Source organism: Esox lucius, chromosome 2 (assembly GCF_011004845.1).
Source record: "Esox lucius isolate fEsoLuc1 chromosome 2, fEsoLuc1.pri, whole genome shotgun sequence".
Lineage (NCBI taxonomy): Eukaryota > Metazoa > Chordata > Actinopteri > Esociformes > Esocidae > Esox > Esox lucius.
In genome coordinates, this window is record NC_047570.1 from 39,466,455 (window position 1) to 39,609,344 (window position 142,890).

General features: G+C 42.0%; 8 protein-coding genes across 12 annotated transcripts; 3 read left to right on the forward strand and 5 right to left on the reverse strand.

Annotated features, from left to right (window-relative positions):
• The first annotated feature begins 2,294 nt into the window (after window positions 1-2,294).
• Window positions 2,295-28,372, forward strand: acad9 (acyl-CoA dehydrogenase family, member 9). Its single transcript, XM_010874497.4, has 17 exons — window positions 2,295-2,577; window positions 5,758-5,851; window positions 5,964-6,065; window positions 6,527-6,633; window positions 6,897-6,997; window positions 11,657-11,735; window positions 13,582-13,756; window positions 14,504-14,577; window positions 14,677-14,752; window positions 15,029-15,219; window positions 16,863-16,991; window positions 17,555-17,634; window positions 17,763-17,889; window positions 19,399-19,476; window positions 22,031-22,159; window positions 22,954-23,026; window positions 28,020-28,372. The coding sequence occupies exons 1-17, from the start codon at window positions 2,404-2,406 to the stop codon at window positions 28,118-28,120; spliced, it is 1,890 nt and encodes a 629-aa protein (XP_010872799.2). The 5' UTR covers window positions 2,295-2,403; the 3' UTR covers window positions 28,121-28,372.
• A 1,859-nt stretch (window positions 28,373-30,231) lies between these two features.
• On the reverse strand, window positions 30,232-54,219 carry cfap92 (cilia and flagella associated protein 92 (putative)). The gene is made up of 15 exons (XM_034295879.1): window positions 54,194-54,219; window positions 52,628-52,785; window positions 51,018-51,170; window positions 49,212-49,558; window positions 45,551-45,668; window positions 44,723-44,994; window positions 44,153-44,317; window positions 43,607-43,956; window positions 42,105-42,299; window positions 39,559-39,835; window positions 38,900-39,394; window positions 34,879-35,035; window positions 34,265-34,497; window positions 31,851-32,023; window positions 30,232-30,642 (listed from the first exon to the last, which is right to left on the reverse strand). The coding sequence occupies exons 3-15, from the start codon at window positions 51,163-51,165 to the stop codon at window positions 30,447-30,449; spliced, it is 3,126 nt and encodes a 1,041-aa protein (XP_034151770.1). The 5' UTR covers window positions 51,166-51,170; window positions 52,628-52,785; window positions 54,194-54,219; the 3' UTR covers window positions 30,232-30,446.
• LOC117595411 lies at window positions 52,620-61,764 on the reverse strand. Its single transcript, XM_034296281.1, has 8 exons — window positions 61,660-61,764; window positions 60,783-61,099; window positions 59,890-60,101; window positions 58,237-58,391; window positions 56,455-56,516; window positions 55,675-55,809; window positions 54,194-54,302; window positions 52,620-52,785 (listed from the first exon to the last, which is right to left on the reverse strand). Exons 2-8 carry the CDS (start codon window positions 61,093-61,095, stop codon window positions 52,620-52,622), a joined length of 1,152 nt encoding a protein of 383 aa, XP_034152172.1. The 5' UTR covers window positions 61,096-61,099; window positions 61,660-61,764.
• Window positions 61,765-62,803: 1,039 nt separating this feature from the next.
• Window positions 62,804-89,976, forward strand: efcc1 (EF-hand and coiled-coil domain containing 1). Of its 2 annotated transcripts, XM_020052426.3 has the most exons (9): window positions 62,805-63,698; window positions 63,915-64,396; window positions 76,241-76,389; window positions 77,930-77,992; window positions 81,722-81,788; window positions 82,131-82,338; window positions 84,328-84,417; window positions 85,012-85,150; window positions 88,918-89,974. In XM_020052426.3, exons 1-9 carry the CDS (start codon window positions 62,997-62,999, stop codon window positions 89,040-89,042), a joined length of 2,025 nt encoding a protein of 674 aa, XP_019907985.3. In that variant the 5' UTR covers window positions 62,805-62,996; the 3' UTR covers window positions 89,043-89,974. The 2 variants fall into 2 exon arrangements, with proteins under 2 accessions (XP_019907989.3, XP_019907985.3); XM_020052430.3 differs by lacking the exon at window positions 77,930-77,992 and having other exon boundaries at window positions 62,804-63,698; window positions 88,918-89,976.
• Window positions 89,977-92,637: 2,661 nt separating this feature from the next.
• Window positions 92,638-99,576, reverse strand: nuf2 (UF2 component of NDC80 kinetochore complex). 2 transcript variants are annotated; one of them, XM_029124195.2, is made up of 13 exons: window positions 99,399-99,576; window positions 98,505-98,649; window positions 98,293-98,367; window positions 98,013-98,089; window positions 97,858-97,919; window positions 97,108-97,205; window positions 96,791-96,864; window positions 96,585-96,678; window positions 96,416-96,478; window positions 96,033-96,311; window positions 95,354-95,529; window positions 94,158-94,293; window positions 92,638-92,866 (listed from the first exon to the last, which is right to left on the reverse strand). In XM_029124195.2, the coding sequence occupies exons 2-13, from the start codon at window positions 98,625-98,627 to the stop codon at window positions 92,813-92,815; spliced, it is 1,311 nt and encodes a 436-aa protein (XP_028980028.1). In that variant the 5' UTR covers window positions 98,628-98,649; window positions 99,399-99,576; the 3' UTR covers window positions 92,638-92,812. The 2 variants fall into 2 exon arrangements, with proteins under 2 accessions (XP_028980028.1, XP_028980025.1); XM_029124192.2 differs by having other exon boundaries at window positions 98,505-98,632; window positions 99,399-99,563.
• Window positions 99,577-100,443: 867 nt separating this feature from the next.
• rab43 (RAB43, member RAS oncogene family) lies at window positions 100,444-103,001 on the forward strand. The gene is made up of 3 exons (XM_010874432.3): window positions 100,444-100,791; window positions 102,094-102,277; window positions 102,498-103,001. The coding sequence occupies exons 1-3, from the start codon at window positions 100,603-100,605 to the stop codon at window positions 102,749-102,751; spliced, it is 627 nt and encodes a 208-aa protein (XP_010872734.1). The 5' UTR covers window positions 100,444-100,602; the 3' UTR covers window positions 102,752-103,001.
• Window positions 103,002-105,999: 2,998 nt separating this feature from the next.
• zgc:77375 (uncharacterized protein LOC402927 homolog) lies at window positions 106,000-124,161 on the reverse strand. 2 transcript variants are annotated; one of them, XM_010874419.4, is made up of 9 exons: window positions 123,474-124,161; window positions 113,808-114,011; window positions 113,460-113,572; window positions 112,789-112,882; window positions 111,766-111,799; window positions 111,404-111,578; window positions 108,472-108,660; window positions 107,193-107,280; window positions 106,000-107,010 (listed from the first exon to the last, which is right to left on the reverse strand). In XM_010874419.4, the coding sequence occupies exons 1-9, from the start codon at window positions 123,585-123,587 to the stop codon at window positions 106,870-106,872; spliced, it is 1,152 nt and encodes a 383-aa protein (XP_010872721.2). In that variant the 5' UTR covers window positions 123,588-124,161; the 3' UTR covers window positions 106,000-106,869. The 2 variants fall into 2 exon arrangements, with proteins under 2 accessions (XP_010872721.2, XP_010872713.2); XM_010874411.4 differs by having other exon boundaries at window positions 106,000-107,280; window positions 123,474-124,160.
• Window positions 124,162-124,596: 435 nt separating this feature from the next.
• isy1 (ISY1 splicing factor homolog) lies at window positions 124,597-134,848 on the reverse strand. 2 transcript variants are annotated; one of them, XM_010874399.3, is made up of 10 exons: window positions 134,728-134,848; window positions 134,177-134,199; window positions 133,546-133,597; window positions 133,089-133,197; window positions 132,889-133,001; window positions 132,212-132,329; window positions 131,791-131,913; window positions 130,589-130,707; window positions 129,719-129,811; window positions 124,597-125,153 (listed from the first exon to the last, which is right to left on the reverse strand). In XM_010874399.3, the coding sequence occupies exons 1-10, from the start codon at window positions 134,728-134,730 to the stop codon at window positions 125,046-125,048; spliced, it is 861 nt and encodes a 286-aa protein (XP_010872701.1). In that variant the 5' UTR covers window positions 134,731-134,848; the 3' UTR covers window positions 124,597-125,045. The 2 variants fall into 2 exon arrangements, with proteins under 2 accessions (XP_010872701.1, XP_019911445.1); XM_020055886.3 differs by lacking the exons at window positions 124,597-125,153; window positions 129,719-129,811 and adding an exon at window positions 129,889-130,011.
• Window positions 134,849-142,890: the final 8,042 nt, after the last annotated feature.

The following is a 142,890-nucleotide window of genomic DNA, read 5'->3' on the forward strand; positions in this document are numbered from 1 at the left end:
TGGCTCTGTAGTCTGTATGGCCCCCACATGCCTGTATGCACTCCCATTAATGTCTGGGCATGCTCCTGATGAGACGGCGCATGGTGTCCTGGGAGACCTCTCCCCAGACCTGGATCAGGGCATCAGCTCCTGGACAGTCTGTGGGGCTTCTTGGTGGCATCGGATGCATCGATACATAACGTCCCAGAGGTTCTCAATTGGATTCAGGTCTGGGGAACGTGAGAGCCAGGCACATGTGTTCAGTGTGAACCTGCTTTCATCTGTGAAGAGAACGGGGCACCAGTGGTGGACCTGCCAATTCTAGTGTTCTCTGGTAAATCCCAATTTAGCTGCACGGGGCTGGGCTATGATCACAGGTCCCACTACATGACGTCGGGCCCTCATGCCACCTTTATGGAATCTGTTTCTGACAGTTTGGTCAGAAACATGCACACCACTAGCCCACTGGAGGTCATTTTGTGTGTGTGTGTGTGTGGGGGGGGGTTATTAACACCTTCCCAGCTGGGTTAATGACAGCTAGCAAAACAAACAGACATTCACACACAAACATTTAACCAAATTAAATCTGAAATCTATTGTTTGTAATTGGATCAAAAGATCCTGGGCTACTCCAAAATGGCCAGGCCCAATGACAACACTGCTGGCTGCTATCTCATTCGTAGCCGATCTGAGGTGGGACTGACACACGCTCACTAAATCTCCCTCTCCCACCCCCCTCTCTTCCTTTTCTTCTGTCCCTCCCTCTCCTACCTCCCTCTGTCCCTCCATCTCCCCTCTCGTATCCAGAGACAGGTGGTCTGAGTGACCTCAGGTCCTGTTGGTCTGTCTGGCCGGCTTAGATCCAGAGCTAAATATACATCTGCTTAGCGGGGCATGTGTTCTTATTGTTACGTAGAGGAAACAACTCGTGTCCCGTAATGGGACGGGACATGCAGAACATTATGTCTCTAGTGAAATGGGAGCAGAACCATCAGCAGTCCCGGACGACACCAAGGACTTTTAGTCAAATTGGTTGTCCTCTTTACACCTGAAAAAAAAAAAATCTAAAATTGTGTTCGGAGAATTTAACTAATCCCACAAAAAAAACTATATCAAACAAGCATATTTGTTTTGGAGTCTAGACGTTTGTCACTTGTGGAGCCTTGTGAAATATACTGAACATTCTGATTACCAAATGATCCACCATTTACTGTAGCCTAAACAGGGATGTAAAATAAACCAAATGTGTATATTTTCGAAAGAACGCTTCTGGCAGGTTTATTTCGGTTCATGTATATTTGGTTGACTAACATTGCCCTCTAGTGGTATGATGAAGAATAAAAGGCCGTTTATCAATGCCAATTATGCTAAGAACGTACTTGTGTCCTTAAGAAGAACGTTCTTGCCAAGCGTCCCTGAGTGTATGGTTTCAAGAACGCGAGGACAGAGAACGCACCTATCTAGATTGAGACGCATGTGTACTTGGCTATTGCTCAATACCGTATTCTTTTCCTGCTCTCCTGACATCTTCAAATGAATTCTGGGATATCAGAAACATGCTCTCTGAACAAGTCACCAACCCATACATCCTCGATAAAAGAGGCGGATCATGTACACATCCGGATTTTCAGAATTACAAATGTATTTTCAGAATTACAAATGTAACAAGTTCATAAGAAACTGTTTACTTAACTACCAAACAAGCTCTCTCAAAAGAGATTATATTCCCAAAGACTTTGGTAAGGAGACAACAAGAAAGATTATATGTAAATATTTAAAATTCCCTGTCCCGCCAAAGATGAAATAAATGCTGTTTAAAATTATAAATAGGATTTATCCAACTAATGATTTCCTAAAACAGAGGTTTAAAATGGATGTAGGAAACAGTAGCTTTTCTGATAATGAACCCGAAGATTTGGGTTCATTATCAGAAAATTAATTTCTGATAATGAACAATTAATTATATAAAATTTGGTATTTTTCACAATGTAAACATTTCATACAATTAATTATATAAAATTTGGTATTTTTCACAATGTAAACATTTCATACATAAATGTCGTTTTTTTAAGATAAATCCTAACATTACTTATTGGATGAATGAGCTGAAACTTTTTTATAAGTCTTTATTATTGATTAATAACAAAAATGCAATGAAACTGGCTTCTTTTATAAACATTCTTTTTTGGATTGGAACCGAAATTGGGCCATGAAAGATTACGTAAAACGAGTTCACAAGAACACAATTACGGACAAAAACGGGGATTGATAAATGGCCAAAGTCAGCTGGTTCAATTATGAAACTCCCCACTTGCGTCATCAGTATGCGACAGAATGAGGTGAAAGGTATCCTATTCCAACACACTTGAATTCAAATTCTGAAGCAACCGAGGTAGTTCAGACTTGACAGTCTGTGCTAGGAAAATGAATATCAATAGACTTATGCTTTTATCTAAATCTGTTAAGTTTGGGAAGAGTTTATTGACATCCAACGCACGACATGCTGCTGAAGAAGTCACCTTACCCCACCGAACCTTCAAAACTTATGGAAGGAATCTTGCCTACGCCAAGGACCTGTTCCTTGGCAAATTAAACAAAGTAAGTGGCTGGCTATCTGTGTTGCAAAAATGCCAGTTGTCATTATAATTCTGTCGGACAGTTATTGCCAGACACCTGCTTCAGTACCTGAGCGGTAGATGACAAGAAATAAAACGTCATACCGGTTCTGCCATCTACCGCTCAGGTACAGAAGCATACGCCTAGGTATCGCTAAATTCCACTCAGTCAAAAATACTGGAGAATTATCTATTAACTAAGTAGCTGAGATCTTCTTGCAGTAACTAGCTAGCAATGAGTGAGACCTACTGGAAAAATATCACTCAACTCAACAATGACCGTAGATACCCAGCTGAAGTGGTTGCTTTGAAGGGAAGAGGATTATCATTGATGATGAGGAACTCTACTTTTTGAACATCCAGTCAACAGGACAAGCCCTTGTTTTATTGGTCTGGTGGTTTGGCAAAAAAGTAGTTGTATTTTGGTTGGCCTAAAGTAAAACCGCACACCAAGCACTTGAATGGACACCGAGAACAAAGTAAATTGTCCTCTGTGTCTCCTGACTCTGTGAAGGAAGAATTGACTGCATCACTGCTAGTGTTTGCAGGTTGTAGGTGTTAAGGGTTCAGGGCTGTCTTTTCAGGCACTTGGCAGAGTACCACCCAAGACATGCAACCAGTCTCCTCACAGTCCCCAAATCCAGGTGCACAGTGCTAAATACTCTAATGGCCACATGGAGCTCTGTTACATCAGGTTATTCAATCTAGCAGTAAAACCACATTTGGGATTCCTGAAGGGCACATTAGCCTAACGCTATGCCCGCAGCTTTCAAAATCGCTGTAAGCTCCCTTTCCAGCATATAATACTGAACCACCATATGCTTCCTTTCATGCATAGAACACAGTCCTGTGAATTCAGGATCACCATGCACTCCCATTTAAGCATAGAACAGTCAGAACTGTGAATTCAGTGCTTTCTGAAAACAACAATATTGAACATAAATAGTAAACTACTTCTGATCATATTGCTGCAAAGATGTCCTTTTCAAATAATGAAAATAACTGCATTATAATAGTCAAGCTACATTTATTGTCAAATATATCCTATAGAATTCTGGGCAATGGCATACTTACCAAAGACAAATGTAGCTAGTCTGATTGGCTTCCTCCATCCCTGCGATGCTTGTGCCCAACTACCCGGGTCTGCATGTCAAACTGACCCTGGTCAAGATGAAAAGAACCCCACTCCAAATATTCTGTGGCACCACTCCAAGTGATGCCACTCACCACAGATTCATAAGATCAAGAAAATATAGCATGCATTTATGTTTATATTGTGATTGTGTTTTAGTTTTTTTCACTTTCCTATATACCTATATTCTTGTTGGCGTAATGTTCATATATACTGGTGAAAAGCAAAATATTTTCCTCATCTTATGTGCTTTCACAACTTCCTGTTCTTGTACTGTCACTCAATTAGAAAGATTTGAAAGCATGCGTTAGACATGTCACACAGCGCAGCCCACTCGTGAAAGTGGTGCTGAACGCCCTTCAGTGAAATGACTTCCATGTAAATACACTGACTGCAGAAAGACAGTTTTGATACTGTAGGGTGGAAGTCATTTATTTCTGTCAGGGCATTTTGCACGAGGGGAAACTCAATGTGTTCTCAGCATAACCTCAGAAACCGGGTAAATAAATACATGCAGATGTTGGCTGGAGAATCCCACTCCCCTCGGGTGTGTATGTTTCAATCTGAGCTTCTTGGTTTATCAAACAGCTTGGTTGGATGTCATTAGGACGGGGCGGCCTCCTTGTGCCCTGCTGTTACGGGGCGGCCTCCTTGTGCCCTGCTGTTACGGGGCGGCCTCCTTGTGCCCTGCTGTTACGGGGCGGCCTCCTTGTGCCCTGCTGTTACGGGGCGGCCTCCTTGTGCTCTGTTGTTACGGGGCGGCCTCCTTGTGCCCTGCTGTTACGGGGCGGCCTCCTTGTGCCCTGCTGTTACGGGGCGGCCTCCTTGTGCTCTGTTGTTACGGGGCGGCCTCCTTGTGCCCTGCTGTTACGGGGCGGCCTCCTTGTGCCCTGCTGTTACGGGGCGGCCTCCTTGTGCCCTGCTGTTACGGGGCGGCCTCCTTGTGCCCTGCTGTTACGGGGCGGCCTCCTTGTGCTCTGTTGTTACGGGGCGGCCTCCTTGTGCCCTGCTGTTACGGGGCGGCCTCCTTGTGCCCTGCTGTTACGGGGCGGCCTCCTTGTGCTCTGTTGTTACGGGGCGGCCTCCTTGTGCCCTGCTGTTACGGGGCGGCCTCCTTGTGCTCTGTTGTTACGGGGCGGCCTCCTTGTGCCCTGCTGTTACGGGGCGGCCTCCTTGTGCCCTGCTGTTACGGGGCGGCCTCCTTGTGCCCTGCTGTTACGGGGCGGCCTCCTTGTGCCCTGCTGTTACGGGGCGGCCTCCTTGTGCTCTGTTGTTACGGGGCGGCCTCCTTGTGCTCTGTTGTTACGGGGCGGCCTCCTTGTGCCCTGCTGTTACGGGGCGGCCTCCTTGTGCCCTGCTGTTACGGGGCGGCCTCCTTGTGCCCTGCTGTTACGGGGCGGCCTCCTTGTGCCCTGCTGTTACGGGGCGGCCTCCTTGTGCCCTGCTGTTACGGGGCGGCCTCCTTGTGCCCTGCTGTTACGGGGCGGCCTCCTTGTGCCCTGCTGTTACGGGGCGGCCTCCTTGTGCCCTGCTGTTACGGGGCGGCCTCCTTGTGCTCTGTTGTTACGGGGCGGCCTCCTTGTGCCCTGCTGTTACGGGGCGGCCTCCTTGTGCCCTGCTGTTACGGGGCGGCCTCCTTGTGCCCTGCTGTTACGGGGCGGCCTCCTTGTGCTCTGTTGTTACGGGGCGGCCTCCTTGTGCCCTGCTGTTACGGGGCGGCCTCCTTGTGCTCTGCTGTTACGGGGCGGCCTCCTTGTGCCCTGCTGTTACGGGGCGGCCTCCTTGTGCCCTGCTGTTACGGGGCGGCCTCCTTGTGCCCTGCTGTTACGGGGCGGCCTCCTTTTGCTCTGTTGTAATAGATTGTTGTGTTAATGTTGGTATATTAAGCTGTACATAATTGTAATTATTTGTTTTATTTTGTATTCTGCTATTTTGTTATTCCTGTTTGGACAACAGGAAAAGTAGCTGCTACCTAGCCAGGTTTAATGGAAATCATAATGAAATACAGATTTTATATTATTTTGCTTCCAGGCTGAGTGCTTCCCATACCCAGAGATTAGTAATGAAGAGCTGGAGGAGATCAACTCATTTGTAGCTCCAGTGGAGAAATTTTTTGCAGAGGATGGTGAGACTGATTGTCCTTATACACTGCTTTTATAGAAGGCTCCCACCCACTGTGATTCTAGTTTATAAAAGACCATTCCAGTTTCACAGATAAGTATGTCCTTGTGTTTTAGTGGATTCCAAGCGTATCGACCATGAAGCCAAGATTCCTCCAGAGACTCTGAATGGACTGAAGGAACTGGGTCTGTTTGGGATTCAGGTCCCAGAGGAGTATGGTAAGATGCTTATCTATTGAATTATACTGGAGGAGGAACTATATCAGGACCAAGGTGAGGTATTTACGACTATATCAGAAAGTCTGAATATTAGGACTAAGGAGAGGTATTTAGAACTATGTCAGGCAGGTAATACAACTCTGCATATCTCACCTTACTACTTGTATCAGAACATTCTACGAGTATTTGTCAAATTCATCTTCAACAGGTGTCTACAAACAGCTAAATATTGCTTTTTCTCTAATTATGTAAAATAATATATGAAATATTAGAGTAAATCAAATCGAAGATTACAAAATTGTGGCTATTTACAATTATTGGGTCAGCATGCAGGGGTACAGCTCCTTTAGATTACACATAGAATATGCTTTCTAGAACTGTGTCAGAATGTGTGTTGACACCTGTTAACTGGGATTGGACAGGCATGAGCTAGGACTTACTAGTTACCCTGACTATTCCAGGTGGCCTTGGCCTGTCCAACACAATGTATGCCCGACTTGGAGAAATCATCTCTCTGGATGGTTCCATCGCTGTTACCCTAGCAGCTCACCAAGCCATAGGACTCAAGGTAGAATCCTGCACATGTGGCATTCATTTTCTTCTTATCAGACAGACAATTCTTCTTGTCCGGATGGCAAGCAATAATGATCAGATTATCGGTTGTAAAACTGTGATTTATGAAGTCACTGCACGCTGTGACTATGACGTGATGTATGAAGCCACTGCACGTTGTGACTATGACGTGATGTATGAAGTCACTGCACGCTGTGACTATGACGTGATGTGTGAAGCCACTGCACGCTGTGACTGACGTGTGTTGCTGTTTGTTAGGGCCTTCTAATAGCTGGAAGTGAGGAGCAGAAGGCAAAGTATCTTCCCAAGCTTGCATCAGGAGAACATGTGGCAGCCTTCTGTCTGACAGAACCCGGCAGGTACGTAACTGCTGGAACCACGCTGTGCAAACTCTGGATCGAACCTTTCGCATGTCAAGACAATGTATGCAGACACTCTGAACGAGACACATTCCTGTCTGCTAAATTATTTAAATGTAAATATAAAACCCCAAATGCAAAGATGTGCAAATAATTTAAACCCTATGTTCAATAAAATGTCAGATGTTGACACTGAAAAACGTGAAAAATATATACTCACTTGGAATTTGATTTCCAGCAACAAAAGAGGGACAGAAACAACAAAATACTGGAAAAGTTGTGGATAAAATAATTTACCTTGTGGAACATCTCACAACTAGTTAGATTAATTGGCAACAGGTAAGTAATATGATGGGGTATGAAGAGCACCCCAGAGAGGATGTGTCTGTCAGATGTAAAGATGGGGAGGGGTTCACCACTCTGAAAGACTGGACAGGCAAATATTGCAGCAATTTAAGAATAACATTTCTTAATGTAAAATTGCCAAGAGTTTGGGGATCTCATAATCTACAGTACATAATATCATTAAAAGATTCAGAGAATCCTAAGAATTCTCTGTATGCAATGGACAAGGCCAAAAACCAATATTGGATGGCCGTGATCTTCGGGCCCTCAGACGGCACTGCCTTAAATAGATGTATGAACAAGATCCAGAAATGCTGCCACCTTCTCTGGGCCCAAACTCATTTAACCAATTGAGGAAACAATCAATGTTAGAGTTTACATAGCTGGCCAAAAACGGAATTTGCATTATACCTTATGGGTTATGCACAGTGCCTTTGGAAATGGGTTTCTAAACCACTGCTTTCTACCTTAATATGATTGGGCTAAATCTCTACATTACCCTGTAAAAGTCTCAGATATTCAGTCATTCCAATGAATCCAATAACCCTTGATCTTCCAGAATCTGACTTTTTATCTGAACATAACCCAAAATCTACGTTCCTACTCTCACCTATGGTCATGAGCTTTGGGTCATGACCGAAAGGACAAGATCCCGGATACAGGCGGCCGAAATGAGCTTTCTCCGCAGGGTGGCTGGGCGATCCCTTAGAGATAGGGTGAGAAGCTCGGTCACCCGGGAGGAGCTCAGAGTAGAGCCGCTGCTCCTCCACATCGAGAGGGGTCAGCTGAGGTGGCTTGGGCATCTGTTTCGGATGCCTCCGGAACGCCTTCCTGGGAAGGTGTTCCGGTCCCGTCCCACCGGGAAGAGACCCCGGGGAAGACCTAGGACACGCTGGAGGGACTATGTCTCCCGGCTGGCCTGGGAACGCCTCGGTGTCCCCCCGGAAGAGCTGGAGGAAGTGTCTGGGGAGAGGGAAGTCTGGGCATCCCTGCTTAGACTGCTGCCCCCGCGACCCGGCCCCGGATTAAGCGGAAGATGATGCGATGCGATGCATAACCCAAAATCTTATGATGTGTTACCCTATTCTGTTATTTGTGTTTTATTCATGTTTTTTATTTGTTCAAAACTTTCTTGAAAAGGTTATTGACATTATTGTAAATAAAATTCAAGATATCAGTAGTTTTTCACACATACACACACACAATCTGCAATAGTCTGATGTTTTGCTCCACAACCATCCACATTGTCAAAATGTTGCAGAAACACCTGGCATGCGAATGCACATTCGCAATCGTGAACACCCGCATACAAATACGTTTTACCTACAGAAACGTAACCTGGGATTATTAGGGCCACCAGCAATGGATTTTCAAAACGCGAATTAGAGAAATGAACTGTGATTATACACCTGCCCTCTTATCTTAAATTTGGTGTTGTCAGCAGCCAATTATTTTTTCATCCAAAGAAAGCAGAATCACATGGCCTACCTGTTGATGTTGCTGCATCAAATGCAAATCATCATCCTTAGGCAGAGTGCTTCCCAACACACCTTTTCTCCTCAAATATCCTGATAAATTCCATATCATGTTTTATCTTGAAGGCAGCGCCATTTTACAGCTACAGGCCTATTGCATACCATTGTTCTGAGAAAGATTAGTCAATAGTAGATTACTTTTAATATAGGTCTAATATTATTGTAGATATACTCTGATTTACCATCCATCCAACCAGCCAAAAACCAGAAAATGAAACATCGGTCACTAATCTGGTTATGCGTGATGGTTATGATGATCACGCACACAACTGAGGCACACAAATAACAATGTTTTTAAAACATTAAATAAATACAAATCTAAAGATGCAACATGTCCATTTCTTTTTCAATTGAAGTAATCATACATACCGTGATGGTATGGGGCTACATTAGTGCACATGGTATGGGTGACTTGCACATCTGTGAAGGTACCATTAATGCTGAACAATATACAGATGTTTTGGAGCAACATATGCTGCCTTCCAAATTACATCTTTTTCAGGGAGGGCCTTGCCAAACCACATTGTGCACGTATTTCAACAGCATGGCTCTATAGTAAAAGAGTCCAGGTGCTAAACTGGCCTGCCTGCAGTCCAGACCTGTCACCCATTGAAAACATTTGGCACATTATGAAACAAAAAATACAACAAAGGAGACACCGAACTGTTGATCAGCTGAAATCTTATGTCGAGCAAGAATGGGAAAATATTTCACTTTCAAAACTACAGCAGTTGTATTGTTAAAAGAAGGAATGTTAAAAGAAGTGGTGATGCAACACAGTGGTAAACATGCCCCTGTCCCAAATTTTTTACAATGTGTTGCTGGCATCAAATTCCAAATGGGCATGCATGTTTCCAAAAACAATAACATTTCTCAATTTCAATATTTGATATGTTGTCTTTGTACTATTTTCAAGTAAATATGTAAATATTGGAAATAAATCATTGCATCCTGTTATTATTTGCATATTACGCTGCGTCCCAACTTTGTTCAGAACGGGGTTATACATTGTAAGCAGCGGCGTCCTTAGCCCTGGGTGACCGGGGTTAGAGTCCCGTATCTTTTATAAGTAGCCCCGGATCTCAAAGAAAGGCCCTGATCATTCATCTATAATCCTGATCGCGCATTATGATAATGTAGACGTGTAGGCCGCTAGCGTGTACATAGACATTTTCCGCATGTACTGGGGATATAAAATGTCTACACACCCCTGTTACAATGCCAGGTTTTTGTAATGTAAAAGAATGACACAAAGATAAATCATGTTAGAATTTTTCCACTTTTAATGTGACCTATAATGTGAACAATTTAATTGATTACATCAACAGGAGAACGCGTTGTGATTGACTTGAATTGTGTTTGCTGGGATATTCCTTTTCTAATCTATGGGATAATTTTGTTGAATTCGGTGACATAATTGGCAGTAGTCCGGCTGAATAGTCCGGCTGAATAGTTGGCAGTAGTCCGGCTGAATAGTTGGCAGTAGTCCGGCTGAATAGTTGGCAGTAGTCCGGCTGAATAGTTGGCAGTAGTCCGGCTGAAAAGTTGGCAGTAGTCCGGCTGAATAGTCTGGTTGAATAGTTGGCAGTAGTCCGGTTGAATAGTCTGGTTGAATAGTTGGCAGTAGTCCGGTTGAATAGTCTGGTTGAATAGTTGGCAGTAGTCCGGTTGAATAGTCTGGTTGAATAGTTGGAGTAGCCAGACTGATTTATCTGGCAGCCAAATTGAATGTCTGCTATTACAGTTACAGCTATAACAACAGACTTGCAATTTTTACTTGGTTCGTCTTAGGAAGGCGGTGTAGTGAAGGCATTGTCACAGTTTAATTACAGACAAACTTAGACATGTTCTTGTTATGGAAGGAAAAGCTAATTTGTTTGTCCATTAAAATAACATCTAATTGATTAGTGTAGACATTGTTAATGTTGTAAATGATATCGACAACCATCAGTCCTGTGTTCCAATGTCATGTTAAAAGGCTAATTAACCCTTTTTTTGTTAGCACCATTAAAAACTGTGCTGATTAAAGAAGCAATTGAACTGACCTTCTTTAGACTAGTTGAGTATCTGAAACGTCAGCATTTATGGGTTTGTTGATTACAGGCTCAAAACTGTCAGAAACAAAGAACTTTCTTCTGAGACTTGTCAGTCTATTCTTGTTCTGAGAAATTAAGGCTATTCGTTGTCAGGAATTGCCAAGTAACTGAAGATCTCATACAACATTGTATGCTACTCCCTTCACAGAACGGCACAAACTGGCTCTAAACAGAATAGAAAGAGGTGTGTGAGGCCCTGGTGCACAACTGTGCAAGAGGACAAGTACATTAGTGTGTCTAGTTTGAGAAACACGCCTCACAGGTCCTCAACTTCATTAAATAGTACCCTCAAAGCCAGTGTCATCGTCAACAGCGAAGAGGCGACACAAGGATGCTGGCCTTTTTTCCCCAATCTTCTGTTCACTTTCTGTTCTTTAGCCCATATAAATCTTTTCTTTATATCGGCCAGTCTGAGATATGGCTTTTACTTTGAAACTCTGCCTAGAGGGCCAGCATCCCAGAGTCCCCTCTTCATTGTTGACGTTGAGATTAGTGTTTTGCAGGAGAGAGGTGTATTCAGGGATCAATGGTATTCCATCACCATTGTCTCTGGCCTGGGAAAAAAGCATTATTCTAAATACATGAAGGCAACTCCAACAAAATAAAGAAGACCAGTTTTTTAATTAATCACTTAGTTATGTGATGTGGTCTCAATGTTGTCATGTGGAACCTGTATGTTTCAGTGGGAGCGATGCAGCCTCCATTCAGACCAAAGCCTCCCTTTCAGAAGACGGGAAAACATACCTGCTCAATGGGTCAAAGGTGAAGCAAAATATCCTCCTACCTGTGTTGTACTTATTGGTCAAAGTGGAACACAATGTCCTTTTACTTGTGTTTTTCCACATGGTCAAAGATTAACAATATCCTTCGACCGTTGTTTTACTGATTAGTGAAAGTGTAAATGCAAACTTTTACCTGTTTTAAGCCTAGTCCAGACGTACAGGTATTTTTTTTCATAACAGGGCATTTTTCTATGCGTTTTGGCCTTTTGTCAACACACAAACTGCGTTTTAAGTCACTGAAAATTGACCCTCTGAAACTCCTTCCAGGGTGAAGATATTCAGAAACTCAGTTTTCTGTGTTTACATGTAGACGGGGATTACTGAGATTTTGGCTTGTAACCCCGTTATCTCCTTTAATTACATCAGGCGATTTTGTGCAATGGTGGACGTAGCCAAAATAGTGTTGGTTTTAATCTTGCTACATCTTTACACACGCATGTACACAATGTACAGTTACTCTCCCACCATGTTGAGGAACTGAACTTTCAGAATGCGCTACATGTTTGATTTGGCATGCTCTTTGACAGGGCTTGACAGCGTGCTTTTGCTTTTCGTGTGGACAGAGATTTTAAACAGTTACAGCTTAAACAGTTTTAATAAAAAAGTTAGGTTTTACTCAGGTGTAAAAGTAAGCTGCTCAAGTATGGTCTTAAAAATAGTCCCGGGAAGTTACTCCAGTGTAGCAAGCAAGTTTATTTATACAGCACAATTCAAACATAGAAGCAATTCAATGTGCTTTACAGTGAAAAATAAACATACAAAATGCAATGGAATTAAAACCGATTATTACATTTACACAGAGTTTGTTCCCCTGATAGCACCAGAACTTGCATTAGGATTGGTAAAAGTTAGCAAAATACGCATTTAATAACAAAAAATAAATTAGAGAAATATATAAAAATACAGCATAATAAAAAAGAATAATAAAATAGAAATAGAATAAAACAAAATAAAACATCATAAAACCATAGGAAGCTATAAAAGCTGTACGATTGAACAGTGTGGTCAAGTTTAAGTGCTCAGACATAGGCACGTGAGAAGAGAAGTGTTTTTAACCTGGATTTAAAAATGTATACTTTGGTGCGTAGTCTTTTTAAGTAGTCCACAGAAGCTCATCCACTGTAGTTTTATAAAAAAAGTCCCCAGAAGTTACTTCTATATGGTCTCATAAATAGTCCAGGGGCAAGCTGCTCCGGTGTAGTCTTACAAATAGTCCAGGGGCAAGCTGCTCCGGTGTAGTCTTACAAATAGTCCAGGGGCAAGCTGCTCCGGTGTAGTCTTACAAATAGTCCAGGGGCAAGCTGCTCCGGTGTAGTCTTACAAATAGTCCAGGGGCAAGCTGCTCTAGTGTAGTCTTACAAATAGTCCAGGGGCAAGCTGCTCCGGTGTAGTCTTACAAATAGTCCAGGGGCAAGCTGCTCTAGTGTAGTCTTACAAATAGTCCAGGGGCAAGCTGCTCCAGTGTAGTCTTACAAATAGTCCAGGAAAGTCATTCCATTCAAACATTAGGCAGTTCAAGGTATGCCATTATTTAGCATTACTACATGTCTGCTGCATGGCAGTATGTGAACTTACTGGAACTAGGCGGTATACCTTCATGTTCTGCAAGTAGGAAATACATGTCATGTGGCGGAGACCCACACGAATAACAGAATTGTATCTCAGTTTCTTATTACAACTTCCCTTTCAAGGAGTCTCAGGTGCACATTGCATTTTTTGGAGGCTATTGGTGAACAAGAATATTATGCATGAGTTGATGTTCCTTGCTATTTTAGGATAAAACCTGTTGGATGGCGGCTAATCTGTCTTTGATGTCTTCTGCCCAGATCTGGATCTCTAATGGTGGATTTGCAGACGTGATGACAGTGTTTGCTCGTACAGAGGTAGTTGGAGAGGATGGAGTGAAGAAAGATAAAATCAGTGCCTTCATTGTAGAGCGAGCCTTCGGAGGGGTCACAAGCGGAAAACCTGAAGACAAACTGGGCATCAGAGGATCCAACAGTAAGCAAGAAAGCCATCTGAGCCTAGTAACCTTGTCTAAATGTATTTTAACAAGCCTGCAGCTGGGCAGATGATATGTTGTTCATTGCTATCTTTGTCTCTGTGTCTGTTGTCTCTTTGTGTCTGTTTTCTCAATGTCTCTGTCTGTTGTTCTGTCTCTGGGTTAGGGTTCATTCTGTCCCTGTCTGTTGTTCTATCTCTGGGCTAGGGATCATAATAATAAGTTTGAAAAACAACCTAGATTTTTTGTAAAGAACTAAACATGTACGGGAAGTTGCTACTAAAGCGCCCTAGCAACTATGAACTGCATTCTGGTTCCCACCAGAGGCTAATGAAGGTACTGACAAAATGTGTCTATGGGAAGTTGTGAGAGACCTTACCTCAAAGATGAGTAGGATGCGGCAGTCTCTGAGATAGCGTTCGTAGGGGTAGTTCTTAGTGTAGCCCAGCCCTCCCAGAACCTGCAATGCCTCACTCACACAGACCCAGCCGCCCTCTGAGCTGAATACCTGAAGACAAATAACATGGATGAAGGTACCAGCTGAAAACCCTTGCTGTAATGTGTCCGCACCGTCTCTACACTGTCTGTTATTCAGTCTCTGGGTTAGGGTTCATTATGTCTGTTGTTTTGTCTCTGGGTTAGGGATCATTCTGTCTGTTGTTCTGTCTCTGGGTTAGGGATCATTCTGTCTGTTGTTCTGTCTCTGGGTTAGATTAGGGTTCATTCTGTCTCTGTCTGTCCCCCAGCGTGTGAGGTATCCTTTGACAACTGTCCCGTCCCAGTGGAGAATGTGATCGGGGAAGTAGGAGGAGGCTTCAAGGTGATGTCACTACCTGTTTGTCCTCTGTTGTAGTTTGATACTCAATTCTACAGCAGAACCTTTATTAAAGTGACTGTCTTACCACCTGCCTTTTTCCAGGTTGCAATGAACATCCTCAATTCTGGCAGGTTCAGTATGGGCAGCGCTGGCGCTGGAATGATCAAAAAGCTAATTGGTAAGATAACAGCTGAAGGTGGAAAATGAGGGTGATTGTTGGGGTGATGAAGGGGGGGTGGTGATGGAGGAGGGTTGGGGGTGACGAGGAGGGTGGGGTGACGAGGAGGGTGGGGTGAGGAGGTGGGTGGTGTTCAGCGGGGGGGGGGGTTAGGTTGGGGGTGATGAAGGGGTGGTGGTGATGGAGGTGGGTTGGGGGTGACGAGGAGGGTGGGGTGAGGAGGAGGAGGAGGTGGGTGGTGGTGAGTACGGGGGTGATGTTTGTTTCTCTCTCCAGAGATGACCGCTGAGTACGCTGGCAGCAGAAGACAGTTTGGTAAACATCTCAGTGAGTTTGGGATGATCCAGGAGAAGTTTGCAGTGATGGCTCAGAATGCCTTTGTGATGGAGAGCATGGCGTACTTGACGGCTGGAATGATGGATAGACCAGGGCTCTCTGACTGTTCTCTGGAGGCTGCTATGGTCAAGGTACAGACACGCTACAATGCAGACACGTTAGTGAAACAACAGACATGTTATGGAACCTGCAGACACGGTGCGGACACTGTAGAGACGGTGCGGACACTGTGTAGTGACGGTGCTGACACTGTGTAGTGACGGTGCTGACACTGTGTAGAGACGGTGCGGACACTGTGTAGAGACGGTGCTGACACTGTGTAGTGACGGTGCTGACACTGTGTAGTGACGGTGCTGACACTGTGTAGTGACGGTGCTGACACTGTGTAGTGACGGTGCTGACACTGTGTAGAGACGGTGCGGACACTGTGTAGAGACGGTGCGGACACTGTGTAGAGACGGTGCGGACACTGTGTAGTGACGGTGCGGACACTGTGTAGTGACGGTGCGGACACTGTGTAGTGACGGTGCGGACACTGTGTAGTGACGGTGCGGACACTGTGTAGTGACGGTGCTGACACTGTGTAGTGACGGTGCTGACACTGTGTAGAGACGGTGCGGACACTGTAGAGACGGTGCGGACACTGTGTAGAGACGGTGCGGACACTGTGTAGTGACGGTGCGGACACTGTGTAGTGACGGTGCTGACACTGTGTAGTGACGGTGCTGACACTGTGTAGAGACGGTGCGGACACTGTGTAGAGACGGTGCGGACACTGTGTAGAGACGGTGCGGACACTGTGTAGTGACGGTGCTGACACTGTGTAGTGACGGTGCTGACACTGTGTAGTGACGGTGCTGACACTGTGTAGAGACGGTGCGGACACTGTGTAGAGACGGTGCGGACACTGTGTAGAGACGGTGCGGACACTGTGTAGAGACGGTGCGGACACTGTGTAGTGACGGTGCGGACACTGTGTAGAGACGGTGCGGACACTGTGTAGAGACGGTGCGGACACTGTGTAGAGACGGTGCGGACACTGTGTAGAGACGGTGCGGACACTGTGTAGAGACGGTGCGGACACTGTGTAGAGACGGTGCGGACACTGTGTAGTGACGGTGCGGACACTGTGTAGTGACGGTGCGGAATCTGTGTAGTGACGGTGCGGACACTGTGTAGAGACGGTGCGGACACTGTGTAGAGACGGTGCGGACACTGTGTAGAGACGGTGCGGACACTGTGTAGTGACGGTGCTGACACTGTGTAGAGACGGTGCGGACACTGTGTAGAGACGGTGCGGACACTGTGTAGAGACGGTGCGGACACTGTGTAGTGACGGTGCGGACACTGTGTAGTGACGGTGCGGACACTGTGTAGAGACGGTGCGGACACTGTGTAGAGACGGTGCGGACACTGTGTAGTGACGGTGCGGACACTGTGTAGTGACGGTGCGGACACTGTGTAGAGACGGTGCGGACACTGTGTAGAGACGGTGCGGACACTGTGTAGAGACGGTGCGGACACTGTGTAGTGACGGTGCGGACACTGTGTAGTGACGGTGCGGACACTGTGTAGAGACGGTGCGGACACTGTGTAGAGACGGTGCGGACACTGTGTAGTGACGGTGCGGACACTGTGTAGAGACGGTGCGGACACTGTGTAGAGACGGTGCGGACACTGTGTAGAGACGGTGCGGACACTGTGTAGAGACGGTGCGGACACATTACAGCAAGGGTTTTCAGCTGGTACCTTCATCCATGTTATTTGTCTTCAGGTATTCAGCTCAGAGGGCGGCTGGGTCTGTGTGAGTGAGGCATTGCAGGTTCTGGGAGGGCTGGGCTACACTAAGAACTACCCCTACGAACGCTATCTCAGAGACTGCCGCATCCTACTCATCTTTGAGGTAAGGTCTCTCACAACTTCCCATAGACACATTTTGTCAGTACCTTCATTAGCCTCTGGTGGGAACCAGAATGCAGTTCATAGTTGCTAGGGCGCTTTAGTAGCAACTTCCCGTACATGTTTAGTTCTTTACAAAAAATCTAGGTTGTTTTTCAAACTTATTATTATTTATTTTTTTAAATATGTCTGGCTCCCATTATGCTGCTGAGGCTTCTTCCAAGCCGATGGTCCCCTGTGGGGAAGAAGTGGCATCGGGCTGTTTCTTAGGCTGACCCTTTACAACATCATCAGCAGACTCTGATCACCTCTCCATCATAATAATATACCATCCTCCGATCACCTCTCCATCATAATAATATACCATCCTCCGATCACCTCTCCATCATCATAATATACTGTCCTCTACCACATATTCCCCAAAACAGCATGACTGTTATATTAACATTAACCCTGTCAATTTTTATAACTACCAGCTAAAATGATACTCTGAAGTGCCTTCTTCAAAGCTAGGTCTTAACCAAATCTATAATAAAACTATCAAATACTGTATCTTGTTCTCTTCAGGGGACCAATGAGATCCTGCGAATGTACATAGCTCTGACTGGGTTGCAGTATGCCGGGAAAGTGTTTACAGACAAAATCAAGTAAGGAGCTTCATATAGAAATGCATGGAGTAGATCATATATGACAGTCTGTCAAGTGCAATATGTCATTTATTTTACTGTACTTTTGTATTTCTGCCTGTTTGTGTATGTCTGTTTTGTCTAATCAGAAAAATGAAGAAGGGGAATGTGGGCGTGGTCTCTGAGATGCTCGGCAAGAGACTTGGAGAGATGTTCGGCAGGTCGAGGGATCTGGGACTCACTGGAACTGATGGAGTGGTGCATCCTGCTCTAGCAGTACGTACCCAATCAATCAGTCCATCAAGTGTATTTATAAAGCCCTTTTTACATCAGCGGATGTCACAAAGTGCTTTTACAAAACACCCGGCCTTAAACCCCAAGGAGCAAACAACAGTAGTGTTGAATTTCAGTGGCTAGGAAAAACTCCCTAAGAAGGCTGAATTTTAGGAAGAAACCTAGAGAGGACCCAGGCTCAGAAGGGTGACCAATCCTTTTCTGGCTGTACCAGGTGAACATATTAAGAGTAAAAATTGTAATAATAAATCCAGAGTCTATTTAAATTTAGACCAGGTCAGAAGCATGACCAGATGGACAAGGACAGGGACAACATGGGGGAAGGGGGAGGTGTCAGCACAGTGGCAGCTGAAATCGTCAGGTATGGTCTTGATCTGCAACACAACCAGGAGGTCTTTGGACAGGTAGAGCAACGGGTCTTTCAAGCCAGGTACTGGTGTGGGCCAAGACTCCAAAGTTTAAAACGGCAGGAGACAGGGAACATTTAGAAAATGCATTCCTTAGATCTACAAGGATTTCTAGTGGAGAAGGAGAACTGACCCTACTCCCCAGCACAATAATATAGCAGCATAAGACCTTGGGGCTGAGATGGGGGGGTCCAGTGACACTGTGGTCCTATCCTGGGGAGGCCCCGGACCGGGCCCAACAGGCAGGAAATCAATCCAGCCACATTGCCGAGCATCAACCAAAGGGACCCCCACCAACCACAACCACCCTGATTTTGACTGACAGGGTACCATCCAAGACTGACAAAACTGAATCCGCTGACTGACATTTGCTGCCCAGAGTTATGAAATGTGTTATTTCAGAATGATATCAATATAACCTCATCTCAGAGAAACATTTCAGAATATCAATATAACCTCATCTCAGAGAAACATTTCAGAATGATATCAATATAACCTCATCTCAGAGAAACATTTCAGAATGATATCAATATAACCTCATCTCAGAGAAACATTTCAGAATGATATCAATATAACCTCATCTCAGAGAAACATTTCAGAATGATATCAATATAACCTCATCTCAGAGAAACATTTCAGAATGATATCAATATAACCTCATCTCAGAGAAACATTTCAGAATGATATCAATATAACCTCATCTCAGAGAAACATTTCAGAATGATATCAATATAACCATCTCAGAGAAACATTTCAGAATGATATCAATATAACCTCATCTCAGAGAAACATTTCAGAATGATATCAATATAACCTCATCTCAGAGAAACATTTGATATTAAAGCTGTTTTAAGGCACCCATTTGTGTGGTTTGGAAGAGTCATCATCCCCTGAGCTATGGACTGGTCATGTCCTTGCTAGATTGCAGACTAGCACACTGTTTTTTGGTGTAGGATAGGAGATCTGCTAGCAAGCTACAAGCTATGAACATCAGTATGTATTTCAGGTCATATGACATGATGGTGGGAGTGGTCTAATCTATTAATTCATAGATCCGTTTTCCATTGTCTCCATTTTCTCCCAGGACAGCGCTAAGAAACTGGAGCAGAACGTGGTTCATTTTGGTTCCACAGTGGAGAGTCTGCTCTACAGATATGGAAAGGTACCTTAACGCGTCATCCGGGTTGTCAGTTAATGCCTTCATTCGGTATTAACGCGTTATATGTTCATCTGCGTACATTGATCTTCTGTCTGCATTATCAACACATGATCTTTCTGCACACTTACAACAGCACAGCCACGACCTTCTAAGTGATGAACACAAAATGGTTACAGTTGCTTTTTCCATTACGTTGCTCAAGCAGATGCCTCCAAACCCATTGAAAGGTTAGACAGTGACCCTAGACATGGCAGTTAGCTTTTAGGGCCAAAACGTGGACGTTTCTGCCGGACCGCGTAAGCAGAGCCGGCAAAGAAAAGCCAATGTTTTGTCCTGAGTGAGTCAGTGACTGACTGACTGAGTAGCCCTTGTTAAATAACTTGGTGGTTAGAGATGCGGACCTGCAACCAATAGGTCCCACGTTCGACTCTTGTAACAAAGTACAACCTTCAGTAGCTGCATTATAGTAAGCCTAAAATAAACATCTTCACAGTTCTATCGCAACTATTTCTGGTGGATTTTCGAAAGGACGCATCTGTGCATGCTTTTTGGGGTAATATAGGCTAGATCAAAACCCCTTGGACAGTAAAAGAGTTTGGGGTTTCCACTATTTTCTCCTCTTTTCAAAAGTCAGTTATTGTCACCTATATTGAAGGTTGCATTAATGTAATTCACGAATGAAAAACTAGTAAGCCTATTACTGGCTAATAAGCTGTTAAAGCCGTACGTTTCATAGATGCTGTTTGTGGTGGAGGTAAACTTCATAAGAAACTTTCATCAGTTTAACACAATGCTTAATGGTGTCTAGCAAAATATTCAAATTTGATGTGATGTTACTATGTGACAAAATCTAGTTTCTAGTTGCTATACCGGCACTTGGCAAACGTATATCCCCATGGTGTAGTGGTAAAAGACATTGCTGCTCACATGGGAGATCTGGGTTCAAATCCAGTGAGGGTAACAACATTTATTGCTTTTAATTAAGGGCCGGCGGCACAAGACTTGCCTGGTTCCTTTTATGATTTAACTAGCCAAGTCGTTCCACAAATTGAAATCCATTTGACAGGCCTTTAATTAGCTGAAGATTAGTTAAAAAGACTTCAAAACAAACAGGAACTGCAGTTGGCTGTCGCACGGGCGTGGCCGAGAATCACTGGGGAAGATACCCAGTGTCTGGTGGGGTCAAAGGGTCAGTTATTGCATGCAAAGGATATGTAACCAAATACTAAACATGTTCATTTGGACATTATAATAATCTCTGTGTAAAGGTTGATTATTGCCATATTATTTATATTGTTGATATGTAAAGGATCATTATAGTCTTATTTCTACTGTTACGTGGAGGTTTGTTATTCTCCTGTATGTGTATGTATGAAATGAGGTGTTCTAACTGAAGAGCTTGTAAACATTTAGGAATGATATGTTTGAAATTCCTCTGGAGAATGTGGTGAACAGGGTTTCTATAGTGACCGTTGAAGTAATTGCTAAGTGGTTGAGACAGACATATACAGGCAGGGTAGAGTCCATTGGGGACCTTCTTTAAACTCTCTCACTTCCTGTTCCTGCTACACTACAGCGAGATGACATCATATTCATCTGCTTAGCAGCTGCAGGCACAACACACACACACACTGACACCCCCACACGATACACACACACTACACAAGAACAGACACGCACTGACTCCCCCACACACTACACAAGAAACACACACGACCATGCTCCCAGAACCTGCTTCCTCTCTCACCCTGGCACATCTGTTCCTAGGTAGTGTTCTGTGAACGGTCCATACTGTTGTAATCAGGCCTTAGTGGAGAACCAATAGAAGATTGGAAATCTTCAGATTCCTCTACCCGCCCTCCTCTGTCCTCCTCTCCACTCCTGTCCTCCTCTCCTCTCTGCTGTCTTCTTTGCTATCCAAATATTCCTCTGCTTTTCATCCTCCCCCTTCTCCTCCCCCTCCTCTCTACCTCCCACTCTCTGCGTCTCTCCTCCTGTGACGTCTCCCCAGCTCAGATGTGGGATATGATTCCCTGTGAAGTCCTTTTTCTTGGAAAGCTTCATGCTTAATTTGTCATAATGTAGACTAAATCTCTTTATAGCAGACAATCATTTGACATTATAAAAGACCTCTGTGGCCTAGTAAGTCTGCTATGGCGATGTGTGTTTTCTCCGGACATTTTCCTTTAAAAGAGTTTACATTCTGGGGATCTCTCTGCCTGTGCGTCTCTGTGTCTGTCTGTCTGTGCGTCTCTGTGTCTGTCTGTCTGTGCGTCTCTGTGTCTCTCTGTCTGTGCGTCTCTGTGTCTCTCTGTCTGTGCGTCTCTGTGTCTCTCTGTCTGTGCGTCTCTGTGTCTCTCTGTCTGTGCGTCTCTGTGTCTCTCTGTCTGTGCGTCTCTGTGTCTCTCTGTCTGTGCGTCTCTGTGTCTCTCTGTCTGTGCGTCTCTGTGTCTCTGTGCGTGTCTGTGCGCGTCTGTGCGCGTCTGTGGGCGTCTGTGCGTCTCTGTGTCTCTGCGTATGTCTGTCTGTGAGTAACTATTTTTCTATGTCCCTCCAGACAATAGTGGACGAGCAACTGATTCTGAAGCGTGTTGCTGATATTCTAATCAACCTGTATGCCATGACTGCTGTCCTATCACGATCCAGCCGTTCCATCTCAATAGGCCTCAGGAACCACGACCACGAGGTAGTGATCTAACATCTTTTAATAAAATGTAGCATACCGCCATTCATTTATTACAATGTGGGAGGGCTATAAAGACCTTGGATGAACAGAGAAACTCTTTCAGAGCTAGCCCGGAAAGACCCTGTGCTCCAAAATACCAAATATTATAGTATAATGCAGACCGACGTCTGGACAAGTTAGAGTGTAATGCAGACTGACGTCTGGACAAGTTAGAGTGTAATGCAGACTGACGTCTGGACAAGTTAGAGTGTAATGCAGACTGACCTCTGGACATGTCCCAACGTCTGAGACAACAGGAAGGGACTGTAGAGCCATGCTGTACTGTACAGGAACTTTAGTGTTCATGTGGATCTGATTGTTGCTCTCGTTTTATGTGTGGTGGCTATCCCTCTGCCTAGCTGGTTTTTGTTTACCTCTTCGAATCGTTGAACAATAAACATGATTTAAATCAGGTTCTAACGTAGTAGTACAGTGTTTTATAACTCAATGCTTCTTTGTGTATTAACAGTTTAATGTGATCATGTGTTTTTTTCTATTGAGTGAAGTGTATTCACTACTAATGGGTTGTGTGGTTATTCCAGCTAATCATCTTAAAAGGAATGCATGAACAGTTAGTAACTCTGGAACGTCTGCTAAATGACTAACATGTGTGTAAACTTTTTTTCTATATCTAATTTTTTTTGTAGCCTGATATACTGATACTGTGTTCTGGACTGTGTTCTTTGATTTTAGGTTTAAGGATGTGTTGTATTCTGTTCTATGTACTAAGGCTGTGCTGTGTTCTGCTGTTCTAGGTGCTGCTGGCTAACACATTCTGTACCGACGCATTCTTCAAAAACAACTACTGGATGACTCAGCTGCAGAAAAGTGAGTGAACACAGAAAAAAGGAGAACACAAAACAATATGAGTAGACCATGTAACACAAGTCAGTTGAACACTAAATGTACTCTGTAGACTATGGAGCACATACTGGAGAACACAGGAGGCTAATTGGTTGCAGTCTAGCAGAGTTTTACAGTGTCTCAGTGCAGAAGAGTTGCTTTGTTGCTGAAAAACCTGTGACCTCAATACGCAGCCACCAGCCACAGTATGCCGTGAGATCACAGTAATAATATATTAGCATTCACCAGCCACAGCATGCTGTAATACCACAGTATTAACATATTAGCAGTCGTCAGCCACAGCATGCCGTGAGATCACAGTATTAGCATGTTAGTATTAGTCAGCCGCAGTGTACCATGATATCACCTGAAAGTTGAACATCATCATCATCATCTTCTTCCGCTTCATCCGGGGCCGGGTCGCGGGGGCAGCAGTCTAAGCAGGGATGCCCAGACTTCCCTCTCCCCAGACACTTCCTCCAGCTCTTCCGGGGGGACACCGAGGCGTTCCCAGGCCAGCCGGGAGACATAGTCCCTCCAGCGTGTCCTAGGTCTTCCCCGGGGTCTCCTCCCGGTGGGACGGGACCGGAACACCTTCCCAGGAAGGCGTTCCGGAGGCATCCGAAACAGATGCCCAAGCCACCTCAGCTGACCCCTCTCGATGTGGAGGAGCAGCGGCTCTACTCCGAGCTCCTCCCGGGTGACCGAGCTTCTCACCCTATCTCTAAGGGAACGCCCAGCCACCCTGCGGAGAAAGCTCATTTCGGCCGCCTGTATCCGGGATCTTGTCCTTTCGGTCATGACCCAAAGCTCATGACCATAGGTGAGAGTAGGAACGTAGATTGACCGGTAAATCTAGAGCTTCGCCTTGCGGCTCAGCTCTTTCTTCACCACGACAGACCGATACATCGACCGCATTACTGCAGAAGCTGCACCGATCCGTCTGTCAATCTCCCGTTCCATCCTTCCTTCACTCGTGAACAAGACCCCTAGATACTTAAACTCCTCCACTTGAGGCAGGCACTCTCCACCAACCTGAAGTGAGCAAGCCACCCTTTTCCGACTGAGGACCATGGCCTCAGATTTGGAGATACTGATTCTCATCCCCACCGCTTCACACTCGGCTGCAAACCGTCCCAGCGCATGCTGAAGGTCCTGGTTTGAAGAGGCCAACACGACAACATCATCCGCAAAGAGCAGAGACGAAATCGTGTGGTCCCCAAACCTGACACCCTCCGGCCCCTGGCTGCGCCTAGAAATTCTGTCCATAAAAATTATGAACAGACCCGGTGACAAAGGGCAGCCCTGCCGGAGTCCAACATGCACTGGGAACAAGTCTGACTTACTGCCGGCAATGCGGACCAAGCTCCTGCTTCGGTCGTACAGGGACCTGACAGCCCTTAGCAAAGGACCCAGGACCCCATATTCCCGAAGCACTCTCCACAGGATGCCGCGAGGGACACAGTCGAATGCCTTCTCCAAATCCACAAAACACATGTGGATTGGTTGGGCAAACTCCCATGAACCCTCCAACACCCCGTAGAGGGTATAGAGCTGGTCCAGTGTTCCACGGCCCGGACGAAAACCACACTGTTCCTCCTGAATCCGGGGTTCTACTATCGGCCGTATTCTCCTCTCCAGAACCCTGGCATAGACTTTCCCGGGGAGGCTGAGAAGTGTGATCCCCCTGTAGTTGGAACACACCCTCCGGTCCCCCTTCTTAAAAAGAGGGACCACCACCCCGGTCTGCCATCCCAAAGGCACTGTCCCCGACCGCCACGCGATGTTGCACAGGCGTGTCAACCAAGACAGCCCCACAACATCCAGAGACTTGAGGTACTCAGGGCGGATCTCATCCACCCCCGGTGCCTTGCCACCGAGGAGTTTCTTGACCACCTCTGTGACTTCAGCCCGGGTGATGGACGAGTCCACCTCTGAGCCCTCATCCTCTGCTTCCTCAATGGAAGATGTGACGGCGGGATTGAGGAGATCCTCGAAGTACTCCTTCCACCGCCCGACGACATCCCCAGTTGAGGTCAACAGCTGGCCACCTCTACTGTAAACAGCGTTGGTAGGGCACTGTTTCCCTCTCCTGAGGCGCCGGACGGTTTGCCAGAATCTCTTCGAGGCCAGCCGATAGTCCTTTTCCATGGCCTCACCGAACTCCTCCCAGGCCCGAGTTTTTGCCTCCACAACCACCCGGGCTGCAGTCCGCTTGGCCTGTCGGTACCCGTCAGCTGCCTCAGGAGTCCCACAAGCCAACCAGGCCTGATAGGACTCCTTCTTCAGCTTGACGGCATCCCTTACTTCCGGTGTCCACCACCGGGTTCGGGGATTGCCGCCTCGACAGGCACCGGAGACCTTACGTCCACAGCTCCGAACGGCCGCTTCGACAATGGCGGTGGAGAACATGGTCCACTCGGACTCAATATCTCCAGCCTCCCTCGGGATCCAGGCGAAGCTCTGTCGGAGGTGGGAGTTAAAGATCTCTCTGACAGGAGACTCGGCCAGACGTTCCCAGCAGACCCTTACAGTACGCTTGGGCCTGCCGAGTCTGTCCAGCTTCCTCCCCCGCCATCGGATCCAGCTCACCACCAGGTGGTGATCAGTTGACAGCTCCGCCCCTCTCTTCACCCGAGTGTCCAAGACATACGGCCGCAGGTCAGATGAAACGACAACAAAGTCGATCATCGACCTGCGGCCTAGGGTGTCCTGGTGCCATGTGCACTGATGGACACCCTTATTCCTGAACATGGTGTTCGTTATGGACAAACTGTGACTAGCACAGAAGTCCAATAACTGAACACCACTCGGGTTCAGATCAGGGGGGCCGTTCCTCCCAATCACACCCCTCCAGGTGTCACTGTCGTTGCCCACGTGGGCGTAGAAGTCCCCCAGTAGAACGATAGAGTCCCCACTTGGAGCACTTTCCAGCACCCCTCCCAGAGACTCCAAGAAGGTCGGGTACTCTGCACTGCCGTTCGGCCCATAGGCACAAACAACAGTGAGAGACCTATCCCCGACCCGAAGGCGCAGGGAAACGACCCTCTCGTTCACCGGGGTAAACTCCAACACATGGCGGCAGAGCTGGGGAGCTATAAGAAAACCCACACCAGCCCGCCGCCTCTCACCATGGGCAACTCCAGAGTGGTGCAGAGTCCATCCTCTCTCAAGGAGTGTGGTTCCAGAGCCCAAGCCGTGCGTAGAGGTGATTCCGACTACCTCCAGTCGGAACCTCTCAACCTCACGCACTATCTCAGGCTCCTTCCCCGCCAGCGAGGTGACGTTCCACGTCCCTAGAGCTAGTTTCCGTGTCCAGGGATCGGGTTGCCTAGGCCCCTGCCTTCGACTGCCGCCCGATCCTCTACGCACCGACCCCTTATGGTCCCTCCTGTGGGTGGTGAGCCCACGGGAAGGAAAGTTGAACAAAGGCCATAAATTTGGGTAGTAAGGGTTTTAATAAAAAAAAAAATATATATATATATATATATATATACACACACACACACACACACACACACACACACACACACACTGCTCAAAAAAATTAAGGGAACACGTAATCATCACAGTACAACACCAAGTCAATGAAACTTCAGGGACATCAATCTGTCCAGTTAGGAAGCATAAGCGATTGTGAATCAGTGTCATCTGTTTTGGTGCAAATTAAAGTGACAACAGCTGTACTGGAGAGACAACCCCTAAAATGGGAATGATTTTGCAGGTGGTGGCCACAGACAATGATGTCTCTCTATACTTCCTGATTGGTTTTGCTAGTGTCCTTGTCATTACTGGTAGCGTGAGGCGGTACCTGCAGCCCATTCAGGTGGCACGGGTAGTCCAGCTCCTCCAGGATGGCACATCCATACGTGCCGTCACAATGAGTTTTGCTATGTCTCCCAGTAGTTTCAAGAGCAAAGAAGAGATACCAGGAGACAGGCCATTACACAAGGAGAGCTACCAGTGTGCATGTTTCTGACCAAACTGTCAGAAACCCACCCCATGAGAGTGGCATGTGAGCATTCTGCTCTGCACTGCATTTGCCTTGACTGTACATCTGCACATTAGACTTATAATATACTTTATAATTGTAAATAACTTGAGAATATTCTGCCCTCTTCTATTTGCACTTCTGGTAAGATCCTAACTGCATTTCGTTGTACTGTACTTGTACTGTTATAGTTGAATCTAATCTATTCTAATGAGGGCCCAACGTCTTCTAGTGGGACCTGTGCTCACAGCACTGCTCCGTGCAGCTCCATTTACATTTGCCAGAGGACACCAGAATTGTCAGGTTCGCCACTGGTGCACTGTTCTCTTCACATCATCCAGCATGACCGGTTTGGCGGTGGGTCAGTGATGGTCTGGGGAGGCATATCCTTGGAGGGTTACACAGACCTCCACGTGCTAGACAACTGTACCCTGACTGCTGTTAGGTACCGGGATGAAATCCTCAGACCCATCATCAGACCTTACGCTGGTGCAGTGGGCCCTGGGTTCCTCCTGGTGCAGGACAATGCCCGGCCTCATGCGCTTTACGTTCCCACGACCTGAATCCAATTGAGAACCTCTTTAATACGTTATGTGTTTGTGCATCCAACGCCACCAAGTAGTGCCACAGAGCTTACTGATGCCCTGATCCAGGTCTGGGAGGAGATCCCCCAGGACACCATGCGCTGTCTCATCAGGAACATGCCCAGACATTAATGGGAGTGCATACAGGCATGTGGGGGCTGTACAGATTACTGACTCACAATATGAGTTGCTGTGATGAAATTCACACAAGCTGGAACAGCCTGTGATTACAATTGTTTTATTAGATTTTCGGTGTGAGTTTGAATCCAGCCCTCAACCAGTTGGTGATTTTTGTATATGAATAATGTATAGTTTCATCATGCATAATTTGTATGTGTCTGGGTGTGTTGTGAGAAGACAGTAATGTAGAATGTCAACTAAGGAGTGGTTCTATTGATTACAGATTCCCTCGAGAACCAAGATGAGAACATCAAGAAGATTGCCCGACAGGTTCTTGAGAAGAGGTCCTATATCTGTTCCCATCCTTTGGACAGAACCTTCTAAAGGAATAGTACTTCAACGGAACTCTGACTGGACGTGTCAGTGGTGCATTATTACCTTTGGGCTGGAGCCCTGTGTTAACCTATCTGCCTGGCTTCATGTTGTGGGCTGCCAGTCTTGCTTCTCAAGTTCCATAAATTGCTGGTGTGCAGTTGCCTGGACCTGTGTGTTGTGTGTTAACACTAGGACCGCCAAATGCCTACGGAATTGGCGTTTGAATTTTCAGTTAAAATAAAACTGCCATTTTGAAAGCTACACCCTCCTCCTTCTAAGACTTTTCCTAAATAGGCGTATATTACATTGTTCTGTTGTCAGAATTATTAACTCACAATCGGAACTATTTAGAGACTATTTACCAGTTTTTTTACCTTGTTGTCCATCTTAATCCGACAACAGCCCACAGCACTTAGTATTGGTACTCAGGCGCTAATCGCCCCTCACTGAATGCATGACAATGAATAAATACGAGATACTCCCAGATGAATGATCAGAGCCTTGGCTGAATTAATAATTAGGCTATTATTGAAACATAATACAAACGATATAAGCTACTTGACAATTCAACAAATGTATCAAGCTACTGTTTTTCAATAGGAGATTCAGCTTCATGTGTAGGCTAATTCATCAAATGTAAATCTAAATATATTTTTAAGAAATGAAATACCAGACATTCTTTATCAATGGCCAACTACCAATTCAACAAAGTTATAACACGTTATTGTTTATCTTAGGAGAGAAAGGGGGAAAAAAGAAATCATACACATCCTATCATCTCTCTTTGAATTTTCTCTGCTTATTTTACTTAAGATTCTACAAATGTATTAAGCTACGTAATTATTCACTAAATGAAATACCAACGATCACCAATTATGAATTCAGCAAACGTGTTACACATTACTGTTTTTATCTGGAGGGTTGAGAGAAAGAAACAAAATCACATAGAAATTGTGTATAATCTGAACTCTTTGAGCAAGTCAGACACAATTGACAGTGTTTAGTTCACAATGGCAAACCGACCCTGATGATCGACTCATTGCAGATGCAGCGAAATGTGGATGAGATGGAGTCCGATTCATGTGACACTACTGTAAGTTGTCCTTTGATCATCCTTTTACTCTGCTAATCAAACTTACATGAATAACGAAATATAAAAATGTATGTCACAGCGTGATAAGCAAGGAGCCCAGGCGCAGGATGAACGGTGAAACAAGGTTTACTAAGCTGAAATGAAGGTTGAAATGGCTAGAACTGATACAAAGGAACAAGCACACGCAGAAAACTAGCAGACAAAACTCCACAAAGACTCCGACAAACACAAGGGCTGTAGTAGGCTGTAGTAGGGAGGAACAGGTGGGAGTAAGGATGGGAGGTCCGGGGTGATGAGTGTCCAGGGTGATGAGTGTCCGGGGTGTTGAGTGTCCGGGGTGTTGAGTGTCCGGGGTGTTGAGTGTCCAGGGTGTTCTGTGAATACGGATATCTTTTGTCATCGCAAACTGGTCGATAGTGTCTCTTATTTGACCGTGTACATCATTAAAATGAGCTCAAAATGAAAACTAAATTCAAATCGATTTTTATTTGAATAATTTAAGTGTTGGGTTATTTTCATTTTGTACATTTGTTGGGCCTAATAAACAAATGAAAATACTATAGCCTGTGTTCTTGTATCGTTCTTTGTATTCTTTTTTTGTTAGTTTTTTTATCATAAAACCTTCAGTACAAACGCATTCTTGTATTTTTCATTAATCTTTTAAAATAAACAAATTCTGTAATTCATAATTTCTTTGACTCTACTATATAGCTTGATGACGACCCAGTAGATGAACTGATGCTCTGGCTGGATGATGATGCTGTGGAGGAGAATGTTAATAGGGCTGATTTGTACTTTAATGACGAGAAACGGCGTTCTGCTCTGGCTGACAATGTTGTCTGAAATGCCTGGCGGTTCTAGTGTTAACTCACCAGTCTATAAGATGTTAATGTAATTCTGTTTATTCCATTTATTGTCTATCAACAGAGCAACAACAAGGACCTAAAATCTGTGCTAAAAATGACACACTTCCCTTTTGACTAGACCAAATGTTGTGCACTATAGGATGCCTGTACGGACAGTTTTACAGTTTATATAATGAATTGTTGATGGCTGTTAGAAGATACAGGCCTTTTATTCTAAGTGTTGATTTTTTTGGGGCATTATTGTCTATTTCAGTGGTGTTTTCAGTCTGAGCGGATGTCCCAAATGGCAACCCTATTCTGTCATGCCCTACTTTTGACCAGAGTGTAGTGGTCCATACAGGGCACTTTGTGCTCTTTCAGAGCAGGATGCTGCTCCTCAGTTGACATGCAGGGTGACATCTCTGTGTGTCCGGGTCTCCACGATGCTCCTGGCTGCATGGGATTGGCTGCTTCCAACTGTCTGTCTGTAATAAGCGGCAGGGGGTTGCTGGAAGACATGGACACATCTCTCCATGTCTGTCAGGGGCAGAGCTGACCTCTTGTACTCGAACGACCTCTCCCTCTGGAACTCTCTGCAGGAGGTGACATCACAATGTTACATTTCATGGTACTGGATGGATCAGTGGCACCTTTTGTTCCAGCCCAGTGGTTTTCTTAACTCCCCATAGGGACCCCAAGACATTTTTAAAATGTAAACATGGACCTGCAAACATAATTCACTTAAGTATATTTGCTATATGACTGGGGAGGTGATCTTTTTTCTTTTCATTAGTGTTTTATGTTATTCAGCTAAAACCTAGAAGCAACTAGTGTGAACAGCATTGCGCAGAACAACAGTTTCCAAGTTGCTGGCTTCAGGATCCGGTTACTGATCAGATGCGGTAACCACTAGTTGCACTATCTTGCAGGTCGGGAAACATTTTTCATTGTGAACTTCTTACGTGAATGTAAATATCACCAAAACGTTTCTGGCAATATACACTACCGTTCAAATGTTTGGGGTCCCTTAGATATGTACTTGTTTTCCATGAAAATATACATACAATTTGTTTGTATAAGAAGAAAAATGAATAGAAAATATCGTTATTGACAGGGTTAGAAATAGCAATTGTGTCCTTCAAACTTTGTTTTGTCAAAATATCCTCCATTTGCAGCAATTACAGCCCTGCAGACCTTTGACATTCTAGTTGTCAGTTTTATGAGGTAATCTGAAGAGATGTCACCCCATGCTTCCTGTAGCACCTCCCACAAGTTGGATTGGCTTGATGGGCACTTCTTATATACCAGATGATCAAGCTGCTCCCACAACAGCTCAATAGGGTTGAGATCTGGTGACTGTGGTGGTCACTCCCTTATAGACCGAATACCAGCTGACTGCTTCTTCACTAAATAGGTCTTGCATAGTTTGGAGCTGTGCTTGGAGTCACTGTCCTGTTGTAGGAGGAAATTTGGCTTCAATCAAGTGGCGCCCACCGGGAATGGCATTGGAAAATGTAGTGATAGCCTTCCTTCTTCAAGATCAATTTTACCCCGTACAAATCTCCCACTTTACCACCACCAAGACCGTCACAATTCCTCCACCATTCTTGACAGATGGCATCAAGCATTCCTCCAGCATATTTTCATTTGGTCTGCAGTTCACCAATGTTCTTTGTGATCCGAACACCTCAAACCTAGATTTGTCTGTCCATAAACCCTTTTTCCAATCTTTCTCTGAGGACTAAAATGTGGAGTTAAAGTAAATAAGGTTGGAAAGTGTTAAAGAAAAATGTTGTCATACACAAAGTGATACTTGTTGTAGAGCGAGGTGTGTCTGGGAATGAAGTTGTTGTCACAGCTCAGACTGTGTTTCTGGTAAGGCCCCGGGGTGAACGCCAAGCCGTCCTCTCTTTCTACACAACCTGACCCGGAGACCTGCTGGGGGCGTTGTACCACTGACAGCACTGGAATGGGCTGAAACACAACACACACATAACAACACAAACTTTTCAATACACACACATTACCATGCTCTACTAACACATATACGAACATTAAAACATATGCTTCCTCCATTCTGGATTACATCATCTGCATCAACAATGTCACCAACCATAAACTAATAAAGACCTTCCCCAACCAGACGCTATGGATGAAGAGGACCGACAACTGCTAAAGGCATGCAACTCTGCTTTCAGATCCGGCGATGCAGAGGCCTACAGCTCATCCAAGACCAACCTGAAACGGGGCTTCAAGATGGCAAAGAATTACCACAAACTGCGGATTGAGGAGCACTTCACAGCTCTGATCCCTGATGCATGTGGCAAGGCATCCAACCTTTCATTGGCCCAGGCGGTTGTCCCCACGTGCTTCAAGACTGCAACCATTGTGCCAGTGCCGAAGCAGTCGTCTGCGTCTAGCCTGAATGACTTCCGACCTGTCACACTCACCCTCACGATCATGAAGTGCTTCTGACCCACCTCAAGTCATGTTTCCCCCAAAACTGGACACCTACCAGTTTGCCTACCGGTCAAACAGGTCTACAGAGGATGCCATCTCCACAGCTTTACACTCTGCCCTGACCCACCTGGACAAAATCAACACCTTTGTGAGAATGCTGTTCATAAACTTTAGCTCAGCATTCAACATGGTCATCCCCTCTAGGCTGGTCAACAAACTCCATGATTTGGGGATCAGCCACTTTCTCTGCAACTGGACTCTGGACTTCCTAACCAGCAAACCCCAGTCTGTCAGGTTGGACAACTCCACCTCCTCCACCCTGATCCTGAACACTGGTGTTCCACAAGGCTGTGTGCTGAGCCCCCTCCTGCACTCCCTCCTCATCCATGACTGCATTCCTGTACACAACACCATCATCAGGTTTGCAGACGACACCACGGTGGTAGGCCTGATCAGTGACAATAACGAGCCAGCCTACAGGGAGGAGGTCAAGTGCCTGGTGACATGCTGTGCTGATAACAACCTGGCCCTCTATGCAACGAAAACCAAGGAGCTCATTGTGGATTACAGGAAATCTAAAGGCTGCAGTCACGCCCCAGTTCTCATCGATGGCACTGAGGCGAGGGTGTGCCCAGCTCTTCTGGTCCTCGAAGAACACCTCAGCCATGGTCAAAAAGGTACAGCAGAGCCTGTACTTCTTGAGGAGGCTGGAGGAGGCCTGTCTTTCTTCCAAGATCCTTGTGATTTTATACCACTGCACAATTGAGTGCATTCTGACTAACTGCATGTCATTGCTGCTATCCCTGCATTTCAGTTTGCATGCTACCCTACTTCTTCAATTTTCCTCAATTGCAAATTCATAAATCCATTGAGAATTGCCACTTGTACCTGCACAATTTATCCCACTTTTAACAAACACTATACTTAATACTTGTACATCTTCTGCCCTCCTCTATTTGCTTCCACTGCACATTTAGAGTTGCCATATGTAGTGCATTTGCATTAACTGCACATCTATACATTCCACTTGTATATACATATACTTAATACTTGTAAAGCTGCATTTTGTTGTACTGTACTTGTTCAATGACAAAGTTGAAACTAATCTAATCTAAAAAAAAACATGCTCAATTAACATTGTATTATTTAAATTATTTCAGCACGACTGAATTACTTGATGCATTCTGAGAATGCGGGACCTTTTATGTATAGTAATTTTCAACTCTTTGCACATGTTTTCAACTGGATTGAGGTCTGATCTTTGACTGGGCCACTCCAGAATATTGACCTTTTTGTTTTAAAGTACACCAATGTGGCTTTGTCCTGCAGAAAGATTAATCTTCTCCAAGTCCCAGGCCTCTTTTTTTGGCATGACCTAACATAGCGCAAGCTCTATTTTATCCTCATCAAACCATAGACTGCATTACCTTGGATTTCTGTAAATGTCCATAAATGTGTGCCAACATAAGCATGTAGGCACAATTATAAAATGTCCTGTTTGAATATACCTGCTAAGATTCCACAGCATAAAACCTGGAGATACTCTTCATGCATGCCTATCAGTCACAAATATACATTAAAACAAATGGTCACAACTAATAGCCAACAAGAGACTTGTATACTTGTGAAAAGTATTTATCATTTGCCACTAAGGGATCCTTAATGCACTGTATTACTGACTGTAATTTGTCAAAGTATTTCATACAGAGTCAGTAAGAAGAGTTGAAATTCCCATCACTACTTGCACCTCCATACCTTCAGAGTGAGCCCAGGCTTTCTCAGGGAGTATTTCATTGGTGGATCCTTCAGCATTTCCTGCAACTTCCCTGGGTCAGCCCCACCCATGTGGCAGCTGAACTGGGGAACCCGCCTTTGGCTGCAACTGGAGGTTGGAACAGGGGAGCGTCTGGTGTCAGGAAGCACTTTCCTCAGCCAGCGGTAGTACTGACGCTGAGCAGCCTGTCTCTGCTCTTTCTGTAGACGCTCTCCTGGGTTAGTGGACCAAGAGAAGCATACTGAACATTTCAGATAGCTGTGGCCCTTCTGGGTGAATGGTGGTAAACTAAACTAACCTGATGGGTGAATGGTGGCAAACTAGCCTGCTGTGTGAATGATGGCAAACTAGCCTGCTGGGTGAATGGTGGCAAACTAACCTGCTGTGTGAATGATGGCAAACTAGCCTGCTGGGTGAATGGTGGCAAACTAACCTGCTTTGTGAATGGTGGCAAACTAACCTGCTAGGTGAATGGTGGCAAACTAACCTGCTGGGTGAATGGTGGTAAACTAACCTGCTGGGTGAATGGTGGTAAACTAACCTGCTGGGTGAATGGTGGTAAACTAACCTACTAGGTGAATGGTGGTAAACTAACCTGCTAGGTGAATGGTAACAGGTGGCACAGGACTAAAAAAAGCTGGTGGCTTGACGTAGAGTTCCATGTCGCCGTAACGATGTAGCCAGGGAAGTCTGTCTCTCTCGGGCAAGGTGGGTCTCAGGAGGTTACCATGGAGAATGTTCTCCTTCCATGGCTATAACAGAAGGAGATATAAGGTTTTTATTATATGTATACATCACTAATAATGGCCGTATTCACAAAACATCTTAAGGCTAAAAGTAGCTCCTAACTTGCTGATTTTGGAGTTACTCATGTCAGTACTAACTTTAGGACTAAGAGTATTTCACAGAGCATTTTAGTGCTAAAACCAGCTCCTAAATCTGAAAAGTTATTAAGACCAAATCACAAATAATCATAAAAGGGCTGATGCCGGCAATCCGCCTCATAATCAGGATGACGTTTTAGAAACACTTATTAATTATGAGCTTTTAAAAGGTATCGTCTTAATCACCAGGATATTATGATCACAGTAGAACTAGTCAGTGATGCTGTCACTTCAACAAACAGAAACAACCCAATAATCCCGGAGATCCAGGTTGTGATAACTCTACTCTACTTGGCCACAAGGAAAAAGCAGCTATGCAGCGCAGATTTACTACATATATCTCAGTCATCTGTCAGTATAATATTACTTCAAAAAATAAATGCCCTCTCCAGACCCCATATCATGCGACACATTATTTGGTTTCCTCAAGATGTTTGCCAACTACAAAGAAACAAAGCCGACTTCATGGCCATAGCTCGGCCACCCAGTGAAGTTAGTGCTATATATAGGACATATAATTGCATGAATTATTGAACCATCAAAAGATGAATGTGCATTTCTTTACGAGCTGTACAGTGGATATAAAAAGTCTACACACCCCAGTGAAAATGCCAGGTTTTTGTGATGCAAAAGAATGAGACAAAGATAAATCATGTCAGAACTTTTTCCACTTTTAATGTGACCTATAATGTGAACAATTCAATTGAGAAAAAAATGAAATCTTCTAGGGGGAAAAATGAAAAATAAAATCCTTACAATAACCTGGTTGCATAAGTGTGCACACCCTCTTTTAACTGGGAATTTAGCTGTGTTCAGAATTAACCAATCACATTCAGAAGTCATTACACACCTGCCATAATTTAAAGTGACTCTGATAAATCACAAATAAAGTTCAGCTGTTGTAGTAGGATTTCTAAATCTAAATACATCACTAATAAGAACTCAAAGCCTATACATCACAAATCAGAACTCAAACCAGATACATCACTTATCCTAACTCATAGCCTATACATCACTAATCAGAACTCAAACCAGATACATCACTTATCCTAACTCAAACCATATACATCACTAATCAGAACTCTATACATCACAAATCTGAACTCTAAAACCAATACATCACAAATCCTAACTCAAAGCCTATACATCACTAATCAGAACTCAAACCATATACATCACTTATCCTAACTCATAGCCTATACATCACTAATCAGAACTCAAACCATATACATCACTAATCCTAACTCAAAGCCTATACATCACTAATCAGAACTCAAACCATATACATCACTTATCCTAACTCATAGCCTATACATCACTAATCAGAACTCAAACCATATACATCACTTATCCTAACTCATAGCCTATACATCACTAATCAGAACTCAAACCAGATACATCACTTATCCTAACTCATAGCCTATACATCACTAATCAGAACTCAAACCATATACATCACTAATCCTAACTCAAAGCCTATACATCACTAATCAGAACTCAAACCATATACATCACTTATCCTAACTCATAGCCTATACATCACTAATCAGAACTCAAACCATATACATCACTTATCCTAACTCATAGCCTATACATCACTAATCAGAACTCAAACCATATACATCACTTATCCTAACTCATAGCCTATACATCACTAATCAGAACTCAAACCATATACATCACTTATCCTAACTCATAACCTATACATCACTAATCAGAACTCTATACATCACTAATCCTAACTCAAACCATATACACTTAAAAAGATGAGAGAGGCCTGTAATTGTCATCATAGGTACACTTCAACTATGAGAGAAAAAATTATCCAGGAAATCAAATTGTAGGATTTTTAATGAATTTATTAGTGTAACGGTCCCTGCCTGAGGGGACCGTTCCACTTCGTGTTTTCTGTTTGTCCCTGTCTTGTCCTTGTATGGTCTTTCCTGTTCTTGTTTCAGTTAATCGGTATATTCATTTCACCTGTGTTTAGCCCCCCACCTGTTTCTGTTCTCCTTGTTTGTCTGTGTATTTAGTTCAGCCATTTTCTCCCTGTTGCTGTTGGTCATTGTGCTTGTGTGCTTTCTTTGTTTTTGTTTTTGTTTATTAAAAAGGAAACACTTCGACATTTTGCGCCTGCCTCCGTCTCCCTTTCTAAAACGTAACAATTGGTAAATTCCTCTGTAAAATAAGTATTTGGTCAACTACAAACCAGCATGATTTCTGGCTCTCACAGACCTGTAACTTATTTTTTAAGAGGCTCCTCTGTCCTCCACTCGTTACATGTATTAATGGCACCTGTTTGAACTATTTATCAGTATAAAAGACAACCTCAAACAGTCACACTCCAAACAGCCAAGACCAAAGAGCTGTCAAAGGACACCAGAAACAAAATTGTATACCTGCACCAGGCTGGGAAGACTAAATCTGCAATGGGTAAGCAGCTTGGTGTGAAGAAATCAACTGTGGGAGCGATTATAAGAAAATGGAAGACACACAAGACCACTGATAATCTCCCTCGATCCGGGGCTCCACGCATGATCTCACTAGGGGGACCTAGTGATTGACCTGCAAAGAGCTGGGACTAAAAGTAACAAAGGCTACCATAAGTAACACACTACACCACCAGGGACTCAAATCCTGCAGTGCCAGACGTGTCCCCCTGCTTAAGCCAGTACATGTCCAGGCCCGTCTGAGGTTTGCAAGAGAGCATTTGAATGATCCGGAAGAGGATTGGGAGAATGTCATATGGTCAGATGAAACCAAAATATAACTTTTTGGTAAAAACTCAACTCATTGTGTTTGGAGGAGAAAGAATGCTGAGTTGCATCCAAAGAACACCATACCTACTGTGAAGCATTGGGGTAGAAACATCATGCTTTGGGGATGTTTTTCTGCAAAGGGACCAGGACGACTGATCTGTGAAAAGGAAAGAATGAATGGGGCCATGTATCGTGAGAGTTTGAGTGAAAACCTCCTTCCATCAGCAAGGGCATTGAAGATGAAACATGGCTGGGTCTTTCAGCATCACAATGATCCCAAACACACTGCCCGGGCAACGAAGGAATGGCTTCGTAAGAAGCATTTCAAGGTCCTGGAGTGGCCTAGCCAGTCACCAGATCTCAACCCCATAGAAAATCTTTGGAGGGAGTTGAAAGTCTGTGTTGCCCAGCGACTGCCCCAAAACATCACTGCTCCAGAGGAGATCTGCATGGAGGAATTGGCCAAAATACCAGCAACAGTGTGTGAAAACCTTGTGAAGACGTAGAGAAAACGTTTGACCTCTGTCATTGCCAACAAAGGGTATATAACAAAGTATTGAGATGAACTTTTGTTATTGACCAAATACTTATTTTCTGCCATAATTTACCAATAAATTCATGAAAAATCCTACAATGTGATTTTCTGGATTTTTCTTTCTCATTTTGTCTCTCAAAATTACAGGCGTCTCTCATATTTTTAAGTGGGAGAACTTGCACAATTGGTGGCTGATTAAATACTTTTTTGCTCCACTGTACATCACTAATCAGAACTCTATACATCACTAATCAGAACTCTAAAACATATACATCACTAATCAGAAGTGTAGTTAGCCCCTAACCCTAAACCATCACCACTGCTACACCCATAGCCCATTACAGAAACCTCATTGAAGGCGATCTGGTGAACCCCATAGACTGGTAACTCCTCAGGTCATGTTCAGTATGAACAGGAAGAAAAACAAGAGAATATCACCTTCCTTAGCTCCTCTCTCCGGGCCTCATCAGGTTGTCTGGGGTGTTCATTGGCCTCAATTGAGCTCCTGAAGCCTGGGCAGATGAAGCCGTCGTCTGTCCTCCAGGATGCTCTGCTCCGAGCCCTCAGTCCTCCAGTTCTGGCATCCTTCACTGGAACCCTCAGTCTTCCAGTCCTGGCCTCCTTCACTGGAACCCTCAGTCCTCCAATTCTGGGATCCTTCAGTGGAACCCTCAGTCTTCCAGACCTGGCCTCCTCCACTGGAACCCTCAGTCTTCCAGTCCTGGTGTCCTCCACTGGAACCCTCAGTCCTCCAGTTCTGGCCTCCTCCACTGGAACTCTCAGTCCTCCAGTTCTGGCCTCCTCCACTGGAACCCTCAGTCTTCCAGTCCTGACCTCCTCCAGGGGAACCCTCAGTCCTCCAGTCCTGGCCTCCTCCAGGGGAACCCTCAGTCCTCCAGTCCTGGCCAGTCCTTGCACTTCTGCTATATTGGCCTGAGATGCATATGAATGTTAGATCATGGCTGTAATAGGTAACAAGTCTTCATACTGATTTCTGGGTATGTATGTTTACATATTTCTTTTATTATTATTTATGTTAAGCAAACCCAAGGCAACAGTTCCAACAAATAATAGCAGGAGGGAACATTAACATAAACCTGTATAAAGTCTTTGGTGAATTTGTTCAACTGCTTGGTGTGCATGTGTTGTCTCCACAGGTGGTTATGTGTGTCCAGGCAACAGGATGGGTTCTCTGGGCCGTGGTAGGAGGGCACACCAGCCTCCACCACTCTACTACCCTCTAGTCCCTGCCGCCACTTCCCAAGATCCAACACTCCGAACTCCTTGTTCATGGAAAGAATCATCTCAGCTGATGGGAACAAATTGTTCTGGACAACATCCTTTAACATCCGCAACTGGACCAACAGGCTCAACCTACAGACATGTACAGACAGAACCAAGGGATTACTCCTAACCTTAACCCAGTGATTACTCTTAACCTTAACGCAGGGATTACTCCTAACCTTAACCCAGGGATTACTCCTAACCTTAACCCAGGGATTACTCCTAACCCGAACCCAGGAATTACTCCTAACCTTAACCCAGGGATTACTCCTAACCTTAACCCAGGGATTACTCCTAACCCAGGGATTACTCCTAACTCTCACCTAGGGATTACTACTAACTCAAACCCAGGGATTACATCTAACCTTAACCAAGGGATTACTCCTAACTCTAACCCAGGGATGACTGGTTTCCCTAAATGGGATAACCACACAAATCAAAGCCAGAAGATTGAACCTGGAAATTAATTTACAACCATATCAACAACCATTTTGTAAATAAACAAGGATATTTAACAGTTACATTAACAAGCTATATATGTTACAATTTTATTTATACAGGAAAATCAAGCTGACACTAATCTCTTTAGTCTCTTATAAATCTGAACTGTCTGGAGGGCAGCATACGTTGCTCCAAAAGTGTATATATTGTTCAGCATTAATGGTGCCTTCACAGATGTGCAAGTCACCCACGCCATGTGTAGAAGTGACAACCATCACGGATGTTGGCTTAGGACTGTGCACTGATAACAAGTCAGATGTTTCCTCTCCTCTTTAGCCCGGAGGACACGGCATCCATGATTGCCAAAAATAATTTCAAATGTTGATTTGTCAGACCACAGGAAATGTTTCCACTTTGGCTCATCTTAAATGAGTTCAGGCCCAGAGACGGTGGCGGGGTTTCTGAATCTTGTTTATTTATGGTTTCTTCTTTGCATGGTAGAGTTTTAACTTGCATTTGTGGATGCAGCGACTTACTGTGTTTTCAGATTGTGTTCCTGAGCACATGCAATGATTTCCACTACAGAATCGTATGTTTTTAATTCAGTACCCGAAGATCACAACCATCCAATATTGATTTTTGGCCTTGTGCCTTGCATAAAGAGATTTCTCCGGATTCTCTGAATCTTTTAATGATATTATGTACCGTGTCAGTGTTTCCCAACCAGGGGTACTAGGACCCCTGGGGGTACATGGCCTCTCCACAGGGGGTAGATTCCATGAAAACACTCTTACTAGTGACATTTATATGAGGGGTACTTCAGGGGTACTCCAAGCAGAGGCACATTTTGTCGGTGGTACAGTAACTGAAAAAGGTTTGGAACCACTTTGTAATTTTATGTTGAGAAACATTATCAAAAAAGTAGATGAGAACTGACTTTTTTGTCAAGTGAAAAAAACGAGAGAATTTGTCTATCCTGAAGAAATCCTAATATCCACCAGAACTGTTTTATTTTAGGCTTCCTATAACATAGCTAATGAAGTTTAAAGCCAGCGAAGTCTTTGTCCTGAACAAATCCTAGACATATTGTGATTTGAATGTTATGGAAGCAGAACACGGGACCTGTGGTTCAGTAGTCTGCATCTCTAATCACTGCACTATTTAACAAGGATAGCCAGCCACTCAGTCAGTCAGTCAGTAAGTAAATGAGTGAGTGAGTGAGTGAGTAAGTAAGTAAGTAAGGTCAGTCAGTCAGTCAGTAAGGAAGTGAGTGAGTAAGTAAGTAAGTCAGTGAGGTAAGTAAGTAAGTAAAGTAAGAAAGAAAGAAAGAAAGAAAGAGACATCCGCTCTTCTAGGCCTGCTCCGCTTATGTGGTCTGGCAAAAAATGCCTGTGATGTGCACAGGTCAAGTCAACCACCAATATAGTTATCGGTAAACAATAAGTGTGTATTAGTAAGGCGATCCTGTCAGCTCCCACTAAAGTCAAGCTCTTACTGGATGCCACTGAGGCTCAAAAATGAAAAATGTGTTAACGGCAACAAAAAATTTGACAGCGTTAAATATTTTTTAATTAATTGCACGCGTTATCACGTTAACTTTGACAGCCTTAATACTAACCAGTTATAATGGCCAGCTATATTGCCCTGCTACAGTGGCGTCACTAGCATCACAATGCATTCTGGGCTTTGCCAACCCCCCCACCCCACCAGGGACAGAAAGCACAGGGTTTTGAATGTACACGCTAGCGGCCTACATGTCTACTCATAATGTGCGATCGTAATTATAGATGAATAGATCAGGGGCTATTTATTTATAGGACTATAGCCCTGGACACCAAAGCCTAATGACACCACTGCCCTGCTATATTACTCTGCTATAATGACCAGCTATCTTATCCTGCTTGACCAGCTATATTACCGTGACATGGCCTGGAAGCAGGGGTAAGGCACCATGTCTCTGATGTAGACTAGAGGTTGTCTCATGATGGTCTCCAGAGGTTTGTGGAGGTGGATCGGAGTAAAGCTGATGTCCAGGAGGTCATAGAGACGATTATAGAAACTCAGACTAGAGTTATAGAGAACTATCACCTGGTCTTCCTCAGAGCCGGTCAACCTGCAAAACAACATCTTATTTATATGAATCTGACCTCAATACTTGAGCCCCCAGACATAATACACTGCTCAAAAACATTAAGGGAACACACAATCATCACAGTATAACACCAAGTCAATGAAACTTCAGGGACATCAATCTGTCCAGTTAGGAAGTTTAAGCGATTGTGACTCAGTGTCCTCTGTTTTGGTGCAAATGAAAGTGACAACAGGTGCACTGGAAAGGCAACAGCAAGACAACCCCCCAAAAAGGGATGGGGGGTTGTCTTGCTGTTGCCTTTCCAGTGCACCTGTTGTCACTTTCATTTGCACCAAAACAGAGGACACTGATTCACAATCGCTTAAACTTCCTAACTGGACAGATTGATATCCCTGAAGTTTCATTGACTTGGTGTTTTACTGTGATGATTGTGTGTTCTCTTAATTTTTTGAGCAGTGTATATTACCATATGAGCATGTGCCTCTATATTCTGTATTACAGTATTAGGAGTGCCTCTATATTCTGTATTACAGTATGAGGAGTGCTTCTATATTTTGTATTACAGTATGAGGAGTGTTATGGTATATGATCACTTGAGATAATTGGATTGGTCACGCTTAATCTATAATGATTAATGATTGATAATGTAATGTCCTGGTGACTGACACTGACTATGTCATACATGACTGTACACATACAATAACCCATTAAATGTGTGCCTTCTGGGCATAAGTGACCAACACATGAATACAGAATCAAAGGACTTCTCTTAAAGTAACTAAACGCCTTACTTTGTACAGCAAGTAACTAAGTAACATAAATAGGAAACTGTAACTACTAACTGTAATGAGTTGCTTATAAAAGAAACATTCCCCCAACACTGGTGGGGAGGTTCTTTATATTCTATATCACATTATGGAGAGGGTCTCTATATTCTATATTGCTGTGTGGGGATTGTCTCTGTATTCTATATCACATTATGGAGAGGGTCTCTATATTCTATATAGCTGTATGAGGATTGTCTCTGTATTCTATATCACATTATGGAGAGGGTCTCTATATTCTATATTGCTGTATGGGGATTGTCTCTGTATTCTATATCACATTATGGAACGGGTCTCTATGTTCTATATAGCTGTATGAGGATTGTCTCTGTATTCTATATCACATTATGGAGAGGGTCTCTATATTCTATATAGCTGTGTGGGGATTGTCTCTGTATTCTATATCACATTATGGAGAGGGTCTCTATATTCTATATAGCTGCGTGGGGATTGTGTCTAATAATATATATTCTATATGACATGGAGATGGTCTCTATATATTACTTTATAGGGACGGCCTCCCAGAGCCTACGGATGGCTTTATGTTTCAGTCCTTCTAGAACAAATAGGTGGATCTGTTTATCTAGCAGGTGGAACCCCGTAACCACATCCAGATCACGGCTCTCCCTTTCCATGACAGCCATCTTATAACAGGACAGCGCCCGCTCCACAGTCTCCTCTGATTGGTCCTCCAACTGGAATGCTAAAGCGTTGATCCTCAGAAGCTCTGACCTCAGCAGTGACATCGCAGAGATGTTTGTGTACTTGAACAGGTAGATGATGCGACCAAATGGGCAGCCAGTTTTCCCATCATCGCACCCCACCTTCAGAGGACACGCTATCTCCACATGCACCTAAATCAATACAGTAATCATTTTATTAATTACCTAATCAATTTCCCTAAGTCATATTATAAAGCTGTGCATTTTAACAGTGACAACACACCTACTGTGTGAGCATAGTAAACATGTTAATACAGTATATACAGATGAACAGCGCTGTGATGCTATATAGTTTCTTGGGTTTTATCCCAGCCAGTACTGCCGTAACCTTGAGCTGGGAGTTGGCATCAAAGTAGTGTCCCATGGGCATTGCAGGCTCCTTTTGTCCATCCACAACTCCAGTCCCTGGAAGGGCAGCCATCTTCCTTTTCCAGTTACTCCTCTCACTGTCCAGCTGCTGGGGCGGTTGTGGACCGCGGATAGGAAGGTTCACCTGGTCATGGAATGAGACAGAAAACCCTCTCTGTTCGGGTGTAAAATTTCTATTAATTTTAATTGTTTAATAAATGTCACTTATTTTATAGTGTATGACATTTACAACAATTACCTGGGACCAAGGGTTCATCGAGTTACAAATAACTAGATAGGCAGATGCACACTCAGTGGCCAGTTTATTACATGCACCCATCTAGTACCGGGTCAGAAACCTGTTTTTAACTGATAGGAGTGGAACCTGATGTGGTCAACTGCTGCATTAGCCCATCGGTTGACCAACACTACATAGTATATACATGAGGCCAAATTACCCTCTGTAGATCCCTTTTTGGGGGTACCTAACAAACTGGCCACTGTCTGCATACATCAAGCTACAGATATGCAGAAGAATGTATAGAATCACCTTCAAACTGCATTGTCCATGTAGCAGGTCACTGAGGTTGAGCTTGGCAATGCCATAAGGATTGTAGCGTTTGGTCCTCTCTCTGAAGGGGTTCTGATTTGTTTGTTTTCCAGATACAAGGACCACACTACTAAGCTTGTCATCATTGGGTTCTGTCCCGAACAGCGCAGGGGTGGTCAACGCCTTCTCCAACTTACTGTCCCTGTCATGGACTTCAATCTCCACTGGAGGACCTTGCAGGAAGTCCATCAGCTCCCCGGGACTCAACAGGCCTGCAAGTGGGAGATTTAGCAATTGCATAAGCTGTAGAAATAATATTAGTTTTACTGTTAGCTGTAGAAATAATATTAGTTTTACTGTTAGCCATAGAAATAATATTAGCTTTACTGTTAGCTGTAGAAATAATATTAGTTTTACTGTTAGCTGTAGAAATAATATTAACTTTACTATTAGCTGTGGAAATAATATTAACTTTACTGTTAGCTGTAGAAATAATATAAACTTTACTGTTAGCTGTGGAAATAATATTAACTTTACTGTTAGCTGTGGAAATAATATTAACTTTACTATTAGCTGTAGAAATAATGTTAGTTTTACTGTTAGCTGTAGAAATAATATTAACTTTACTATTAGCTGTGGAAATAATATTAACTTTACTGTTAGCTGTAGAAATAATATAAACTTTACTGTTAGCTGTGGAAATAATATTAGCTTTACTGTTAGCTGTGGAAATAATATTAACTTTACTGTTAGCTGTTAGCTTGTTAAAATTAGTTCTGTTGGTAAGGTCTTTTTTTTTTACCAGCTACACCCTTTACAGTGCTTCACCTGTCATGATGACGTTAACGTCCTGGAAGTAGACATTAGCGCTGTGCTTCTGGCCTTTGGTGCGGTGCATAGGCATGTTGTGGAACCAGTACTGGCAGTACACTGGAAGACACTTCTCCTGGGAGGACAGGGTTTACTGATGAGGGCATGATACTGGGACAAGGGTACCATTTCAGACTAAATGTCAGCATCTCATTCATTAGATAGCAAGTGAGAGGATGTAAGTCTGAACCTTCAATACATCCTCCAGCACCTCAACACCTAATGACTTATTCAAGTATACTCTTAGTGACCTATCAACATGAAGCTTAAATAAATCCTCCAATCAATCAATCAATAAAATGTGTTTATAAAGCCCTTATAAATCAGCAGTTGTCACAAAGTGGTTTTACAAAACACCCAGCCTGAAACCCCAAGGAGCAAGCAACAAAACTGATGAAGCACAGTGGCCAGAAAAAACTCCCTAAGTTGGGCCAAAATGTAGGAAGAAACCTAGAGAGGAACCAGGCTCGGAGGGGTGACCATCCTCTTCTGGCTGTGCCGGGGGGGTGGATACAGGGGGGGGGATACAGGGACCAACAGGCAGGAAGTCAATCCACCCACATTGCCAAGCATCAATCAAAGGGACACCAAACAATTGCCACCTCCCTGCAATGAGGGCCAAGTATTGCCAGCAGAGTTCACCAGCAGAGTTTCCAACAACTCAGAATCAGAAAGAGATTCATTGCCAAGTAAGTTTCACAACAAACAAGCAAGCAAGTTTTTTATATAGCACAATTCATACATCGAAGCAATTCAATGTGCTTTACAAACAAAAATATATGAAAGTACAATAACAAAAACAAATACTCAAATGAAAATGAATACATCATAAAAATAAAAAATACAATAAGAAAACATATAAAGATAAACAATGTGATATAAACATAGGAAGCTATAAGGCTAAACAGTGTGGTTAAGTTTAAGTACTGAGTCATAGGCACGTGAGAACATTTAAAAATTGATATGTTTGGGGCTCGTCTAAGATCTTCTGGTAGTTTATTCCAGTTGCGTACAGCATAAGTGCTAAACGCAGCTTCTCCATGTTTAGTTTGGACTCTGGGCTCTACTAGCTGATCTGTGTTCATTGATCTAAGAGCCCTGCTCGGTTTATATTCTTCAAACAAATCAGAAATGTATTTGGGTCCTAAACCATTCAGAGATTTATAAACTAAAAGCACCACTTGGATATCTATTCTGTAACTGAATAGAAGCCAATGCAAAGATTTAAGAACCGGAGTGATGTGCTCTGTTCTCTTGATTCTAGCAGCAGCATTCTGAATGAGATACAGTTGTTTTACAGGTAATTGTTCTGGCCCATTTGCGCAACAATTTTTACAAAACAAATAAAAACAGTAGACTGTGCATTATACATTTAAAAAATATGTAATTTGTCCAGTTCAGGGTTGTGTGTGTATGTGGGTTCCGGGGGCTTGTTTGTGAGGTCTGCTGTTGTAGGAAATAAACTGTTCTTGTGGCAATAGGTTTTGGTTGTCCCTGTCAAAGTGGGCAAAGAACCTGTTTAACTCGTCGGTGAAGGAGACGTCGCTGACTGTGGGGGTGGGGTTCTTTGGCCGGTGGTCTGTGATGGTTTGGATGCTGCCACATGCGTCGGAGTTCAGAGTTGTTGTTGAAGTGCTGCTAAATCCACAGTTTGTGGTAATTTGTTCTCCACATATGTAACCCTGCTGAACTCTGACCCATCACTGAACACACACCTGCCCACCGCTTAATACAGTGTAGAAGGGCACCATCATAGTCTTTGGCAGGTTGAACCTTTTCAGCTGCTGCAGGAAGTACATCCTCTGCTGTGCTTTCTTAATAAGAGAGGTGATGTTCATCTCCCACATGATGTCCTGGGCGATGGTGGTGCCCAGGAAGCAAAAGGACTCCACAGAGTTAACCACCCAGGATGATGGGAGGGATGGCACCTGGGTTTCTCCTGAAGTCCACTATCATCTCTGCTGTCTTTATGGCTTAAGCTCCATGTTGTTCTGACTGAAACATGACAACAGATGGTCAATCTCCCACCTGTAGGTGGACTCGTCTCCATCAGAAATATGTCAGATGAGGGTGGTGTCATCCACAAACTTCAGAAGCTTGACAGAGTGGTGATTGGAGGTGCAGCTGTTGGTGTACAGGGAGAAGAGTAGGTTGGACAGAACGCAGCCTTGAGTGGAGCCGGTGCTGATGGTCAGGGGGTCAGACAAGTGCTTCCCCAGCCTCATGTGCAGCCTCCTGTTGGACAGGAAGGCTGTGATCCACCTGGATGTGAACTCACCACCATTAGATAGACCATAATGTGGTCTGAGGGTCCCAGACCAGTGTAGGACACAAGCGTGATAAGCATTGTTGATTGTAGCAGGGATCCAAAGTGCTTACCTTTCTGGTCTGGATTTTAATGAACTGTTTATATTTCGGGAGTTCGTGGCTTAGGTTATCTTTGTTAAAGTCGCCAAGAACAATGGATTTTTCTTGGCAAAATAGTCTGGGTATGACCGCTCCACCCCAAGCATCTGTTCAGCTAGCTGCCATTGTGTCTCATGGAATGTGCAGTGTAAACACCGACCAGGATAAATTATGAGAATTTCTTTGAGCTGTAGAAATGCTTGCACTTGATATTAATGATTCCAGGTCAGGAGTACACTATTGTAGTATAACTGTCACATTTCTGATATAAATTATTCCAGGTCAGGAGAACAGTACTGTAATATGACTCTCACATTGTTGATATAAATTATTCCAGGTCAGGAGAACAGTACTGTAATATGACTCTCACATTGTTGATATAAATTATTCCAGGTCAGGAGAGCAGTACTGTAATATGACTCTCACATTGTTGATATAAATGGTTCCAGGTCAGGAGAACAGTACTGTAATATGACTTGATTGAGTCCACACAGCCACGTTTCTGTGAAACACAAGGCAAAAGATAAGGAGAGTTCTCTGTTTTTCCCCAACAGCAAGTGAAGTCCATCCAGTTTATTGCTAAGTGATTGTGCGTTGGCAAGGAATATTCCTAGTAGCGGAGTCCGTAGTCCACGGCACCTTGAACGTACGAATGCCCCAGCTCGTTTACCTCGCCGTCTGAATTTCACTGCTTGACAAAGTGCAGATGTAACTTAGACCAGAATGTCCAGTAATTTCACGGCTGTTACGAAAAAATCTGGGAATAAAACCCCAGGAGTTGTTTCCCTGATGTTTATGATCTTCTCTCTTGAGAAAACAATCTGAGAATTGTCGCTGATTTAACACACACAATAAGACAAAAAAATTTGCCCCAACCAAACAAGGTGACCATCTGTGGCACCATCTTGAGGAAGACCTAAAGTCTTATTGAAGTATACTCTTAGTGAACCATCAACATGAACATCTTCCAGCTCCTCAACACCTAAATACAAGTATATTCATAGTAGACTTTAGATTTGCATTCAACAGCATTGTCCCACAACTATTACAAGACAAACTGACTGAAATTGAATTTATACAGAGATTAGAGGTAGGGGTTGGATGTAAACAGTTAGGGTTAGGTACAGTTTAAAACATTTCGAAATGGTGAAATAGGAGATGAAGATAAGGATGAGGCAGACAGGACGGTAATGACCAGAGGGTTAGGTATTACCTCAAGAACATGTAGTGGCACAGGGGATGAAGGTAAGGATGAGGCAGACAGGACGGTAATGACCAGAGGGTTAGGTATTACCTCAAGAACATGTAATGGCACAGGGGATGAAGGTAAGGATGAGGCAGACAGGACGGTAATGACCAGAGGGTTAGGTATTACCTCAAGAACATGTAGTGGCACAGGGGATGAAGGTAAGGATGAGGCAGACAGGACGGTAATGACCAAAGGGTTGAGTTCAGCCTTCAACTCTTCAGAGATCAGCGGCCTGTTCAGAGTGATGTTACAGAAACCCTGATAAACTCTGGAGGAGCAGCTCACAAAGGTGTCTGTCAGGCAGCAATCTCCTAACAGACAGAGACATACAGGACATGCAGTTTCTGTCAGTGATTGTTTTCAGTGTGAATCTTGCATTGGAGGGGTACCTATAATGATTGTTTTCAGTGTGAATCTTGTGTTGGAGGGGTACCTATAATGATTGTTTTCAATGTGAAACTTGCGTTGGAGGGGTACCTATAATGATTGTTTTCAATGTGAAACTTGCGTTGGAGGGGTACCTATAATGATTGTTTTTAGTGTAAAACTTGTGTTGGAGGGGTACCTATAATGATTGTTTTCAATGTGAAACTTGCGTTGGAGGGGTACCTATAATGATTGTTTTTAGTGTAAAACTTGTGTTGGAGGGGTACCTATAATGATTGTTTTCAGTGTAAAACTTGCATTGGAGGGGTACCTATAATGATTGTTTTCAGTGTGAAACTTGCGTTGGAGGGGTACCTATAGACCATTGTCTGTGTTTACAAATGTGGTTTGAAAAGGGAAATCCATGCCCTCATGGTTGCAGAAACACTGCTAGTTACTGAAATTATTAGTAACGTTAAATCTGATTGCAGACAGTGAGCAAGACAGAGAGAGAAAGCTTTAGTTTTTCAGTATAAATATTACTGTTCATTATCAGCACCAGATCAGGACTGCTACTCCAGTAAACGTACATTAAATCATCAGCTTGACAGACTCATACAAACTGGCAGTGTTAATCGATGAACCCAATTATATCATAGGATGCCCCTTGTTAATAAAGTTAAGCTCATTAAACGTATCACTTTAATATTGCTTCCCGTCACTTCATATTTAAAATGTACGTGATTCACTGTTTGCTCTACAGCAGATCCACAGTCCTGGAACTACTGGTCAGAAAAAATTTACTTGCTGAAGATTTTGTAAACAATGTTCAGCCCCAAAAAACTAATCAAAACAACATCAACTCTGTGTAGGCCTCCAGCATCGAGGTCTGTCATTGGCTAGTGTAGGCCTCCAATATCAAGGTTTGTAATTGGCTAGTGTAGGTCTCCAGTACAGAGGTTTGTCATTGGCTAGTGTAGGTCTCCAGTACAGAGGTTTGTAATTGGCTAGTGTAGGTCTCCAGTAGAGAGGTTTGTAATTGGCTAGTGTAGGTCTCCAGTACAGAGGTTTGTAATTGGCTAGTGTAGGTTTCCAGTAGAGAGGTTTGTAATTAGTTTGTGTAGGGTTCAGTGATGACCCAATCATAAAATATTGCTCAGAATTCTACAGATGAATGGTTAACCTGATGAGCAGAGTAGAGACAGTGAATGGATCAGGAAGTAATAAAGCTGTCCACTAACAGTGGGGAGGACATTCACATGGCAGTCTAACCACAGTAAACAGGAAGCAGCTCACCTGTTCATCCCAACAAACACATTAAATGTACTAATATGGACCATATTCCCTAAGGCTGGTTGTTTCTGAATACACATCTGACCTGTCTCACCCTCCTGTCTGTCTTACCTGCCAGTAGGTAGACCAGGCAGAGTTCTACTGAAGCCACTCCATTCTTTCTGATGTGCTCAGTGTGAGCTGCACTCTCCTGGATTATTTTGAGGGTAGCGTTCTTCCTCGGGACCAACAACTTCCCCTTCACAGAGACACTCTTCATGGGAGCTGATAAGAATCGAACCAGAATTTTTTAATTGTCAACATTGGAACTACTCAGCATGTGTTCAAAATGACATCCCTTTCCTTACATAGTGCTCTACTTAAGTTCCTTTTTAGTGCTCTACTTAACATCTGATATAGTGCTCTACTTTTTGTATAGTGCTCTACTTAACTTCCGATACAGTTCCAGAAAAAATTAAGAGACCACTGCACCTTTATCTTTCCTTTCCAAAAAAGTCTAAAAGGAAGGTTTTTTGTGAGGAAATTGAACGCTGCAAAATTGAACGTTTCTGTCTTTTTTGGAAAGGAAAGATAAAGGTGCAGTAGTCTCTTACTTATTTCCGGAACTGTATAGTGCATTACTTAATTTCTTATAAATTGCACTATTTCTTATATAATCCTCAACTTAACTTCCTTCATAGTGCATTATTTCATTTCTTATATAGTGCACTACTAAACTTCCTATATAGTCCTTAACATAACTTCCTACATAGTGCTCTACTTCCTATATAGTCCTTAACATAACTTCCTACATAGTGCTCTACTTCCTATATAGTCCTTAACATAACTTCCTACATAGTGCTCTACTTCCTATATAGTCCTTAACATAACTTCCTACATAGTGCTCTACTTCCTACATAGTGCTCTACTTCCTACATAGTCCTTAACATAACTTCCTACATAGTGCTCTACTTCCTATATAGTCCTTAACATAACTTCCTACATAGTGCTCTACTTCCTACATAGTCCTTAACATAACTTCCTACATAGTGCTCTACTTCCTATATAGTCCTTAACATAACTTCCTACATAGTGCTCTACTTCCTATATAGTCCTTAACATAACTTCCTACATAGTGCTCTACTTCCTGTACTAATTAGTGTACTAATTTCTTCCAGAACAGGAAAATTACACTATTTGGGATACAGGTAGGTTACACATAGTATCAGAGTACCAAAACAGCTGATACTACAGTATAGAGGGCCACAATAGCTGTTGTTACTAATACATATAGAGAGGGCCGGAACAGCTGACATTAATAATGCATAGAGATGGCCACAACAGCTGATATTAATGATTAATGCAGTGCTCTACTTACACCTGAACACCTGATACAGTTGACTAATATATAGAGTGGGCCTGAACAGCTGATATTAGTAAAGTATAGAGGGCCAGAACAGCTCATATAAGTAATGCATAGAGGGGGTTAGAACAGCTAATATATCTAATGCAAAGATCAGCTGATATTGTTAATGCATAGATAGGGCCAGAACAACTGATATTGATGACTAATGCTGACAGATGGCCAGGACTGCTGATATTGTAAATGCGTAGAGAGGGGCAGAACAGTTCAGATTACTAATGCATAGAGAGGGCCAGAACATCTGATATCGGTAATGCATAGAGAGGGCCAGAACAGCTGATAATATGAATGCATAGAGAGGGCCAGAACAGTCACACACAGATGGTGGTCTTGTGAGTTTCTTTGGTAGCTTTAAAGGACTGGTCCAGAGCTGATTTCTTCTGCAATGGTTTTGACAAAGTGGACTCCTCCTTGTCCACTGGACCGTGAAGTTTGGTGCTCTTTACATCATCAGAGAACAGATCTTGTGCAACTGATCTGAAATATTGTTAAAAATGAAAAGGATATGATACTTTTTCAAGAATGTTATTATTTTATATATACAGATAAAGATTAGCAAAGAAACGCTGTACGAAATAACTATACCAACATTTTAATTACCCTAATTATCCAGATTGGGCGCTGCATGCACTTGAGCCTTACATTCTAGATGAATTACATTTACAAAACAGACAATAATTGACTGCATAAATATTCACCCCCTTTAGTCAATATTTGGTAGAGGGACTTTTGGAGGTATTTGCAGCCTAGAGTCTATTTGGATAAGTCTGTACCAGCTTCTCACATCAGTCCATTTTGGTCTCATCAGAGAATCTTCTCAAAGTCTCCCACATGATTTCTGGCCCTAACTAGGCAATATTTGATGGAAGTTATTTTATTACTGCCAAATGTTTGTGTTCCCAGCTGCGCAGGCTAGTTTCATCAAACTGTGACGACATACAATAAATGTTTTATCAACATTTCTCTGTCCATCAAAGTTATAGTCGACTGGAATGCAATAATGCTGTCAAGCTGAAGGACTTTACATGTTGGTTTATAAATGCCACCATTTGCCACTGTAGAACTAACATTTTCTCCTCAAGATTAGCCCACAGAATGACAGTTGATTACCTCTGTTTTGCTGTGACAGAACATATTTTTTTTTTACGTAGATAATTGTTATTTTGATTTTTATTCCCTTTAAGACGCTTAATACCTTAGAGTAGCTAGCGGTAATGTTTAGAAAATTGCTTTAAAATGTATTTAATCGGGTTTATGAATCGTCAAGAGCCCCTATACAGTTATGAATACGTTTACCATCACCACCCCAGGAAGGTAACAACTCGGAATTACGTGAAACCTTTAGTTTAATGGACCTGCATTAAACAATTTACTTGACTTCTAAACACAACTTGTTGCACCACAGCTCATTCAGGTGCATAATAGCACCTGATCCTGGCCCCGAAGAAGATGAATGAACTTAAGCAATTAATCATTTTCTGTTGTATATTAGTTATTAATTCAGAACAATTTGCAGATTTTTATTTTTCTAAGTGTTGATCAGTGGCAAAAGCTCCTTATTTAATCCTTACTGGTTTTATGTTGTAATACAATAAAATGTAGAAAAATCCAAGGGATTACAAATTATATTACAAATGAATAAACTGAAACTCAAAACTAATTGTTCCAAGGTGACATTGGTTTTATCAATGTCACATTACAACAATTGATTTTGAGTGTCAGTGTTTGGAATGTACCATATGTAACTGAGTAATATAAAATAATTAGTCATAGCTCTGAATACTTTTGCAAGGCACTGTATTTAAATTCTAATGTTTAGTCATTGAGATAAGATTGAAGGCCTGTGTAGACCGATAAACGCAAAGTGTGTGTATCTTATTCTGACCTCACTCCACATTGTTCGACATCATTGACTCCAGTATTTAGGGTTAGGGCAGTTGAGGACAAAACCTTCGCAATGGTTGACAGATCTACAGTGGACATCTTGGGCTCAACTGGGGGGATAACAACATCATGTTACACTAAGGGATAACAACATCATGTTACACTAAGGGATAACAACATCATGTTACACTGATGGGATAACAACATCATGTTACACTGATGGGATAACAACATCATGTTACACTAAGGGATAACAACATCATGTTACACTGATGGGATAACAACATCATGTTACACTGATGGGATAACAACATCATGTTACACTGATGGGATAACAACATCATGTAGCACTAGGGGATAACAACATCATGTAGCACTAGGGGATAACAACATCAGGTTACACTGATGGGATAACAACATCATGTAGCACTAGGGGATAACAACATCATGTAGCACTAGGGGATAACAACATCATGTTACACTGATGGGATAACAACATCATGTTACACTAAGGGATAACAACATCATGTTACACTGATGGGATAACAACATCATGTAGCACTAGGGGATAACAACATCATGTAGCACTAGGGGATAACAACATCAGGTTACACTGATGGGATAACAACATCATGTTACATTGATGGGATGACAACATCATGTTACACTGATGGGATAACAACATCATGTTACATTGATGGGATGACAACATCATGTTACACTAAGGGATAACAACATCATGTTACACTGATGGGATAACAACATCATGTAGCACTAGGGGATAACAACATCAGGTTACACTGATGGGATAACAACATCATGTTACACTGATGGGATAACAACATCATGTAGCACTAGGGGATAACAACATCATGTAGCACTAGGGGATAACAACATCAGGTTACACTGATGGGATAACAACATCATGTAGCACTAGGGGATAACAACATCATGTAGCACTAGGGGATAACAACATCATGTTACACTGATGGGATAACAACATCATGTTACACTAAGGGATAACAACATCATGTTACACTGATGGGATAACAACATCATGTAGCACTAGGGGATAACAACATCATGTAGCACTAGGGGATAACAACATCAGGTTACACTGATGGGATAACAACATCATGTTACATTGATGGGATGACAACATCATGTTACACTGATGGGATAACAACATCATGTTACATTGATGGGATGACAACATCATGTTACACTAAGGGATAACAACATCATGTTACACTGATGGGATAACAACATCATGTAGCACTAGGGGATAACAACATCAGGTTACACTGATGGGATAACAACATCATGTTACATTGATGGGATGACAACATCATGTTACACTGATGGGATAACAACATCATGTTACACTGATGGGATAACAACATCATGTTACATTGATGGGATGACAACATCATGTTACATTGATGGGATGACAACATCATGTTACACTGTGGGGAAATGTACCTGTAGAACAGTGGAGCTCAGATAACTTTTTGAAGTCGGTAGATATGGTGTCTTGTCTCTTACTGGGCAATCTGGTCCTAGTTTTCTCCTTATCAAATCCTGACCTCAGCTTGTACACCATGCTCTTTATCCCACCTTAAAGAGTCATTTTGGAATATAATCAACATTTCAACGAAATAAGCCTTAGCCATATCCACTGGAAATGATTACTAAGCACAACCCACCTCCACTAGCGATAACAACTAAACCCTACCTACCTCCACATGCTATGATAACTAAGCCCCACCCACCTCAACAGGCAATGATAACTAAGCCCCATCCAACTCCATTAGCAATGATAACTAAGCCCCATCCACCTCCACTGGTGATGATAATAAGCCCCACCAACCTCCACTGTAAATGATTACTAAGCACAACCCACCTCCACTAGCGATGATAACTAAGCCCCACCCACCTTCACTGTTGATGATAACTAAGCCCCACCCAAATCCATTGGCAATGATAACTAAGCCCCACCTATGTCCACTGGAGATGATAACCAACCCCAACCCACCTCTACAGGCAATGATAATTAATCCCCACATACCTCCATGAATGATAAGTATTAACCCCCACCCACCTCCACTGGTGATAACCAACCCCAACCCACCTCCACTGGCAATGATAACTAAGCCTCATCCACCTCCACTGGTGTTTCTAACTAAGCCCCACACAGCTCCATGAGCAATGATAACTAAACCCTACCCAGCTCCACTAAATGTCTTTGTACTTAGTTCATACCTAGCTCATGGTCTTCCCCTGGTTTGGCCTGTGGAATCCTTAAGACTTTTGGGCAGTCATACCTTAATCAATCCACAAGTCAATCAGTTAGTACTTTAAGAAATTAACAGTTGACACATACAGTGACCTCCACAATTATTGGCACCCCTAGTAAAGATTAGTAAAAAAGGGTTATAAAAGATTCACCTTTTGGTGAATTAGCCTAATGTCAGACTGAAAGAATGAGAAACATCCAACCTTTAATTAAAGTAAATATACTCTGAGAAAAGAAAATCTGTCATCAACAAATAACTATTTCTAACAAAACCACATATTCCACGATTATTGGCATTCCTAGAAATTCCTATTAACAAAATGTAACAGCATTTTTTCCATTTAGATTTAACTTTTTTTAAAGTTGATCAGATAGTTTAGGAACTTTCAAGTAGTAATCCATGATGTCCTGTTTCACTGGGGTATAAATATGAGGTGAAAGAAGCCATATTCCATTATTCATACACCAACATGGGAAAGATAAGACACACAAATCAAATGAGGGAAATATTTGTTGAGCTTCATAAGTCAGGGAATGGCTATAAAAAAAGCCTGATCTAAACCTATTTGAAAACCTTTGGGCTGAGCTTAAGAAAAGAGTGCATAAGAGAGGACCAAGGATCCTGGTCGGTCTGGAGAGATTCTGTAAAGTGGAATGGTCTGAGATTCTTTGCTCTGTATTCTCCAACCTTATTAGATGTTACAAGAGAAGACTCAGTGCTGTTTGATTGGCAAAGGGTAGCGATGGCCATATGAGGCTTCATTGCCATTCTTCTAGCAGGAAGATATTATGCTAGCAGCGCTAATTCAGATTTCCTTTTTCAAAATAAAAGCCATAATTGAAATATATAAGGCAATATAGTTAACAATCTAGTCGGTACATTTATGTTTAATGTTCGTTCCAATGTTGTTCTTGTCTGTTCTTTTTTACAGACTAGATTGTTAACTATGCTGCCTTGAAAATTTCAATGATGGCTTTTATTTTGAAAAATAAAATCTGAATGCTGCCAGCATAATATCCTGCTGCTAAAATAACACTAATGAAGCCCCGTTTGGCCATCACTAGCAAAGGGAGGTTGTACAAAGTATTGAATGCAGGGGTGCCAATAATCGTGGCACATGTGGTTTTGTTAGAAACAATTATTTCTTGATGATTTTTTTTTTCTCTGAATAAATTTACTGAAATTAAAGGTTGGATGGTTCTCAATAATTTTTTCAGTGTGACATTAAGCAAATTCACCAAAAGATGCATTTTTTATAAACTTTTTACTAATCTTTACAAGGGTGCCAATAATTGTGGAGGGCACTGTGTTGGCTTTGTGTGGGCAGTACCTGGCCTTCTGTCCTCCCAGATTATATTCTGACATTGGTTAGGGGCATAGATAATGGAGCAATTTGGAAGACATCTTACCTTGGACCTGTCTAAAACCAGCTAATATTATGATATTAATAACAACTTTCATGCATAGCTTATACATAGAATGAACTTTCATGCTTTTTAAAATATTAATAAAAAACCTATTCAAAATGGTTTTCAACTAATAATTTCATTAATTAAGAGTATATGTTACAGTATTTTAGGTACAGTATGGTAAACGAAGCTAGCAAACTAAATTTGATGTGGTAACAAAAAATAAAACACCACCATGACTAGCGTTAAGTGGCTTGAATTTTCAGAACTGGTCTCAGGTAAGATTGCAGACAATTTAGGACATATAATATGTTTATGTCTTTGTTCAGGGGTCTTACCTGGCCTTAGCAGACATCATGTCTTTAGTGTCCCAGATCCTGAAGGTGATTTTATGAGACACCAATTTGATTAACAGCTCTTTGGTAACTCTCACCTTTATAGACTGAGACCAGCCAAGCCACAGCTGGTCACCATCGTGCCATGGCTTCAACACCTGGAGGCAGACACATAGGCACAGGCAGGGATGGACAGGATTTATGATATGTATTTCAAATACAAAATAGATTTTGTAATTTGTATTTGATAGGGTTGATGAAAATGATTTCATATTTTATATCGAAATACGTCAATGTTTTGTATTTTGTAGTTTAAAAATACTTTGTGAGAAGTCTACATGATGTCTACATAATGACATCATAAAATTACTGCCTCTGATTGGTGCCTATTCAGTAATTTGACCTTCTTCTTTTGGGTATATCCATACCCAAAGAAGAAGGTCAAGGTAAGAAGTGAAGGTTGCTAGCTTTTCATTGACTTTTAGAATAAATTGCATGTTAGGTTTTGTTGTTCATTTTAGTAGCTTAGGCTAAATCACTGGCGCCCTGTTCTCTTTGCAGATGAGAGCTGGTTTACCCTGAGCACATGTAACAGAGGTGAAAGAGTTTGGAGACGCTGTTTTGAACGTTATGCTGCCGGCAACATCATCCAGCATGACCGGTTTGGCGGTGGGTCAGTGATGGTCTGGGGAGGCATATCCTTGGAGGGTTGCACAGACCTCAACATGCTAGCCAATGATACTCTGACTGCTGTTAGGTAACGGGATGAAATCTTCAGACCCATTATCAGACCTTACGCTGGTGCAGTGGGCCCGGGGTTCCTCCTGGGGCAGGACAATGCCCGGCCTCATGTAGCCAGAGTGTGTAGGCAGTTCCTGGACGACAAAGGCATTGATGCCATTGATTGAATATTCAGTGGCTAGGAAAAACTCCCATAGAAGGCCAAAATGTAGGAAGAAACCTAGAGAGGAACCAGGCTCAGAGGGGTGACCTGTCCTCTTCTGGCTGTGCCGGGTGAAAAAATGTAGATTACAAATTGTAATAATTAATAAATGCAGGTGACATCTAACAGGTAGCGCCAAGTTTGTCTTTGAGCCCGTAGTAATGCATCTTTATTCAACTTTCTTATGTAAAAATGTAAGAGCGTGAATCCGGGTGTGCAACGACCATTCCTCTCCCACTCTTACCTTTATAATCACACTACATTAACGGGTTGAATATGAGTTTGTTTAGTAGCGCTCTGAACTGGGAAATGGCTACTTAATGTTGTGCCACGTTTTTCACTGAATGTTTATTCTCTGCTGCTAGTAACGTTGTTTTTTACTACGTGTATTCACTGCTTTTGATAATGTAATTTTCAATGCATGTGTATTCACTGCAGTTGGTAATGTCATTTTCACTGCATGCGTATTCACTGCTGCTGGTAACGTCTTTGGCAACATGAGTTTTAATGTTCAGTTGTTAATGTAGAGATTAAAGTGTTATTCATATTAATGAGGATGAAATACATGCCCATAGCATCATCTGAGGAGGCAAATAATCTATCTTCTCCAACAGTTACTGGCTTTTATTGGGGTTCATAGGTTGTTGGATGTTTAAGATGATACTTAACGAACATATCATAATCGAGCTTACACACACACACACACACATTACCTTGGTTTCACTCTCCGTGTACATCTTAGCAGCAACACCAAACATGACCAGGTCTACTTTCGTGGGCTCCTGGTTGCCAGGCAACAGATTATATTCTATGTGGTAATAGCCCAGGGCCTTGGGGGCCTCCACCACCCCACTAGACTGAACATGGGTCTTCTTAGCCTTCTCCACTAACAACACCGGCTCCCCTAGCGGCCCGGAGTCCTCACCTACACGATGCAGGTGACATAACCCAGGGTTACATACTACACAGATATGCAATATGACTTAGGGGATACAGGATGACATATCCCAGGGTTACATACTACACAGATATGCAATATGACTTAGGGGATACAGGATGACATATCCCAGGGTTACATACTGCACAGATATGCAATATGACTTAGGGGATACAGGATGACATATCCCAGGGTTACATACTAAAGGGTGTGAAGGGTTACACAGTACATAGAAATCCAAGTGGGATGGCATAAAATAGACTAGAGACATTTCCAGTGCATACTGCCAAATAAAGGAGTTTTCTTTCCTTTTTTTCTTTGAACAACAAAAGAAGAACATTTTTGAAGAGGGTTAATGTGGCATAAGTTGCAACTTTCCCCACCTGAGGGTACTTAATTAGGGCAGAGATGAGATGAGTTATCTCTGCCCTACTCAGTCCTCAGGCTGGGTCGCCCCTGGGTTGATGAGTCCCTGGGAGGCCCTTCCCTCAAAAAAGATGCAGAGCCAACAGGTCTGTGGAAGACCCACGACCTTGACAAGCCAAAGACCCAGAACCTTGACAAGCCAAAGACCCAGAACCTTGAGCCAAAGGCCCAGGACTACAATGACAACCTCCACCAGTTAAAAGTGTACAATACAATACAATCAAGCCTATAGGATAACAGTACCTTTAGGAATGGCGATTGCAATGCTGACAGTCCATTTGACAACATGGGAGCCATCTTGTATGTTAGTACTGGCCAGTTCATCAGGTAAGTGTTTGCTGTTTGTTGTGATGAGGACATCTACAGGTGAGCTGGACTCTGAGTCTGTCCTGTCCTCTCCAATTCTTCCTGGCTCTGGGGACTTGACCTCCCAGTCATGCTCCCTGAGTCCTCCACATCCAGCTGTGTCTGTGTCCTCCTCCAAGTCAGAGTCAGATGGAAAGGAAGGCACTACACTTTTGTAGTCGGTTTCCTCACACAATGCTCTGGGGTCCATGGTTCTGTCAATATACATTACAAGGCTACTTTTATGTTCGTCTTAGATGATGGTGATATTAGTGACAGTTACAAAACTCCTCACTGTATTATATATCAACATGTGGGTTGGGCCTCGCTATCTTTGAGGCAAGAGCCTATGGAACAAATTGGAGATCTTAAGTCAGACAATGGTGTCCTTTGCCAATAATTTTTTTTTTTATGGAGGATCAATATATTGTTGTTTATTGTTGTTTCTGTTGAATTGTATGTATTTGTTTTCTATGTCTTGAAATTTTCTTTTTTATAAATATTTGGTTTGTACATGCAATCCTGTCTACACAGAGCACAGCCTTAAAAGAAATTTAGGTCATTCTGTTTTCCCTCTTAAAATAACAGTGCAATCAACTACAGGGTTAAAATAAACTTACAATAATGTGTATTTGTAAAACAGAAAATCAAGAAACAATATAATTTTATTATTGTATTCTATGTTAAATAATTGCTCTGTTACTTTCTACTCCAAACAACACAACATAATGTCAAGCTACACCTTTATAAATAATAATGTATCTTCATACTTTACCTCCAACTACCATGTAGTCTACTTCCCCGCTCAGCGAAGAGTGCGATCTGCTATTTAGAACGTATGTATTACATCATTAATAAAATGACAAAAGTAAAAATAAACTTTCTGAGAATAACCCTTACCATACTACTCAAGATGGGAACTATGAACTACATCCGCTACATAAAACAGTCCTTAGATTTCTAAACGGCTCGGGGTGCAGTTGGGCAACAATTTCCGTTTGTGTGGCGAAATTACTAATATAAAAACTGATATGTCGTAGAATAGCATACAGAATTAATGTAAAAAAAACTGGGTTTCATCTTTTGGCGGAGTAATATCAACATTGTGTGTCCCAAAACCTGTATATGTCGCCTAGACAACCACTGTTGCAACAAAACGATAATGATGTGACAATTGCGCGAAAGTTAGTGGGAAAGTTACGCGGTGACATCATCATAGAACATGGTGAATACATCTCCATGGCAAACACATATAAAGATCTGAAACGTTGGTGGTTCGGGAGCTTTGAAAGCCTGCAAAGCAGGTATAATCAAACGCTTGAATTGATGAACTAGATAGAATTAGGTTTTTTATATAAATCAAACACAATGTTCTCATTAAAATACACTATCTACTCAATGTTTTATTAATTCAATGTTTTATTTCATAATTATTATTGAATGTGGTAGAAAATAAGCAACATTATAAATGCCTAATTGACTTCATTCATGAATACTCCGTTATTCAAACAATTGCCTCACTTGCGGACTCAAACAATGAAGTCGTATTGACATCTGTCGGTTGCCCAGACAGACAACAGTTCTAACAGCTAACCAACTGGTCTAATTTAGACTAATTGACAAAACAAAGGAAACTGCAGCTGACTAGTTTTGACCTGTTGTTTCGGATAGATCAATGCAAAGACGTTTGTAAATAGAACAATAGTTATATTCCATCTTGATTCGTTCTTTTATTGCCCTTTTTAGCGTGCTTTGTGGTTTTTTTTTTGTCATTTTTGTTATTGAGCCAAACCCATATACAAAGTATAGTTTACCCAACTCTAAAAGTATTCGAACGTGGAAAAGCATTATGTACATTTCTTGACATAGGAAACCATCTCAAAGTTTACCCCGGTTTTTTGGGGAGGGGGGTACGAGCCAAGCCAAACCGCACTTCCAAGAAACGCCCCGTCTGCACGAAAGGAGCTCTGCAGAAACTTTCTACAGTCGTTGGAAACATTATAAGAACATGGACATAGGATGCTACAACATACAAATGTACTGATATAGGTTTCCTGCAAACGTTATTTCATTCTTTACAACAATGGATGGATTTTTACTGAGTTGAAGAGAATGGAGAAAATCACGGATAAAGCAGATAGTTGTGATCCGTACGGCAGACCCGCTCGCAGGACACAATGGATAGTAAGTACTCTTGCTTACCACTATGGACTGGACCGAGGAGTGGAGAACGAGATAATAGTTCTAGCGACTGGACTAGACCAGTACCTTCAGGAAATCTTTCACCATATGGACTGCACCGGAGATGGGAAAATACCCCTGGAGGACTTTAATATCCTGTGTGAGATTCTGGGGTTGAACGAAGACTCTGAGTCGGAAGAATGTTTTGGGGTTCTGGACAATTTGCCCAGTGAGTTTGCTTTCAGACAATTCCACGCTAAACTGTGCGGATATTTTAGCACCAAGGCTGGGAGCCATTACGAGAATGGGAGGTTACTGGTCGGGAAAGACAGCGAACATATAGAGACTCAGATTCGCCTGAGGAGCCCTCTGAGGCGGCGAGAGAAGTTGCTCTCTCCAGGGGCTGGTAATAAAGCGAGCTGGGAGTCATTGCCGACCTCCGAAATACATTCTCCGAGCTGTCGGCAGCTGGGCGCATCTTGCAGCCGGGAGTGTTACGAGGAGATCGTGGCTCTAGAGGAGGCAGAGGACCGCATCACTAAATTAGAGGATGAGAATGCAAGTCTGAGAGAACTGGTGGAGGACATGAGAGCGGCTCTACAGAGCAGTGATGCACGCGCCTTGGCTCTGCAGGTAATTTCGGGCATCGTATGGTTTGCCGTTATTAGGCCATAAAAGCTGATATCAAGTTGGCAGTCTCTGTCTCTCTTTCAATTTGTCTGTGTCATTCTGTCAGTCGGTCTGTCAGCCAGTCAGTCTGTCCCTCCCTCTCGCAGTCCAATAAACATGATTTTCCCTTTGTCTGCTGTCTGACTATTCACTAACCCTGGCCAACCACCGTTCTTCCAGGTTGGACTGTGGAAAAGTCACTCCAAACATAAACCAGAGAGCGGGTGCTTCATCTCCCATCAGAAACATGCTGTCCAGAGGACCCACAGCAGTAACCGCAGCTATGGGCCCAGTCAGCACCCCCGCCCCCTGAAGGCCAGCAGTACCACCAGCCAATGCTCTAGCCTGCGGAGCTTGCAGAGTTTCCTTCATGATATTGACCTGATTAGGAGCTCACAGGATGGGCAGATGGAAGAGGCCATGCTATTCCATCAAAAGCTGGAACAGGAACTGAGGTCGTCGAGGGAAGCAATGTTAGCTTTGGAGGCTTGTAACTGTGCACTGCGGGCTGAACAGGGGGACATGAGGAGGAAGGTGGAGGAGGCACGTCAGGCTCTGGTCAGCGGGCTGGGGAAGGTCAAGGAGTTGGAGGCCAAAGCTAGCAGAGTCCCTAAACTACAGAGACACGTCCAACAGCTGGAACAGGAGCTGCACTTCTACAGGTAGGATTAATACTATTACAGGTAGGAATAATACTGACTTTATTACAGGTAAATATATTACTGACTACTACAGGTAGGAATAATACTGACTATTAAAAGTAGGAATAATACAGACTTTATTATAGGCAAATACAATACTACTACAGGCAGGAATAATACTGACTATTAAAGTTGGGTATTATACTGACTTTATTACAGGTAAATATAATACTGGCTATTACAGGTAGGAATAAAACTGACTTTATTACAGGTAAATATAACAATGACTATTACAGGTAGGAATAAAACTGACTTCATTACAGGCAAATACAATACTGACTATTACAGGTAGGAATAATACTGACTTTATTACAGGTAAATATAACACTGACTATTACAGGTAGGAATAATACTGACTTTATTACAGGTAAATATAACACTGACTATTACAGGTAGGAATAATACTGACTATTACAGGTAGGAATAATTCTGACTATTACAGGTAAATATAACAATGACTATTACAGGTAGGAATAAAACTGACTTCATTACAGGCAAATACAATACTGACTATTACAGGTAGGAATAATACTGACTTTATTACAGGTAAATATAACACTGACTATTACAGGTAGGAATAAAACTGACTTTATTACAGGTAAATATAACAATGACTATTACAGGTAAGAATAATACTGACTTACAGGTAGGAATAATACTGACTTTATTACAGGCAAATATAACACTGACTATTACAGGTAGGAATAATACTGACTATTACAGGTAGGAATAAAACTGACTTCATTACAGGCAAATATAATACTGACTATTAAAGGTAGGAATAATACAGATTTTATTATAGGCAAATACAATACTACTACAGGCAGGAATAATACTAACTTTATTACAGGTAAATATAACACTGGCTATTACAGGTAGGAATAATACTGATAATTACAGGTAGGAATAATACTGACTTTATTACAGGTAAGAATAATACTGACTATTACAGGTAGGAATAATACTGACTTTATTACAGGTAAGAATAATACTGACTATTACAGGTAGGAATAATACTGACTTTATTACAGGTAAATATAACAATGTCTATTACAGGTAAGAGTAATACTGACTTACAGGTAGGAATAAAACTGACTTTATTACAGGTAAATATAACACTGACTATTACAGGTAGGAATGATACTGACTATTGCATGTGGGAACACTACTCTGTTATATATTGTAATAATATTGATTATTAGAGATAGAAATAATACTGACCTTATTAAAGGTATGGATAATACTACTACAGGGAGTAATAATACTGACTCTATTATAGGAAGGAATAATAGTTACTTGAAGGGATACATCCATTAACCAGTCACAGTCTAGAAGTGTACGTTTAATGCTTGTTATGTTTAGATTACAAAAGAACATCTGTTTATTTATACACAGGAAGTCACATTCAGTCAAAGCACGGCAGTAATCAGCCAATGGGCTTAAGGTAATGTGTTGTTTATTCTGGACTGCGATGTCTACAAAGTAGAGGACCACCGGAAGTTTCTTTGAAATCGAGTTTGTAAAATAATGAACAATAGACTATCAAATGCTGCGATAAATAATTGAATTACTCTCTCCCTTGACGACCGGGTACGTGATCATTATTTCACCACTATACGAAACGGCTGATTTCTAACAACACACTTATGCCCAAATCCAGAGCATGTCGGAGGTAAAACATCCTGATTGGACCATTTAATGTCATGAAATAATTTTTTGGATCCAGCAGAAGAATATAGAAGTATATCTGCATAATTTGTTTAAATCTCTGGTGGCATGTCTTGTATGATATGGATTTTTCGCATCTATAGCTTTTTAACAGTAGGTCTGGTACGCTGGGCCTTCCTGGTAGCTGTTCAACAGTATGTCTGGTACGCTGGGCCTTCCTGGTAGCTGTTCAACAGTATGTCTGGTACACTGGGCCTTCCTGGTAGCTGTTCAACAGTATTTCTGGTACACTGGGCCTTCCTGGTAGCTGTTCAACAGTATGTCTGGTACGCTGGGCCTTCCTGGTAGCTGTTCAACAGTATGTCTGGTACGCTGGGCCTTCCTGGTAGCTGTTCAACAGTATGTCTGGTACGCTGGGCCTTCCTGGTAGCTGTTCAACAGTATGTCTGGTACACTGGGACTTGCTGGTAGCTGTTCAACAGTATGTCTGGTACACTGGGCCTTCCTGGTAGCTGTTCAACAGTATGTCTGGTACGCTGGGCCATCCTGGTAGCTGTTCAACAGTATGTCTGGTATACTGGGCCTTCCTGGTAGCTGTTCAACAGTATTTCTGCTACACTGGGCCTTCCTGGTAGCTGTTCAACAGTATGTCTGGTACACTGGGGCTTCCTGGTAGCTGTTCAACAGTATGTCTGGTACACTGGGGCTTCCTGGTAGCTGTTCAACAGTATGTCTGGTACACTGGGGCTTCCTGGTAGCTGTTCAACAGTATGTCTGGTACACTGGGCCTTCCTGGTAGCTGTTCAACAGTATGTCTGGTACACTGGGGCTTCCTGGTAGCTGTTCAACAGTATGTCTGGTACACTGGGCCTTCCTGGTAGCTGTTCAACAGTATGTCTGGTACGCTGGGCCTTCCTGGTAGCTGTTCAACAGTAGTTCTCAGTCATGTAATTAGTGGAACTTTGATGTGGTCAGGTGTTCTCATACTAATGTGGTTTGTTTGGGTTGGTAGTGTATTTGGGGTGATTGTGTGTGTGTGTGTGTGTGTGTGTGTGCCAGCTACGTGTGTGGCAGACCAATACTGGGTAGAGACTGCTACAGCTGGCAACGGGTATTGAAGGAAGGCTCTGTTTTGAGTGCATAACAGAATTTTTCTGTCTGTTTATTAAAAGTCTCATCCTGTAATCAGAATCTACGTGTTGGCTTAATTTAGCTGATTCCTATAAGAACATTAGTAAATATTTACATTCTGGTGATGTCAAATTGAAGTCAAATGTAATGTCCAGTTAAAACTGATCTCCAGATGACCTTGCATCATAACTACTGAATAATATTTAAATGTGACTCAGTCCCCGGATACCTACAACAACACTGACTTTAATCTGGATACTGAAACATGCCAGCTTGTTTCTCAGGATATATACTTTATTACATAACAACAATCCAAAGTCCTGGAAGATCTCAGCTAGACACTGTATTCTATTGAACAGTGGTACTTTTCTTAAAATGACATTCAATCAATTAAATGTAATTTATTGAACATTATTCATAAAATTCTTATTAATATACTAAAACTCCAAACTGACGGTGAAGCACAATTGTTATAAAAAATCCCTACAAAAGCGGGAACCCAGGAAGAAACCTAGAATGGAGCCAGGCTCTAAGGGATAGTCCATCCTCTCCTGGCTGTGCCGGATCAGTAGACTTTTGTGTTGTAGGATTGGATGCTGTGGGAAGTCAGTGTTGACTCTGTTTTTAATGAAAGCCATCAAATTCTATAGATTGTGCTCTTAGTGAAACACACACACACACACTCTAAAGGGTGGTCTGTTTTCTGTTTCTGGTTGATTTTAACCCTTAAACTTTTGCAACATAAATAGCAAATGTTGCTATTCCACAACTCCAGCCTTTAAGGTTGAGTTATGAACTCTTTTCATGCCTGCTCCATTGATGCTCTTAATCCAAATCATTCATTGAGCACCACAATAGATTTGCTAGTCCAGATGGTTTAGGGGGAGGGGTTCCCATCAATCTCACAACACTTCTCTTTTGGAAGAATGGATTTGAAAACTCCTTCACATGTCTCCTAGCAACCATACTCCACAAGGGTCTATAGATGTTGTCATCACCCTTATCATCTCTGGGGGAGTGTAATTCATTCATTTTTCCAGAAGGGCATTCAGATGTGGCAGATAGGTTAGTATAAAGATTTGTACATAGTAAACATGTAAATATCAATAGACCTAGTAAACGTGCCAACAGCCACAACACACACAACAAGAGAAGTTGAGAAGTTGTAGGCAAGTAATGTAAGACATCAAAATCTATTTCTATAAAGAACACTGTTATATCAGTTAAACATAGGCTACATCCATTTTAATTTCAAAGCTGTACTGTTGCTGTAGGTAACAGCAGTAGCAGCAGTAGCCACTGTGCATATTGCCCTGCAGGTCTCAGTGCCAGGTCAATGGGCAGCTCTGCCATCTGAGGACTGTGTTCTATAAGCCAAGCCTTTGAGAGGTCCAATCTCTTAGAAAGAGTCTTGCCTTTGGATATTATTGCTACTGTTCATTCAGCATTGGCACCCTCTTCAAGGGCATATGCCACTAACGTCATGTCTTTGTGTGGTTAGGGTCAGTGTGGTCCGGGTTATTGTGGTCAGAGTCAGTGGTTAGGGTCAATGGTTAGGGTCAGTGGTTCGGGTCCAGCTGTGATTTTATCACTTGAAAGGAAGGGCTTCCATTAGCCTTGAAACGCATGATTCCAATTTCTATTCAGAATGTGCATGCTTTACATTTAGACAGACTGACAGATACTGAGGGCTTCATGAAGCCAGAGAGACTCAGTCAATAAATCACATTTATTTATAAAGCCTTTTTTTACAACAGCAGTTGTCACAAAGAGCTTTTACAAAACACCCGGCCTTAAACTCCAAGGAGCAAACAACAGTAGTGTTGAATTTCAGTGGCTAGGAAAATCTCCTTAAGAAGGCCGAAATTTAGGAAGAAACCTAGAGAGGAACCAGGCTCAGAGGGGTGACCAGTCCTCTTTGGCTGTGCCGGGTGAACATATTAAAAGTACAAATTTTAATGATTAATAAATGCATGTGGGCTGAGTCCAGAGTCTATTAAAACCTAGTCCAGGTTGAAGCATGACCAGATGAACAAGGACAGAGACAACACGGGGGGGGAGATGTCAGCACAGTGGCAGCTGAAATCATCAGGTATCGTCTTGATCTGCAACACAACCAGGAGAACTTTGGACAGGGAAAGCAACGAGTCTTTAAAGCCTGGTACTCAGGTGTGGGCCAAGACCTCAAGTCTTCCTAAGTTTAAAACGGCAGGAGACAGGGAACATTTTGAAAATGCATTCTTTAGATCTACAAGGATTTATAGTGGAGAAGGAAAACTGGCAGACTGGCAGATACTAAGGGCTTGATGAAGCCAAAGAGACTGACAGATACTGAGCCTCAGGGAACCCAGAGCCCTGAGTATTTGCCACCAATTGAAGAAAATGTATTTCCATCAATTAAAGATAAACATCTCCTCCCACTAGTTCACAGCAGAGCTCTACAGTGAAAAACATTCTCCTCCCACTGGTTCACATCGGAGCTCTACAGTGAAAAATCTTCTTCTCCCACTGGTTCACAACAGAGCTCTACAGTGAAAAATCTTCTCCTCCCACTGGTTCACATCAGAGCTCTACAGTGAAAAACATTCTGCCACTGGTTCACAGCAGAGATCTACAGGGAAATGTATGTTTTGTGCTTTTAAATGGACTATCATTTTCATCATATCATATTCATCCTCTACCTACTGAACTACTTCAATTTCATACCAGTTGAATTACATAGAAAAAAACATGGTATTTAGTTTCAACCTCAGATGTTGCGTGTTGGGAAGTTAGAGGGTAGGGAAGAGAGGGCATAGGCTTCAGTGGGAACATATACAGTCTCACTACATCCCCAGCCAACAGGACCCTGTAGTTTAGGGCTGTTGTCAGTTTAACCAGACAGGCACATAAACCCTCCAATAGAGCAGCAAAGGCCTGACTCTGGTAAAGAAGAGGAGGGTGAGGGGAAATGAGAATAGAGATTGAGAGAGGGAGGAGAGTGGAGGGGGAGAAAGGGGGAGGAGAACAGAGGGGGAGACGAAAATGTACCATCTGGAGGAAGAAGCAAACACTCATCTGTTTGTTCACGAAGCAAGGGACATGTTTTTCAAGATCGTTTATCTTGCCTTTTTACATCTTTTGTCCCCTAGATCCACCCCTTCATCTGTCTGTAAGGGGCCTGAGAGGGTGTCAGAAGGATCCCTACAAACCACCCTTTAGCAGTTTGTTGTGGCTCAGGTGGATTTTTATGTCTTTGGTCTGAGGTGGGGCAGCACAATTAATCGAAATATAATCATTTGCAAACATTTGCAGTATCAAAATCACCAACTTGCCAACTAGCTCAGCGTTTCTCAAACTCAGATCCTTGGACTCGATGGTAAAAAAAACCTTTTGCAATAAAGTAGCAGTCAGTAATAGAAGGAAGAAAAAGTCAGAGAAAAAGTGTCTAGATAGTATACTGTTCAGATAACAGAGTCTAGATAGCAGTGATTAGATAGCGGTATCTAGATAACAGTGATTAGATAGCAGTATCTAGGTAACAGTGATTAGATAGCGGTATCTAGGTAACAGTGATTAGATAGCGGTATCTAGGTAACAGTGATTAGATAGCAGTATCTAGATAACAGTGTATACATTACAGTGTTCAGATAAGGGTGTCTAGACAACAGATTCAGACAATTAAAACATAAAGTACTTGATTAAATGACTCCACTAGGTTAAATAAAATATTCCAGATGATGTTGCAGCTTGCCTATGATCCAACTCTTGAGAATCTTAATCTGACTCCTCCTTCTCGGTCCTCCCATCACTGCCTAGCTTTAAACACATAGTCACAACCCTATGTGATCTATTCTGTCCATCAGCCTCCAGCTTAATACAAAGCTGACACACCGTTTCTTCTCCTGTCTCATCCTACACTGTTAATCAGACCAACCCAGTACCTACACCAAACCCTATTCATCAACCTAATACCTACAGACCATGGACATATAACCTATATATCAGCACAGTACCCTATACATCAGGACCTAGAGACCACAGATATAGAACCCTATACATCAGTACCTAGAGAACATGGATATAGAACCCTATACATCAGGACCTAGAGACCATTGACATAGAACCCTAAAGATCAGAACCTAGAGACCACAGATATAGAACCCTATACATCAGTACCTAGAGAACACGGATATAGAACCCTAAACATCAGGACCTAGAGACCATTGACATAGAACCCTAAACATCAGAACCTAGAGACCACAGATATAGAACCCTTTACATCAGTACCTAGAGAACACGGATATAGAACCCTAAACATCAGGAACTAGAGACCACAGATATAGAACCCTATACATCAGTACCTAGAGACCATATATATAGAACCCTAAACATCAGGACCTAGAGACCACAGATATAGAACCCTAAACATCAGGGCCTAGAGACCATTGATATAGAACCCTAAACATCAGGACCTAGAGACCACTGACATAGAACCCTAAACATCAGAACCTAGACCACAGATATAGAACCCTAAACATCAGGACATAGAGACCATTGATATAGAACCCTATACATCAGTACCTAGAGACCACAGATATAGAACCCTATACATCAGGACCTAGAGACCACAGATATAGAACCCTATACATCATGACCTAGAGACCACAGATATAGAACCCTATACATCAGTACCTAGAGACCATAGATATAGAACCCTATACATCAGGACCTAGAGACCACAGATATAGAACTCTATACATCATGACCTAGAGACCACAGATATAGAACCCTATACATCAGTACCTAGAGAACATGGATATAGAACCCTATACATCAGGACCTAGAGACCATATATATAGAACCCTAAACATCAGGACCTAGAGACCACAGATATAGAACCCTAAACATCAGGGCCTAGAGACCATTGATATAGAACCCTAAACATCAGGACCTAGAGACCACTGACATAGAACCCTAAACATCAGAACCTATAGACCACAGATATAGAACCCTAAACATCAGGACCTAGAGACCATTGATATAGAACCCTATACATCAGGACCTAGAGACCACAGATATAGAACCCTATACATCAGGACCTAGAGACCACAGATATAGAACCCTATACATCAGTACCTAGAGACCATAGATATAGAACCCTATACATCATGACCTAGAGACCACAGATATAGAACCCTATACATCAGTACCTAGAGACCATAGATATAGAACCCTATACATCAGGACCTAGAGACCACAGATATAGAACTCTATACATCATGACCTAGAGACCACAGATATAGAACCCTATACATCAGTACCTAGAGAACATGGATATAGAACCCTATACATCAGGACCTAGAGACCACAGATATAGAACTCTATACATCATGACCTAGAGACCCAGATATAGAACCCTATACATCAGTACCTAGAGAACATGGATATAGAACCTATACATCAGGACCTAGAGACCATTGACATAGAACCCTAAACATCAGAACCTAGAGACCACAAATATAGAACCCTATACATCAGTACCTAGAGAACACGGATATAGAACCCTAAACATCAGGACCTAGGGACCACAGATATAGAACCCTATACATCAGTACCTAGAGACCACAGATGTAGAACCCTAAACATCAGGACCTAGAGACCACAGATATAGAACCCTAAACATCAGGACCTAGAGACCATTGATATAGAACCCTATACATCAGGGCCTAGAGACCATTGATATAGAACCCTAAACATCAGGACCTAGAGACCATTGACATAGAACCCTAAACATCAGAACCTAGAGACCACAGATATATACCCTATACATCAGTACCTAGAGACCATTGATGTAGAACCCTAAACATCAGGACCTAGAGACCACAGATATAGAACCCTATACATCAGTACCTATAGACCACGGATATAGAACCCTAAACATCAGGACCTAGAGACCACAGATATAGAACCCTATACATCAGTACCTATAGACCACAGATAGAGAACCCTATACATCAGTACCTAGAGACCACGTATATAGAACCCTATACATCATGACCTAGAGACCCAGATATAGAACCCTATACATCAGGACCTAGAGTCCATTGATATAGTTCCATAAAACTACAGTAGTAATAACTTCTTTAAATTTCAATCTCTAATTCACTCATACTTAAAGTAGTGGAGTAGGAATTGCTGTTCATTTTCAACTTCTCTTGAATCAGAGTGTTTACAAAATCTCTCTCCTCTGACCACCCATGTTTTTTTTGTGCTGTTCTCTGTCTTTCTGTTTATCTGTCTCTCTGTGAGTCTGTCTCACTGTGTGTCTGTCCTTCTGTTTGTCCAATCCCCATCCCAGCTCTGTCTATCTCTCTGGCCCCAGCATAGCTGTGTCTGTCCATTAAAGAGTCATCAGTCACACTGAGCCTCTCTGGTACCACTTCATTCCGGAGTCACCATGTTTCCATGGTGACCAGTCATGCTCTGTGTGCTCCTGGTTTCTTCACAGACACACATACAGACACACACATACAGACACACAGACCCGCCCCCCCTACACACACACATACAGACACACACAGAGACACACATACAGACACACACAGACACACACATGCAGATGCACAGAAAGACAGACACACATGCAGACACACACATACAGACACACAGACCCGCCCCCCCTACACACACATACAGAGACACACATACATACACACACACACACACACGTACACACACATACAGACACACACGAGACACACATACAGACACACACAGAGACACACATACAGACACACACACACGGAGACACACATACATACACACACATACATACATACACACACACACACAGAGACACACATACAGACACACAGACCCGCCCCCCCTACACACACACATACAGACACACACAGAGACACACATACAGACACACACAGAGACACACATACATACACACACATACATACATACACACACACACAGAGACACACATACAGACACACAGACCCGCCCCCCCTACACACACACATACAGACACACACAGAGACACACACATACAGACACACACAGAGACACACACATACAGACACACACAGAGACACACATACATACACACACATACATACATACACCCACACACAGAGACACACATACAGACACACAGACCCGCCCCCCCTACACACACACATACAGACACACAAACACAAGCCGAGACACATACTCATAGCCATAGAAACACTGTCACACACAGAGACACAGACACGCACAAATACACACACAGACAATGACACATAACCCCACACAACATCAATGTACACCTCACAATTCAAACGCATCTTCAACCCATTTTATGGTGGCCTGGAAAGCATTTGCAGATTATCTAGCAGGATCTTAGTTCATAGAGACATTTTTGGTCTTAAATTATTCAGTTTTTAGTGTTTCAGATTTTTTTTGCTGTCTCTTTCTGGGCTAAAATGGAATTGAACTGGGCATCCGAGGTAGTGTTCAGAAGTACATGATACATTTGGGTTTCCAAAATGGGAAGGCCACAGTGTTTTGATATAGGTCTCTAAACGTTCTCCCGAAAAATTGTTTCCGACAGGATCCGGCTCAAATTAACCACTGGACTGGACTGGTTTTGACTGGGCTGGCTACATTACATATCTGACTAGACTGGTTCTAACTGGGCTGGTTCTGACTGTGCTGGCTGGGCTAAGCCTGGAATGGCGTGGTTCTGACTGGGCTCACTTGCATGGTTCCAAGATGTAGCATAGCAAAGCTGTTGAGAAAAGTCTTTCTTTGATTTTGTTCCTGGCAAGACACAGAAATATATGGCAGGACATTGTCATCTGGAAACGCTTACTGTGATTCTCTCAGGCCCCCTATCGGATATCCTCAGACACTGGACTCCAGACAGATAGACAGACAGTTAGACAGAGAGAGAGAGAGAGAGAGAGCGAGAGAGAGAGAACAGTTGAATAATGGCAGAATGATTGATCTGGTGGTGAGCTGCAGTGGAAATATGTTCCAAATAATAAATTTAGAAATTGGGTTTGAAAGGAAAACGAATAAATGGCTGAAGATGGAGAAGTTGCTTATTTGATAGATTAATGCAAAGCCTTCAGTTTGGTTTGACCATTATGCTATGCTGTCATTGAGTTCTACTGGTTTTAGGTTTGATCCAGATCATCAAATGTATCATATTTTAACTCTCCACACCTTCCTTAGTCAAACTGTTTTAGCTGACCCAGTTTCTAAAACACTTTAAAGATGCAAAGCCTGCTTCCAATTATATTACTCCACCCAGATCTGCTAGCTAGCGCCGTCATCGCCCCTATTAAATTATTACGATGCATGTAGAAGTGAATTACTATGCCCCCTCCCCTGTTTCCAAATACTCTCTCAGTCCCCTCCCTGTTACAGTATACCCTCTCAGTCCCCTCCCTGTTACAGTATACCCTCTCAGTCCCCTCCCTGTTACAGTATACCCTCTCAGTCCCCTCCCTGTTACAGTATAACCTCTCAGTCCCCTCCCTGTTACAGTATACCCTCTCAGTCCCCTCCCTGTTACAGTATAACCTCTCAGTCCCCTCCCTGTTACAGTATACCCTATCAGTCCCCTCCCCTGTTACAGTATACCCTATCAGTCCCCTCCCTGTTACAGTATAACCTCTCAGTCCCCTCCCTGTTACAGTATACCCTCTCAGTCCCCTCCCTGTTACAGTATACCCTATCAGTCCCCTCCCTGTTACAGTATACCCTATCAGTCCCCTCCCTGTTACAGTATACCCTATCAGTCCCCTCCCCTGTTACAGTATACCCTATCAGTCCCCTCCCTGTTACAGTATACCCTCTCAGTCCCCTCCCTGTTACAGTATACCCACTCAGTCCCCTCCCTGCTACAGTATACCCTCTTAGTCCCCTCCCCTGTTACAGTATACCCTCTCAGAATACTATAACATAACCTAACCCTATGTTTTTCACCTTTGTACTGGCCTATAAGTATTTCTCGCTCTACTTCAGGTCAGAGGTATGTAAACTACAGTTCCCAGAGTGCACCAGAACAGAGCAGCAGATTGGTGGTTCCAGCAAACCAGTACAAAGGTGTGGCCTAAACAACCAGCAGGACCGCCGATCCCCAACTGGCCACTCTGAGATCACCCCAGATACTGGTAAACACTAATGGCTGTAGTGTGTGGATTTCTGATGTTCCCATTTTTCACATGTAAGCGTTGGTGTGTATTATAATGCGTTATTGTGTTGTCCAGGTGTGTAGTATTTTATGTTGTTGTTTTGTCCAGGTGTGTGTATTAATATGGTGTAGGTGTGTTTTCCAGGTATGTTATTCATGTCAGTAGATGGCCTGTGTATTACAGTTTTTCTCAATCGCTTTGGCAAATTTTTTGAAACAGTCTTAACCTTATCTAAACTGTTAGGTACAATCGTCACAACTGTTTCATGGGACATCACAACACTATGGCTTGTCTGCAAAATGTAGTAACTCACCCAAAACAATGTAGTAACTCACCCAAAACATTTGTAGTAACTCACCCCAAACACTTGTAGTAACTCACCCCAAACAATTCATGCTTCAAAACCTAGTTATTGTGTCAGTAAATTGGCCAGTGCCACCAAAATATATATATATTTTTTTCTCATTGTGTGAGCTGTACTGGTCAAAAGCCATACTGGTTTTTTCACCATGGCAGTCAACCTTGCAGTCTACTTTTTTGTCTTGCTGAATGCTGGTGTGTGTCACACTGAGCTTTTTAGATACCAGTTTCAACAGAGGTAGAAGTTTATGGGAAAAGTGAATACTGTACAATACAGTCGTACACAGAAAAGGCATATGCACATTTGTATGTACAGTCAATTTAGCAATGTGTTACATGTAAACTGAAAATTCACTTTTGCATATACATTTTTTACATATTTATTACTTACAAAATCAAAAATAGAGAGCTGAAAATTTGCCACAGAATGACATCCATGAAAACTAAAAAACTGCATCAATGAAAAATCCAGTAGTTCTGTAAAAAACAATGAATGAATTGTACCTTCTCACTGTACGTAACACTACAAGTTCCCATCTTCTTGGTGGACATCCTGTCACTCTGGGAATACATTTTCATCAACATCACATCTGATGTTTTCCCTTGTGATGCACCGAGGGATAAATCTCCTTGAGATTCCTATTTCCTTACTATGTCACCTGGCAGGTAATTTGCCAATATAGCAGATATCACAGACTTTCCATGTAATAGACATTTATGGAATATACATGTACATCTGACAGATTTTGATAATTGAATTGATCATTTTGCATGAGATGGCTCAAACGATGAAAGAAAGTTTAGAAGTTGTGAAGAGTATGACAATTTCACTGAGAATCAACTCTTCAGTTTGGATTAGCAAGCCATGTGCATGTAGGTATTGTGCCTACTGTAGACAATTGTGCTTATTCTTTTGCACACATGTGCCAAGACACTTGCAATTTGCTTAAATGAATGAGAAATTCTAATCTGGTGTGAGCAAGAAACTAATTGTTCAGAGATTTGAACTTATTTTTTTGAAAAAATTATTCTCATTCAAGACATAAGATTAATAAAAACTGTAATATTATGTTGTGTTATGTTGTTTCAGGGTGTTGTTCAGGTCAGTAGAAGGCCAGTGTGTATCAATTTTGTATTGATTTTGTGTTGTGTTGTCTAGGTGTGTTATTTAGGTCAGTAGAAGGCCAGGCAGCATCAGACGAGGAGGAGGAGAAATGGACAGGTGCGAAACCATGTGTAAACAGATTTTACTCTATAAATGCAAGCAGAAACGTGTGTATCAATGTGTTTTACTGTGTATTACACTGCTAAAAAAAATTAAGGGAACACTTAAATCACTCATCAGGTCTCGATGAAGGAAATGTATTAAAGATCAAAATCTTTATTGTACATTGTGTAATTAGTTGAGAACAAAATGACATAACAACGTTCAATGGAAATCAAAATCACCAACCGTTTGTGGGCTGATTCAAACTCACACCGAAAATCTAAGTAAACAATTGAAATCAGAGGCTGTTCCAGCTGGCATGAATTTTATCACAGCAACTCATAATGTGACTCAGTGGTGTGTATGGCCCCCACGTGCCTGTATGCACTCCAGAGAACATCTGGGCATGCTCCTGGTGAGATGGTGGATGGTGTCCTAGGGGTTCTCCTCCCAGACCTGGATCAAGGCATCAGTGAGCTCCTGGACTGTCTGTGGCGCTACTTGGTGGCATCGGATGCATCGATACATAATGTCCCAGAGGTTCTCAATTGGATTCAGGCCTGGGGAATGTGAGAGCCAATCAATGGAATCAATGCCTTCTTCATTCAGGAACTGCCTACATACTCTGGCCACATGAGGCCGGGCATTGTCCTGCACCAGGAGGAACCCAGGGCCGACTGCACCAGCGTAAGGTCTGACGATGGGTCTGGGGATTTCAGCAGTCAGGGTACCATTGGCTCAACACAGTATCACAGGATTTCATGACATCTACACAAATACTTTATTACAAAATCATGACATGCACACATAAAAGGCATTTTTTTCTTGTACAGGACACAATTTTCTAGTGAATGTAACAGGCAGTTTATTTTGTGTACAGGACACAATTTCTAGTGAATGTAACAGGCAGTTTATTTTGTGTACAGGACACAATTTTCTAGTGAACGTAAAAGGCGGTTTATTTTGTGTACAGGACACAGTTTTCTTAATGATTCATGTCATATACGGATCTAGTTTTTATGTACAGTACAGGCCAAAAGTTTGGACACACTGTAACGATGGTGGCGGTAGTGGAGGAACCAGGTGCAGGCGAAATGAACTCGATGTAGGTTTTAATGAAAAAACAAACACGAGCATGCAAAAACAAACTTAAAGTAAACAAAGGGGCTGAATCCTTTAAACAGCACAAAACGGAAACCACTCACCAGTTACGTGTTCATACAGACAGTGACAACAATGATCGACAAATCTGGGGAGCAGAGAGGAAACATTTAAACACATACTAACGAGATGATTGGGACCTGGTGTGAATAGTTGAAGACATGTGACACGAAGACAAGTCCGGGATGTGTTTGTGGAGTGATGGGAACTGGAGGTGTACCGGACGGTGGCACTGATCCTCACCGCACCGTGACACACACCTTCAATGCATTTTCTTTATTTTCATGACTATTTACATTGTAGATTCTCACTGAAGGCATCAAAACAATAAATGAACACGTTTGGAATTATGTACTAAAAAGTGTGAAATAACTGAAAACATGTCTTATATTTTAGATTCCTCAAAGTAGCCACCCTTTGCTTTTTTGATAGTGCTGCAAACCCTTGGTGTTCTCTCAATGAGCTTCATGGGGTAGTCACCTGAAATGGTTTTCACTTCACAGATGTGCCTTGTCAGGGTTAATTAGTGGCATTTTTTCATTGAATGTGTCCCCAAGAACAGTCGCAAAAACCATCAAGCGCTACAACGAAACTGGCTCACATGAGGACCGCCCCAGGAAAGGAAGACCAAGAGTCACCTCTGCTGCTGAGGATAAATTAATCTGATTCACCAGCCTCAGAAATCGCAGGTTAACAGCAGCTCAGATTAGAGACCAGCTGAATGCCACACAGAGTTCTAGCAGCAGACACATCTCTAGAACAACTGTTAAGAGGAGACTGCACGAATCAGGCCTTCATGGTCAAGTAGCTGCTAGGAAACCACTGCTAAGGAGAGGCAACAAGCAGAAGAGATTTGTTTGGCCTCCACAGTCACCGTACCTGAACCCAATCGAGATGGTTTGGGGTGAGCTGGACCGCAGAGTGAAGGCAAAAGGGCCAACAAGTGTTAAGCATCTCTGGGAACTCCTTCAAGACTGTTGGAAAACCATTTCAAGTGACTACCTCTTGAAGCTCATCAAGAGAATGTCAAGAGTGAAAAGCAGTAATCAGAGCAAAGGGTGGCTACTTTGAAGAATATAAGACATGTTTTCAGTTACATAATTCCACGTGTTCATTCATAGTTTTGATCCCTTCAGTGAGAATCTACAATGTAAATAGTCATGAAAATAAAGGAAACGCATTGAATGAGAAGGTGTGTACTGTATATTACGTGACTTTCTTCATAATTTCTCTCTGTAACAGCTTCAGTTTTTTGTGTGTTTTACACAAACGTCTTATTATGTATTTAATACAATGCCTCGGCTGTTGATTTACGGTTTGCACAAAAACAGCAAGATATTTATTTGGAACGTATTTGATCTGGGATGGGAATATATTTCAGGCTGGCATTTTCAGTCTCACTACAGACTACTTGTGAGGTAACAGAAGAATTAACAAACATTTATTTTGCACTGACTCCTGCATGTAAACTGTTTAATGTACACGAAAAGTGGTTGCCTTTGGTACGAGGTTGCCATAGGAAGAAAATCGTGTCCCACACATGAAAACACTTTTACGTGTGCATGTCATGATTTTTTTAATGAGAAATTTGGGTAATGTCACAAAAATCCATGATATTGTGTTGCTTTGCTAGCATGAAGAGGTCTTTGCGACCCTCCAAGGATATGCCTTCCCAGACCATCACTGACCCACCACCAAACCAGTCATGCTGGATGATGTTGCAGGCAGCATAACGTTCACCATGGTGTTTCTAGACTCTTTCACTCTTTCACGTTTGTCACATGTGCTCAGTATGAACCTGCTGTCATCTGTGAAGAGAATGGAGTGCCAATGACAGACCTGCCAATTCTAATGTTCGCTGGCAGATGCCAATCGAGCTACACGGTGCTGGGCTGTGAGCACTGGTAGTTTGGTCAGAAACAAATATCAAAACCTATATACCATAACATAACCTAACCATAACCTCAATAACCTATAACCCATATACCATAACATAACCTAACCCTAACCTCAATAACCTAACCCATATAACATAACCTAACCCTAACTCAATAGACTAACCTATATACCATAACTTAACCTAACCCAAACCTAAATAACCTAACCTATATACCATAACATAACCTAACCCTAACCTCAAACATCTAACCTATATACCATAACATAACCCTAACCTAAATAACCTAACCTATATACAATAACATAACCTAACCCTAAATAACCTAACCTATATACCATGTATGTTTTAATGGAAAACAAGGACATTTCTAAGTGAACCCAAACTTTTGAACGGTAGTGTTTGTATAACTTTGTCACTCTTGTTTCATTGTGTATTACTATGTTACTCTTCATATTACTGTTTCTGTGTGAATTACATTTTTGATACTTTGAGTATTTAAGTATTTATTTTATTGTGTTTTTATGTCTATAACTATGTTACTATGCATAAAACTGTTATTTTGCATGTTACTGTGTTACTTTGTGTAATACAGTATTTTTGTATGTTTTATTGTGTTGTATGTATAACTGGTCTATTCTGTGTAATACTGTGATACTATGTGTATTATTGTGTGTTCTGGACAGGGGAACAACAAAGACAGGTGGTTGAGGTCAAGAGGATACTTACCAGACTGTCCTGCTGTGGAGACAGGTACATACTACAAACACCTAACCTAACCCTAATAAGCTAACCTATATACCTTAACATAACCTAACCTAACTCTAATAAGCTAACCTATATACCTTAACATAACCTAACCTAACTCTAATAAGCTAACCTATATACCTTAACATAACCTAAACCTAACCTCAAACACATAACCTATATACCATAACATAACCAAACCCTAACCTCAATAGGTTAACCTATATACCTTAACATAATTTAACCCTAACCTCAATAACCTAACACATGTTATACAATTCTCAACTAACATTTCTCCTCCCAATACTTAAGCTGTGATCTCTAACATGTCTCTTTCCTGTTCTTCAGGTGTGATGACAAAGCTGTGAAAACTCTGCTATCCCACTTTGGAGGTTCCAGAAGGAGCGAGGAGAGCAGGAGAGGTGGAGGAGAGGAGGAGAGGAGTGAGGAAAGGAGGAGTGCTGTGATAGAGCTAATTGAGGAGGTGACAAGGCTGAATAAACAGCTGGAGCAGAAGGAAAACCAGGCACGACAGGCACAGCTTAACATGGACCAGGTACACTGCCACACCCATTTAACATGGACCAGGTACACTGCCACACCCATTTAACATGGACCAGGTACACTGCCACACCCATTTAACATGGACCAGGTACACTGCCACACCCATTTAACATGGACCAGGTACACTGCCACACCCATTTAACATGGACCAGGTACACTGCCACACCCATTTAACATGGACCAGGTACACTGCCACACCCATTTAACATGGACCAGGTACACTGCCACACCCATTTAACATGGACCAGGTACACTGCCACACCCATTTAACATGGACCAGGTACACTGCCACACCCATTTAACATGGACCAGGTACACTGCCACACCCATTTAACATGGACCAGGTACACTGCCACACCCATTTAACATGGACCAGGTACACTGCCACACCCATTTAACATGGACCAGGTACACTGCCACACCCATTTAACATGGACCAGGTACACTGCCACACCTTCGTAACATGCCAATACATGGGCAGGCAAAACACAGTTTACTAGTTACAACTCCCAGTACATTCTGTCATTATTCTGGTATTGTTGTTTCTGTCATTAATATTGTAAAATTAGATTAAAGAAGAGTGCCGGGATTTAAACAGCTTGCTGGAGGTTGTTATAAAAACCTGGGCTTCAAATATGAGCCAACCACAGAGCATGTCTAGCCCTGAGCTCAGCTCCCAGCCTCACCATTAAACTAAGCCAGAAATAGGCAGCAGTAGAAAGCCACGCCCCCCTGACTGAAGCCTCCATCTGGTTCTCAGCATGTTGACCGCAGTAACACTTTAAACACTCCACAAAGCTTCCCAACACAGACTGGAATTCGCCTGACCCATTAGAGCACTGAGGTGGTGCTGAATGTATCCTGCTGGTTACAGTCAGGTGGCATTATTACTACCAGGATAATTTCAGATTGGGTAGAATGAGATGTTCTTTGGGTTGAGCTCATGTGTTGTGAGATCTGGTCCCCACTCACAGGAGGATAAAATAAAACCAGTCTGAAGTGACAGCCTTGTTGCTGACATGTTCTGACTGACTATAATGATTATATGAAATCATTATTGTTAACACTGAAACAGTAATAATGACTGCATTGATATAACTCAGCAAAGAAAATTGATGGGCTTTACAACTGATTTTCAACCAGAAATACATATTTTCCACATCTTGTGCTAATAAGGGTGTAGAGGTAAGACATCATACTGGCTTAATTCTGTTGTCCTGACTTCAAATCTATTTTCATTCAAGGCAAACCTTACAATTCACCCTGGAAATTCTGCACAGTCAATCAATCAATTACATTTTGTTTATAAACCCCTTTTTACATCTGCCTTTGCCTCAAAGTGCTTATAATTATACCCAGTGCGAAACCTCAAATAGCAATAAGATGTGGCTCACAATAGGAGCAGGAATCTCAGGGGTGACCAGTCTCTTCTGGCTGTGCCAGGTGAACATTATGAGAGTGCATGACTTTTGTCAGCCACAGCAATGTTTTTGCATTTTAGATGATTAGCAGGTCAATACATGCATGTGGGTTGTGACAACAGGAATCATCAAACAGCAACTAGATCTGCAACACAACTAGGAGGATTTGGACAAATAGAGCTAAGATTTTTTCAGGCCAGGTAGTCCTGAGGTGTGGTCCAAGGACTCAACAGGGATTCAACAGGACACCCAACGTTTTTAAGAAAGTGTTCCTTGGATGCAAAGGGTACATCAGCATATAATTCATACAGAGTCAAGTCCACTGTGACATAAATGAATGCACTTTTTACATCAGTCGTTGTCAAATACAAGTTTAGAGTCAGGTTGGAAAATCAGTTCTCCCGCAGCAACTGGTCTTCTGTCTGGAAAGGCAACCTAATACTGATGTATAACCAGCAGTGCTAAACAAACAGATTTGACTAACAAAGGCCCCTCAATCATCAGACAACTTTACCATGCAATTTTCATTCTGACATGATGTAAAAAAATTTTTGTTTCAGATGAAGGACTCTCTGGTCCAGGAGTTACAACAGAAAGTGGAGGAGGCAGAGCTGCTCCAGACAGAACTACACATGCTGGAGACTGAGAGAGTATGTAAAGGACATAATATAGTGCTCTCTGTTTGTTAGATATGTCATACAGCGGCTCTCAAAAGTATTCACCCCTGTGGACTTTTCCGTATTTCATTAAGACATGAAATCAAAATGGATTTAGTTAGGTGTTTTTGACACCGATCAACACAAAAAAAGGCCATGATGTCAAAGTGAATTTTTTTTATATTCTATAATCTGAAAGAGGAATCTTCACCTGGGCTTTGCCTCAAGTTTGAGGTATTGTGTGCTCTGGATCAGGTTTTCTTCAAGGATCTCTCTGTATATTGCTTTTTTTCATCCTTTTCAATCCTGACCAGTCTTCCAGTCCCTGCTGCAGATAGGCATCCCCATAGCATAAAGCTCCTAATTAAATCCATTTAGATTTGATGCTGTAACAAAATAAAATGTGGCGTGATAAAGGGGGGTGAATTGTTTTGAAAGCCACTATTTGTGGGCTGGGGAGGAAGTGCTGCTACAGACCAAACTACAGATGTTAGAGACAGAAGGGGCTCTGCTTTATGGTCAGAATATAATATGTATGTATTTAATAATGGACTGTTTGAATATGACATGGTTGGGTTTATCCTCTAGGTGTGTTTGTCCCTGGTGGAGGAGAAGCTAGTGAATGTTCTACAGCTCATTCAGCAACTCAGAGATCTGAATGTGTCCCGGCGCTCCCTGGGGAAAATCTTACTGAATACACTGGAGTCCTGCAGCGATCCACATCATGGTGAGTAGCAGCAGAGTACTGTTAGCCTAGACCAATAACACATCCCTCTGCTGTTAGCGTAGACCAATAACACATCCCTCTGCTGTTAGCCTAGAACAATAACACATCCCTCTATTGTTAGCCTAAAACAATAACACATCCCTCTATTGTTAGCCTATAACAATAACACATCCCTCTGCTGTTAGCCTAGACCAATAACACATCCCTCTGCTGTCAGCGTAGACCAATAACACATCCCTCTATTGTTAGCCTAGACCAATAACACATCCCTCTGCTGTCAGCGTAGACCAATAACACATCCCTCTGCTGTTAGCGTAGACCAATAACACATCCCTCTGCTGTCAGCATAGACCAATAACACATCCCTCTGCTGTTAGTCTAGACTAATAACAAGTGTCGTGGGTAACGCATTACAGTAGTCAGACTACTTTAAAGGTAACGAGTAACATAACGCATTGTTTAAGTAATCTAGTGATTTACTAGTACTAGTAATTTTTCCAACTAAATTACGCGTTACTCAATTTCCATCAGTGCAACTTAATTAGCTTTACGTAGCATACATTTTCCCTAGTAGCAAGTGGCAACAAAGGATGCAAAGACAGCAGCATCAGCTCTTCCAGATAAAGGACATGATACATACAGGTGCTGGTCATAGAATTAGAATATTATCAAAATGTTGATTTATTTCAGTAATTCCATTAAAAAAGTGAAACTTGTATAATTTATACATTCATTCCACACAGACTGATATATTTCAAGTGTTTATTTCTTTTAATTTTCAATCAATCAATCAAATTTATTTATAAAGCCCTTTTTACAACAGCAGTTGTCACAAAGTGCTTTACAGAGACACCCGGCCTTAAACCCCAAGGAGCAAACAACAGTAGTGTTGAATTTCAGTGGCTAGGAAAAACTCCCTAAGAAGGTCGAATTTTAGGAAGAAACCTAGAGAGGACCCAGGCTCAGATGGTTGACGAGTCCTCTTCTGGCTGTGCCGGGTGAGATATTAAGAGTCCAATTGGAATAATAAATACATTTCTCTGGGCTAAATCCAGAGTCTATTTGATTTTAGACTAGGTCAGAAGTATGACCAGGTGGACAAGGACAGGGACAGCAACGCGCCCCCCAAACCAGGTAATCCGCAGGTGTGGACCAAAACACCTGCAAAGGCCTTTAAATGGTCTCTCAGTCTAGTTCTGTAGGAAACACAATCATGGGGAAGACAGCTGACTTGACAGCTGTCCAAAAGACGAACATTTACACCTTGCACAAGGAGGGCAAGACACAAAAGTTTTGATGATTATTACTGACAACTAATGAAAACCCAAAATTCATTATCTCATAATTTAGAATATTGTAAAAAGGTTCAATATTGAAAACACCTGGTGCCACACGCTAATAGGTTAATTAACCCAAAACACCTGCAAAGGCTTATAAATGGTCTCTCAGTCTAGTTCTGTAGGAAACACAATCATGGGGAAGACTGCAAGACATGGGTTTCAGCTGTCGCATTCCTTGTGTCAAGCCACTCTTGAACAAGACAGCATCAGAAGCGTCTCGCCTGGGCTAAAGACAAAAAGGACTGGACTGCTGCTGAGATATGTTCTCTGATGAAAGTCAATTTTGCATTTCCTTTGCAAATCAAGGTCCCAGAGTCTGGAGGAAGAGAGGAGAGGCACAGAATCCACGTTTATTGAAGTCCAGTGTAAAGTTTCCACAGTCAGTGATGGTTTGAGGTGCCATGTTATCTGCTGGTGTTGGTCCACTGTGTTTTCTGAGGTCCAAGGTCAACGCAGCCGTCTACCAGGAAGTTTTAGAGCACTTCATGCTTCCTGCTGCTGACCAACTTTATGGAGATGCAGATTTCATTTTCCAACAGGACTTGGCACCTGCACACAGTGTCAAAGCTACCAGTACCTGGTTTAAGGACCATGGTATTCCTGTTCTTAATTAGCCAGCAAACTCGCCTGACCATAACCCTATAGAAAATCTATGGGGTATTTTGAAGAGGAAGATGCGATACGCCAGACCCAACAATGCAGAAGAGCTGAAGGCCACTATCAGTGCAACCTGGGCTCTCATAACACCTGAGCAGTGACACAGACTGATCGACTCCATGCCACGCCGCATTGCTGCAGTAATTCAGGCAAAAGGAGCCCCAGCTAAGTATTGAGTGCTGTACATGCTCATACTTTTCATGTCCATATTTTTCAGTTGGCAAACATTTCTAAAAAATGAGTTTTTTGTATTGGTCTTAAGTAATATTCAAATTTTCAGAGATACTGAATTTGGGATTTTCATTAGTTGTCAGTTATAATCATCACAATTAAAATAAATAAACATTTGAAATACATTAGTCTATGTGTAATGAATGAATATAATATACAAGTTTCACTTTTTGAATGGAATTACTGAAATAAATCAACTTTTTGATGATATTCTAATGACCAGCACCTGTATACCAAAGCCACTTGTACATCTCCCATTCATTTCAAAACGATATGTGGCGTCGACTAGGAATTTGTGCAGCGGAAGGCTGAGCTCAGGTGAACTTGGGGATTCAGGCTTGCGAAGCAGTTTACGATTTTGACTCCATTGTTATTACCCTCGCATTAACCAGTCACCGCGGTTGCTGTTATGTTTTGCTGGGATTGAGAACTTGCCTGATGGACAAACAAATATCGATCAGAAATCATCCTCTGTTGGACAACCAAAGTTGATCCCAAAACATCCTCTATTATTTCCAGGCAAACAATTGTTTAATCCAAATAAACATGTAGCTGCCACTTCAGAGCTATATTGACACCAAATGATTAAGGAGGGCAGAGTACGCTTTCATTTCGTTAATAAACTTTATGTAGCCAACATTGTATTTGTATATATGAGGTGTTAAAAGTGGTTTAATAGTGGTCGTTTAATAGGCATAGAACATTTTTATTATGTCAACTATAGTTTATAGTAAATAAAAATCTAAATACATGTTCTGTTTCTAAACGTGAGTTTCCCTAATTATTTCAAAACAGATTTAATAATTATTCACCTCTGAATAAAGCCAAGAAACATTAATGGATTATGCACATTGTTTCAAATAGATTTCAAATTGCAGTTTTATTTTTGAGAAGGTATCAGTGTACAATGCTACAGTTGTTATTTTTGTATAATGGCTCTATCTAGTATTGAAGTATAATAAGCTTGGCCTGAAAATGTGGAGGAACTTGCAATACAATATAATTGATTGATTTAAGAGATTCTTGATTAAATATCAGCCTTTTGGGCATAAGTTACCAACACATGAATATAGAATCAAAGGACTTATCGTAAAGTAACTAAGTAACGTAACATCTTACTTTCTACAGCAAGTAACAAGGTAACGTAACTAGTTTGGGAACTGTAACTAGTAACTGTAATAAGTTACTTTGAAATGTTCCCCAACACAGCTAATAACACACACATGTTAACAGGAATCACTGATAGAATGTACAGGCTACAAACTATCAAAACATGTTATTTGATTAAATTGTTTTTAGGCCTATAAAACTGTTGTCATAAATGATTTAATCTTTTGGAGTCTCTCTAAAGCGCAATAAAGCTTATTCTCCCCACCCCTTCCACCAGGCAAAGCCTCTTAACCCCATGTAATCCATATTATATTCTCTCTCTATCTGACTCTCATTCTATCAGGCAAGACACTCTTCTCCATCTGTACAATTCTAAATCTCTTTAACTATATAGCCATATTCTCTTTTCTTTCTCTCTCTCTCTACCAGGCAAAGTCCACATTTTGGAGGTGTTGAATGCTCTGTATCAGGAGCTAGCAGTCTGTGAGGTCATGACCACCAGCGGACCTCCGGGAGGAACACCGTCCCTCAACCCTCTCCTAATCTCATGTTGAGCCAGCCTGCCCCCTACTGGCCAGTTGATACCTTAGCAGACTGGCTGCTGCATGAGGGAGGCCATGACAGCAGGGCTTAACACCCCTGTTTCAGAAGAGATACTCTCCTATAGGTTTTAACACCAAGTTAGATAGGGGTATATCTACAGTGTGGAATCATATGAATGTATATTTCATTGTATGTTTCAAGTTAAATATGCCTAGATTTGACACCAGTAACAAAGAGGGCAACTCTGGTTTGCTTACAGCCACTCCAGAGGAGCCTCAAGATGTGACTGTCAGCTAGTGGGTTCTCACCCTGAAGGTGGACTGTCTGTCAAAGCCTCATCTGCTCTGGTGCTCCTGGTCTGTTAATATTACCTGTTTTATCCTTTCATTCTGTCTTAAGTATAACAGTATTGTCAGTAGAACCATAACATAGTGAATACATAGAAGCTGAGTCTATATTGTTTTCTGGAGTTAAGAACTGTCAGCACAGTAAGTCCACGTAGTTGACCTATTCTGTTGGATAATATGGATTATAAAATATTATTAACCACATGTAATTAAAATATAAAACCATTCTAAAGTGCCCTTGAATGGTTTGAAGGTCAGTGATGAAGAGGTCAGGTCAGACCAGAAATACAAATGACCAGAAATATATATCTTAACTAAAAATGTAATCCAGTGCAGCTTATCAGTGGAGAATTTGAGTAAATAATGGAAACAAAACAGCATTAAAAGAAACTGAAAGACTCCAAAGCTGTTATTTATTCAGAAACAACCAAAACGTAAGACTTACCAAAATAAAAGTGTGGAACATCATTAAAACAGAAAGCACTGGTGAGCACAGTAATGGTTACCAGCCTGCTAGGACCATGAACCCATCCAGCTGATGACCGAAGGACCACTGTCTGACATATGAAGAATCAGGAGTAGGCATGGATGTCAGGCCCTGCAGAAGACTTGACCAGCAGATGAAAACCACTAGATAGGTTTAGAGTATTGCTTTAGTATGCTGAAAATTACCTAAATGCTTGGAGAGTTCTTCAAAATGGTCTGCTGAACAGGATTCAAATTAAGAAAAAGGTCACAGGTGAAAGAAATGTCAGAAACAAACTTAAGACAGTTGTGTGTCTGTTGTCTGTCTAACCGCTGACCAAGATGGAGACGCATGCACAACACGAGACTCAGCGTCCACCCAGATTTCGTGAATTAGCCGTCATTTACTTAATAGTTCTGAATGAATTGAGTACACCCTGACATACACTCTACGTAGTTGTCAGGAATTCCTGGATATTGGAACACAATGCACAAAAATAGTCTTTGACAACTTCCACTGAAGATCACGAAGACACCCCTGGAGACTCATATCTCTGACAGGAAGTGCTCAGAGGCAGTGTCGAGATCATGAACAAAGGTGAGGGAAGCAGGGTTGGTATCCAGGCCAGGCAATTACTACCTAGCCTTTTCCTCGTTAATGTAGAGTCACCAGCGAACAAAATACGACTAAGAATCATCTCACAAAAAAGGATTATGGATTGCAGCGTCATCATTTTCACGTAACCGGGGCTGAACAACAGCATACACTAACATAACCAGGAGTCACTGCTCAACCAATCTGGAGTACCTGATGATTAGGTGCAGGCCATTTTACTGTTATGTTTTTTTCCCAAATTCAACCAAAATGTCTTCTGCTCCACCAGAGGAGACCATACACTAGACCACGTGTCTACAAACATTCCGGAGGCTTACAAAGCTATTCCCATGCCTCAAATGAGACAGTCTGATCACCTTTCACTGTTCCTACTCCCAAATTATTTATCCATCATTAAATGTGTGAAACCATCAGTGAGGACAGTTAAAGTGTGGCCAGAAGGGTCAGACTCACTTCTACAGCATCAGTTTCAACACCCAGACTGGAGTTTTTTGCCACTCAGGCCACCCTTGACTCACAGACGGACCTTGGAACATATGCTTCTTCCGTTCTGGATTACATCAACAATGTCACCTCCTTCCCCAACCAGAAGCCTTGGATGAACAGAGGTCCAACAACTGCTAAAGGCACGCAAACCTGCTTCCAGATCCAGGGATGCGGAAGCCTACAGCTCATCCAGGGCCAACCTGAAAAGGGGCATCAAGATGGCTAAAAATGACCACAAACCGCAAATTGAGGAGCACTTCAACAACTCTGATCCTAGACGTATGTGTCAGGGCATCCAAGCCATCACAGACTACCAGCCAAAGACCCCCACCCCTACAGCCAGTGACATCTCCTTCACCAACAAGTTAAACAGGTCCTACGCTTGCTTCAACAAAGATCCAACCATTAAGGTTGACCTCCCCCCAGATGACCCCCCCCTCAGACAATCCATTGCAGATGTGTCGTCAGATGTGTGCTGGTCCTGATGGCGTCTCCTGGTGTGTCTCAGCATATGCTGGGCAGTTGGCTGAGGTCTTTACTGACATTTTCAACCTGTCACTGGCCCAGGCAGTTGTTTCAATGTGCTTCAAGTCCACAACCATTGTGCCAGTGCCAAAATAACCTGAATAACTTCTGACCTGTTGCACTCACCCCCACGATCATGTGTTTCGAAATACTAGTTCTGGCCCAACTTAAGTCCTGCCTCCCCCCAACCCTGGATCCCGATCAGTTTGCCTACCGATTGAACAGGTCTACAGGTTGATATACAGCATTACTACACAATTGAAACCAGGATGACAAAGTCAATTCCTTCCTTGTCTACTACAGCATACACTAAGAACATTGCAAAGAAAGACAAACTAGCAACCAAGAACCCTAAGCTAAGATTAGCAAGGCTAAGAATAACACAGAACTCTGAATTAGCACCATTTTTTGAAAGAATGTAATTCTATTTTTCATGATATTATTATTCTGAACTTCATTATCAGGCATTGGTGCAGAACTTCATTCACTAAATTGGTGCCATTGCACCATCAGCAACCAACAATGGCTGGTCATCAAGTGCATTGAACTCAGCAAGAGCCTCTGCTCTTTAAAAAGAATGTCTGCCTGCAGGCTGTCTCTGGACATTTTATTTTGCTTCTCCAGTGTTTGCTGCGAAGTTAGCTGTTGTTGTGGTTCTGCGCTGCTAGCTTTAGCATTCTCCTTGAACTCTGCGCTGTGGTGTGTCTAAAGATGTCTGATCAAATTACTTGCGTTAGTGTTTTTCCCTTTCTTCATCTAGACAATTTAGCAGAGTAGAGCTTGAACTCTGCTTGTCATTGCGGACATCTCAGTCTTCCCGCTCCACCAATCGGAGTTCTTTTCTTACGCATCCAGAGGCAACAATCATCCAGTTTCACTTGTTTCCATGACGTGGTATCGGTGAATGGTACCGGCTTATTTCTGAGTACAAGAGCCCAGTATCAGCCCGATACTGGCATCGGTGTATCCCTACCAATTTTACTTGCATTTGCCTTCATTCCACATTCATACATCCTACTTAAACATTGTTCTTAATTGTTTAAGTTTTGTTTTATTGCACTCTTTGCACTTCTAGTTAGATGCTAACAGCATTTCATTTTACTTTACTTGTACAATGACAATAAAGTTGAATCTAATCTCCAAGAGTAAAACTAATGACTATGATAATTCAATTATAGTTTAAATACAGGATCTTTATTGAATACATCAAGGTACAACATCCAGAATATATTTTGTTTTAAGATAAAACACAAAAGAACAAAAGTCAAAACAAATAGCACAACAGAGTTAAGTCAGCAGTGATCTTGACAATGTCGTTGCGGCCCTCGGCGGCCTGGTTCATCTAGATCCGTTCATGGAACTCATCCAGAGCCGCCAGTAGACGATCAAACAGATCCTGTTTAAAACACAGGTTAAAAGGAGCCTTTGTTATTGGAAACTTCAGCATGTAGCAACATGTAGTGAGGTGTGAAAGTCTTTTAGTAAGGTGGATCATGTCTCTCCTTTTTATTGACAGTAGGAATCAGAGGACTACAGGTGAAGAGACAAATGAAGAGACACAGAAGTGAAGGATGGACAGGGATTTCTACCCTGGTCTCTGGGGGAGATGCAAATGGGCATTTTCAGTTTTTTTGTAGTTTGGAAAATGTTTGTTTCCCTTTGAAAATGTGGACCAGCTTGGGTACAACTGCAATGATCAGGTTCCCACACAGATGTTCAATGTAGATTAAGTCCAGGCTTAGGCTGGGCCACTCAAGGACATTCACAGACTTCTCCTGAAGCCACTCCAGTATTGTATTTTGGTTGTGGATCAAGATAACTTCAAGGACATTTCTGAATTTTGCTCTTTTCATCCTTCCCTCAATCCTGTCCAGTCCCTAGTCCCTGCTGCGGAGAAGCATCCCCCCAAAACATGAGGCTCCCACCACCATGCAACACAGCAAGGATGGTATGCAACACAGCAAGGATGATTAGCAGTACCTTGTTTTTGCCAAACATAGTGCTTGGAATTCAGGTCTAATAGTTAGATTTTGTTCTCATGCTCTCACATTCATTCTTGCAGCATGTCATGTGCCTCTTACTCAGGAGTATCTTCAGTCAAGCCATTCTACCATAAAGGCCTCATTGATGGAGTGCTTAAGAGATAGTGGTACATACTTTGTTTGGCCAGACAGGCAACTCTAGGAAGGGTGGTTAAGAACATTTTCTTTTCACAATGATAGAGCACAATGCACCCCAAGGAACATGCAATGCTTTAGCTATTTATAATCTCCCCAGGTCTACGCCTCGACACACTTCTATCTCATAGATCTACTGAGCTTGGTTTTTGCTCTGACAAACTGATGTTGGGAGTCTAGACAGGTGTCAGCTTTTATAAAGGATGTCCAATCACTATAATCAGCCACAGATGGACTCCAATCAAGTTCTAAAACAAGGGTGTCACAGGTTCCACGGTGGGCAGAGTGTCTGCAGGTTTTTGTTTTTCCGATAAATTGGTTCCCAGTTCAGAACTAAACAACCAGGTGAGGTAGAAACCAACCAATTAATAACGTAATTAATCAATTAAGTACAAGGTGAGAGCAAATACCTGCATGGTATGGCTGAATGGTGGGGTTGCACTTGATTTAAATATCAAAAGGGTTCTGCCCCAAAAAAATTGGGAACCCCTGATGTATGGAGTGCCTTACCTGAGCCTTCTCAGTCTCTTGGCTGCAGGCGTCTCTCATGTTGTTGATCTGACTGCGGAGGTGTTGAGTCTCCCTGTCAATTTCCTGGATCTGATCGGCTACCTGCTCCCTCTTCTGGTGTACATTATCACACTGGCTAAAGAGTGACAGGAAGAACCACACTGAATGAATAAAAGCATGAGGGGAAAAAATACTACAAAATTGATACACTGAAAAAAAAGAGCAAATTGCTGACTTACTGTACAGACATCTGACCACTATCACTGGCCCAAAACTTAGAAAAAACTTAGACTAGGCACAGACTCAATGAGCATGGCCTAGACTAGGCACAGACTCAATGAGCATGGCCTAGACTAGGCACAGACTCAATGAGCATGGCCTAGACTAGGCACAGACTCAATGAGCATGGCCTAGACTAGGCACAGACTCAATGAGCATGGCCTAGACTAGGCACAGACTCAATGAGCATGGCCTAGACTAGGCACAGCCTCAATGAGCATGGCCTAGACTAGGCACAGCCTCAATGAGCATGGCCTAGACTAGGCACAGCCTCAATGAGCATGGCCTAGACTAGGCACAGCCTCAATGAGCATGGCCTAGACTAGGCACAGCCTCAATGAGCATGGCCTAGACTAGGCACAGCCTCAATGAGCATGGCCTAGACTAGGCACAGCCTCAATGAGCATGGCCTAGACTAGGCACAGACTCAATGAGCATGGCCTAGACTAGGCACAGACTCAATGAGCATGGCCTAGACTAGGCACAGACTCAGTGAGCATGGCCTAGACTAGGCACAGACTCAGTGAGCATGGCCTAGACTAGGCACAGACTCAGTGAGCATGGCCTAGACTAGGCACAGACTCAGTGAGCATGGCCTAGACTAGGCACAGACTCAGTGAGCATGGCCTAGACTAGGCACAGACTCAGTGAGCATGGCCTAGACTAGGCACAGACTCAGTGAGCATGGCCTAGACTAGGCACAGACTCCGTGAGCATGACTAGTCAACCAGTGGAGCACAACAAAACTGCCCTTCATCCTTTTGAAACTTGTAATTTTAACTTTTTTCATTTATTACAGTATATATTTTTTCCCCAGTTTCTTCAGCTTGCAAACAAATGTTTCCAAAGTCAAGAAAGCTCTTCAAGTTTAAATGTTGCGGAGAGAAAAGATACCTGAATAGATTATTTCCTCCTACCTCAGAACCTCCTGAATGTGTTGCTCCTTCATCTCCTTCTTCTTCTGTCGTCGTATTTGTTGTTTGGACTCCTTGTCCATCTTCAAGGCCAGAGCTCTTCTCAGCTGAACCTCCTCCACACCCAGGTTCTTTAACTCCTTCTGCTGCTTCTCGAACTGACAGACCAGCTCCTGAACCTACACACACAGAGATAGACAGCTTTAATGGTTTAAAAGGCTTCTTGTTCACATTCAGATTCCTGGTGAAGAACAAACACCTCTTGTAAAAAGTCTTGTTAACATCACTAACCCTACCCGTGGCCGTGTAAAGAATGAGCCTCCCCGTGGCCGTGTAAAGAATGAGCCTCCCCGTGGCCGTGTAAAGAATGAGCCTCCCCGTGGCCGTGTAAAGAATGAGCCTCCCCGTGGCCGTGTAAAGAATGAGCCTCCCCGTGGCCGTGTAAAGAATGAGCCTCCCCGTGGCCGTGTAAAGAATGAGCCTCCCCGTGGCCGTGTAAAGAATGAGCCTCCCTGCTGCCGTGTAAAGAATGAGCCTCCCCGTGGCCGTGTAAAGAATGAGCCTCCCCGTGGCCGTGTAAAGAATGAGCCTCCCTGCTGCCGTGTAAAGAATGAGCCTCCCTGCTGCCGTGTAAAGAATGAGCCTCCCCGTGGCCGTGTAAAGAATTGTTCACATGACCAACCTCTTCCTGATGCAGCTTGGTCTTGTCCATACTGGTCTGAAGGTCTTGTAGTAATTGAAACATCAACTGGATCTCTGCCTCGCTGTGAGTAACTCCATGGACGTTACTCTGCAGCTTCACCAGACGTTCGTCTGCCTGCTTGATCGCTACCTTAATGTTCCTCACGTTGTCCTTCATCTTTTCCATCTCAATTTTCATTTCCTCTGGTGACTCAACGATCTGAGACTTCAGCTTACCAATGTCCTCCTTCAGACTGGCCACATCTACTTTAAGCTTGGTCTGAGACACACGCACAGAGAAACTCACCATCTTGCATGACGACATGCAGGGATAGGGTTAGTTGATTACGTATTTAACCATTATGCTGCTTGGTTATAACCTACCAGTTTCTGAGACTTCTCTGCAATTTCAGTTTTTTTCTCTGCAATATTCTCATTGATAGCATTCTGAAATGAAAAGTTTATTTGGGGTTATTATACTGCCCAGGTTTGTTTAACTAATCAATGGGTTTTGTCATTCATCAGACCAGTACATCCCAAGCCCCATACCCACCGCTTTCTGATACTGCTGCATGGTGCTGGCCTGCAGGTCTGACAGAGCAGCATCCAGCTGCCTGGCTTCAGCCTGCTGCTCAGGAGGAATTGTACTGAAGGGTCAGAGGTCAACAGTCAGTGTACTACAGAACTGTTCTCATCCATGGCTGAAATCCAGAGTGACAGAATCACCTCCCCACTCCACTCCACTCAGTCATCACTTACGTCAGTTTGTCAATTTTCTTCTGGGCGTCTTTAGCTCCTCGTGAGTACGCCTGCAGCTTGTCCATGTCTTCTCTCTGAACCCATAAGAATACAGAAAACACTGACTACCCACACGCCAACCGTGGCCAACCGTGACCCCCCCCCCCCCCCCTCCACACACACACACACACACACACACACACACACACACACACACACACACACACACACACACACACACACACACACACACACACACACACACACACACACACACACACACACACACACACACACACACACACACACACACACACAGGTATCTCAGTCTAACTCACAAATCTCTCCTGGTGTCCAACGATCACATCGAGCCTCTGTTTCCTGAACTGAAGGAAGTTAATGATGCCACTTAGGATGGTCATGGTCCTCTTCAGCTCTGTAGGACAGAAGTGTTGGTTATCAGAGGGCGCTGGACAGGTTCTCAGAAGGGATCCTTATATCCCAGAGGTGACACCACGGTCATGCTGGATGATAAAGTTCCTTTTCTCAACTTGAGCGGTTTTAGTTGGACAGAAATGTATGTCTGACCATCATTAGGCAAATTACTTTCACAGGGGAATCCCCCCCAAAAATGTATGAGGACAAGAAACCATTAAGTCAGTTGATTAAAAACCATAGTCTTTTAACCAGTCAATGCTTCCTTTTTAGATTCATTTTAGATACTTGAAAGAGGTTGCACTTTAGTAATGTTCAGGAAACGGGCAAGGACTGATTGGGATGTGTCAGAATTACATTTGTCCACTAAAAGAACCAGCTTTCATCCAGGATCCAAATGTGTATCAATTAGGCACGACCCTCTTCTGTAGACCAAATAAACTGTCAACATCTTGGCCACCTGAATAATTATCAGTTCCCAGGTCACAGAAGGAACAGACTTTGCCCAAATGAGAAAAAGGTCCATGAGAGCAGATCACCAGTATTTAGAGGGAGGTAAACACAGTAAACATCAAATCATATCTTTAAATAAACCAGTCCATGAACTGAGACCTATAGGAGAATACGTCCTGCTCCACACAGCTCATACTCACTGGGAGACAGCAGGTCATTCAGGGAGAAGTCATACACATGACATACAGGCAGGAACTGACGCCTGGTACAAAGCAGAAATAAAGAAACCTTACAACTGATTCAGAGATAACACAAACACCCCCCCCACACCCCAACATAACACATGAGAACTTACATACGGACGTAAACACTAATGACAGCTGTGGAGCGCTCTTGGAGTTCTGGAAACTGGATGTTCTCTGAGAAGGGGACCTGAAGAAAAAACAGGTCACATTACAGAACATTAGAACAGAACTAGGGTTCATACAATCAGGAAGTGTATCCCAGGGTAATCAATGGGGCGCATCACAGCAGCATACTGGTCTGAGGGAACTTCTGAATTATGTGTTTACCTGGATAGTTCTTAAAAGTGATTGGTTTAGAGCTCTAGTATCACATGGATATAGTGTTCATACCACGAAATGACATTCGGGCCTGAAGCGGAACAGGAGCTGCAGTATTCTCATGTACAGTCTCTGGACTGCCTCTGGCTACAATGGAGACAACATAGTATTAAGCTAGGCACACTAGCAGCTGTAAACAGCAGTACAGACACCTGACCTGTGTCTCACTGTAGAAACAGAACTCATGTACTTAGCTATATTTATATTCGTATAACGTGTCTTACCTTTGGGCTGGGTGAAATGTCATTCTTAGTAAATTGTTTTGCCTCCTGCCCCGTTAGGACCTCGGTGCGAAAAAATGTTACAATGGCGTCCACTTTATACACTGGGAAAGTGTTCTCCGCCATAGTTTCTGTAAAATGACAAGTACTGCAACAATTTGAGTGTTTTTTTGTTCGTTACGGCACACGCCGTTAATCCATTATTCAACACAACTGCGGTGAAGATAGATTTGGATTGGACATTCGACAGACATTCGGCTCTTCAACGAAGTATTCATGTAATCCAATATTGGTCTCATTGTGATTACAAAAGCGTATACGATGTTGCACAGGCCTTATGTACCCATATTATTATCGAGCATAAAGTTAACGAGCCACGGAGAACTAAGCCCTGTGTATCCGAGCCGAAACCGAAAAGGAAGCGATCTCAGGACCGGTGCTGGTTGTGGGAGCGTTCTAATTGTATACAAACGCAGGTATCTTCTTCAAAGTTCAAGTTTCAATAGTTTCAAAAAGGGTGTGTATTGTTCCTCACCCTCCCATGATCAAGAATATAAACTTTTTTATAATCATGGAACACCTATTGTAGGAGATATTTGAAATGAAGAAGTTCTGTCAAATTTGGAAACTTCAGATTTAGAAAATATAAATGGCGTGCATTGTTGCTCCCCCTCCCCCGATTGTTTGCAAACAATTAGAACGCGCCCACCACCAGCCATCAGCTCTACCCTAATAACGACTAAAATGCTAGTAACAGTAGTAGCAAGCTAGCTAGCGCTTCGTCTGTCACAATCATTTTTAATGTTTACGCCCAGCTGATTCAAATTGACGATTATTCAAATTATGATTATTGTAAAACATTATCAATGTAAAACTACCAATGCGTCGTTTCATTACCTGAGGGTGTGTTGTAGAAGAAAAACCCTTGAATACGAGTACAAGCAACCCAACAGTATTTTCAGTTTGATATTTTGTTTTCTCGCGCCTTGAGACTGCTTCTTCTTCTATGGATGATAGCGGAACGACAGCGCCATCCTGTGTGGTGGATGAATAAAATCAGCGAAGAAAAAGAAAAGAGAAGGGTGTATTTTAGTTTTATCAACAAAGGCACCAGGCGCAAATCCATTAACTTGGTGCCTTATTGGATTCCAATTTGCTATTGGATGCAGGTAGGCGGCAATATTTCACACCTGCGGGAAGGGACCATTGGACGGTCTAATTAGCCCCTAGAACATGGTCTTTCCCTGATCTTTCGGACACTTGCACAAATGGTGGGCTGGAGTGAAGAGGAAGGATTATGCTTCTATTTTTGATTCAGCATGTCTAATAAACTTTAAATTATCCTAGGAATAATGGGATGATTTTACAGGCAGCCCAATTCAGAATGTTGATATTTTGCTACTAATTGGTGTCTGTTTTCAGATCTTGGTGCTGACTTGATTAATAAAAAGGTATAGATTCAAGGGGAAACAAATCAGAATTGGTCTATATGTGTAAAAAATAAAAACGCTTACATTTAGGTGCATGTGAACATTCAGAGAGAAGGGGTTCACTTTGGATTTAGGCTTGGAATTGAACCACCTATCTGGTGTTCCACATTGTAACTGTCAGGCGAAGAGGCAGACTCAGGGGCACATTCCTTTGCAAGGAGTTACTGTGGTCTGCCAAATCAATGTATTCACATTTCAGCTAACCTAAGGCGTGTAAAACGCAACATAAAATAGATCTCCGATATGATAGTCTTGATAAAATGTTTACATACATTTATCAATTAAAATACGTTGTTAGTTTTCACATCTTATTTTTATGTATTATATAATTAAAACCACAATTTCTGATACTCTGTGGAGTGGTTGAACCTTTGACGTAGTACGCAACCAATTGGTTGATGCGTGCAACGTCTGAGCAGCGGAACGTGACCTCTTTTTGCTGTACTTTTGCCTTCCGCGTTGGCAAATCCGCAGGTGCCTGCCGACTTTTCTCCACGTCAGTTTTGCTTTCTAAACAGGTTATCCTAGCTGCATTTGTTATAAAACACCAATGCAATAAATAAGGCAACATTCCAGTTATCCAAAGAACAAAGTTTATAGTCGCAGCGACAATGTCATTACTTGAGACAGATGACAACTATGACTTCGTTTTTAAAATAGTTTTAGTTGGAGATGTAGGTGTTGGCAAAACTTGCGTGGTTCAACGGTTCAAAACAGGCAATTTTATGGAAAGACAAGGAAATACCATCGGCGTGGACTTTACCATGAAGACTATGGATATCCAAGGGAAAAGAGTGAAGGTATAAACTGAATGAATTGATTAGTTGATTTGCGTTATGGTTTCCAAAGTCAACAGTAGTAGACTGGTAACAGTATTGTTATTAGTTCCATAGTCAGCAGAAATTGACTGGTAAAAATGTTGTACCAGAGTCAACTGTTGGCTAATTACGTTGTTTCAAGATGCTACCGGTTATTGTGGGTGATATGCTGTAATTTAAACCAAGCACGTAAATAAGTAGAACATCAGCTTAATGCTGCTATAACATTGTTATAACTGTCAGTCTGTTATATAAGACATTTGCTGGTTGTCCCTAGCTGTTATTTTGATTTCCTTTATTTTGAATGTAAAATCTTCCATCATGACAGGAAATGTATTTACCTTTGTTATTTTTAAGTGACGTGTCATGAAGCAATAATGATAATGCAACAAAAAACTATAATAGGACACCTCAACCTGCTCACACAAACAGAATTACTAGCCTGCCTTGTTTCCTTCCACAACACTGACAGAGGAGTCCACTGGATTGATCATTTAACGGAATTGCTAATCAGGATTAGTACAAAACAAGTTTGGAAATGGATAAGATCCTGTGCTAATGGACTTGATCACATTGTACTACAGTAGGTTCTCTGTGACTGGTGAACATGTGGGATGGTGTCATTCCTTTGATCTTTAATAACCATAGAGGGATGACATTGTAGGAGCCCTGAAGCCTGGTCATCAGATATCTGCAATGTCTCTGTGTCTGTTTGTCTTTGTGTGTCCGTTTGTTTATTAGTATCTGTGTGTTTGTTTATCTCTGTGTGTTTTTATGTCTTTGTGTGTCCGTTTGTTTCTGTGTATATGTGTGATTAGTCATGGTATTGACAGTATTCGCAGTGGCTTGATAAGTTAAATCATTATATTATTACATGTGAATATTGTTGTGTCTTAGTGTTATCTGTTTTGAGACAAGATTAACTATGTTAGTGTTAACTGTGTTGGGACAGGGTATAGAAAAAAAGTGTTGGTGTTAACTGGGTTGGGATAGGGTTAAATGTGTTAGGTTAGTGTTATCTGTGTTGGTATAAGGTTATATTTGTTAGTATTAACTGTGTTGGTATAAGGTTACATTTGTTAATGTCAACTGTGTTGGAATAAGTTAAAATGTGTTAGGTTTGTATTAAGTGTGTTGGGATAAGGTTTAATGTGTTGGGTTAGTGTTAACTGTGTTGGGAAAAGGTGAAATGTTTTGTGTTAGTGTGTTTATAATGATACTGTGTGAGATACCTGTGCAAATCTGTTCATTGTGTGCTTGTGTCCATGCGCGTGTGTGATGTAGCTGCAGATCTGGGACACGGCAGGCCAGGAGCGTTTTCGGACAATCACCCAGAGTTATTACCGGAGCACAAATGGAGCCGTCATTGCATATGACATCACCAAAAGAGGAACCTTCATGGCCGTGCCCAAGTGGATGGAAGATGTCAAGAAATACGGGGGGTCAAACATTGTTCCCCTGCTCATTGGTAAGGGTGTGTGTTGTGTTTGTTTGTTTGTTACTCCTCGGCCTGGATCCATAGCTAGACCACAGAGGTACTCCTCCTCAGAGAGGAGTTCCTCCTTGGTCCAGCTCTGTTTCATCCTGTGGTAGTGGTTCATTCTTCCACAGCTTTTTCATCAGAACATGCAGCTTGTCAGTTTTGTTTGCAAGTCATCGTGTTAGAAAGTCTGACTATCTCTTCCTAGGTAATAAGTCAGACCTGGTCGATCAGCGTGAAGTGTCCTTAGAAGATGCCCAGACCATGGCCCACCAGCTGGACTTCCTGGCGGCCATTGAGACATCAGCAAAAGACGCCTCCAACGTGGAAGAGGCCTTTACCAAGATGGCTACCGAGCTCATCTTTCGCCACGGGGGGCCCATGTTCAAGGACAATGTGACGGACAGCTTCAAACTTAACAGCAAAGATATGGGGGGAGAGGGTTGGGGGTGTAGCTGTTGACAAGGAGGTGGAGATAGGGCTCTTGATGTTAACCGGGAGGTGGGGACAGGCTTGGGGTTGTAAAAGGGGAGTTGGAGAGGGCTGGGGTTGTTAAAGGGGAGTTGGAAAGAGGGTTGGGGTTATTAAAGGGGAGGTGGAGAGAGAGGCCTGGGGTTGTTAAAGGGGAGGTGGGGACAGGCTTGAGGTTGTAAAAGGGGAGTTGGAGAGGGCTGGGGTTGTTAAAGGGGAGTTGGAAAGAGGGTTGGGGTTATTAAAGGGGAGGTGGAGAGAGAGGCCTGGGGTTGTTAAAGGGGAGGTGGAGAGAGGGCTGGGGTTGTTAAAGGGGAGTTGGAGAGGGCTGAGGTTATTAAAGGGGAGGTGGAGAGAGGGCTGGGGTTGTTAAAGGGGAGATGGAGAGAGGGCTGTGGTTGTTAAAGGGGAGTTGGAGAGGGCTGGGATTGTTAAAGGGGAGGTGGAAAGAGGGCTGGGGTTGTTAAAGGGGAGTTGGAGAGAGGGCTGGGGTTGTTAAAGGGGAGATGGAGAGAGGGTTGGGGTTGTTAAAGGGGAGTTGGAGAGAGGGCTGTGGTTGTTAAAGGGGAGTTGGAGAGGGCTTGGATTGTTAAAGGGGAGGTGGAAAGAGGGCTGGGGTTGTTAAAGGGGAGTTGGAGAGAGGGCTGGGGTTGTTAAAGGGGAGATGGAGAGAGGGTTGTGGTTGTTAAAGGGGAGTTGGAGAGAGGGCTGTGGTTGTTAAAGGGGAGATGGAGAGAGGGCTGTGGTTGTTAAAGGGGAGATGGAGAGAGGGCTGGGGTTGTTAAAGGGGAGATGGAGAGAGGGCTGGGGTTGTTAAAGGGGAGATGGAGAGAGGGCTGGGGTTGTTAAAGGGGAGGTGGAGAGAGGGCTGGGGTTAAAGGGAAGGTGGAGAGGGCTGGGGTTGTTAAAGGGGAGGTAGAGATGGGCCTGGGAATATTGCTCACTCAGTAGTTTTGCACCAGCTTGGTCTGTGGATGTAGGTATATGATCATAAGGTATATGATGGTGATTATATATCAAATGATTCCACAGTAGGTCGCTGCCATTCTAGATCATGTTTATATGGTGACCAACAGATGGATCATTGACTAGTGTTGTGGAAAAAATGGTCTATTTTATTTCAGGGACCAGTGATGTAAATTTTTGTTCATGTAGCAATTTGGGATTTGAGAAATGACCAACATTTAAATAGCCTTCCTTACAATTTCATAAAACTATGTTAATTTACAGTGCCAATATGGTTCTGCGCTTTGTCTTTAGGGGGCCATGCAGTCATCAGTACTTCGTCCCTCATCACATTTCTCTACGACGTGTCTGTCTTATTACAGATGAATCTTTACTAACTTTACCTCAGTTCCATTTTGCAAAGTTTGAATTTCATCACCTTGTCCTTTAATTTAAGTACTGTAAGTTATACAAAACGTCCCTGTCTCACTTTGCCTGTCCACAAAGACATGAAAAGCCAATTAATATGATGACATTACTACATCTTCTCCATTACAGCATGGCGGCATTAGTTCAGTTGAAATGTTTTCCATGTTGATCAGAACCTGTTAATGGTTCTGTTGTCTCATGCTGTGACACTGTCCGTGGGAAATTGTGAACCCATCAGTATATCCCCTGTGGGGGCCTGGCTGTCACAGGTGGTTATTGGATCAGTATAAATATGTTTCTGTCTATATTATCTAGTTCAGAGGTTCCACAGTTGTTCTTGTTACAGAACACCGTGGAAGGAAGGCCTACACTTAGTTCTGGTGGTTTTTCAGGATTTATTCCCTCTGAGGTTCTCCCAGCTTCTGAAAAAAGAAAATGATGTCATGAGACGGGTGTCTCAGTCATATTTTTCCTCAGTCAGACTTGTCATAGGTTTGTGGAGGCACCTTCTTCTGTACAACGCAGTGCATTAACATGTTTGAATGTTGTTTGGAACCCCATCTCCAACACAAAAAAGAGCAGCAACTCTTCCAGGGGCCACATCAAATAATCAAACATGACAATACTGGGGTCCACATCAAACATGACAATACTGGGGTCCACATCAAACATGACAATACTGGGGTCCACATCAAACAGGACAATACTGGGGTCCACATCAAACCACAATATTGGGGTCCACATCAAACCACAATACTGGGGTCCACATCAAACCACAATACTGGGGTCCACATCAAACCACAATACTGGGGTCCACATCAAATCATCAAACATGACAATACTGGGGTCCACATCAAACATGACAATATTGGGGTCATCATCAAATCATCAAACATGACAATACTGGGGTCCACATTAAACATGACAATACTGGGGTATAAACAATAGGAATTTGAGAATATTTGCACTATGATTATTGATTGAAATAATGGCTTGTTTGAAGTTATACAGTATGCCAAGGAGAGGTTTGTTGAGAGGTGTGAAGGTGTGTGTATAGATGTTCTTCACCATCACACCGTGTCACAAATAACTTGTTTGTATTTGCATTGAGCGAAGAAAGTGTTTGGTTATGTAATAACTCTGTCAGGCTGAAGGAACACAGGGGGTGTACATCAATAGACATTCTGTATAATAAGAGTTCAGGACATATCGACACCTTTCAAATCCCTTTTTGAAAATGTGATATTTAAATTGTGTATCCAGCTTTATAATACATACCAGAGAATTGATTTTGTATTTCACATTTAACTTATTTGCGTGAAATAATACTGAAAACGTGTTATTCTGTAAATATGGTGTATGATTAGCATACTAATGTCTTGGAAGGCTGTCATGACATGTGGACACATGATAGTGGTGAGAACAGACAATGGAATCAGTTAAGTAGCAAGTCACCTTTTCCACTTTTCATATGAGGGAAGGTCATCAGTGAATGCTTGTTTTTTATCTTTGTATTTTGAGATGTTATGCTCAACATGATCTGTTCATATTGAATTAAATATAGTTTTCTGAGGAAAACCCTTTATCTGATTAGACTTAAATGGGTTGTAGTTCTGATAGCTGCCTGCAGGGGGCGGAAGAGAAACCAGTTCAGGTTAATCTTTTAATAAAACAGTCAATTTGATGTTAAAGTCAGGAATATTGTACACTTTAACTGGTTAACAAAATAAATCTAATGTCCTATACATGCAGTTTCTGTTACCTATGTGGCCTTATCTGTCTTTAATAAAGTTACATTATCTGGAATCCATATAAATACCTTTGTCTTACATTTGTTAACATTTTATGCATTCAAAATTAATTATATATTGTAGGGCCTTGAAACCGGTAAGCCATGGTGAAACCATTATCTACTGATACTGAGTCAATAATATATCAGCATGTACAGGGTAAGGCACTATTTCACAAAATGATACCACAGTAATAGGGTATAATACTATGTTATATACTATACATACCACAGTGCTAGGGTTTAATACTACATGTTATATACTATACATGCCACAGTAATAGGATTTAATACATGTTATATACTATACATACCACAGTGATAGGATTTAATACATGTTATATAATATACATACTACAGTGATAGGATTTAATACATGTTATATAATGTACATACTACAGTGATAGGATTTAATACTTAATATACTATACATACCACAATGATAAGATTTAATACATGTTATATACTATACATCTTCTAGGGTGCACATCCACATAGCCATACAAGCATTGCAGAATGGCCCTAGACAGGTAAAGAGAAAAAGATATGTAAACAAAACAATCAGGTAGCAAAACAAAGTCATTGAACTAACATTGATGAAAACAGCTTCACGGGTATTCCACATTAACAGAAGTCAGTGTCTACCTGCTTTCACAGTTGAATTATAACCCTATCAAATCCTTCACATGAGTTAGCATATCATACACAGATATTTAGCAGTTGTTGAAATACAAAAAAAGATTTGCCTTGCACCTTATTCAAATAATGTACAATTTATTTTAGAAAACAGTTGAATTCAAAGATATTTTGGTGCCCACACATGTATTTCTTTAGTTTGCAATATCAAAAGTGAATAATATACTAAATCTTAGCATATTCCACCAAGAATTGTGATCTCTTCAAGTTAGTGCTATTTTGTGTTCAATGCTTTTCTACAGGGCAATGCCTAGTAGAGTGAAAGTTCTCCTGTTGGAAGATGAGTTCCACAGCGTCCTCTACATCCCGAACTATGTGTCCCGGTTCCATGAGGGACGGGTCCAAACGGACATCCCTGTGACCACAGTACTGCGTCTTGGTGATGCTGTGGCTGGTGTCAGACAGAACCTCAGTGTGGGGGTTATACATGCCTGTACACACCAGCAGGGACTTACAGGATGTGACGGAGGGGGAGGACAGCTCACTCTCCCAGGCCATATCCATGCCTTGGTCCTGCAGAATGGCTTTAGGGGGCCCTACGCCCCCTGTACCCCCCACTACAGCTTGCATTACCTGGACAGCCGTCTGCCTTGTCCGACCCCTCTCCTCCAGATAGCGGTTATAAAGGTTGGCACCATAGATATCGGTCATCAGGTTGTCTCTGTTCAGGAAATAGGTTGGAACCCAAGTAAGATGGACAAATTGGTCCCTAATAATGTAAACACTGCATATTTAGAGCGTTACATCACGGACGGAAACAGGAATTATAAGGAAGCTTTCAGTCTTAAAAAAAGGTGCTATGTAGAACCAGGAAAGTTTATTTGACTGTATTGAACAACACTTTGAGAAAACCTATTGGTTCTAGGTAGATAAATTATAGTTTAAAAAAAAAAATCACATTAGATGAGATTCCCATTAGAATGAGTCAGCATAGAAAACTCAAAACCCTAGTAATCAGCGACTTAATTACCCACAATGTTGGACTGAATAATCAGCAAGCAATAAGACATTGTTTGCCAGGGGCGACTAATGCAGAGGACAATCTGAGGTTGGTGCTAGTATAGAAAGGCAAGTATAGAGTATAAAGATATTGTTATTCACATTGGCACTAAGGATGTTAGGATGAAACAAATAATGGACTCATCCCTAAATTAGTACAATGCCAAAACTTGGATCAATGGGAACACCTGAACCTTTCCATCCTGTATCGCTCAACACTTCCTCTAACATAGAAAAGAGCCCACCAGCTGTCATCTGGACCAACTGGGTCAACTGGACCCTTCCAACTCAACTCTCTAAGAGGCTACTTCCTTGCTTGGTCCACCAATGTTAAACAAAATACATTTCTCCCAATCTTCCGTACATTAAATGCAGTAAAAAAGCCTCTTTAAAAAAAATCCAACCCAGATTGTGATAAATTAAAGAAATATCCACCATTATCTTACCTCCCATTCCTCTCAAAAATTTTACAAGAAGCAGTTTTCCAGCAACTTGTTGCCTTCCTAAAGACAAATGATATTTTCAAAACCCTCCAGTTCGGTTTTAGTCCCCATCATGGTACTAAGCCTGCACTTGTAAATGTGGTAAATTATCTTTTAATAGCATCAGACCACAGTTCTGCATCCATGCTTCTTGACCTTAGCGCTGCCTGACACCACTGATCACTCCCTTCTTTTGGAAAGATTTGGAACGCCATATTGAACTACGTCTATTGCCTCTTAGTGATGTTATCCAGAAACACATTGTCAATTTTCACTGCTAAGGAAATGACACAAAGTTGTGCATTTAAATGAAACTTGCCTACCCTAAAATCTGCTACCTTGGAAGTCTTTGTTTCAGAACTGGTTCTTACCCAATAGCATACAATGTCCTGACAGGGCTTTTCCAGCCTCTAACAGCAGCCTGCTCTCTGATCATGTACTCCGCATAGTGGTAGGTTAACTCTGAGGGTTTTCCCATCAGAGCTTCGTATTGCACCTCCCGGCCAGTAATCTTCCTGTAGATGTTCTCAAGACACACAAGGAACATCCCATGGCCAAACCTAAAACAGGAGAACATTTATGAATTGTCATAGAACCAGCAGAATATTATGTTCCAGCATAGAGAACCAAGAGAACATTGTCCCAATCAACACACAGAAAGTTTCATGGAAAATATAACATATTATTAGCTAAGAGGTTGAAAGCTAACTATTAGCCTTTCTGGAGGATACTGAAGCACCCTCAATGAGTTGGTGGCTCTGTGAGATGTTAGGAGTGATATACAGTTAGGTCCAGAAATATTTGGACCTAACTGGAAATTTTGTTATTGTGGCTGCTTACCAACATATAATCAAGTTACAGTTAAATAATGGGCTTAGGGTACAGTCTCTCAGCTTTAATTTGAGGGGATTTACATCCAAATCAGAGGAAGGGTTTAGGAATTACAGCTCTTTAATATGTAGTCCCTTCTTTTTCAAGGGAACAAAAGTAATTGGAAAATTGACTCAAAAGCTGTTTCATGGACAGTTGTGGGCTATGCCTTTGTTATTTCTTCATCAATTAAGCAAGTAAAAGGTTGGGATTTGATTCCAGGTGTGGCATTAGCATTTGGAAGATGTTGCTGTGAACCCACAACATGCAGTCAAAGGAGCTCTCAATGCAAGTGAAACAGGCCATCCTTAGGCTGCAAAAAAATAATCCATCAGAGATAGCAGGAACATTAGGAGTGTCCAAATCAACAGTATGGTACATTCTGAGAAAAAAAGAACGCACTGGTGAGGTCTGCAACACAAAAAGGCATGCACGTCCACAGAAGACAACAGTGGTGGATGATCGTAGGATCCTTTTCATGTTTCATTTAAAATCCATTGTGGAGGTGTACAGAGACAAAATTATAAAAATTGTGTCAGTGTCCAAATATTTCCAGATCTAACTTTATATACAGCTCTGGAAAATTTAAGAGACTAATGCAAAATTCAGTTTCTCTGGTTTTACTATTCATAGGTATGTGTTTGAGTAAAGTTAACAGTTTTGTTTTATTCTATAAACTACTGACTGTCACGTTTCAGTAAGGGAGACGGAGGCAGGCGCAGAATTTCGAAGCGTCTCTTTTTAATAAACAAAAACAAAGAAAGCAAAAAGGAGTGCCGGGCACTACAAGTTACTCGGGGGTTCAGGAGTTCAGGAACACAAAACATAACAGGCACACAAGCACAATGACCAACAGCGACAGGTGAGAAAATGGCTGAACTAAATACACAGACAAACGAGGAGAACAGAAACAGGTGGAGGCTGAACACAGGTGAAATGAATATACCGATTAACTGAAACAAGACCAGGAAAGACCATACAAGGACAAGACAAGGACAAACAGAAAACACGAGGTGGAACAGGCCCCTCAGGCAGGGACCGTTACACTGGAACAGGCCCCTCAGGCAGGGACCGTTACACTGGAACAGGCCCCTCAGGCAGGGACCGTTACACTGGAACAGGCCCCTCAGGCAGGGACCGTTACACTGGAACAGGCCCCTCAGGCAGGGACCGTTACACTGGAACAGGCCCCTCAGGCAGGGACCGTTACACTGGAACAGGCCCCTCAGGCAGGGACCGTTACACTGGAACAGGCCCCTCAGGCAGGGACCGTTACACTGGAACAGGCCCCTCAGGCAGGGACCGTTACACTGGAACAGGCCCCTCAGGCAGGGACCGTTACACTGACAACATTACTCCCAAATGAAAATGTTTTTATTAACAACTGGTCAAAATAACCTAAACAAATGTATTGTTTTCAGACCTCAAATAAGAAGAAAAGTAATTCATATAAATTTTTCAACCACAAAATACTAATGTAATGAGTTCAGAAATCAATATTTGGTGGAAGAACCCAGATTTATCACAGCTTTCATGTGTCTTGGCATGCTCTCCACCAGTCTGTCACATTGTTGTTGGGTGACTTTATGCCACTCCTGGCACAAAAATTAAAGTAGCTCGGCATTGTTTGATGGCTTGTGACCATCCATCTTCCTCTTGATCAGATTCCAGACGTTTTCAATGGGGTTCAGGTCTGGAGATTGGGCTGGTGTGACAGGATCTTGATATGGTGGTCCTCCATCTACACTTGACTGACCTGGCTGTGTGGCATGGAGCATTGTCCTGCTGGAAAAACCCATTCTCAGAGTTGGGGAACATTGTCAGTATCCCTCTGCCAGTAAAGCCAGAATTGAACCCTTCTTTTCCTCACTCAAAGCTTTTCTTTTCAACTCTTTTGTCATGCTGAATAGTTATTTTTGTATTCAAATTACCTTTGAGGTACTACTTTCACTGTTTTTGCCATCCAGCTGGTCCTATTGCAAGAGGATAGTGATGACCACAGCAGTGGTTTTTATACTTTTCCTTGTTAAATTAGATTGGGTTCAGGCAATCACCTAATCAGTACCTCATTAAGTAAAATGAGGTGTGCCTGTGTTGGCATTTAACAGACACTGGAATGGAATGGCTGCCATACATGTAGAGATGCTGATTTAAGAAAAATTGGGAGTGGTTTCTTAATTTTTTCCAGGACTGTATAGTGTATTACTTCAGTCTCTCACCGTCTCAGGCCCGCCAAGTGATCGCCCTTTGGCCACAGAGGTTCAGGAGCCTGGAGAGCATCGGCAGAAGGTGGGAAAATGCCAGAACAGGGAGAAAGTGTGCCGAGCTAAATTTGGAGTTGAACACTGGAGAGGCAGTGAGAAGGGCTAGTTTCACTGTGTTCTCCTACATTGTCAATAAATACAAGGATTAGTTTGTATGAGGAAGCGTTACCGTGGAGACTGGGCTTCAGCCATCCACATCAGGTCCATGTTACAGGCTAGTAGAGGCAGGTGGGTGGAGAGACATGTCTCATAAGCGTTACCGAGGCTCCCATTGGTCAACAGAACATCAATGATCAGCTGTAGGTTGGTCTCCCATCGGACTGGCTCTCCAAACAGGATGATCGCTACAAACAGGAAAATAGAACAAAACAATACAACAACAAATCGTGAGTTTAAATGTTTCTTATAATACTGAAACAATACAGTACCTGAAACAATACAGTACCTGAAACAATACAGTACCTGCCAAAGTTTGGACCCATCTAACTTTTGACTGGTACTGTACAATGTTATTTGCAACATGCTTCTTACCTTCAACCCTAGGGAGATTCACAATAGGAGATGACTGCAACAAAGAGAACAAAGAGGATGTAAACAGAGACATCAGATTACATTCACCCTAAAGCAGGGTTGGCAACCTTATTCCCGCTGATTGAACATTTATTTTTTATCCTACAATTTCTACAGCTTGCCAGTTACGATTTCATATGGCTGCCTGGCTAGCTAAACCAAACAGAAGCGCTGTCGATTTATTTTCATGAAACTCAACCCCTAACAGTAATTTCCATGTATTTTAATTCAAGTTTGTGTAAATCTGCTGGCAATCCGCCTTCAGTGGCTTTAAAAGGCCACCCAGTATTTAGTAAAAATACTTAGTGTTGGTTTCCATTTATGGACATTATTTGATCAGTCAAATTCATTAAGATAAACATCAGCAGCTAGACATGGAACCAAACCAAACACAGTGGCACTTTTCAACACCACCGTTTTTTAGATGATTTTCACAAATAGTAAATGTTTGCCATGTGTGATGCTGTGAGGTATGGGAATCACATCTAATAAACTGAATTTGCCACAGGTGGACTCCAATGAAGTTCCACAGACAGCTCAAGGATGATCAAATGACACAGAAAGCATTCTGTCACGGCAATGGGTCTTAAAACCTGACACATGATATTTCAGTTTTTCATTTCCAATAGATTGACAAATTCATTCCATAATTGTGTTTTTTCTTGTACATTTTATATATACACAATACTATATATATTTTTAATAAATTATCCATTAAGTCTATAACACAACACACTGTGGAGAAAGAGAACAGGTCTGAATGTATATTAATAACACTTTTGTACAGTTTGATATTGAGTCATTTTGCTCAGAACACATGCATTCTCATGTAGAGAGCAGACATGGTCATTAAAAATACCCTATTTTTTCTTTTTCTTTATGTCACTTTCAAACAATTCCCAAAATAAATATTCCCCAAAGGAATTTTTCAGGCTAAATATTGTGTGCATTCTGAGAGCTGATGAATAATGATCGGACACCTACAGGGAGACGGGGTCGTCGGTTATGATCCACCATGTCTAGCAGTGGGAAGTGTTCTCTCAGCATGTCAATGCTCACCACCTTTTGGAAGCCCAGACTTGAGGGAACATGAGTTAAGGAAAAACACTTAACAAGGCTTAATCACGCAACCCTCCTATACAAGTAATGTTTACAAAGACAACAACATTAATATTTGCTGTTTACTGGGACTAGAACAGCAATGTTTAATCTTTAAAGGGGAAACAACAGTAATGATTACTGTTTACTTGGGACAACAACATTTCTGCTGAAGCTCACTGTTAGCTGTCATCATAATCACTGCTGCTGTGTTGAGATACTGAAAGGCATGATTCACACAAAATGTAGCCCTAGTTCACAGAGCAGTGTCGTTGCATAAGCTCTTATTACTGATCTGTGGTCAGAATTGTTCTGACAGCAGTGTCATTGCATAAGCTCTTATTACTGATCAATGGTGAATATAATGAGGCGAACCAGGGACAATAGGGAAAACCAACATGTTGCAGCTGACATACAGCTCCGTGGTCCCACTGACCAACACAGAATTACACATCTCTGATACTAATACAGACTAATACAGGAATACCTAAATGATCTTGACTGACATAGAACAACACATCTATAGTAGACCAGTGAAGCAAAAGTGTGTAGGATACTTTTTAGCAATGTCCAGTACAGGTCCTTGTCCAGACACAAGGACACATTTGTCATGGTACTTCCTGAACATCCTAAGAGGACTGTGAGAAAGCATCACCTGGTCAGGGGAGATCTGCAACAGAGACACAAACCAGAGTGCAACCAGTTAAGAATGTTCTGACACATCTAGAAGTTGTGGTGCCAGGTCAGTTTAACAAGTGGATATTAATTACATTTTAGGTCTTTATATCCAACATCCACTAAATATTTGAATCAGCATGCTGTAAGAGAAAATATGAGTGAAAGGTGCTCCCAGCAATAGTGTTAGAGGTCAGAGATCAAGGGTTAGAGGTCAAGGTTATACTCACATGTACTCCCAGTATGTGGGACAGTTGATTAGCCTTCTTCTGACGTAGGCAGTTTCCAGCATTGGTGACAAAAACAACAGGAACCAGGAACTGTCCTCTTGAGTCCACCAACTTCTGAAAGGCTTTCTTAGCAGCTGGGATTGGAGTCTTCCCTCGAACTAGGACCCCATCGATGTCAAACAGCAGGCCGAACCCTGGCTGCACCTGGAGAGTGTTAAAACTGGTCATGAGAAGAGTACAGCAGCATATTTGGGAAGTCCATATGTACAATGAGGGAAAGAGGTATTTGATCCCCTGCTGATTTTGTACGTTTGCCCAATGACAAAGAAATGATCCATCTATAATTTTAATGGTAGGTTTATTTGAACAGTGAGAGACAGAAAACAACAAAAATCCAGAAAAATGCATGTAAAATTTTTTATAAATTGATTTGCATTTTAATGAGTGAATTAAGTCTGCAAAACATGACTTAATACTTGGTGGCAAAACCCTTGTGGGCAATCACAGAGGTCATACATTTCTTGTAGTTGGCCACCAGGTTTGCACACATCTCAGGAGGGATTTTGTCCCACTCCTCTTTGCAGATCTTCTCCAAGTCATTAAGGTTTCGAGGCTGACGTTTGGCAACTCAAACCTTCAGCTCCCTCCATAGATTTTCTATGGGATTAAGGACTGGAGACTGGCTAGGCCACTCCAGGACCTTACTGTGCTTCTTCTTGAGCCACTCCTTCTTTGCCTTGGCCATGTGTTTTGGGTCATTGTCATACTGGAATACCAATCCATGACCAATTTTCAATGCCCTGGCTGAGGGAAGGAGGATCTCACCCAAGAATTGACGGTACATGGCCGTCGACGAAGATGGTCCATCTTCTCTTTGATGTGGTGAAGTTGTCCTGTGCCCTTAGCAGAAAACCCCCCCAAAACATAATGTTTCCACCTCCATGTTTGATGATGGGGATGGTGTTCTTGGGGTTATAGGCAACATTCCTCCTCCTCCAAACACAGCGAGTTGAGTTGATGCAAAAGAGCTTGATTTTGGTCTCATTGACCATAACATTTTCACCCAGTTCTCCTCTGAATCATTCAGATGTTCACTGACAAACTTCAGACAGGCCTGTACATGTGCTTTCTTGAGCAGGGAGACCTTGCATGCGCTGCAGGATTTCAGTCCTTCACGGCGTAGTGTGTTACCAATTGTTTTCTTGGTGAATATGGTCCCTGCTGCCTTGAGATCATTGACAAGATCCTCCCGTGTAGTTCTGGGCTAATTCTTCACCGTTCTCATGATAATTGCAACTCTACAAGGTGAGATCTTGCATGGAGCCCCAGACCGAGGGAGATTGACAGTTCTTTTGTGTTTCTTCCATTTCAATCAATCAATCAATCAATCAAATGTATTTATAAAGCCCTTTTTGAAACAACAATTGTAACAAAGTGCTTTACAGAGACACCCGGCCTTAAACCCCAAGGAGCAAACAACAGTAGTGTTGAATTTCAGTGGCTATGAAAAACTCCCTAAGAAGGCCGAATTTTAGGAAGAAACCTAGTGAGGACCCAGGCTCAGAGGGGTGACCAGTCCTCTTCTGGCTGTGCCGGGTGAGATATTAAGAGTCCAATTGGAATAACTAATAAATTTCTCTGGGCTAAATCCAGAGTCTATTTGATTTTAGACTAGGTCAGAAGTTTGACCAGGTGGACAAGGACAGGGACCGCAACGGGCCCCCCTAACCAGGTAATCCGCAGGTGTGGACCAGGACCTCATCTCCTCCTAAAATATAAAACTGGAGGAAATTGAGAAAAGTTAGGAGTGCATTCCTCATATTCCCCAGCACAATAATATAGCGGCGTAACACCTTGGAACTGAGACGGGGGGGGGTCTGGCGACACTGTGGCACTACCTGGGGGAGGCCCCGGACAGGGCCCAACAGGCAGGAAATCAATCCACCCACATTGCCAGGCATCAACCAAAGGGACACCCACCAACCGCAACCCCCCATTTGCAAATAATCGCACCAATTGTTGTCACCTTCTCACCAAGCTGCTTAGCAATGGTCTTGTAGCCCATTCCAGCCTTGTCTAGGTCTACAATCTTGTCCCTGACATCCTTGGACAGATCTCTGGTCTTGGCCATGGTGGAGAGTTTGGAATCTGATTGACTGATTGCTTCTGTGGACAGTTGTCTTTTATACAGGTAACAAACTGAGATTAGGAGCACTCCCTTTAAGAGTGTGCTCCTAATCTCAGCTCGTTACCTGTATAAAAGACATCTGGGAGACATTCATCTTTCTGATTGAGAGGGGATCAAATACTTATTTCACTCATTAAAATGCAAATCAATTTAATAATGTTTTCACATGCGTTTTTCTGGATTTTTCCGTTGTCATTCTGTCTCTCACTGTTCAAATAAACCTACCATTAAATTTATAGACTGATCATTTCTTTGTCAGTGGGCAAACATACAAAATCAGCAGAAGATCAAATACCTTTTTTCCTCACGGTAGATGCTCTGCAGATGATTATAAAATCAACAAACTATTTGTTAATAAACAAATGCTTTTTAAGGTTATGATGAGTTTTAGATTAAGGTTTAGAGTGTCTCAGGAGGTCCAGTGATGAACATGTACTGTTCTAGTCTAGGTTCAAGAAGGTAATGAACAATACATTGATTTCTAAGCTGCAACACACACCAAAAGACTCTTGTAAAATGCATGTGCTTTAGTGCTAGATGACTTTGCCAGATGCTGACCAAGCTCCTCACTGGATTTCCTTCTGTCCACGTTTAAGAACTGTTTATTTAACAGATGCAGACAGCTTTGTCTCTTACACTGCAGTTTCTCTTGACTTGCTCAGTTTCTGTATTCATCTTGCCATACATTTTCACAAGATTCCCTGTGCCTTTAGAGCTCACACACCCCCAAAACATATACACTACCATTCAGCAGTTAGGGGTCACTTAGAAATATCTCTGTTTTCTATGAAAATACAGGAAATTTGTTTTAATAGGAAATATAGCAAAATGAATAGGAAATATAGTCAATGACAAGGTTAGAAATAATTACATTTAATTGTAATCATAATTGTTTCCTTCAAACTTTGACCTTTCGATCTTACTCAACACGTGAAAGAGCATACACACAGTCAAGGCCACATTCTAGATCTGCTTAGCTTTAAAGGTCTCAATATTTCCTCTGTAATGGTTAAAGACATGGCCCTGTCTGATCATTTCTGTCTCTTTTTTTAATCACTTATCACCCCAAATGTTCCAGTAAACTCTGTTTCTGTTAAAAAAAGGTACATTCATGAGAGTACCAATACTCTATAGCCATAGCTATCTCTCTAACAATAAGTGCTGAGTCAGTTGATGTACTCCTGGATAATTTGAATGCCAAAATATTGAATATCATGGGTCGTGTTGCACCGGTAAAGGTAAAGAAAACTATGAGCAAACAGAAAACACCATGGAGAACCACCATGATGGTAAGAACCCTGAAAAGAGAATGTAGGAAAGCTGAACGTAAGTGGAGGAAAACTAAACTTCAAATTCACTATGACATCTATAAACAAAGCCTTGGTAGCTTCAACAATGAGGGGGTTGGTGTGCCCCCGTTTGGGACAAGGACAACTTCTGGAAGCATTGGGTGATTTTAGTTACAGTGTCAGGAGAGGGGGGGTGGATACTCTGCCTATGAGTACTGTCCTTCATGCTTATCTTGTTTGGGAATGGCATTCCAAGAGCGTGACGTAGGTTGGCACCAAGCAGCCGGCATCCCATGATGTTTAGATGAACCCCATCAGGTCTAAAGCGATCTTTACAGTTCTAAAAAATATTGAAATTGTCAATAAACCTTTCCTGTGGTTGAGGCATGCCAATGTCAGCCACGAATTCAGCCCAAGGAGTCTGCTAAAAGATTCAATTCCTTTCCCCAAGGTTGGAATGGGGCCTGAGATGAAAACATGTTGTTGAAAGTTGTTTATTTTCTCCAGTAGCATAGAAAAATAATTTTTCAGGATCAATGAATTGTTCACTCTCACGTATTCAAGCTGTGTTATCGTCTCATTCAGCCATTCCCTCGGAAATTACTCTGATTTGTTCATCAGTTTTGACTGCGTTCTATCAAGTATAGGGAAATCTTTAGAACGATCTAGCCTAAGGTTAGCCTGTTGTGCTATGTTAGCAGTAGTATTTGTTGATTCACCTACCGGACAGGACCCACAGTCCGACCGGAGGAGCGCTCTGGTGACTAAATCTTCTAAGCGGTTGATCCGTTCCTCCAACAGCTGTCTTAGTTCCTCCATCATTTTTTTTTTAACAAAGGTAAAGAATTTAAAGAAGATTAAAAGAAAATTAAAAAGTAAGAAAAGAAAGAAAGGCTGGCAAAAGGCAGGAAGCAGGAGAGTTGCGTTATGTGACCAACAGGCATGAAAGCAGGAAGGACTATAAGACATATGTTAGAATATTACGTGAATTATAAATATTGTTTCACTTGAAATAAGAAGAGTTTTAGCATCATAGAAAACAGACCACATTAGATTAGATTCAACTTTATTGTCATTAAACAGTACAAGAACAGTACAACAAAATGCAGTTAGCAGAAGCAGTTAGCAGAAGTGCAAATAGAAGAGGGTAGAAATGTACAAGTATTTATAAGTATTAAGTGTATGTATATTACAAGTGGAATGTGCAGATGTGCAATGAAGGCAAATGCAGTGGAAATGGCAATACTAAATGTGCAATAAGTGCAAATAGAGGAGGGCAGAAATTTTCAAGTATTATACAAGTATTCAGTATAGGTATATTGCCAGTGGAATGTGTAGATGAGCAATACTAAATGTGCAATAAGACAAATAAAGGTTGGCAGAAATTCAGAGGAGGAGGGCAGAATTTCAGAAGAAACGTCTCTGTTTCTGGCCATTTTGAGCATGTAACTGAACCCACTCTTCATGCTGCATCAATACAGTGGCTGCATAGTGTGGTGCATTGCAATGACATAAAGCATGATAAGCAGGTAAAGTAAAAAAAAATTATGCAGTCTATATTGTTATATAGACTGTCCTAGGTCTTCCCCGGGGTCTCCTCCCGGTGGGACGGGACCGGAACACCTTCCCAAGAAGGCGTTCCAGAGGCATCCGAAACAGATGCCCAAGCCACCTCAGCTGACCCCTCTCGATGTGGAGGAGCAGCGGCTCTACTCTGAGCTCCTCCCGGGTGACCGAGCTTCTCACCCTATCTCTAAGGGATCGCCCAGCCACCCTGCGGAGAAAACTCATTTCGGCCGCCTGTATCCGGGATCTTGTCCTTTCGGTCATGACCCAAAGCTCATGACCATAGGTGAGAGTAGGAACGCAGATTGACTGGTAAATCGAGAGCTTCGCCTTGCGGCTCAGCTCTTTCTTCACCACGACAGACCGATACATCGACTGCATTACTGCAGAAGCTGCACCGATCCGTCTGTCAATCTCCCGTTCCATCCTTCCCTCACTCACTCGTGAACAGGACCCCTAGATACTTAAACTCCTCCACTTGAGGCAGGCACTCTCCACCAACCTGAAGTGGGCAAGCCACCCTTTTCCGACTGAGGACCATGGCCTCGGATTTGGAGGTACTGATTTTCATCCCCACCGCTTCACACTTGGCTGCAAACCGTCCAAGTGCATGCTGAAGGTCCTGGCTTGAAGGGGCCAACACGACAACATCATCCGCAAAGAGCAGAGACGAAATCATGTGGTCCCCAAACCAGACACCCTCCGGCCCCTGGCTGCGCCTAGAAATTCTGTCCATAAAAATTACAAACAGAACCGGTTACAAAGGGCAGCCCTGCCGGAGTCCAACATGCACAGGGAACAAGTCTGACTTACTGCCGGCAATGCGGACCAAGCTCCTGCTTCGGTCGTACAGGGACCTGACAGCCCTTAGCAAAGGACCCAGGACCCCATATTCCCGAAGCACTCTCCACAGGATGCCGCGAGGGACACAGTCGAATGCCTTCTCCAAATCCACAAAACACATGTGGACTGGTTGGGCAAACTCCCATGAACCCTCCATCACCCTGTAGAGGGTATAGAGCTGGTCCAGTGTTCCACGGCCTGGACGAAAACCACACTGTTCCTCCTGAATCCGAGGTTCTACTATCGGCCGTATTCTCCTCTCCAGAACCCTGGCAAGATGGAAACGTTTTCCTAAATGCTTCTCATTAAAAAGTAAAACTGTTTTCTTCTGCTCTTTTCAGACACAGAATAATATCATTTTCATGTTGTCCTTCACAGCAGAGATGTGATGCATGTTTACTGGCTGAGTAGGCAATTCACATGTGATGCATGTTTACAGGCTGAGTAGGCAATTCACATGTGGTGCACAGAGATGGAGACTAGAAGACAGTATTATGAAAGAATATAGCAAATGTACACAAGCCCATATCCAGTTAACACACTACTGTGCACCCTAAAAAACAAAGTTTAAAAAGCCAGAATGACCAGTCGAAAAATAAAACATATGAAGTTACCGCGGTTAAGATGGCTTCATATTCACACATTCATATTCTCGCTTGCTCTGAAGTCATGATACAACGTCTTCAGGCAGACAGCTGAGGGCCGAATGACCACAGGATTCAATGTGGATACTGGTGAACAGTGTAGTTAGGGAGCAACGTGAAAGTGCAGTCCTCGGAGCTTCGGTTTCTATGATTTGCCGTTGGTAAATTATTAATCATACAATTTTAAATTATTATTTACAGTTCATAAAATATTAATTAGCTTTTAAATCAGTGTGTATGATACATTACACCATCTAATTGCTTCATCACAAAATACCAAATCATAGATTGTTATACAAATATCCACTAAAAACCTGAGCCCACTGAGGGAATAACAACTGTGTTTAAAGCAATGTAGTTTGTCTTGTGCCATCTGTGAGCATCTTGTTTTATCTGTTTTGTGGGGGGTTTTTAATCACTGAACCTAAACTGTGTAAACATGTATATGTAGAGCCCAGCTGGAGAGGAGACATTGGTCTCAGTCTGTGTTCCTTCTTGAAATAAAGGTTTAATAATAATAATACTTTTAAACAATCACTTTTTCAAATGTTTCAATATTTGTCCCAGTTTTGCAATATTTATCCCAATTGTTATCCCAACATTTATTCCCTTTTTTGGAAAAATCTGGAAACGTTTCTTGGGAAATCCAAAGGCTGTGCAACAAGGTGCCCTATGTAGGAAAAAATAAGCAGTAAAATTGTCTCCCTATCCTTAGGATGTGTACCAAACTCACTAACCATAGTGGAAATAAAGCCTCTTCTGAAAAAATCTAATCTGGATCCAGATATATTTAACAATTATAGGCCAATATCGAACCTCCCGTTCCTCTCAAAAATCTTAGAAAGATTTGTTTCCCAACAACTGAATGCCTTCCTGAAGACAAATAACATTTATGAAATGCTCCAGTCCGGTTTCAGACCCCATCATAGCACTGAGACTGCACTGGTGAAGGTAACAAATGACCTTCTAATGGCCTCAGACAAAGGTTCTGCATCCGTCCTGTTGCTTCTTTACCTTAGTGCTGCCTCTGACACTATTGATCACTTCCCTTAGAAAGACTGGAAACTCATATTGGACTACGTGGACACGTTCTAGCCTGGTTTAAATCTTACTAATCAGAAAGATATCAGTTTGTATGTGGATGGTATGACCTCTGACATATCAAATGTATGTTTTGGTGTTCCTCAAGGCTAGGTTTTGGGCCCATTATTGTTATCACTATGTATACTGCCTCTGGGAACCACAATTGCTTTTATACTCAAGAAAAACAGAAATACTTGTTTTACAACCCAAGAAACAAAGTATTTTTTGGCAGACCTTACTGTGAACCTAACAGTTGTATGGTTGTATACCAAAAAACTGAGAAACCTCTGAAATTACCCTCGACCCTGACCTCTCCTTTGATGAACATATAAAATATATCTCAAGAGCTGCTTTTTTCCCATCTTTGGAACAAGGATCAAAAAGTTATCTAATCCATGCTTTTGTCACTTCTAGATTAGATTACTGTAATGCTCTTCTTTCCGGTTACCCTGATAAATCAATGAATAAACTTCAATTAGTGCTGAACAAGGCTGCTAGAATCCTAAGTAGAACTAAAGATTTTGAACATACTCCATATTAGCCTCTTTACAATGGCTGCCTGTTAAGGCTAGTGCTTATTTTAAGGTTTTATTGTTAACCTATAAAACCATACATAGACTTGTTCCTACTTTGCTCACCGAAATGATCCAACCATATATACCTACACGTAACCTAAAATTGCAAGATGCAGGCCTTTTAATTGTACCTAGAATTTCTAAACAAACAGCTGGAGGAAGGGCTTTCTGTCATAGAGCACCACTGTGGGCACAGCCAGAAGAGGACTGATCACCCCTGGGAGCCTGGTTTCCTCTCTAGGTTTCTTCCTAGATTTTTACCCCTTCTTAGGGACTTTTTCCTAGCCACAGCGCTTCAACACTGTTGTTGCTTGCTCTTTGGGGTTTCAGGCTGGGTGTTTTGTATTACTTTGCAACAACTGCTGATGTAAAAAGGGCTTATAAATATTGATTGATTGATGTGATCAGGAAGCATTGCATTTCCAAGGGATTTTGTCATATATGTATTTTTTGAAAAATCTGGAAAGGTTTTTCGGGAAATCCAGAGTCTGTGCAACATGCTGCTCAATATAAGAAATAATTTAGCAGTAAAATGATATGTCTTTATAGCATGCTGAGGAAGCTATTGAAATGTATTAGTTTCAAATAATTCTCTAAAATTGCGAAGGTGCTTAATTGGGAAATCAAAAGCTGTGCAATGTATGACACTTCCCTATGAAGTAAACCAAATTAATTTGAACCATGTAGGTCATCAAGTTATCAGACAGCTATTGTAATACTAAACTGTACATTACGTTTGAATATGTCTTTATATAAAATATCTTGAAATCTGTATTATCCATATAAAAGTCTGGCAATCTATAAAGAACAACCCATTTCTATTTCGTCCTGAACAGTTTAACATTGGTTTGAGGTTTTTAGGTGATGTTGTTGAGATTTGAAAAATGTTGACGATGCACTTTGTTGACGTTCCATTACGACGTTCGTTGGTAATGTGCAGACGGACTATAATATTGCCATAAAGGTTTCCTGCCGTTTGGAAACTCCTTTCGGAACCAAGAAAACTAGCTCTGTGCAGAGTGGTCCAACATTTTTCCTTCATAACGAGACTAACCCGAGTAAATGTGACTAGCGTTAGTCTTTCTGACTAGCTGTGGTCTGTCTGTCTGCATCCCGTATGTTGTATACCAAGCTAATTTGTTTCTCCTGTGTTTTTTTCCCCGTTAGATTTCATGGTTACAGACTAACTGAACATCTCTGTTTGACTGTGCTTCTGCTTTACAGTTTCAGATTCACTTCTCCGACACGTGATAGGCTTTACTTGGACAATTTTTTGCATATATAGCCTACTGTAGATAATATAAATAATAAATATAGCTAAGAAACTGAGGGAAAACTGTTTAAATTCAATGTTACTCATCAGTTGCATGAAATGAACCAGACTAAAGATTACATGATGAAATAATGATTGGCCAATCTCGTTGATACAAATAGACAACATTGTATCAAACAAGTGAAGAGTCACAATGTCCTAATACCTTATTTGATGTAGCACCTCCGCACATCCCGCAACACGCCAGCAGAGTTCCCCGCTCCCCTGTCCAGCCAAGCAGAGTTTGCATCCCCCGGCGCAAGACACCCAGAGCCTTCATTATTTTGCTAATCCGTCGTCCGGTCCTCACCGGTGCCTCCTGTTTCTGTTTTCAAGTTAAATCTTATTGGTACCCTTCATATAGGCCTATGGTTTAAGGCATAATGTGACGACATAGAAGAGGTGGTCCGACCAATACAATGCGGAGCGGCGGCATTAGGCTATAGGCGCACTGTGTATGCCTATGTGAGCTCTTCTGTTGTCTGGTAGAACGTCAGTTTTATCCACAGCGGCAACGGGCAAACAACGTCGCGCAGGATACACCCGCGGCTACAGTAAACTAAATTTGACTGAATCAAGAAAGCAGTAACGCGTTTAGTAGACAGTCGTTTATGAACACGTTGAAAATGTACGGAAAGTACGGAATTAGCTCATATCGGGTCTAACAAAAGTAAATGAGGCACGTTGTAATGCCCTTCAGCTGTCAGTTTACTTCTGATAAATACATTGTACCTTGTTCAAATGTAGGCATATTATATCGTTTTTAGGATTCGAGTTGCTAATAAAAGATCCATCCACATACTATAATTACTGAAACTAACGTATTTTAATTTACTCAAAAACAACAAACTTTTCTAAGAACGTTTTTTAATGAGTATATTCTATGAACCCGAAAGGGCTCCGGTAACTGCTGGCTTCATCTTCCAGTTTCCACGGCACTAGATGAATGTTTCCGGGGGACTTTCACAAATGTAATCAGATCAGGATGTTTGATTAATTTGATATAAAAATAAGTAATTTTGTCTTGACATAGTCGCCTCACGTGACACATTGCTGAAGATTCACCGACCGCTCACATGCAAGTTCAATACACCGGATTAAGATGGGTCCTGATGGGAACAGTGTGACTGAATGTCTTCTGGTCCCGTATCACATGAACCAGCCTGCCTCCAATCAACTGTTAATAGGCGACACACACACTCAAGGTGTGTGGGGATTTATCTGAGCTGGTCATTATGGGAATTAGTCAATGCTACCAACAGAATAATGGACTAACATCATAGTAAGACTAGGTTTTGTAAAAAGTTTACTGGGAATATGTAAAGTGGTAAAAAATAAAGTTACTTATTCACAATAATGGCTAGTGTTGCCTTTCCACCATTATGCAACACAATGTGGATCTGTCAACAAACAAACCAATACACTTAGCCCTTGTCACATGACCAAGACAGTTAGCCATTGTAACACAACTAGCCTGGTCTTTCCCAAGTGATTAGTACAGCACTACTAGTGACAGTAGCAGGTACAGCACAAGGTCTGGGACAACCAGCCTATGACATCACACCAATTTATTAATAAACTCTGTCACTCCTTCAGCAGATGAAGTGATTTTTCCTTCCTGGATCTATACAGATGGATCTCCCTTTATCCCATCCTGTCCTGGATGTTTACAGATAGATCTCCTATCAGCCCAGTCAGTCCTGGGTCTAAAGATCACTCTCCCTCCAGTCTCTCGGCCCTACAGTCCCAGTAGAGCCTTAGCCTCTTCACTCTGCGCCATGAGAGTCTCGCTAGCATACTTCTGAAGGAGCTCCATCTTCTTTCTCCTCACCAATGCCTCCTCAATCTGGAAAAACAGTAAACATTATTATGCCTGTCATGGATCAAATTGCTTTTAGAATATTAGCACTAACTAGTGGATACTTTTGGTGTGGCTGTTTAAAAGCCTCGGGTGGTGAACTGTCTTTCCTCTAAGCTGTAAACACTTTAGAAAACATGTACTCTTGTTAAACTTCCAGAACCTTGTGTGCATTTAATCTCTGTAGACACGTTACTTAGGATGAGCAGCAGTTTTATATTCTATTTGTAAACAGAAGAAAGAAACACTTGATGACTCCTTGTATGCTACAACATTATCTGTTTTAACAAGACATTGGACAGATTACATTATACTAGAGCACTACACTGTAGTAGACAACCGACGATCAGATTATATTAGAGCACTACACTGTATTAGAAAACCGACGATCAGATTATTCTAGAGCTCTACACTGTATTAGAAAACCGACGATCACATTATACTAGAGCGCTACACTGTAGTAGACAACCGATCAGATTATACTAGAGCACTACACTGTAGTAGACAACCGATCAGATTATACCAGAGCGCTACACTGTAGTAGACAACTGACGATCAGATTATACTAGAGCACTAGACTGTATCAGACAACTAATCAGATTATACTAGAGCACTACCCTGTAGTAGAAAACCGATGATCAGATTATACTAGAGCACTACACTGTAGTAGACAACCGATCAGATTATACTTGAGCACTAGACTGTAGCAGACAACTGATCAGATTATACCAGAGCGCTACACTGTAGTAGACAACTGACGATCAGATTATACTAGAGCACTACCCTGTAGTAGAAAACCGATCAGATTATACTAGAGCGCTACACTGTAGTAGACAACCGATCAGATTATACCAGAGCGCTACCCTGCAGTAGAAAACCGATGATCAGATTATACTAGAGCACTACACTGTAGTAGACAACCGACGATCAGATTATACTAGAGCACTACACTGTACTAGAAAACCGATGATCAGATTATTCTAGAGCTCTACACTGTATTAGAAAACCGACGATCACATTATACTAGAGCGCTACACTGTAGTAGACAACCGATCAGATTATACTAGAGCTCTACACTGTAGTAGACAACCGATCAGATTATACTAGAGCACTAGACTGTATTAGAAAACCGACGAACAGATTATACTAGAGCACTACCCTGTAGTAGAAAACCGATGATCAGATTATACTAGAGCACTACACTGTACTAGAAAACCGATGATCAGATTATTCTAGAGCTCTACACTGTATTAGAAAACCGACGATCACATTATACTAGAGCGCTACACTGTAGTAGACAACCGATCAGATTATACTAGAGCTCTACACTGTAGTAGACAACCGATCAGATTATACTAGAGCACTAGACTGTATTAGAAAACCGACGAACAGATTATACTAGAGCACTACCCTGTAGTAGAAAACCGACGATCAGATTATACTAGAGCACTACCCTGTAGTAGAAAACCGACGATCAGATTATACTAGAGCACTACACTGTAGTAGACAAATGATCAGATTATACTAGACTACTACACTAGTAGATAACTGGTCCCATCACTCAGGGGGACGATCCTCCTCTGCTAAAATAATAACATGGTTACCTGGAAGCTGATTTGGGGAGAACCAGGATTGTAGCAAAAATACAATAGAAGCGGTCCTTACAATGCTAACAGAGCTCTGTGAATGGCCAAAAAATTGTGAAATCATCCCCCTTCAGTACTTTTAAATATTTGTAATTTCCCACGATTGATTTTAGATGCAATATTCCGTTAGCTTACTAGCTACAGTAAGATTGCGGGGACGTCGATCAAATTTGATCTAGATAACATTAGCCTCGCTAGACATTTGAGACAAACTAGGGCAAAAGAAGGACAAAGTCCAAAATGCTAATAAGAAGTCCAAAATGCTAATGACACTAGTGCAATGTCATTTTCTTATTAATATTTGCCACCGTTAGCAATGTCTGCATATCCCCAAGCCTCTATAGTGTTATTTAGATGAAAGTGTAATTTGCACAGTTCAACCATCAAGGCTACATGACCAAATGACAGAGGTGAATAGGAGACAAGCTTTCTCAACACATTTGCTGGGTTTCCTTTATTGATGTTACGGTGTGTAGTTCGCACACTGAAAAAATAGCATAAAAAATTATCATGTGAAATGTCCATCTTTCTCATACAGGGTGTAGTGGGAGATTGGTTGTTCATGTTTGCCAGTTGAGCTGATGGCTACTGAGCTGACAATTTCAGCCACAAGACCTTCAAGGAATTTGGTAGGAAGTGTCTAATGAACGTTTGCAATATAATTATTATACAGTGGGGAGAACAAGGATTTGATACCCTGCCGATTTTGCAGTGTAATTTTTATCATAGGTACACTTCAACTATGAGAGACAGAATCTAAGACAAAAATCCAGAAAATCCCATTGTATGATTTTTAAATAATTAATTTGCATTTTATTGCATGACCTAAGTATTTGATCACCTACCAACCAGTAAGAATTCCGGCTCTCACAGACCTGTTAGTTTTTCTTGAAGAAGCCCTCCTGTTCTCCACTCATTACCTGTATTAACTGCACCTGTTTGAACTCGTTACCTGTATAAAAGACACCTGTTCACACACAATCAAACAGACTCCAACCTCGTGGGGCATCAATGATCATGAGGAAGGTGAGGGATCAGCACAGAACTACACGGCAGGACCTGGTCAATGACCTGAAGAGAGCTGGGACCACAGTCTCAAAGAAAACCATTAATAACACACTACGCTGTCATGGATTGAATTCCTGCAGCGCACGCAAGGTCCCCCTGCTCATGCCAGCGCATGTCCAGGCCCATCTGAAGTTTGCCAATGACCATCTGGATGATCCAGAGGAGGAATGGGAGAAGGTCATGTTGTCTGATGAGACAAAATAGAGCTTTTTGGTCTAAACTCCACTCGTCATGTTTGGAAGAAGAAGGATGAGTACAACCCCAAGAACACCATCCCAACCGTGAAGCATGGAGGTGGAAACATCATTCTTTGGGGATGCTTTTCTGCAATGGGGACAGGACGACTGCACCGTATTGAGGGGAGGATGGATGGTGCCATGTATCGCAAGGTCTTGGCCAACAACCTCCTTCCCTCAGTAAGAGCATTGAAGATGGGTTGTGGCTGGGTCAACTAAGGAGTGGCTCCGTAAGAAGCATCTCAAGGTCCTGGGGTGGCCTATCCAGTCTCCAGACCTGAACCCAATAGAAAATCTTTGGAGGGAGCTGAAAGTCTGTATTGCCCAGCGACAGCCCTGAAACCTGAAGGATCTGGAGAAGGTCTGTATGGAGGAGTGGGCCAAAATCCCTGCTCCAGTGTGTGCAAACCTGGTCAAGAACTACAGGAAACTTATGATCTCTGTAATTGCAAACAGGTTTCCGTACCAAATAAGCTCTGCTTTTCTGATGTATCAAATACTTATGTCATACAATAAAATGCTAATTAATTACTTAAAAATCATAATGTGATTTTCTGTTTTTAGATTCACTCACAGTTGAAGAGTACCTATGATAAAAATTACAGACTACATGCTTTATAAGTGGGAAAACCTGCAAAATCAGCAGTGTATCAAATACTTGTTCTCCTCACTGTAGTTATGCAGTCATTTGAGAGCCAGGAGTTCATGACAATAGCTTCTCTGTAGCGTACAACACCTTATTGTCAGCATAGCAAACATCAGTTTTGAAATATATCTTTTTACAGAGTAATCATTTGATCAAATAATTAATGTTTAGTGAATATTAGTGACAAAATGTTAGCTAGCATTTCATTAATTAGTATTTCTGAAATGTCAGTGGAAATATTACTATTTTCAGCTAGTTCAACGACGTAGCTAAAGAATACAACCCCGTTTTTGACCACCATCCCCAATTATCAGCCACCTTACTATTTAGTTCAAAAACGTTCTATTTCCTTTTAATTTGTGATAAATTACCTTTCATGCCTTCTGATAAAGAGAAGACTGATCACTTTTACATGTCTGGTCTGTTGCTCAAGTCGAATTTCATACTTGTCTAAAAGAATTGACAATTTTTTTACCTCAATACATCTCTATATAAAATGTTGGTGGGCTAGCTGAAAGGGTATATTTAACAGCAAAATGTACTGTTGATTTCCAGGGCATTTCCATTTTTTTACCAGAGAGGATTTATTTCTCCAACCGCTAGAAAAGGATGATAATGGGGGATGTTAACCCTATTTCTGTAAACCTTAAGTGTGTTTTGTAGCTTCTGTTTTTAATGTAATTTTACTTGCTAGATAATTACAGAAGCTTGCCTTTATGTTGAGAATTGTGTCAGATGTATGGGTAATTGGTTTTCTTAAAAATCTGTTCTGTATTCACAGTTCGCAAATGTGAAATCCAGTAATTCATCTTTTTTAAAAGCATTTCCTTCATTCTCCTGTTTATTGGAGCCTGTTGTTTAGCATTTTGAATAGCTATTCACACCCTGGCAATTTAAGTCTGTGTGTGGGTCTGTGTGTGAGAGAGTGTGTGTGGCAGAATTCTTGTGGACACCTACCTCTTTCTGAGAAGGCACAGGGACATGAGCGATGAAGGATGTGAGAGTTCCATCCTCTCCTTCCATTTTTTCTCCAGACTCGTCATCTGAATGCTGACAGACAGGTCAAAGGTAAATTAATCATCTCAATTCGCAGTACTATAGTATGTCCATAAATAGTATTACTCACTAGTTGTATGTACATGTTATGTACCAAAAACATACCCGATGATGTTTAATATACAGTTCAAGTGAATGGGTAAGTGTACCCAAACTCTTGACTGGTAGTTCCCAGTCATAGGAAGACACTCTGCCTATAGAAAAGTAACATCCCCAAAAACTGAAATATCATAACTGGAAAAGTGTCCATCCTCCTAGACATCTTTCTTCTTTCAATTCACACACAAGATAATTGGTCTCAACCTGTGTTAAATTGTATTGATTCAACCATGAGCGGCAAGCAGCTTTCTAAAGAACTAAGATCCACCTGTACATATCTACTATGGTGATGTAACGTGTCCACCTGTACATATCTACTATGGTGATGTAACGTGTCCACCTGTACATATCTACTATGGTGATGTAACGTGTCCACCTGTACATATCTACTATGGTGATGTAACGTGTCCACCTGTACATATCTACTATGGTGATGTAACGTGTCCACCTGTACATATCTACTATGGTGATGTAACGTGTCCACCTGTACATATCTACTATGGTGATGTAACGTGTCCACCTGTACATATCTACTATGGTGATGTAACGTGTCCACCTGTACATATCTACTATGGTGATGTAACGTGTCCACCTGTACATATCTACTATGGTGATGTCACATGTAATGTATACTTATGAATTAAGATAAAGATGTTTTGACAGGTCATTTACCTCTTCTTCCGTGACAGCATAGATGTGTTCCTCCTCTTCCTCCATCTCCTTTTCTGCTCCTCCTCCTGCCAGCCGGGCCTCTCTCTCGGCCTTCCATTTCTCCACCGCCTCCAATATGACTTAACAGACAGAAACAGACACCCATGTGTATTAAATTATGGCTCACATTCAGAGAAGGAAGCTCCATGATAGTACCAATACTGGAGTCTGGTCCCTGGTATATACTCTGGTTACATTAGTAGCAGAGCTCCAGACAAAAAAAACATTGATACTCTGTATATTTGTTATATTCTCCACCATAATGTCAATAAACCGAGCGCTTTCTAGCATATGTTGGATTGAGGGGGAGCACATTATCTGGTAGAACAATCTCTGATTTGAACTTTTTTTTTTTGTAGGCAGTGTTGAACTTAGCTATGAGCTTTTGCTTCCTCGGTGTCCTCAATCAACCTGCCTCGTTACTTCATTTGGAGTATTCTCATTGACAGGGTGGCAGTAGCAGGATGCTGTTGTCACAGTTACTCCCTCACCCAGAGGACGGGTGAGAGACAGGGTGAGAGGAAGAGAGGAAGGGAGAAGGGGGGATTCCAGGATTTTTGGCCACTGGTTGTAAAAATGTCCCTCAAGTCAAAAAATTGGGTCCTGTGATAACGGGGTATTGTGCGAAGAGGTCAATTTGTGGTTAGGTGGTGTTCAGTCAGAGGTGTCCTGTGGTTAGGTGGTGTTCAGTCAGAGGTGTCCTGTGGTTAGGTGGTGTTCAGTCAGAGGTGTCCTGTGGTTAGGTGGTGTTCAGTCAGAGGTGTCCTGTGGTTAGCTGGTGTTCAGTCAGAGGTGTCCTGTGGTTAGCTGGTGTTCAGTCAGAATGCGATGCATCACCACTAATGGAGAACACAGGGTCTGTAAATGGGATGAGCGTTTCCTCGCAGGTCACCAGACCAGGTCACCAGACCACCACAGCTACACAAAGACCTCCTTTCTCTCTCCATGGAAGGCACGGGAAGCATAATGTTAAAATATGCAGTCACGTTTTCTGATGTCTTGTGGTGAAAAGTTCCCTTTTCAGAGGGGGTAGTCTCAGGAGCTCCAGACCAGCCTTCTCACCAAGACCTCAGAACTCCAAACACACAGGGTATTTCTCTTTCTAACTTGTTTCATCAGTTTGGGGTTTATAAAGTAGAACTGCACCCCCACACCAAGTCTACCTTGTTTCTCATAGTCCTGCTCCAGAGGAACCAGCGCCCCATCATCCTCATCTCTGTATCCATAGTACTCAGCATCGATGTCCTTCATCAGCTCAGCTCTGCTCTTCCTGGGAGGAGGGATGGCTGGGGGAAGGGCGCCAGTACAAATCAAAATGTGTCATTTGCGTCTATACAGTTTAATGAAATGTGTACTTGAGAGTTCACCTCTCAAAACTGAATGTATTCCATAGTGGAATCAAACAAGGTATAACATCATTCATTAGTGGAATCAAACAGCATTAAGCCCATAGTGAAATTCAACCAGATGTGACATAATTCCATAGTAAAATCAAACAGGTTGTAACAATTCCATAGTGGAATCAAAAAGGATATGAACTTTAATTTAATCTAATGAAACGTAAAGAGACATTAATGAACATACGTTCTTTTTCAAACAACTCTCTAACTCCTGGAAGATCTTTAGCTGCCCCAAAGTATTTATATCCTCGGTTCCCTGGTACCTCCTTCCCTTCGTGGTCCAGCATCTTCGGCCCCACTCTCTGAATGACACAAAAACCACGAACTACATCAAGACCATCAACTATATTATGTACAGTAACTAACTATATCATGGCTGTCTCCCAATGTACAAGACAAGAAAAAAAGAACAACATTGAGGGATCTGGAAGTTACTTCATATCACATTACATCAGTGATTATATTATGTTACGTGTTCAAATGTGATCCATCCAAATTGATGTACAGTTATGAGCTATGTAATGTGAGAAATTATAAAGTATGCAATGTAGACAGTAAAAACCTAAGTAATATGGACCGTTTTAACATGTGTAACGTGGACCGTTTTAACATGTGTAACGTGGACCGTTTTAACATGTGTAACGTGGACCGTTTTAACATGTGTAACGTGGACCGTTTTAACATGTGTAACGTGGACCGTTTTAACATGTGTAACGTGGACCGTTTTAACATGTGTAACGTGGACCGTTTTAACATGTGTTAACCCTAACCCTAACCCTTATATCTAATGTTTACTGTTTCAACATATGTAATATGTACCATTTTAACATGTAATGTGTTCTATCCCTAGAGGGTTTTTACCCCATAATCCGGTCCTCCCAGCTCCTTGATCCGGACCTCCCAGTGACCTTTCTCTCTCAGTAGCTTGTTGATCTCATCATTCAAATCTCGGATCTTAAACTCGCCCAGACCAGCTGGAACAGAGGTTAACATGGACAAGGTTATGATCAATATTCATGGACATTTACATATCATTAAATGTCACATTTTGGACAACTCACCATTTTGAATTTGTGCCACTTTCTTGGAAATCTCACTGATGATCTGTCTCCTCCACTTCTCTGCTTTAGGGAGCTCATTGCATTCTGACGCCAGGAACGGTCTTCTCTCCTTGAAAAGAGAATCAATGGAACAGGTTAGAAAAATACAACAGACATAACACATTCAAATTAGCACAACAGACACATCAGGTTAGAACAAAAAAACAAGCATGACTACTGATGACATGATATTGATTGGTAAACATTTAGATAAGCAAAGAAAGGACTCCACTGAAGTAGAATGTTTATATAATCTTTGCTTTTCATATAAAACACAATGACTCAGCACATAATCCACTGAGTTCATATATATATAACCACATTGTGGTGAGTTAAGCAGGTTATATACACATTTTTGTGAACATTGAGATAAAATTGTTAACTTGAAGCCGTCCTCTAATGACACATCCATCCTTACCCTGACTTTGCCCTCCTCCAGCTGAGCATTTCTGAACCGGGCCAAGGCCGTCCTGGGGAAGACCGCATGTCCTTAGTTAATCACATTTATCAGTTCACATTACAAAGCACTCCATGATGAGATGGGAATGGCATCAGTATTCCCTAGTTAACTTCCTGACATGGGAATAGCATCAGTATTCTCTAGTTAACCTCCTGACATGGGAATAGCATCAGTATTCTCTAGTTAACCTCCTGACATGGGAATAGCATCAGTATTCTCTAGTTAACCTCCTGACATGGGAATAGCATCAGTATTCTCTAGTTAACCTCCTGACATGGGAATAGCATCAGTATTCTCTAGTTAACCTCCTGACATGGGAATAGCATCAGTATTCTCTAGTTAACCTCCTGACATGGGAATAGCATCAGTATTCTCTAGTTAACCTCCTGACATGGGAATAGCATCAGTATTCTCTAGTTAACCTCCTGACATGGGAATAGCATCAGTATTCTCTAGTTAACTTCCTGACATGGGAATAGGAATCAGTATTCTCTTGTTAATCTATTGACATGGGAATAGCATCTGTCTTTAGCTTACAGAATTACCATAACAGCAGGTCTGTACATTAAGCTGAACTAAAAGTACTTACATGGCCTTCTCGGCATTACGAGCCTATTGGAAAAGAAAAGAAGAAAGTCCGTTGTTAACATTGTTACTTATTAACCTTTCTTATATGTGTCTATATATGTTGGGTAAACATTACATGGATACAACGTAAAGGAAAGATGTCGAAAAAACAGAAACTACAGTAACTCATGCATATTATAATAGGAAACGTACCATAATATAACTACAATATCTTAAGCAATACAACAAACTACAGAGTTACTCATTCAATACAATTATAGTAGTTAGCGAAAGCAACACGTTATCGATAGAGATAATTGTTATGGTAGAGTGGATGTTAAATTAAACTTTGCTGAGTCTAGTAGTAACACATCCCAAACTGTATTACTATTAGTTAGTTAGTTTATGAATGCACTGTAAACAGTCTTTCTTTACTGGGTCCTAAAGGCTAACTTTGTTTGTTAGCAGCTAACGTTAGCCAGCTAGCTAGTAAGCTACCAAAACCTCTAACAGTACGGATTTGGTACATTTATATTATCTATGATTAACATATCATGTACATTATTTTCTTACCATATTTAGCCGATTGTTTAGTTAATTCAGACTGTCAAAACCTTTTCTGAAACGTGTGCAATAATATTATTCATAACATCTTAACGTCAGATGCACGCACGCTGCAACAGCAACAGCAACAGGAAGAGGACGATCCGTACACGTGGGTCAAAGTTGAAAGTTGACGCGTTAGGAAATCTAAGCGAAACATTAGCGTCATACTGGCAAAATTAATAGAGATTCGGTAGCAATAACAAGACTTCCGGTTGTCGGCTGTCCCTTCAAAATAATAGTCTATGGACAAACGCGATATTAATAATATTTAATTAATCTATTTTGCGGCTTTGCTAAGTGTATATTGTAAACAATATAGACAATAAAAGCAATATCTGCATATTTAAAAACATAAACTAAAGAAAAACTGCAGTTTAAATAGTACTTCACAGAGAATGTATAATATTCTAGGGTGAAAACACATTGAGAAATGATGGAATGAACTATTGTTGTAAACATTTCATATTTTAAAAAGGAGGTAATGAATCCTTTATGGTGTAATTCTTGTTAATTTGCTGGTACTCATTAGTTATATATGGACTATTTGCTCTGAATCCAGCAACACTACAGTGGATATAAAAAGTCTACACACCCCTTGTGATGTAAGAGAACGAGACAAAGATAAATAATGTCAGAACTTTTTCCACCTTTAATGTGACATATAACATGAACAATTCAATTGAAAAACAAACTGAAATCTTTGAGGGAAAAAAATAAAAAAAATAAAACTAACAATAACCTGGTTGCATAAGCATGCACACCGTTAAACTGATACTTTGTTGAAGCACCTTTTGATTTTATTACAGCATTCAGTCTTTTTGGGTAGGAGTCTATTAGCATGGCACATCCTGACGTGGCAATATTTGCCCACTCTTCTTTGCAAAAGCGCTCCAAATCTGTCAGATTGTGTGCACAGCCCTCTTCAGATCACCCACGGATGTTCAATTGGATTCAGGTCTGGACTCTGGCTGGGCCATTCCAAAATGTTAATCTTCTTCTGGTGAAGCCATGCTTTTGTGAATTTGGATGTGTGCTTTGGGTCGTTGTTATGCTGAAAGGTGAACTTCCTCTTCAGTTTTCTAATGGATGCCTGAAGGTTTTGTGCCAAAATTGTAACAATTGTAAACTGGTATTTGGAACTGTTCATAATTCCCTCCCCCGTTTAATATGCGGTTCCATCTGAAGACAAACAGCCCCAAAGCATGATGCTGTCACCACCATGCTTCACTTTGGGTATGGTATTCTCTGGGTGATGTGCAGTGTTGTTTTGCGCCAAACATACATTTTGGAATTATGGCCAAAAAGTTCAAACTTGGCTTCATCAGACCATAACACATTTTCCCACGTGCTTTTGGGAGACTTGATGTTTGTTTTTGAATACTTCAGCCGGGCTTGGATGTTTTTCTTCCGTCTTGCCACCCTACCCCATAGCCCATTCATATGAAGAATAGATTGTTCAACATTGTTGTCACATGTAGCACACAGCCAGTACTTGTCAGAAATTCCTGCAGTTACTTTAATGTTGCTGTAGGCCTCTTGGAAGCCTCCCTGATCAGTTTTCATCCCGTCTTTTTATCAATTTTGGAGGGACGTCCAGTTCTTGGTAATGTCTTTGTTGTACCATCTTTTCTCCACTTCATGATGACTGTCTTCACTGTGTTCCATGGTATATCTAATGCTTTGGAAATTATTTTGTACCCTTCTCCTGACTGATATCTTTCAACAATGAGATCCCTCTGATGCTTTGGAAGCTCTCTTTGGACCATGACCTTTGCTCTGAGATGCAACTAAGAAAATGTCAGGAAACAGCTGAACTTTATCTGTGATTAATCAGAGTCACTTTAAATGATGGCAGGTGTGTAATGACTTCTATTTAACATGAGTTTGAATGTGATTGGTTAATTCTGATCGCAGCCACATCCCCAGTTATGAGAGGGTGTGCACACTTGTGCAACCAGGTTATTGTAAGGTTTTTATTTTTCATTTTTCCCCATGAAGATTTCAGTTTGTTTTCAATTGAATTGTTTACATTATAGTTTACATCAGAAGTGGAAAAAGTTCTGAAATTATTTATCTTTCATTCTTTTACATCACAAGAACCTGGCATTTTAACAGGGGTGTGTAGACTTTTTATATCCACTGTATACTTTCCACCTCCTCCCCCATTGAAACACATATACTGTACATGAGAAACATATTGCCTCATAGAGCAAAAACTATTCTAATAGCTGCAGTGAATGTAATGTAGGAAATGTTCAGGAGAGCGTCTACTCACCAAATGAAATGGGTTTTGGATGGTCACTGTGTGCTACACTGTCTTGCCTTCAGCCCCCATGGCAAAACCCAATAATTTACTGTACATGGGATACATATTGACTCATACAGAAAAAACGACTCTATACACTGCAATTAATAAAATCAAGGGGCACTGTGTATTTGCAATTGTTGCAGGAATCTTACTCTGCCCATACCTCTGGCCACGATGTAACTCAATCAATATTAAATAAATATTGCCATATACAGATCCCCCCCCCCCCCCCTATATGCTGCAGTGAATGTATTGTAGGAAATGTTCTGGAGAGTGTATAGAGTGATTATATGCTAAAAAAATTATTTTTCTGTATAAGACAATATGTACATATTATACTGTTTTGCATCGGGGCTAAAGAGGGTGTGGAAAATACTGTGTAGCTAGATGTCGCATACCATTCCCCATGATAAGACATGTTTTCTTACTCTTCACACTTATTTTGAAATGTTTCACATTTTCGTGACCAGGATGTGGTTTATTAAGGTTGCTCACAAAACACTTATACGCGAAACCCGTCTTTGTTTTCACTCATGGGTTCGTTCTTTTTTAACATGAAAAATGATTTGTCTTCCAATTTTTTAAACACTTTTCGGACTATCGAAAGGAATCTCCTGGTTTGTGCTGTTTCTGTATGGGTTTTATGTTGCACGCTCTGACTATGCATTCTTACTTCAACCACCCACATTCATCAGATATTGTGGGTGTATTGTAACAATGCTACACAAAACAGTGAATATTGCGTAGCCATCACGTCTAAGACTTGGCCTGGTGGTGCTTCTTTACTATTTACACAGCTCAAATATCCTAGATAACTTTCATTTAACGGTGATATAGATCTTTACCTGAAACATATATTTCTTCTGCTCCCCAGACCTACACTGCAAGTCGATGGTTCCATTTTTACCGGAATGTCAGATCAAGCGGTTTCAGCTGCTTAACATTTTTGAACACAAACACACACACACACACATATATAAATGTGTGTGTGTGTGTGTGTGTGTGTATATAATGTATATGTTTCTGTTTGTATGTATGAATAAATAACACTTAACCACCTGTCAATACAATACACCAGCTAGTGTGATACAGTCTATATATACAATACACCAGCTAGTGTGATACAGTCTATATATACAATACACCAGCTTGTGTGATACAGTCTATATATACAATACACCAGCTAGTTTTATACAGTCTATATATACAATACACCAGCTAGTTTGATACAATCTATATATACAATACACCAGCCAGTGTGATACAGTCTATATATACAATACACCAGCTAGTGTGATACAGTCTATATATACAATACACCAGCTAGTGTGATACAGTCTATATATACAATACACCAGCTAGTGTATTGCTCATAAGTTTGCATACCCCGACAGAAATTGTGACATTTTTTGCATTGATTTTGATTATGCAAAAAAACTGCCTATAGTGAATAGAATACCATCCCCACTGTGAAGCGTGGTGGTGGCTTACTGATATTTTGGGGGTGTAAATATAGATGGCAAGATGAATGCAACATGTTATCAGAAAATACTGGCAGACATTTTGCATTCCTCTGCATAAAAGCTGCACATGGGATGCTCTTGGACTTTCCAGCATGACAATGACCCTAAGCACATGTTGACCCTCCAGTGGTTACAGCAGAAAAAGGTGAAGGTTCTGGAGTGGCCATCACAGTCTCCTGACCTTAATATCATCGAGCCACTGTGGGGAGATCTCAAACATGTGGTTCATGCTAGAAGACCAAAGACTTTGCATGACCTGGAGGCATTTTGCCAAGACGAATGGGCAGCTATACCACCTGCAAGAATCCAGGGCCTCATAGACAACTATTACAAAAGACTGCATGCTGTCATTGATGCTAAATGAGGCAATACACAGTGTTAAGAACTAAGGATATGCAGACTTTTTAACAGTGGTCATTTCATTTTTTTCTTTGTTGCCATGTTTTGTTTTATGATTGTGGCACTCTGTTTTGACCTACAGTTGAATGTAAATCCCATAAGAAATTAAACATGTTTTGTCTGCTCACTCATGTTTTCTTTACTTTTGAGCACTAATGTTTATACAACACCAGCTAGTGTGATACAGTCTATATATACAATACAACAGCAGGTAGTTCCTTTGATTACAGCAGAAACTTATAGATTTAATTTGGGCATGGTAACAAACTACTATGCTCAGTGACTGCAAAAAAGCAACTGGTTTGGATAAGCTGAAACTTGTTCTAAATTCTGATAAAACAAAATTAGTTATTTTCAAACTCAATGAAAAAATAGATGATCTTCCATTTCTTACTACATAGCATGGTGATATAATTGAGTCTGTATCTGCATAAATATCTTGGGATTTTAGTTGATGACACTCCATCCTTTAAGACATATTTGACACTTGGTAAAAAGAACTGCGGTTAAAGGTGGGTTTTTCAGAAATAGGTCCTGTTTTTCTTATGAGGCAAGAAAACGTGTTATGTATGCTACCTTCTTGCCTCTATTAGATTAGGGTGATGTCTTGTACATGCATGCCTCTACGTCCTCATTACATATGCTTGATACTGTACACCATGGGGCTCTGAGGTTTGTTACAAACTCTAAATCTCTCACCCATCACTGTACCCTATATGTGAGAGTGAGCTGGCCATCAGTAGCTCTACGCAGATTATTCCATTGGTACATTCTATATACAAGGACATTCTTGGAAAGCTCCCAGATTATTTATGCTCTTACATTGTCCAACAGACTAATGAGAAATATTGCTTGCAATCTCATAACTGTATTTTGTTGATGGTTCCTAGGACACATACTGAAGGAGGGAAAAACCTGGAATGAGCTACAGAAGATTTTAAAACTACATTTTTTAGTGACTATGATTGATTTAATGTCCAAAATCAAAAGCATGATAGATATTAAAATGGGTTGCTGTAAATGTTTTGAATCTTGATCTTAATTCGAACAATGGTAATTTATGTTCATGTTGTGTTTTTATGTATTGTAACTTCTGTGTGCTGCTATTCTTGGCCAGGTCCCTCTTGATGAAGAAATTGTTTATCTCAATGTGGCTAACCTGGTTAAATAAGAGTTAAATAATAAAATGTAATAAAAATGTTTTACTTCCAGACAGAATCATTAAGGATAGTGCTTTTGTCAATGCTAAAATTATAACTCATATTTCTAACCCTTATTTTAGTAGTGGTAAATTCCACAATGATGTGAAGACAGCCAGAAGAAGAACAGTAAAACAGATGTGGGTAAATACAGACTTCTTTCCATCCTCAGCTCATTAAAGTTGTTGAGTGATTAGTTTTAGGGATAACTTCTCCAACAAAAACTATTATATACATTTTAATCTTGGAACAGCTCATTCCACTGATTCACCTTTTTGACTACATTATGGGTTAGGGCTATTGGATTGGGTCATACACACAGGTGTCTGCAAAAATCCCTTTTAACACTGCAACCTGACATTCCTGTCATAATACTAGATCTTTTCACATCAAAGTCAAGAAACTGTCTTAACTGTGATTCAGTGTTAATTGACTGCTCCTGCTCTGCCTGGTATAGATGGCTACCTAGAGAGCTCAAGAAGAGCAGATAATATGAAATAATGTAATCAGGTACATGCTGAATGTCCCTCTGAGGGCCCACGTGGGGTAGAGGAGTTTTGGTAGATTTACTTATTGCCTTTAGAGTCCGGAGTGGAACAACTTAAACTTAATCATATGTTTGATGTTTTTACAACAGCACTGTTTTAATAGAGGTTAAGCAACAATAATTTAACATTCTTACATTTAAATGAGATAGACGGTACAAAGCATCCTCTAAAAATGCATATTTTAAAAATGAAATGCAAAACTATGCTAGATATCAATCTGTACCACTAAACAACATTGCAAAATAAAGAATCCAGAAAACACAAACTGTTCTCAATCTGTACTTTCCTTAGGCTCTGGTAAAATTCTATTCAGTTTCATAGCACAGCAATTAGAGGCACAATTACAGCAATCAGACTCTAGAGTCACATTAGTTACAGCAATCAGACTCTAGAGTAGTGGTCACAGCAATCAGATCCTAGAGTCACAGTGTTTACAGCAATCAGACCCTACAGTAGTCACAGCAATCAGGCCGTAGAGTCACAGTGGTCACAGCAATCAGACACTAGAGTCACAGTGGTCACAGCATTTAGACACTAGAGTCACAATGATCACATTAATCAGACACTAGAGTCACAGTGGTTACACCAATAAGACCCTACAGTCACAGTGGTTACAGTAATCAGTTCCTAGAGTCACTGTGGTCACAGCAATCTGACCCTATACTCACACCGGTCACAGCAAAAGGGCCTTAGAGTAGTGGTTACAGAAATCAGACTCTGGAGTCACAGCAGTCGACACAATCCAGAAAGGTGGCTGAGTTATTGAGGCTGTTGCTGATGTTGTTGTGGGTGTAGAGCAGTGTTACTATTAACCAGACCCTCTTTGGCCACACCCCACAATCCAGCCCCACCCCTGGCTCTAGGCTGCTTTGTCGTGACCCGGTCCATCTCAGCGGTCTTGGCCTGCAGCTGGACCCTGCCCTGTCTCAGCTCAGCCTGCAGCTCCGGTACCTCTCTCTGTGCAGTGGTTGCAGCCCGCCTCCACACTCTGGGCACACTGGAGCTTGGGGGAAATCAAAAAATCTTCAGATAGTCACAGAGTACAGTATGATGTTCTATAAACAGTGTAATGAGTGTAGGCAGTGGTAAAACAACAGACCCTTAAATGTGAAGACTACTACTCCAGATGTTCTATCTTGGTCTTACAAGCCATCTGAACCTCAACAAGATAACCTTTGGCCATCTCTGTCTCCAAAGGTTGTCTCTGACTGTTAGCCATCAGCTTCTCTGAGCCCAGCTCTGTCTCCAAAGGTTGTCTCTGACTGTTAGCCATCAGCTTCTATGAGCCCAGCTCTGTCCTTTGGCCTCGTATGTGGTTTGCAAAGCCACCTGCAAGATTAATTTAACTCTAAACCTGAAACTTTTCTCTGAGGCCAGCTATGCTGGACAGTGAGATGGAGGAATTCAGATCATTGAGTTCAGATACATCCATGGTATCAGCACTGTCTTTGTGCTCTATTGTGTAGGGGTGAACCAGCTTCTGTTCAGCGCCAAACACAATGTGAGAGCTAGATTCAACTCCCTGACACTTCTCACTGCTGAGTCCTGCAGAGGTTTTTTCTTGTTGTTTCCTGGGGGGAATGAATCAATCAATCAAAATGTATTTATAAAGCGCTTTTTACAACAGCAGTTGTCACAAAGTGCTTTACAGAGACACCTGGCCTTAAACCCCAAGGAGCAAACAACAGTAGTGTTGAATTTCAGTGGCTAGGAAAAACTCCCTAAGAAGGTCGAATTTTAGGAAGAAACCTAGAGAGGACCCAGGCTCAGAGGGGTGACCAGTCCTCTTCTGGCTGTGCCGGGTGAGATATTAAGAGTCCAATTGGAATAATAAATACATTTCTCTGGGCTAAATCCAGAGTATATTTGATTTTAGACTAGGTCAGAAGTATGACCAGGTGGACAAGGACAGGAACAGCAACGGTCCCCCCAAACCAGGTAATCCGCAGGTGTGGACCAGGACCTCATCTCCTTCTAAAATTTAAAATCGGAGGAAACTGAGAAAAGTTAGTAGTACATCCCTCATGTCCCCCAGCACAATAATATAGCAGCGTAACACCTTGGAAACTGAGACGGGGGGGTCCGGTGACACTGTGGCCCTACCCGGGGGAGGCCCCGGACAGGGCCCAACAGGCAGGAAATCAATCCAACCA

Excerpts from the sequence above, each read along its gene's own strand:
- acad9 (XM_010874497.4), top strand. The coding sequence starts at position 2,404 with ATGAATATCAATAGACTTATGCTTTTATCTAAATCTGTTAAGTTTGGG. Across the intron at positions 6,634-6,896 it reads ACCAAGCCATAGGACTCAAG|GGCCTTCTAATAGCTGGAAG; the intron begins GTAGAATCCTGC and ends GCTGTTTGTTAG. Across the intron at positions 16,992-17,554 it reads GCATCCTACTCATCTTTGAG|GGGACCAATGAGATCCTGCG; the intron begins GTAAGGTCTCTC and ends TGTTCTCTTCAG.
- cfap92 (XM_034295879.1), bottom strand. The coding sequence starts at position 51,165 with ATGAAGAGTGTCTCTGTGAAGGGGAAGTTGTTGGTCCCGAGGAAGAAC. Across the intron at positions 44,318-44,722 it reads ATGGACAATGCAGTTTGAAG|GTGAACCTTCCTATCCGCGG; the intron begins GTGATTCTATAC and ends TTCCATGACCAG. Across the intron at positions 34,498-34,878 it reads TGTTACCATTCACCTAGCAG|GAGAGCGTCTACAGAAAGAG; the intron begins GTTAGTTTACCA and ends CCACTAACCCAG.
- LOC117595411 (XM_034296281.1), bottom strand. The coding sequence starts at position 61,095 with ATGGACCCCAGAGCATTGTGTGAGGAAACCGACTACAAAAGTGTAGTG. Across the intron at positions 58,392-59,889 it reads ACACGGAGAGTGAAACCAAG|GTGTTGAAGCCATGGCACGA; the intron begins GTAATGTGTGTG and ends GTCTGCCTCCAG. Across the intron at positions 56,517-58,236 it reads ATGATGTCTGCTAAGGCCAG|GTATGACTGCCCAAAAGTCT; the intron begins GTAAGACCCCTG and ends GGATTGATTAAG.
- efcc1 (XM_020052426.3), top strand. The coding sequence starts at position 62,997 with ATGGAGAAAATCACGGATAAAGCAGATAGTTGTGATCCGTACGGCAGA. Across the intron at positions 81,789-82,130 it reads CTGTCCTGCTGTGGAGACAG|GTGTGATGACAAAGCTGTGA; the intron begins GTACATACTACA and ends CCTGTTCTTCAG. Across the intron at positions 84,418-85,011 it reads ACATGCTGGAGACTGAGAGA|GTGTGTTTGTCCCTGGTGGA; the intron begins GTATGTAAAGGA and ends TTTATCCTCTAG.
- nuf2 (XM_029124195.2), bottom strand. The coding sequence starts at position 98,627 with ATGGCGGAGAACACTTTCCCAGTGTATAAAGTGGACGCCATTGTAACA. Across the intron at positions 97,920-98,012 it reads ATTAGTGTTTACGTCCGTAT|GCGTCAGTTCCTGCCTGTAT; the intron begins GTAAGTTCTCAT and ends GCTTTGTACCAG. Across the intron at positions 96,312-96,415 it reads CAGAGAAGTCTCAGAAACTG|ACCAAGCTTAAAGTAGATGT; the intron begins GTAGGTTATAAC and ends CGTGTGTCTCAG.
- rab43 (XM_010874432.3), top strand. The coding sequence starts at position 100,603 with ATGTCATTACTTGAGACAGATGACAACTATGACTTCGTTTTTAAAATA. Across the intron at positions 100,792-102,093 it reads TCCAAGGGAAAAGAGTGAAG|CTGCAGATCTGGGACACGGC; the intron begins GTATAAACTGAA and ends TGTGTGATGTAG. Across the intron at positions 102,278-102,497 it reads CATTGTTCCCCTGCTCATTG|GTAATAAGTCAGACCTGGTC; the intron begins GTAAGGGTGTGT and ends ATCTCTTCCTAG.
- zgc:77375 (XM_010874411.4), bottom strand. The coding sequence starts at position 123,587 with ATGAAGGCTCTGGGTGTCTTGCGCCGGGGGATGCAAACTCTGCTTGGC. Across the intron at positions 108,661-111,403 it reads GCTGAAGCCCAGTCTCCACG|GTTTGGCCATGGGATGTTCC; the intron begins GTAACGCTTCCT and ends CTCCTGTTTTAG. Across the intron at positions 107,281-108,471 it reads AGGACATTGTATGCTATTGG|AGACAACCTGATGACCGATA; the intron begins GTAAGAACCAGT and ends TTTCCTGAACAG.
- isy1 (XM_010874399.3), bottom strand. Across the intron at positions 133,002-133,088 it reads AGTGGCACAAATTCAAAATG|CTGGTCTGGGCGAGTTTAAG; the intron begins GTGAGTTGTCCA and ends CCTCTGTTCCAG. Across the intron at positions 132,330-132,888 it reads TGGGAGGACCGGATTATGGG|AGAGTGGGGCCGAAGATGCT; the intron begins GTAAAAACCCTC and ends TGTGTCATTCAG.